We start from the raw sequence: 142,510 nt of genomic DNA on the forward strand, positions 1-142,510 counted from the left end.
TGTGAATAGGAAGTCTTTCCACAGCATTAATGTGCAGGTACATTGTCTACTGGCTTACAATAATAAAAAACGTTGCATCACAATATATTGCAACTTACTGTATATCTCTAATTCTCTGCACTGTCAAGATCGTATGTGATGCAGTACACTTGATCACAAATGTGGAAGCCAAGTGGTACGACTATGTGCATGACTTGTGAATGTGTGAGTGTTCCCTGAGCAACAGATTAGCACATGGTAAGTAAAGTTTTGTGCAAATATCATTCCCTTGTCTCCCTCTATTAACACCCTCAAACTATTTCCAGGAGAGTTTGACACCCACCTCTAACTGGTGTTCCAGTAATTCAATTTCAAGATCTGCCACTTCAAGTAAACCATTTCTAGTTCATTTTCTAATGCATTTTGCACAACTCCATCACAGGTAACTGGGAAAAAATAGAGATCATCACTGAACAGCTCACTGTGTTCATCTGCGCTGTGGAAATTGTTGGACCCTCCAGCTGATAATGCCCAGCTCTGTTAAAAAGGATAAGAATGAGCAAGTTGTTTTTTCATTCATTTGTTCTCATCAATTCAGTGTATATTTCAAACTCAAATTCCACACAACAATCTGAAAAACTAAATAATGGAGAAAGAACTAACTAGCTACTATCCATAATATTAAGATGTATACCTCTGTAGCTTTCAGAATCCCCAGCTCTCAAGGAGTTATGTTGTGGCAGGAGGTTCAACAAGGCAGATAACACAGTGATTGTTGGGAGAAATGAAAACCCCCAAAAAGGAATATATAGAATATATATATACATACCTAAACGCAAATAGGACTAGATTTTATTCAGTAACATTCCACTACTTTTCACTTGTAATATTAAAAGAAAGTTTGCTTAAATCTTAAATGAACAGACTACTGAATTCAATGTTATGCATTGACTCGGGCAGCAATTGTCTCCCACACCAACTTTCTCTCCTTTGCTGTTGCAGCTGAATTGCTTTTCCCCCCTGAAAATGTGCTCATACTTGCCAAAAGCAATTGGCAGTATTTCTAATTCCAGTGGGGTGAAGCAGGGCAACTTTTTTTCTCCCCGGTTGCCATGGTGAATCATAGTATCAGAGGTCCATTGATGATACGTTTTTGTAGTCATAACGCACACACTTAACTCAGAGTGAACATACTCAGAGTTGATTAAACTAGCTCAGATCAGTTCTCCATCTCAGGGTTCATCAACTTAGAGTTCAGGGTTAGGCTCAGAGTTTGTTAAACCCCCAGACCTTTGTCCGAGGTCAACAGAAGAGTCTTGGTCCTGGCACGTGTCTCCAGTGTAGTTGATTCGGAAGCATTATGAGTTGATGGATGTATTTGTTTCCTGTTTTGTTTCTCCGTGACTAATTTGCTCAGTTTATTCTCAGTGGTTAAGAATAAAGAACAATACATGGATGAGTGAGTCACCTTAATCAGTGTTGTTTTGTTTCTCTGTCTATACACTTGTCTCTACAATCACTGAAGCATATCAAGCCTGTTTGGAATGTTATTATACAAAAAAGGACGGGTCCATCCTGGCCTCATTAAGCTATGCTAATCAGAGCTCAGATCGATCGTCTCATCCAGTGGCGTTGTTAGGTCCAATCACTTGGGGCTGTAGCCCTGAATATTTTAAGCCAATCCCCAAATATTTTTCGGCCTGGAAAATTAAGGTGTTTCTAGCAAAACAACGGACAGACTGTGTAACAGAGTGGAACTTGACTTGTGACATCTTTAGGGAGGGGTGTAATGAAGTGCTGCACAATGCACACAGAGTTGGAGGACGCACACACCCCGATGAGAACAAAAAAATCAATCTAGCTTTCTTGGCTATTTTAAGACGAACACTCAAGGTAAATCATTGAGCATGTATCAAAAACACGTTCACTGTCATGACTATATAGCAACCCAAGCTAGATAACCCTTACAACAGTAATAGGTCTACAGTGAACTGACGGCGAAGTCTGTCAAGTGAAGGTTTCTCTCTCTCTCTCTCTCTCTCTCTCTCTCTCTCCCTCTAGCTCTCTCTCAGTTTAATTAAGTGTGCAATCTTAATATCCCTATCTCGATATCCCTAATGCCGATCTTTTTTTCAAGTAAAAAACAAGCCTCAGGCAAACTTGGCTTAACCCCTAATCTTTTCAATAGATAGAACTCCCCTGGTCTCATCTATGGGCTTCTGTGTGACCTGTGGATGCAAGTTGTTCATTAGGGCCTGTGTTCCAAAACCATCTTAACTTACCACTAAAAGTACTCCTTCGCATTAAATGTTTATAACAAAAAGTTTTCTTTTAAATCCTATTCCCAAACATGCTGTGAACAATTTTACCTAGGAAACGCAGGAACTAAGCTAAGAGAAAGACTCCGTTGCAATGGCTTGAAATGACCTCGATAATTGGTTGGTTTGTGACAGGTGAGTAGAAACTTTCCGTTAGACACTTTTAGTGTGACTTAGGAGTACTCTTAGTGGTAGGATAAAATGCTTTGTGAAATTGGACGTGATCCCCTTCACAAAGGCGATCACACTTATTTCAGTGTTATATCACGTTGTCATTACGGGCACATCTTAATGGCAAGGCTTTTGAAACAGGCAATCACACTACTGGACTTAAAGGGCGGACGAGGAGGAGGAGCTGGAGGGCTGGAAGAGAATGACTCACAGTGTCCCCATTGACCACATGCTGCACGGCATTCTGTGTCCTCCTGTCATCACACAGAGACACAAACACACACACACACACACACACACACACACACACACACACACACACACACACACACACACACACACACAGGGTTCATCTGGTTTCATCTCAACAGGTGCCACTCTGTAAAATGGAACATTTTGTGGCTTATTACTGTAATAGACTTGAAAGTAGAGACGGCAGGCTGTCAGGAAGACAGTTGACAGGAGCACCGTCGGTGTGTGTGTGTGTGTGTGTGTATGTGTGTGTGTGTGTGTGTGTCAGTGTGTGTGTTTGTCTGTGTCTGAGTTATCTAGCAGGCAGAGACAGGAGTCAGGGATTACAGATTGGGGGGGTTTATTTAGTTCTGCCAATTTGGAATTTACTAAAATGTAATTGCTTTGCTGATCGATTTGGCGCAAATCCCTGCATACCCTTTGACTGGTTGGTTTCATCTGAGAATTTCATCAGAACTTCTCCAGCTTCCATAATGTATAGTTGAGAATATTGCAGTTACTCTCTGAGTTTCCTCTGTCTTCCTTCCTTCCTCTCTCTCTCTCTCTCTCTCTCTCTCTCTCTCTCTTTCTCTCTCTCTCTCGATTACAATATTCACTTTCAACAATGAAAATCAAGTGTGGAACTGCAAAGAACCTATCTGATCTATATTTCTCTTTAATGATAGAACATTTTCCTGGCATCCTCAGGAGTCCAGCCATACTTCCCATACTTGTCACTCTCCCACCTTCACACCAAACATGTATATATTGTATGTACAGTGTACAGAACCTCACAGGTACATAATGCCTCCAGAATCTTCTGCACATCACCACTGTCTATAAATTGTTGTCCTCTTAGATGTGGTTCACTCCAGAGTAACTCTTCCATATGGAAAAAATCTGTAAAATTCATGTACTGTATGTTCATTTTTAGATCATATATACTATATATATTTCAACATCGTGTTAACACACAATTATGGCCCCTTTCTCATATACAGTAACATAGAAGAAATATATGTTTTATGTATGATCTTCCCTGCATGTTGAAGCGTTCACAGCATTCGGGTAGCAGAAATTAATGCACATTCATAGTGCACATCTCAAAGTGCAGTAATTTCTTCTTCTATGAAGTTCATTATCCCGCTTATTCCACGGCTGCCTCTCATTGATGTACGGAAAGCAAGCTCTTCACCACAGATTTATCATGCAAGTATTGTACATGACAAGTGTGATTCCTAAGTGTTTTTCCATGAGTGGTCATCATCATCGCAGTAATTTCCATCCATCAGGAGTCCAGCATATAATAGCACCCGTGTGGGTACAAAATTACTCTCATTCCCTATCTCTAAGCGCTGGTGCAAATGGCGGTTGCCATTAAACATGTAAGCTCCTGGAGGACATGTTGGACAGGGACCAATTTTCTCTCTCCATCATCTTGAGTCGTGCGCTGAGGGATAAGTAATAGTACATATGCAGCTCTGAACGATGTACGTCTGTGACTTCAGATTAGAGATTAGTGGGTTGTTGTGATCGGTATCTCCTGTCTCGTCTTGGTTGATTTAGATATGCTTTAGGAATTAACTGAGGCTGACACACAACAGACAAAAAGACAAAAAGACAAAGAGGCTGATATACAACTGATACACAACAGACAAAAAGACAGACAAAAGATTGAAAGGTCAAATGATTCAGTGAAGGTCAGTTCAGATTAAAAAAAAAAAACATGCTGGAAGTATGAAACACACAGGGTGTACAAAAACCACATACTTTGGACAAAGGGGGCAAGGATTGGCTTTGTTCACCAAGCGCTGGCCCCAAGTGCTGGTCTCTCTCCCTCTCTCTCTCTCTCTCTCTCTCACGCACACACACACACACACACACACACACACACACACACACACTTGATTTGAAAAGAATGTTTTTTTATTTAAGAAAGGAATGTATTTAAAGCATTTGGAACGGGTTGTCTTGCCCTTATGCATATAAATCAGATTTTGAACATAGCCCATTTACTTTTTACTGCGGAGCCGACTAAATTAGTGCTGTAGTGTAGTGATGTAGTATGCTACTGTAGTGCTGTATTTCTAAATCAAATATTGTTTGTTATAATTGTTACAATAATACGTCCAGACATGGTCATCTTTTCGAATTCCACCAAACAGGTGATCATGATGGAACTCACTGTACCCTGGGAAGAGCGCATGGATGAAGCTCAAGAGTGTAAACGTGCCAAGTACCAGGAGTTGACAGAGGAGTGCAGGAGGCAGGGCTGGATCACTCGCTGTGAGCCTATTGAGGTGGGATGTCGGGGCTTTGCAGGCCAGTCCCTCTGCAGAGTTCTGACTAAGCTAGGCAGCTTTGTAAGGTCTGTGTTCTGTCCATGTCTAATTTCTGTGTTTGTCTCCCTTGTGTGGTCGCATGTTTGTTCCCGTGTCTAGTCCTCGTGCTTCCTTGTTCCCGCCATGTGCTTTCCCTGTGTTTGTTTGTCTGTGCCATGTGCCCTCTTGTTGTTGTCCGTGTCTCCACCCCTCACCTGTTCCCAATCTCCCGGGTTGTGTGTGTCATTGGGTTCACCTGTGTCCTGTTAATTCCCCTTGTTTAGTCCACCTGTGTCCTTGTCTGCCCCGCCTTGATTGTTATCACCTGTCCCTCGTTATCTGTTGCCTGTGTGTATATATAGTCCTTGTTTTCTTGTTCCTCGTTGTGTCGTCGTAAGTTTGTGTTTGATGGTATGTTCCTTGTGTTTCCACTGCTCCTTGTGTATTCCTAGCGTTTAGCGCGTCTGCCTTGTTCAAGTGATTACTCGTGCTTCTGACCTCTGCCTGCCCTACTACTATTCTCCTGCCTATTCCCTGTTTGGATTTGTTTGCCTATTCTTGGACTGCCTACCCGTGTACCGAACCCTGCTAGTAAACGTTTATTCTTCTAAATCTACCCCTGTGCTGAGTCGTGCGATTGAGTCCTGCACAACACCCACCATTCGTAACAGTACGACGACACCAAGGATGGACTCAGCCGACTCAGACTCAGTGCTCAGATGCAGTTTGAGCAAACAAGCCTCCTCTCTCTGCCTCGTGACAAGGGAAATAGAGGAGCAAGGGAGAAGTTCCCTGAAGTTCCTGAACCTGCTGTTGGGACAATTCGAGCAGCTCCTGGATCGTTGGGATTCCCTCGCTGCACCTCCCTCTCCAGCTCCGGTTCCATGCCGCCTGGATTCCGGCTCCAGGGTTTCAGCTTCACTCACCAATACTGCTCTGGCTTCAGCTCCGATTCCACGTCTCCTGCCTCCCGCCGTCAGGACAGCCGCAGTCGCCCTAGGAAGAGCTTCTGACGCTGTCAACCTCGAAGCAGCCTCTACCAAGGCCACCATCAAAGCGGTCTCTGACGCCGTCAACGCGGCCTTTGGAGCTTCCACCCTTGAAGCTATCTCCGCCGCCCTCGAAGCTGCCTTTGTAGCATTGGAAAGATTTTCTGTCACACCCAAAGAAGCCTCTGGCGCTGCCTTGCTCGATGCAGCTTCTGCTGCCATCGATGCAGCCTCTGCCACCCTCGAAGCAGCCTCTGATGCTGCCGCCTCCGAGGTCGTCTCTGCTGCCCCAGAGGTAGCCTCCGTCGCTACCACTCCCAAAGCAGCCTCTGACGCTGCCGCCCCAGAAGCAGCCTCTGACGCTGCCGCCCCTGAAGTAGCCTCCGTTGCTACCGCCCCAGAAGTAGCCTCTGACGCTGCCGCCCCTGAAGTAGCCTCCGTTGCTACCGCCCCAGAAGCAGCCTCTGACGCTGCCGCCTCCGAGGTCGTCTCTGCTGCCCCAGATGTAGCCTCCGTCGCTACCACTCCCAAAGCAGCCTCTGCCTCTCCCGAAGCAGCTTCTGATGCTGCCACCACCGAAGCAGCCTCTGACGCTGCCGCTCCCGACGTAGCCTCTGTCGCTACCACCCCAGAAGCTACCTCTGATGCCCCCGATGTAGCCTCTGTCGTTACCACCCCCGAAGCAGCCTCTGACGCTGCCGCCCCAGAAGCAGCCTCTGACGCTGCCGCCTCCGACGTAGCCGCTGTCGCTACCACCCCAGAAGCAGCCTCTGACGCTGCCGCCCCCGACGTAGCCTCTGTCGCTACCACCCCAGAAGCAGCCTCTGACGCTGTCGGCCCCGACGTAGTCTCTGTTGCTAGCAACCCCGAAGCAGCCTCTGTCGCTGCTGTCCCTGAAGCAGCCTCTGATGCCACTGACGTAGCCTCCGTCGCTACCGCTCCCGAAGCACCCACTGCTGCCCCCGACGTAGCCTCTGTTGCTAGCAACCCCGAAGCAGCCTCTGTCGCTGCTGTCCCTGAAGCAGTCTCTGAAGAAATTGCTGATGGTGACGCCACTGAGGCCTACGCCACAGCAGAACCAGCCGCCGCAGATCAAGCCGCCGCTCTCCCTGCAGACCGAGCCGTCGCTCACCCTGCAGACCCGGCCGTCGCTGACCCTGCAGACCCGGCCGTCGCTGACCCTGCAGAACCAGCCGCCGCAGATCAAGCCGCCGCTCTCCCTGCAGACCGAGCCGTCGCTCACCCTGCAGACCTGGCCGTCGCTGACCCTGCAGACCCGGCCGTCGCTGACCCTGCAGACCCAGCCGTCGCCGACCCGCACCCCGCAGCTGACCCGGACCCTGCTGCCACAGCTGCCAACCAAGATCCTCCAGCATCCGTTTCCGATGCAGGCCCAGCAGCACCCTCTGCCGAGACCGGTCCAGCAGCACCTTCTGATGGCGTCGCTGCTGAGGGCTCTGCTGTTCCAAGCGCCCCTGGCCGGAGTGCCCCTGTCCCGAGCGCCCCGGTCCCGAGCGCCCCTGTCCCAGGCGCCCCTGTCCCGAGCGTCCCAGGCGCCCCTGTCCCGAGCGTCCCAGGCGCCCCTGTCCCCAGCGTTCCAGGCGCCCCTGTCCCGAGCGTCCCAGGCTCCCCTGTCCCGAGCGTCCCAGGCTCCCCTGTCCCGAGCGTCCCAGGCTCCCCTGTCCCGAGCGTCCCAGGCGCCCCTGTCCCGAGCGTCCCAGGCGCCCCTGTCCCGAGCGTCCCAGGCTCCCCTGTCCCGAGCGTCCCAGGCTCCCCTGTCCCGAGCGTCCCAGGCTCCCCTGTCCCGAGCGTCCCAGGCGCCCCTGTCCCGAGCGTCTCAGGCGCCCCGGTCCCGAGCGTCCCAGGCTCCCCTGTCCCGAGCATCTCCGGCGTTCCTGTCCAAGGTGTCCTTGCGCCGGTTCCAGGCGTCCATGCGCCGGCCCCAGGCGCTCCGGACCCTGTCTCCAGTGTTCCTGGGTTCCCTGTCCCAGCTGCAGCAGACCCAGGGTTCGGTGCCGCCAGCCCTAATGATCCAGCGAGTCCAGGTGCCACGTCTACCCTAGCCACTGGCCCTGCAACCCCAAACACCAATCGATATCGCTGGCATCTATTTGTTGTTAGGGTTGTTGTTGTGTTTATTGTTGGTCTGTTTGGCCGGTCGCCAAAGACTCTGCCCCTGTTTGGCCACCCACCCGGCCGGTCGCCAAAGACTCTGCCCCTGTTTGGCCACCCACCCGGCCGGTCGCCAAAGACTCTGCCCCTGTTTGGCCACCCACCCGGCCGGTCGCCAAAGACTCTGCCCCTGTTTGGCCATCCACCCGGTCGGTCGTCAAAGACTCTACCTCTGTTTGGCCATCCACCCGGTCGGCCGCCAAAGACTCTGCCCCTGTTTGGCCACCCACACGGCCAGCCACCAGACATTCTGCCCTTGCTTGGCCGTCCACCCGGTCAGCCACCAGACCCTTCTTTCCAGCCTTCTGTCTGGGCCGGCCTGCCCGCCTGCCTTGCTCTGGACCCCCTCCACCCACCCTAGGTGGATTTGATCTGTTTGTTTGTGTGTTTTTGGGCTGTCTGGTCCGGTCTGCCCGCCTGCCTTGCTCTGGACCCCCTCCACCCACCCTAGGTGGATTTGATCTGTTTGAGTGTTTTTGGGCTGTCTGGTCCGGTCTGCCCGCCTGCCTTGCTCTGGACCCCCTCCACCCACCCTAGGTGGATTTGATCTGTTTGTTTGTGTGTTTTTGGGCTGTCTGGTCCGGTCTGCCCGCCTGCCTTGCTCTGGACCCCCTCCACCCACCCTAGGTGGATTTGTTCTGTTTGTGTTTAGGGCCGTCTGGAATCCGGCCTTTAGAGGGGGGGTACTGTAAGGTCTGTGTTCTGTCCATGTCTAATTTCTGTGTTTGTCTCCCTTGTGTGGTCGCATGTTTGTTCCCGTGTCTAGTCCTCGTGCTTCCTTGTTCCCGCCATGTGCTTTCCCTGTGTTTGTTTGTCTGTGCCATGTGCCCTCTTGTTGTTGTCCGTGTCTCCACCCCTCACCTGTTCCCAATCTCCCGGGTTGTGTGTGTCATTGGGTTCACCTGTGTCCTGTTAATTCCCCTTGTTTAGTCCACCTGTGTCCTTGTCTGCCCCGCCTTGATTGTTATCACCTGTCCCTCGTTATCTGTTGCCTGTGTGTATATATAGTCCTTGTTTTCTTGTTCCTCGTTGTGTCGTCGTAAGTTTGTGTTTGATGGTATGTGCCTTGTGTTTCCACTGCTCCTTGTGTATTCCTAGCGTTTAGCGCGTCTGCCTTGTTCAAGTGATTACTCGTGCTTCTGACCTCTGCCTGCCCTACTACTATTCTCCTGCCTATTCCCTGTTTGGATTTGTTTGCCTATTCTTGGACTGCCTACCCGTGTACCGAACCCTGCTAGTAAACGTTTATTCTTCTAAATCTACCCCTGTGCTGAGTCGTGCGATTGAGTCCTGCACAACACCCACCATTCGTAACAAGCTTGGTGTAAGAAGAGGGCCATCAAATCAACCATTGATGCAGCAGAGAGAGCCACTAAGTGGCTCTGGCTGAAAAGGGAGGCCCAGTGGTCAAATGCTGCTGGGATGCAAGCCGGGGACTGATCACCCCTGGCTGGGTCGCCTGGGGGAGAGTGTCTGATGTTCGAATAGACCCGAAACACCCAATGACCCCAGGATACATCACTGATGATGCATCCCAGCGCTTCCGCAGGAAGTATTCTACAAGACAAGTTACCTACAGTGTATTCAGTAAGTAGGAGTGCAATTCATGAGGTACGGCATATACAGTGCAATCAGAAAGTATTCAGACCCCTTCACTTTTTTTCACATTTTGTTATGTTGCAGCCTTATGCTAAAATCATTTAAATAATGTTTTCCCCCCCATCAAACTACACACAATGACAAAGTGAAAAGTATTTAAATTAAATTTGCAAATGTATTAAAAAGGAAAAAAAACCCTGAAAGATCACATTTAGTATTCACACCCTTTGCTGTGACACTTGAAATCTAGCTCAAGTGCCTCCCATTTCTCTTGATCATATTTGAGATGTGATCCACCTTGATTGGAGTCCATCTGTGGTAAAATCAATTGATTAGGCATCATTTGGAAAGGCACACAGCTGTCTATATAAGGTCTCACAGCTGGCAGTGCATATCAGAGCAAAAAAACAAGCCTTGAAGAAGGAACTGCCTGCAGAGCTCAGAGACAGGATTGTGTCACGGCACAGACCTAGGTTATACAAAAATGTAAAATAAATATGAAAAGCATTCTGCTGCATTGAAGGTTCTCAAGAGCACAGTGGCCTTCATAATTCCACAATGGAAGAAGTCTGAAAAAAAAACAGGAGTCTTTTTAGAGCTGACCACCTGTCCAAACTGAGCAATCAAGGGAGGAAGGAACAAATCAACACAGCCTTTCCGTGCGTGGCAAGACTGATGCTGGAGAGGGCCTCATCCCTCTGAGTGGTCCGTCAGGTGCCAGACCATCTTAGTCATGTTGGTATTGTTACACACACACACACACACACACACACACACATACGCACACACCTTAGTTACTGTCCTACTTTCTGGAATTGTATGTATATATGTACGAGCTGGGAGAGTAGCTGGTGTGCAACACTTGATAATATATCTTGTGCTAAATCTTAGCATTTTGTGCAATTTATATGTATACAAGAACAACAATTTGATACAGTTTCTCAAATGTGTGCCCATGCCATTACCCCAAACCCGTTGACTGCCATCTTCAGTGTTATGCCAGAGGATATACCAATTTCAAATAGTCAATCACAGGCTATTGCCTTTGCATTTCTCTTAGCCCGTAGATGCATCCTCCTCAAGTGGAAGGACAGACTCCCACCTTCACATGGCCAGTGGGTAAAGGATGTTATGGCACACCTTAAACTAGAGGAGCTGAGGTTCCGCATTGGAGGCTCTTGTAGGAAATACCACAAGGTTTGGCAGCCATTTTTAAACTACTTCAATAACTGCTCTTCGGACAGTCTCATGAGTTAAAGCCTTACACCACCCTACCCCCCCCCCCTACCTGCTTGCTGTCTTGTCTGGTTTTATTATTTAATGTATTTATTTATTTTATTACATTTTATTTTGTATATTTTATTAGAGTTGATTTTGTAGATTTCTATGTCAATTACATCAGTATGAATTATCACATGACCAGCTTTAATGTAAAATTGTCAGTTATTATTGTGTCATTGTATACATTTATGTGAAATCCAATAAAAATAATTGAATATATATACATGAACAACAATAGGTATACATTGTATAACTGTACTTTTGTTCATTGTATATTTAGTTTTGAAAAATATGCATGTATATATCAAATGTAGAATTATTAGTTGAAGGCAATAATTTGTTTGAAAACAATACTAAATGTAGAATTCAAACAATATTTTAATATATAGAATTGTGAATTTAATCTCTTTAATTCAATTTAATTAATGAAAAGGGAGTTTTCATGAATACAGAGAAAAAAACAAGCATGTCAACATACTCAGTCTTGCTGAGGTAAATCTGTAAAAAGTTCATGATGCTAAGAGAGCACCTTCAGCTTTGTGAAAGGCCCCTGTTTCTTAAGCACCAGACTTCCTGTCTTAGTGCTGGTCAATGAGATTTGTATTCTGTGTCAGGATGTCTGGAGAAGGAAACATGTGAAGGACACAACAGGTTGATGGAGCGTGAGGAGCAGAGATTTGATGCAGGCGAGGAGACTGAAGTGTATGAGGCATACGAGTTAAGATGAGAAGAGAGTTCTCTATCATAAAATGGGGATATCTCTCCTCCCTGTTCAGTACTTCACAGAATGCTGAAAGGAATCAATGAAATCCGTTTGATGAAAAGGCATAGAGAGAGAGAGGGTCGGAGTTTCAGTTTCAGACATAGTTTCAGCTTTTATAATGTCACATTTGTATCATTTACTATAGCAGTATCTCTTTGTTATTGTGTAGACATTGTTTAAGTGCCGTTGCATAAATGCATAAATGATTTTTTTATGATGCATAATTAATAATTGATTCTTAACATGATTAAATCATTTCTTGTAGTTTAAAATGTAAATATGATGTGATTTGGTTTGAAATTATTGGTTTACAGTTAAGTTACAGTGTGTCAATGCATTGAACAGAAGAATTCAGAGTTGATTATTGTTCCCATGGTTACCTGTGAGCAGATCTCACAAGGCTCTGCTACATTGTGTCTAAATTCAAAGGACTTTCTAAAGAATATTGAAGGACAAATAGTATTTATGTCTTGTAACTTACTGTATAATCTGTTTATGCGTAGTCTTCTCCACTACTTCCTTTATAAATATAGTTCTTATATAAATACAGTTTTATAGCGTGACTATATTAGGGCTTCACAAGTATATTCAGCTTGATACTATAAATCAAATGATTCACAGGGCCAAAAGTCTCTTTACTTCCCATTTCTGTGATTCAGAGGGAGTGTAAGAGATTTAGGGCCTCATTTACTAACATTGCGACCGCAGCTTAATCTGCGCCTTTGCCAAACCACAAATAACGCACGGTATTTTGCATCCTATTTATCAAACAAGAACCCTCGTCGCGTCATCTGCGCCTAACACCGCCCATTAGCGTTATTTAGCGCTCCGCGAAAATAGGGAAGAAAGAGCCTGCATGTTCCACCGTGGATGATGAGCTAAAATTAGAATTAGAGCTTTTGGTTCACGAGGTTACAGCAAACTAACCCAGGTAAATATAGAAACTCATAAATATTTCTCCGTTTAGCCCTTCCGTCCACATTAAAAGTTGTGATCACTTTGAATTCAAGACTGTCTTTTATTGGTGAGCTGATTTGGGGAAATTAAACTTTTCAGCGAACATTGAGTTTATTGCTAAGGTTACCCCTCAGGGTGCCTGTGCAGCCTCATATTAACGAGTTTATGTTCACAAGAAAGTTCATATTCACACATATTAACATGAGTTAATCACACACAGGCAAACTGTTAAGATGGGTCTCTAAACTAGAGATAGCTAGGATAGTTAATATCCAGGTTAACCGCTCCATAGCATCCTGTTAAATAGTCTGGTAGGATAACACGACACCCCTTACTTTAAAACGCCGTATACCAACACTGAAAACCATTCTTTTCAAAAACGCTGCCCTAGGCAGATACATTTGAAAACTGTAGTTGTAGGTTGCCATGGCACTGGGGGTAGCTTGCGCTTGAGAGACTATAACGTCAAAATAAACATGGAAGGTGAAATGAATATGCTGCTCTGTCTCTACAATTTACTTACCGGTAGTTTAGTTAGTGTACTTCGAGTACAAGTACTTTTCCTGAATAGATACGCGTTACTCCTACGCAGAAGGTGTGCACTGTACTCGATGTGCTTGAACTATGAAATACCGTTTAAACCATACAATGAACGGCGATTCTGGGTAAGACGTGGCCGAACTTTTCCCGAACAGCTAGCTGGTGGGACAGTTTGTAATTCTATTTGTTTGTATGCCTATATTAAATGATATATCAAATATAAACATTTTTCAAATTTCTCGCAGGTACATAGTTTTCATTTAGCAGTTGATATGTCATGCTAAAACACCTCTTGTTTCGTTACTAATACATAATTAGGCGCACTTTACGCATCTCCTCCCATCTCTTTTGCGACGAACACCCACTATCCCACACCCACTTCCTAGCAGCGGTAATCTGCGCTTTTACTCAGGTGCGCCTCCTTTGGAAATAGGGTTTTATGTCTTTACCCGCTATTTTACGCCTGAAATGGGCGCAATCCTGTTAGTAAATGAGGCCCTTAGTGTGCTCTGCACCTGAAGGACTGAGGACTACACTGACCATGAAGAAGCACATGAGAACAAGAGAGACTCAGGGGTGCCTCTTAGGGCAGCAGGAATCAGTCTTCACTGGAAAGGCATGATGAATGGTCTGCACTGGAGGTCTGCACTTGCATCTGATTGGAGTTAGAAGTCAGGTCAGTTCATGGGCAGGCAGAGAACAGGACTGCTCAAGAAGGTCCCAACCTCATTACATTTCCATCGCATTGCTTATTTATTTATTTATTGAGTAGATTTGTTTGTACAACTTGACTACGTTTTAACCTTAGGCATGCTCTCTGGCAGTTGACATGTTGTTTTGCCTACTGAGAGAACATTTATGGAAAAATGTTTTCGAAACATTTCTCCCCAAGGACCAAGGTAAACAAAATAAATCCACAAAATGTAAAGAGCTGTGGTGGAGGATAATCTAGTGGACAGTCTGAGCTCACACAATAATGCAGCGACCGCAGAAAACATAGCTGGTAAGATTAAAGGCACGATGTTCCAATGGCTTGGGGTGAAAGGCACACACAGGCTTTGTTTAGTTATCTCCGGAAGCAACAATAATGCATTTACATTTACATTTACATTTACATTTACATTATAATGCCATTCAGATCTAAAAGCACTTAGTTTGAAGGCAAAATGCATCGAAGTTCTATTTACAGCAATAACATAACATAAACATTTAATAATAATATTACAGCATCATTTTTTACCACAACCACTACTCAACATGAATCAACAATAGCAAATCGATATTAATCATAGAATATATTAATTGTAGAATATTATTAATAATATACAATTTATTGAATCTGTCTAACATTTCAGTCTGAATCAACATGAATCAACATGAATCAACAATAGCAAATCGATATTAATCATAGAATATATTAATTGTAGAATATTATTAATAATATACAATTTATTGAATCTGTCTAACATTTCAGTCTGAATCTCCCTTTTGGGATCTTGTTCTTAAACCCAAAGGACAACACAGGACAGTTATTTTGGTCTTGAATTTATTCAAACCTGTTTATTAAATCGTTGCAGAGGACAAAGTACACTATTCAAACACATTGACTGGATCCATTGTACAAACACGCCACTGCCACTTACAGTCTGTCACGATTTGACAAGAATAAAATAGGACAGCTTTTAATGACACTTAAAAGGATAAAAAAAGCACAAGACTGGAGACTGAATTGTGGCCACATTATAATATTCTCTTAAGATATTTAGAGCAAAAGCTGTATCACAATTAAACAGAGCAAAATGGTAAAAATGTATTCAAATTCACTATGTAATTCCAGGACTCCTTGTACAGAACAGATTAACTGATATTAAAAATAAAAGTAGAACTCAGTAGAAAATTGCATTGGTATCTGGATATTTTCTTGCTCTGTGTTCAGTGTTCAATAAGATAGCAACATTTAAAAAAAATATGTGTTAAGCCTGTTTTCCTGAGGAATGTAATCAACCCTGTAAAGGACAAACAGTAACTAAACTAAAGATTTTCAAACTGTAGAACATTTTTGCTACATTAAACCCTAATCCATAGATCACTTGTATGGGAAGCTTCTCCTACTTTGTATGTATATTATGCTTATTCCCTGTATGACAAAGACCTTGTATGGCATTACATCTCATTCTGGTATTCTGTGCTTTGTATTCTGTATTCTGCGCCCATTGTGAGGCTTTTTCCTTCTACTTTGCTCTCAATAGCAAACTCTGAAGGAAACCCATAAATCCGGATTCCCAGTTAATAACACATAGATTCCATACTTCAATCCCCTACTTGCAGGATTTGATAATGGTGTATGTGGAGCATTCTTTGTCCAACGACTGTTCCTACGGAGCACTTTCAGGTTTGTCACAATTGAAAGACGTGAGATTCTAGAAATGTTGTATGTGGAATGAATGGAATCTTTTCTGTCACAGCCACTCCTGCATACAAATCAGATATCACTCTGTATGTGTATCTGACATGGACACTGCCCTTTCATATGGCTGAGCTCCCATAAGATTGAGGCCATTGAAGGCTTCACTTAACAATGAAGCTGAATGCAAACTGAAACATGCAGCAGGTAGCCAGTGCTGACGCAAATTTAGGGAAAAATCTATAGAACCACAATTTCTTATCTTAACCCTGTTTCCAAAGGTTAGCACATCTTCATGCATTAGTCACACTATAGATGTTCTTACACCTCCTCCCTCTCCATAATGAACCACAATTTGTGCCATAACATTATCTATATATATATCATAGGTATTTCAAGCTGAGAATACATCTCCATCATAATATTCCCCGAGCTGCAAACACGTACAGAGAGCAGGCTAGTTTACAATACCCATACAGTTGCGCACTGCTGTTTTAATTTATTATTTTTCTGCCACATTATCATAACAATAGTGATGAAGTTGTCAAGCAAAGCAGACTTTTTCAAGAGAGAATGATGTTGGTGTATTTACAAATGCATGAGGAGGGAAAAACCAGAGCAGCAAGACACAGAGCACACTGGGGACACTGGCGAGGCATAACGGACAGTGTTTGGAGACTGGCAAGGGATAACGGACAGTGTTTGGGTAGCAGAAATGAAGTCACATTTGAGGTGTGAATGTGTTCCTGCTACCCGAATGCTGTGAGGTCCATTTTCAGCTTATACCACGGTTGCCACACTTGTGAAATCACTGTGGTCACTTAGCTCAAATGTAGCATAATGGTATAACCTATTTTAGACATATGTAACATATTGCTACTCTCTGTTGTTCTTGCTGAGTACTTCCATCGCTCCACTAATTTACAACTCTGACACAAGGCAACATTTAAACTTCACATTGAACTTGGTGAATTGTTATGCAAGTGCAATGCGGTCAAAACACTGGAACTACTTCAGAGGTGTGAAAATGTAATTGACGTTCTAAAGAACGCGTCACAATAGGAAGTTCCACCAAGCTGAGGTAATGAGGCATTGTGATGCGGTCTGCCAATGACCAATAGGGGTGGTCTTTTTAGGTTCACTTTTCTGGAAAGGTCAGTTTAACCACTGTGGCGTGGCTGTCAGTGAGACCAGGCCATGTTAATGTGCACATGACCTTAAGGGTTTTAAGTACTCGAGGCAAACTTCACACAGGTGCCTATTTTGTGTTGACATTTGATCGTGTTGAGGAGAGGACACAGAGGGAAGGTAAGAGAATGGCAAGATAAAGAGATGAAAGAAAGAGTAAAAAAAGAAAGAAGGTCAGAAAGCAAGTATGCAACAAATACAAAAATAAAGAGGCTAACATAAGGCAAAAGTAGAAAAAAAAACAAAGTGAACAAAGCAATAAAGAAGGACAGAAGCAGAGAGATAGAGGTTCTTGTTTGCCAGTGAGCCGACCTTGGGAGCTTGTTCATGAAGCTTCGGGAGGCAACATATAGCTGGGAACAACATTGAACTAAACATCCGCCAGTCTCCACTAACAGATGTCCTCTGCAGGCTGGGCATGAACAAGACTGTGAACGCTATCACCGGCATGGATTTAGTGGATCATGAGATCCCAATAAAGAAATAATCATTGGATGTCAACACAGACAGAACACTGTGTACAAAGCATGATTTGTGTCCTTCAGTGAGTCATGCTGACAGAGTCTGTGTGGTACAATGTTAGCTTATAATAGAGCTGGCCTTTTCATTATGCTTGTCATATTACCCTGTCAGTAGTGATTCAAGACATCCGCGTTTGTCAGGATTGTAGGTTTCGGTTTGTCCAGCTGAGGTATCAGTTGTCTCCATGTCAACGGTTTTTCTTTCAAGTACCTGTTGAGAGTCGTCATCGTTCGTTTAATTTTTTGTCTTTCACAATTCAGACTGGGATGTCTGCATCCTCCAACCACTTAATAGTAGCGGGTTGAGAGTGATAAGTTATAATAAAAATGCTTTTCGGATTCAGTTTAGTTTGGCTCAATTGTGGTAATTGAGCATATTCTTTTGATTTCTAGAGGGAAGTGTTGAATATTGGGGAACTGTGTTCAATGAGACAATACATACAGTATTTACACAAGTATCTGTCTTAAGCAAAACCATATTCATTCTTTTGCACTCGGCGACCAAAATGAGGAGCTGAACTGATCCTATTCAGGTGAAGATCACACTCACTGACATGATCACCCACCCTCAAGCAATGTTTTTACTGACAGGTCTGATTCACCCGAGTGCCATCAGCCTCACAGGTGCCGTTGGAATGCCAACAAAGTTGTTCCCAGCTCACATCTGAGCACAACTTCCGCTCTGCACGAAGCACAGTCAGCTGACCACCATGATTGGCTCCACCGTGAGAATGTCTGTCCCGCCCACCGTCCCTGAAAGAGATGATGACTGGGGGGCAGAACTCTTAATGCTCCGATGGGCGGGGCAGGCCACTTCCACCTCCCTCTCGGGCCAGGCGGTGCGGTGACGATCCTCCTTCCGGCTCTGCTCCTGCTGCTGCGCCTGCGGTATCACAGCGGCGGTGGCGGCTGTGGCAGCGGTGGCGGCAGCCCCCTTCCTCCAGGGAAACACGCCCAGCAGCCGTTTGAGCTCAGCCCGGAAGCTGTGGTTGAGCCAGCAGTAGATGAAGGGGTTGTAGCAGGTGCTGCTCATGGCCAGCCAGTGGAAGGAGAAGTAGAGGACGTTGTTGGACGGGATGGAGTGGCTGGAGAGCAGCAACACGTAGCAGTTGAGAGGGAACCAGCACACGGCGAACACCACCACCACCGCCATCAGCATCTTGATGGTGCGCTTGCGCTTGCGCCGCTGCAGGAAATACTGCTCGCTTGTCACGTCACCGATGGCATTGGGATGCCACAGGCGCCGTGCCACACCCAGGTAGGCCCCACTGATGATGAGGAGGGGCAGGACGTAGAGCAGGACAAAGGTGGCCAGGTCCAGATACTGCCAGAAGATGTCAGAAGGTTCCGGAAAATCAGGCACACAGAGGCAGCGGACGATGTCTTTGCTGAAAATGGCAATTTGAGAGAAGAGAAAGAAGGCAGGAGAAATAAAGGAGACCACAATGTGTGGGAGAAAGAGAGAACAAGGTCAATGAGTTCTGTGTAAACTAGCATGAATCAAGGATATTTCTGGCATTGCACAAAGCCTAATACTGAAAGCACATAATCATGGTAAGGAGATGTGTGCTTACCTGTATACAAACGATCCTAATACTGAAAGCACATAAGCATGGTAAGGAGAGGTGTGCTTACCTGTATACAAATGTAAAAAGCTTCTGATAAATGGCATGTGGTAAAGAGAAGGTTCCACCCAGCAGCCATATTGCTGCAATATAGATGAAGCCACGGAAAGTTGAAATCCGTGGCCTTAGAGGGTGCAGAATCACCTTCAGCCATAGAATGACAAAAGTGAATTAGTTAGAATTATCTTAGAATTTACCTTGAATTTGTATTAAAATAAAAAAACTTAAATACAGGCCTATTGTACATCTATAGCCTAGTATATACCTACAGTATATGGATAAGGTGATTAGAATTGGAGCTTTAACATATATGGCAGATTTTGTGGGACACCCAGTTTCAGCACCACTGACGTTGACTTAGGCTACATCTTTCGCAATGGGCCAAATTTACAAATGGTGTTTTTCTTTTGGGTAAGATGTGTCTAACTTGGCAAATCGCAAGATTGTCAGGCATTCAAAATGAGTCACCAAATTATGATGGATAATTATCAAAGAGGCATTTCATTGTTAGTCACCTGTGATTATATGACAATGAAAAACTTTTTTAATGGGTGTCCAATGCATTTGTCTGAGCAGTTGGCAAAATGGATGCCTTGCAAATACTCGACCTTCCTCAAGGGGAGATAGAAGAACATTTCCGCCTCAAAAAGGGATTCGGAATAGGAACATAGGCGTAATTTACGATGGGGACATGTTCCCACCAGTTTTCACAGATTTCAAACCGCTCAGTGCAGACTTGTGTGAACAGGTGCAACAGGTGATTCATTTCAACACTTGATCATTGTGTGATTAGCCAAGTTAGATGAAGACAACTAAGGGGGTAATGATCATCATTCGTAAATTGCACACACTATCGCTGTTTAGCTGTGCGCATACAAGCTATGTCTTTAAGGCTTAGATGATCACCAGAAAAATGCAGGCTGAACACCCTTTTTGGCCCAAAATGTTTGACTACACAAATTAAATGTGACAGAATTTGCTCATCTAATCTCTTCTCAAAGGAAGTAAGTGATTAAAATATTTAGTGTGTGAAAATAAGAAAATCGAGCATTACATTGTTTGTCATGAACAGGGTAAATCGATTTCTTGACTCACACATAGAACAGATCTCAAAGATCATTTTTTCATCTACGCAATATTGCCTAAATCAGAAAAGTCCTATCCCTCCAACATGCAAAAAAACTAATCCGCGCTTTCATTATGTCTCGACTAGATTACTGCAATGCTGTCCTGTCCTGTCCTGTCCTGTTCTGTCCTCCAGTTTATACAGAACGCTGCTTCTCGCACACTCACTAGAACTAAAAGAAATTAACATATCTCACCTGTACTTGCCTTTCTGCACTGGCTCCCTGTCAAAAGTAGAATTGATGTCAAACTACTTCTAAAATACAAAGCCCTAAACGGCTTAGCTCCAAATTACCTCAAGGAATTAGTTGTCCCCTATTGCCCACCAAGATCACCTTGTTCACGGAGTGCAGGTCTCCTTGTAATTCCAAGAATATCAAGAAGCACAATAGGAGCACATGTTGTACTGTGAAGGAGGGTCTTTGCGGATCCCGGGTACAGCATCTGTTGTGTATCCTGCCACCCTTACTATCCTAAGTAAAATCTGCATGCACCATGGCAGTCAACCATAACTAAACATCAAACTCAAACATCAAACATAACTCATCAAAACTAAGCAGAAACAAAATTTCCATTCACCTCGCCAGGCAGCTTGTCCCTCTCCTTCTATATCATATTGTTAATGCTAATACCGATACTGATAAAGTGGCCATATTACCTACTGTTTACCCAAATGTATCTGTTTATCAAATTGATCTCTACTAACCAAATGTTCTCTCTCTTACAGCGTGGCCTGCTCGCAAATGCTGATGGATGGGGAAACAGTGTTCCTCATCACCATATCCATTACATTTACATATACATTTAGTCATTTAGCAGACGCTTTTGTCCAAAGCGACGTACAAGGGAGAGAACAGTCAAGCTATGAGCAATAGAGACCTAGTGTAACAATAAATACTACTTTACATAAGAAATAGAAAAAAGAAATAGGAAAAAGAAGTGCAGGAATGTAACTGCTGTAAGTGCAAGTTAAGTACTAGTCGAAGTGCAAGTTAGGAAGGGAGGTGCTCTCTGAAGAGTTGGGTCTTCAAGAGCTTCTTAAAGGTAGAGAGGGATGCCCCTGCTCTGGTAGTGCTAGGCAGTTCGTTCCACCAACGTGGAACTACAAATGAGAATAGTCTGGATTGCCGTACTTGCACAGACGGCAGTGCTAAACGACGTTAAGTACATATACATGTATTGGCAGCTGAACTCTACCTACTCACTTTGTCTCTTTCTTCCCCCTCCTAGTCTAGACTGTTTTTACTGTTGGATGCTGCTGTAGTCTTTCTACCCGATCTACTTATAGAAACCCTTGGCCTAAACCTACCCACCCCTACCACACTGTCATACACTTATTCTACCCCATACTCTGTGCTAGCATTTTCCTGCAATGTAAATAAATGCCACCATCGACATAGTTTCCTGTTCCATTAAACTTCTTACCCTTGTAATAGTAACATTATGAGCACATTGATTCATGATTTGTCAAAAAAACAGAGGGGGGGGATGTTTTTTTTTTTATCATGAAAAAACAAGCAATAAATAGGCCTAACAAATCGCACCCTGCATGTATATGTTATATTTGTATGTATTGTGTACATTTACCACATGTATGCTGTGTACATTTACCACATGTATGCTTGCATGCTCATTATGATATGTGTATAAATTAGTCTGCCATGTCCCTGATTGTTTCCCCTCTTCTTCTGCCACAAGACCCCCCCCCCCCCTTCTTTTTCTGTCCCCAAGGTTCTGCTTAAGGGAGTTTTTCCTTGCCCCTGTCGTCATTGGGCCTCATTCTCGAACGCAGTTAAGAAGAATTTAAGAGGAATTTAAGAGGAATTTCTTCTGAATTGGATTTAGGACAACATTTGGCATTCATGAAAGTTTTCTCATCTGGGATTTGCTCTGAACTTCAGAAGACTTTCCGAACTCGAAATAGCAGTCGTAACTCGGCCAGAGTTTTCTCAAATGCGATTCCTTAAAAAACCACAAGATGGCCCCGTGGGCCCCGTGGGCCATCTTGTGGTTTTTTGAGGAATCGCATTTAAGAAAACTCTCCGTGTTAATAAATTTGTGAGAAATCGTTGGTGATTGCGTTCACATCAACTCTACAGATCCTCGGATTAAAGTATCATTAACAATTACGTTTCACATGTAGGCCTATAGTCATGATTCTACGAGGCACCGTGATGTCATAAAATAAATAAAAGCACTACACCGGAATGCTGCGCTCGTCTAGTGAGCGTCGTTTGGCACTGCCGTCTGTGCAAGTACGGCAATCCAGAATTTTCAAGTAGTTCCACGTTGGTGGAACGAACTGCCTAGCACTACCAGAGCAGGCGCGTCCCATTCTACCTTTAAGAAGCTTTTGCAGACCCAACTCTTCAGAGAGCACCTCCCTTCCTAACTGGCACTTCGACTAGTGCTTAACTTGCACTTATAGCAGTTACATTCCTGCACTTCGTTTTTATTTCCTATTTCGTTTTTCTATTTCTTATGTAAAGTAGTATTTATTGTTACACTAGGTCTCTATTGCTCGTAGCTTGACTGTTCTATCCCTTGTACGTCGCTTTGGACAAAAATGTCTGCTAAATGACTAAATGTAATGTACACGAACACTGCTGTTGCTTTCGTGTAGATTCGGTCGATTCCGACTGCACACGTCACTACGGTCGCGTGCCCTTATAAGGAGCTGGCAGGGCGTGTATGTATGCAAATTCAGGAGCACGAGAACGCGCTTTCAATTTAAGAAAACTCTTCCGGGGGAGCACAGCCCAGAAAACTTCTGCTGCGTAGGACCACATTTTCAAGCGTGCATGAATTTGGCGGATGTCTTTTGCTTACGTTGTTTTTCCGAAGCCCGTAAGAAACATTTCAGAAGAAACTTCAGAAAATGTTCGAGAATGAGGGCCATTGTGTTTGCTCTAAGGCGGTTCAGGCACTGTGCTCTGTAAAGCACCTTGAGACAACTGTATTGTTATGGCGCTATATATATACAATTTATTTGAATAAAGCATTATTTAGTTATCGTGAGAGGTCTTGAGGACCAAACCTGCCATATTTACAAATGAATGAATGAATAAATAAATGTCCACATCCATGCATTTAGACAGAAGTAAATTAATACATGTATTAATTAATGCACAATTGTCAATCAATAGTTACTTATAATTTACATTTATGTATGTATTTATTTCTGTATTCATTTATTTATTCATTCATTCATTCATTCATTCATCCATTCATTTATTCATTTATTCATTCATTCATTCATTTATTCATTCATTTATTTCTGTATTCATTCATTTATTTCTGTATTCATTCATTCATTCATTCATTCATTTATTTATTTATTCATTCAAAAATAGGTAGGCGGTATTTGACACACCATTGGCTAATCGTTTTCAACGTGTTGTATTCTGCTGTCATGGAAAAAGGGCAATTGCCAGTGACTTGGCCAGGCTGGCCGATCTCGTTGAAAACGAAAATGTATATCCAATCATACCTTAGCAACCGCTACTGAGAGAAGAAGGTGCGACAACTTTGAGGTCTGAGCAGCATGGTGAAACAGTGTGCCTACGGGACTTGTAGATCTGACACAAGGTACCCTGAGAGATTAGAGGGACACGTCGTTTTTTTCGCTTTTCCAAAGCCCAAAACACAGGAGGCAAGGTGCCAGCTGTGGATTAAACAGTGTGGCAGACCCCACTCCCTACTCAATATATCGCAAAATACACATATGTCTGCTCCAAAATAAATTAAGCTGCTTGCAGTTAGCTATCTATCTATCTGGTGAACTGCGCTATCGCTAGGTATGATGACTAACTATCTAGTTGAGAGAACATGCCCAAACAGTTATGGTTCATGGCAACTAGTATTATTACCATCAGAAGTACATAACTAGTCTCTCCAACAAATGTGTTAATGTTAAAATCAAAATGTTAATGTTACCGTCAAAATGCTAATGTTACAGTCTGTAAAATTGCGTGCTGAGCTATCCTAGCTAGCGATAGCAAACGCCAGCTAGTTGCCAGGAGCTTAACATACTGTATCAATGTTGAACAAAACGTCCCAAAACGCCATTATGAACTTTTTTTTAAATCTTTGTAGCATTTTGTGAATGGGCAACCTACTCCTGAGTATTCCAAGGTATGCATAAGGCACAACCTGAGAACAATAACCTGGCGATCTGATACAAAGCCATAGCATTACATCACGATCATAATTTTACAAGCAAGTTATCGCTACAATGACTGTGAAATACTTTCAGCAACAGGCACACACATCCCTTGAACAATAACGTTACTAGCCGCTATCTTGCTCCACACTGCTACGTTACAGTACTGTTCTCTAGATTGTCACCAACCTAGCTAGCTAGATAGATACCTCTCCACAGTCTCTCGAGACTGAATAAATAACAATAATAAAGAATCTTTGTAGGTTATTAGCTAGCTTGAAATATTATATGCAGATCTTACGGAAAAATGCGAAAGCTAGATTGAATCTATGGCTCTGGATTGATTGCAAAATGTCTGAACGTCAGTTTCCACGCCTACTGGCCTCCTCTCATTATCATATTGGGAACAATGAATGAATGAATGAATGAATGAATGAATGAATAAATAAATAAATAATAAATACATACATAAATGTAAATTATAAGTAACAATTGATTGACAATTGTGTGTTAATTAATACATGAATTCATTTATTTCTGTCTAAATGCATGGATGTGGACATTTATTTATTTATTCATTCATTTATAAATATGGCAGGTTTGGTCCTCCATACCCTGTACCCCAAAGTTACAGAGAGCAATACCAGGTGCACCAGGTGTGCACCACCGAAATGATTTTGAAGCTGTTATTTTTAGGTAAAATTGTTACATAATGTTGCTTTAACGAATACATCATTAGATTAAGCTATTTCGACAGCACTGCTGTCAACGCATTGCTATGTTGTTCAGCAACATTTTTTCTCTTCTCTTTTTCTCTTAAGTTCAAAGTGTGCTTCATCAATGTCCACCTACTAAGAATGGTCAGCCCTGTGACCGTTATTAAATGAAACCGGCGGGTTATACATACCTGCCGTCTATCCAGAGCTATAGCCGTGAGGGTGAGAGTGGACACGTGCAAGGAGCAGTACTGCACAAAGCGACTGATGTGACACATACCCTTTCCAAATACCCAGGTGCTGATGACAAAACGAACCTGGAAGACGCAGGGGAGAGTTTACAAAGATAAACAAAACAGAGAGTGACTCAGATTCTATCAGTCCATCTATCCGTTAATTCTTTCATACTTACTAAGGTGAAGGGAGTGTTCAACAGGGTTATAAGGATGTCCGCTATGGCCAGGTTGGCGATGAACAAACTCGTGACTGAGCGCGTTTGTTTGTTCTTCATTACCACATGACAAACTAGTGTATTCCCGAAGAGCGATATAACAATAATAAAAGAATAGGCTATGATCAGTAAAACTTTCGTGATGGGATTTTGAGATTCGGCGCCGTGTTTTCGTTTGCCGAGCAAAGTCTGCCAGTCAGCCAGAGCATTTTCATCCAAAGTGTCATAGATCGACCTGTTTAACGAAAATCCAAGAATTCCGTCTCTCTCAGTTGCGTTCTGCGTTGAAGATTCCATCATTTCAAAATGATTGATGAAAAACACCAGAGATATCCAGATGCTCAGAATCCTCATACTGTCACTCTGCGCGGAGCCAAGTCCATGCCCCGGTTTTGCTGATAAGAGGCAGAGGTGCGGTTATCTGACAACGCAATAGGCTATCTACAAGAGCGCCCCGATTCTCAGTTGGCTATGCGCTTGACAGGCAGATTGTTGTTTCATTCCCATCTCCTCCACCCTCAGACGTGAGGAAACATGGTGAGATAGATGATGTTATCTGTTATGTAAACTAAGCAGGTGTTAAAAGTGTATTAAGTTATTAAGATTAGTATGTATAGGTATAAATAACACTTTACATTTTGTTATATAATGTTCCAAGTTTGTTTATAATGTTGCAAGTTTTGTGATGTGCAGAAAAACATCCCTATGTATATTGTGGATGTCATGACAAAGGAACAGATTTAAATAAATGTAATAAGACAAGATTTACACTGACCTCCCACAAATTACAAAGTGCTTTTTCCAGTTTTCCCAGTGCTACATCGAAAAGAAACTGTTATCAATGTAATACTCTTTTATACTCTTGAGACACTAATGCATGCCAGCAATGGATACAAACCTCACATGATGTTTCATTCAAAAAAGTATACACAGTGCAAAATACTCTGGCAGGCCGCAGGACTGAAATGAAGGATTGATGAGAGGGGTACAAGTTAGAATTAATATTGAGTTGTATTACACCGACAAACATAAGGACATGTTACAGAAGGAAATATCAGGCATAGCCTACCAAAACAATTCAGATTATTGAAATAACGCTGTGATTTGGAAGGAAGAAACTAAAATAAGCAGAAGCGAGGGAACAAGATACAGGGGAGTCATGCCACCTCTTCTGGGGAGTGGGCAGCATTTTACCATTTTTAAAAATACACACACAAAATATGCAAACGCTTACATGTAATTATTTAAAATGTTACAGTACTATTGTATACTCTTAACACAGTGAGAGAGAGAGAGAGATTATCTGCAGCAGAACTAGAGCAGCATAGAAGAAGTCACTGACTGCTCCCTATGCCAAAGCGAGAATCGTGAATGACAAGCGTACTGTGGAGTTATAAACTGATGAGTCGTGATGGCTGTCTGAGGGGATAATATGTATTCATGAAAAATCATCCCTTTCCAGTAATTGTAACGTTGTAACAAAAGGACATTTCAACTGCAATTTAATATCTTAAGAAAATTGTTGAATATTTTATTCATTTATTTATGATTTTTTTTGGTCAAATTATGTTGGGTGGGCATGTGCCCACCTTGACTCAATGGGTGTGACGCACTCCCAAAACCTGCAGAGATAGGTGTTAGAGGATTTGTATCTAAATCAACCACATCGCTTCTGTTGGATTTTGGTTTTCGATGGCGGTCACTCAAAGGAGCTATGAAGGAGTTGTTCGAGGCTTCTGAAAGAGCAAGAGGCACTCACAGACTACTTGGGGGCATGTGAATTAACCTGCATTCTAACCTGTATTACCTGAAGAAGACTGTCGTCGCAAAATGTTCTGGCATAGGTATAGCTGAAGAGGCCATACTTACAGCCACCATAATCAATGGATCATACAGTAAGTATGGCTGAAGACGGCATACCTAGAGCCACCAGCGAAAGGTAAATAAAAATGCATAGAACAGATGTCCAAAATGTTACATATCAGTTAAAAATAGTCTATGTTTCTGTTCATCTGTTTTTGGCACAAGTCTTTGAGAGTTTGTTCTGAGGAATGTGTTACATCAGTACACAACAACCTGTAAAACAACCTGCTTTAAATGGATCCTTTGTGAATCTGTCAATTCAAGATGAAGAATTACATATGGCATATGACATACATATGACATATGACAGGTGATTTGACACCATCAACCCACACAACTACAAAACACGGCAAATGAGGATGGATTCTTCCAACGATTTGTTGATTTGTTGATTTGTTCCAACCATTTTTAAAGCTTTTGGCATGCTAAGCTTTTAAACGTTCGGTGGCCTCAGGCAACCTTCTGATTAAATTAAATTGTGGTTAGGTATTTAATTAAACATTCAAAATAAAAACACATCTGTTTGATTAATGTTGATGCCACAGTAGAATGAATAACATGCCCTTTTAAGAAAACCATTATGAATCTTAGGATTCATTTTCTTCTATTTGGTGAGATAATATACATTAAAATATTAAACAAATGTAAGTGACAGAGTTTAAACATCATATGTAAAAAAAATGAAATGAAAGATTCATCAGTGAAAAGCCTCTTTCCCCAAAACATCAGCAATTTACTAAGTCTACACAACAATATTTCTGACAATTCAGTCCAACAATATTTATCAGGTGTTTTTTGTGAACATGTTTTGTTCTCTTTGTCTCTCTCTCTCTCTCTCTCTCTCTCTCTCTCTCTCTCTCTTTTACGCTGTCTCTGTTATTCTCCCTCTCTCCTTTTCTCTGTGCTATGTCTGTGAGTTTCTGCCTCTCTCTTTTCATCTCTGAATGTGTGAATGACAGAGAAAATTGCATGTTGTCTTAATTTCTATGACCGTGGCTGAACTTTTTTCTCCCACAAGCACAGCACTTTACGTCCTATTAACCATGCCTTCCTGGAGGCTCTTTGTTACAGTCAGGCGTAGTGGCAATGTGTGGTTCTGATCTGTGGAAAGTATCACAGACTCTAGAGTAATAATGCAGTATTATCCCTGGGGAATTCTCATTTAGTTCTCAACACTTTTGATTTTTCTTATCCAAAATGATCTGTGTGTTTTTAATCAGCACTCAGATGTTCAAACCTTGGAGAGCACAGTACAAAAAGCGACTTGGCCAGTCCACAGGAAGCGCACTGTTTCTTTATTTGACTGCATTTTTTTCTGGATGTTTGGAACATCATGGCATGATTTGGTATCAGATTCAGGCAGCAAGGACAGAAGGCAGAGACCTCTGTGTGATATTTCTGGACTTGCAAATGCCTCTGGCTCAGTGCCACAGTCTGTTGTGGAAGGCATTCGGTTACTTTCAGGTCCCTGAGAAGATTTCATCATTAGTCAGGGCATATTTTAAGGATATTCAGTTGTGCTTTAACACACATAACTAGACCACATCCTGGCAGCATTAGTGGGTGTTGAATGACTGAAATAGATGAAAGTATAAAAGTGCTAAAACCTGGCAAATATAGAAGTGTTTCCATCAGTAATTGAAAACTGGTGGAAGAGAGGTTTTATATTGATGGTGAGGTAACTCCTTCTATTGTAGAAAAATCTGTCAAGAGTTAAGGCATGTGGTACAATTCCACAGTGAGTGACCGAGACAGGTTTCAGAGCTTAGAGTATTCATTGTTGACCTTTCTGCCTAGTAAACTGAAACTTTGGTGCTTTGAGTTTGGGCTTTTTTTCAAAGGTAAGCCTTTGACTGTGTATGAAGTTGCTATTTCAGAGGTGAAAAAATTTGAGAGAGTCATGAACAAGGCAGTTAGGAAATAGCTTGGGGTGCCACGCTTTCTAAGTACTGTAGCTTTGTAATGAAAGGTAATCATTTCAAAGCAACAGGTTGTGGTTATTTCAGAGTAATCACCAGCTACTGAGGTGGTCCATGGAGCATCTCATCCATGTAGAGTGAGTCCTGCAGAAGTCTCTGAACTATGAGGCAGCTGCGATGTGTTTATATAAAGATCTGGCTCCTCCTGCTTTTCCTGCATGTCATGGCCTCATTCAACCAATCAAAATTGACACTCCCAATGGGGTTACTGGCCCGCCTTTCAGAAGTTACATCATTTACAGTTTTCTGGCAAATCTGGATCCTCCACCAATATTTCAGCATACCCAGAAATAAAAGTTGCTTTCTTTGATAATGGCGAGCCTTTATTTTTAGAGAAGGCTGCCTCGCCTTTACTGTGGGCAACCATTTTGTCGTAGAATCTGACTTGTTTTGAGATGTCTATGTTACAGCATCAGGAGTTTAAAATACAACAAAACCCTCAGGGTGCCTGTGCAGCTTCATATTAACAAGATCATATTCACATATTAACATGAGTTCATCACACGTTAGCAGCTGTCAACTGTCAAGATGGTTCCCTGGATAGTTGGATAGATAAAAAGCTACAACAGATAGAAAACCCCTGTGTGCCTGCGCAGCTTCATATTAAAAATGAGTTAATATTAGACATGCCTATAACAACGAACTGTTAAGATGGTTCCTTAAGCTAGAAGAGAATAGTTCACAGCCAGGTAAACTGTCATCAGACCTCTCATGTTAACTACAGTCTAGTGGGAATGCACCCGTATGGAAGACTGAATGTGACTGAGTTTGAACGAAAATGTGTAATCTATCCGACGTTGTTTTTACCGGATACATTAATGGGGTTTGTATGTGAAAGGGAGAGAGAGAGCTGAAAAAATTTGAGCTGAAAAAAAGTATTTCCGTGTTTAGGATGCACCCGAGTGTTAACTGCAGGGCTGCATGGATTTAGCTAAATCAATGTATAAAGATTAATAGTCAGGAAAATAGTGCTGTGGCCCTGAGGCAAAGTGAAAAAAAAAATACAGCCAGCACACTGCCAAATCAAATATGTCCTGGATTCTCAAAAAAGACAGGGGCATTGTGGTGGAGGGCTTCAGGAAGTGTGGTATCTTCCCTTTGGATCCCAACGCCATCAATGCTACTTCCATCACAGCGGCCAACGAACACCACAGCCGCTTACATGCCTGGAGGCACTCCCCCCCAAGGTAGAAGATCCTGTCACTGACATTGATTCCATTACCAGCGCCACCGTAGACCCTGACACCACCTGAGACACCAGCACCACATCCTCTCCAGTGGGGACCTCCGGCACCGCTCCACCTGCTGTGCCAGTTCTACATCTTTCAGCCATTGCGCTGCAATGGGTGGGATGTCTGATTTCCAATGGAGTAAGATCTGCCTTCGTGCCAGCAAAGATACAAATGCTATGATGTTGGGCTGATATTTGGTCATGCTTGTTTCCTCATTTGGTACACAAAATGTAGCAGTCAACGCACAAGGTGGTACAGTTGTTCCAAGAATTTCAGACAACACATCAAAAATAATAGACCAGTATCCTGTTCACAAATGGAAGATATCTTAGCTCTGCTCCAGTGAAGAAGATGAAACACCTTAAATTGGATATGACTAAGTCTTGCACAGAAGGTGCTATAGTTCACTCTTTTCAGAGCTTCAGTCCAAATGTCCTCTGGGATTACAGTCTCAAGTTCCTTCTCCCAACTAGTTTTGGTATTGTCCAGTTTGACATTATCCATTGACAATAAGAATGCACTGTAGAACCCTTCAACCAAAAAGGAATTGTCAAAAGTGAATCTGCAAGTGACCTTACAGGGTGGTTAGGAAGCTGTGGACTATGGCACTTAGCAAACTGACGGGCCTGAAAGTAAACAGGTCAGTTTTTATGGAGGTCATATTTAGAACACAAATCATTGAAACTAGAAAAGGTTCCATCCACATAAAGATCACTGAACTTTGCAATCCCCTTTCTCTGCCGCACAAAAGATGACAGATGTAGTCAGGTCAGATTCAACAGATCCCGTGTCACTCTGCTGGAGACAGTTTGCCCTTATTACACGTGTGACTGTGCAAGCTGGAAACACAGCAGGGAACTTCTGACCACATTCATCAGAGACAGTAGAGCTTAAATGCACAGTACCTACGATGGGAGGCGGTACAGCCTCTGATTTTTCCAACATATTCCCAACGGCCACATTTTTTATGGCCTTGTTTCCTATAAAAGAAACAAACCACTTCAGACTTCCTAGTTGGAGAACAGCGTTGACCAGTCTGGGATGTTGACCCAGAATCAGTTTCAGGAGCATTAGACTTCCACTTATTTTGCGAAAAGTTCCTAACTTTCCCTGCTTAGCACAACTCTTATTTCCAAGGAAACCTTGGTGTGTCAAGATAGCTGGATTGGTGCTGCTATTTTTGTCTTTGAGGAGATTTTGGAATAATTAGAAGTAATCTCCTCCTATCTATCTATTTATTTTTTCTCAATTTTTTTTCTTTCTGTCTATATCTTTAACATCTCCATCTCTTTCTAAATTTCATCCATCTCTATGTTTGTCTTTATCACCTTCCCCATCTCAACTGCCCTCACACGGCTTTGCTTTTCTCTACTTTTCCCTCCTTTCTCTCTCTACATGCATTAAATGTTTTTTTCAGCTTTCTGACCATTTATTTCATACATTTAAATGTATTTACCTTATTTTTTAGAACTGTTTTGCCCTCTCTTTCTCTCTCTCTGCATACATTACATTTGACTTTATATTCATTTAAAATTTAAATGTTTATTTTTTGCTTTGTAAGCACTAGTATTTCCTTCAGGAAATGCAAATCTAATTTGGAATTGTATTTCTGGAAAGTGAATGATTTAATACTGAAATTGTAATGCCCAAATTATTGCCATTACTGCCATTGCCACTTGTTGACTAGGCTATTCACTAGGAAACCTTTGTCAGTGACGACTGTGCTGTTGTTGGTATTACAAGGTAAGTCAGTTAAATGTAAGCTATTAAAGCTTCTAGTTCTAGAGAAAAACTGCAAATATACTCTAATATACATACATACAGTATAATATAAATAAATGTACTCTAATAAATTCTAGCTATAATGCCTCTTTAAATTAAGAACAATATCATGAAATTGTTATGCGAGTGCTTATCTTAAAATTATCTCTTACTGAAATTGAAAAACCTCAAAAAAGAGAATGAGCAGGCAGCTGCAGCTCCATCAAATATCATTTCAACATTTCAACTCAGGAGTGGACCCAAGCAGGCAAAAGTATTCCATGGTCATTTCTACATTGGATGGAGAAAGCAGTCAGTATTGGGAGATTTTACGGCCCTCCACACTGTGGCAATTTCTTATCTTGTGGTCTTTATTCTCCATGTATTTCCACACCAGACAAAAACAAGTTGTGACTACAAACTTTCCATATCTAAGGGAAGCCAGAGGATATGCAATTGTGTGCTGTGTAACCCTCACTTCTCTCCTGAGTGCCTTTATTAAAGATGAGCTAGTGACAGACGGTAGCATGTGTGGATTTTAGCACCCATGCCGGAGGCTGCAGGTTTGTGTCTCTGCAGACGCAGGCAATTACACAGAAACGATTCATAACATAACATCACATAAGGAGACATAATTAGCAGGAGCAATTCTAAAATAGAATGAATTGAAAGAAAAGTGGTAGCAGAAGGATAGATTTCTAAAGAAGAATAAGTTAGATAAATATGATGCTAAAAGGAGAACAAAATCAAAAGAGCAGCACGGAAGAAGAATTCAGAAGGGACTGAGCTAAGAGACTAATCTAAGAGCTTAGTAAGTGTATGCAGTACGCAAGCACAGTTGTGTGTTTTTAACCTGGAGTGAAGAGACTGTTTGCAGATTAGAATAGACACAAATCAGGGCTAAAACGAGCACATCCACAACAACGAACTGGAGTCAACTTCTGTGTCAAAAAATGGTGCCTTGAAAGCTCTTTCAGTCGTTTTTTTTTTTTTTTACATTAGCTAGAGTGAGAGGTGGCTTCTGGCTTACATGGGCAAGACAAAAGGGCCATACACACTTTAATGCCTCTTGGGTTCAAAGTAGTTGGGAAATAATTTCAGGTAATTATGGTCCAAGAAAGGTAAATAATGGTTTTATTCATCAAGCAGCTGTTTTTATGGCAGTGAATCAACACTGAGAGAGAGAAAGAAAGAAAGAAATAGCGTGAGAGAGAGGGAGTGGAGGAGGGAGAGAGATGGAGCAGCTTGCCATCTCCTGTTGTTTCAGACATTTTGTACAGTGTACTGCTGTGAAAGTGCAGAAGAAGTGGGCACAGGAGAGCAGAAAAAAACGTCAGAAAGCCACCCAGCGATAAGGTCAGAATGGAGGAGGATGCAGAAGGTAAATTTACCTTTCAGGAGCCAAAGCATATGCGCACACAGTGTGGCAACTTCTGTTGGTTCAGTCTCTTGAGTTCTCAGAGTTTTGTAGTTAAAAAAGAATGAGCCTTATCCAGCCTTACTCAGCTTTCAAAACATGTATTTATACAGGTGAGTATATGTAGTTCGAAGCACTAAAGAAGAAGTCTTTAAGAACCCTAGAAGTAAAATGCATGGTGTGTGTCACACTACACTAACAGGACCATTAGTGCCCAGTGGAGAAAGCTGGGGGACCCACAACACCATTAAAGCACATGAAATGGATCCATACCTGGTGTATTCACTTAGCATTTACATATTTCATTTTTTGCTTACTTATGAGTAACCAAAGTGGGGGAAATGTCTGGTTTATTTTTACCTTCACTCAAAAACTCTTAATGGTTTTGACTCCTACCCCTGGCGGTTTGCAGTACATCACGGCAGCCTCTGTTGGAAGCAAAGCCCAAATTAAGATCAGTTGTTTGACATTTGAAAATATCAAATGGTAATGAACTCCAGTCACTCACTAAAGGTTAAAGATGTTGTTTTACATGTGATTTTTGAAGTGTTTCTCATTTTCCCTGATGCATATTCATTTATCTAAAAACAATAGGCCAAGCCAGATTACAAAACAAATTGCTCCAGCATTTACTTCGGTCTGCTTGAGAACGTTGCAACGGAATCAAACCAACTAGCTGAATGATGTGGTACATTCAAGATCTAAGAGAAAGTAATATGTCAGACTCGAGAAAGCCTTTTCAGCAATAACTGCACAGTGAAGAATTGCTATCAAAACTAAATGGCATTGAAACCATGAGGTTAGTCTTGTCAGAAGACTGGAAACATGTGTGAAATGACACGACATGATGGGTAGAACACAAAAGAAATCCTCACTCAGGGTCAGAAACAGTTACAGACAAATAATTACAGAGGGAGAAAACTGACCAAACCACAGCACCCAGAATGATGGACCGTTCGTCTGCGGTCACACATCCCTGCAGATGTGACGTAAAAAAGAAAAAAAGAAAGCAAAATATGTCAAAAATAGAAAATGCTGTCAGGCATGGGAAATAAAAATTACAGCAGAAAAAAAAATGTGCCCAGTGATGTTTTGGAGATGAATGTGATGAGTGGGAACACAGAGAGCCCATTCACCAGCCGTCCTGTGTGCATCTCCGTGGGTAAACACGCGAAGCGTTACGCCGCAGCACGGCGAAACCTCGCTAGCTTCCGAGAACAGACCAGTGGTCCACGGCCTCACTACCTTAGGCTTAATGTCAGCCATGCTGACGCGATCCAGCGCACCTCCACCGCGGCGTTAGCACTCAGGTGCTTGACCTTTGACATGGCTAACACGAGGAGCAAATATGTCCTAATGAGACAAACGTGCTAAATGAGGCGCACAATTTGCGTCCGACAGGCACTTATCTCTTCTGATGGCTGTTTGCTCATGCTGCTCTTCTTTTCCGCTGACCTGTGGGGAAAAAGGCTGCTGGCCGGGCCCTGCTGCTGGAGGTATATAAGACCAGAGCTCCTGATGTTCATCCTCAGCCTTCTCCTCCATCTCCACCCAGAGGAACACCTTCACCTCCACCTTCATCTCCACCCATCAACACAGGTGAGGCTCCACCACTCTTATTATCTGTAAAGGGCACAAGAGGTGAGAACGTAGCGTTGGAAGTGAAAACTGGCTGCTATCTTTAACAACTCTCATCGCAGAGACTTAATTAGTGGCCTGCTCTTGGGTCTATTAACATTCAGTCCATGCTTGAGCTGAGGAAAGATCTTTCTTAAAAATGTGAGCTCTTTATCTGGCAAGTTAACAGGCGTTAGATTTGAATAATGCAGAATAATTTTAAATAATTTTTTAACTGAATTGAGAACGAATTTTAAACTGAGCACATCAAGTGTACAGCTGTTAAGGCTGCATGCTGGGGTGAGAAACGTACCAACTGCTGAAGCATTTGGGCCTCTGAGACTCACAGTTTCCATGTGCCAATGGAAGCATAACACTCTGTTCATTTAATGCATTTAAATCATGGCTATTGCAAAAGAAAAGAGATATCTTGCAAACAACACCTAGGTCATGTGTTCAATACCCAGAGGGCACATAGCACACTCCTGAAAATGTCCATGTGGACATCGCTTTGGACAAGTGTCATTAATAAAAAAGGAAAGATGCTTATTTACTAGTTAGTAAGTTCAGAAAAGATGGCTCTTTTGTGCAAAAATTCGTACCTAACTATTAAGTCTGAGCCTTTAGATTAAGCACCATTTCGCTCGTGTGTTTGCGCATGCATGTGTGTTTGTGTCTGTGTGTGTTGGTCATATTCATAAGCATACCATGCAGTACAGATGTATATATGTTTCTTTTAGCTTGACGATTGTAATTAATTAGTCTTTGTTTGTGTACTTGTGTGACAGCCCACCGTTGCCATGGCTCTCTGGTTCCAAACAGCTGCTCTGCTGATCATGGTGGCACTGTCGTCCACGGGCGGTGAAACCGCCGCGGCCCAACATCTGTGCGGCTCTCATCTGGTGGATGCACTGTACCTGGTGTGTGGAGAACAGGGCTTCTTCTACAACCCTAAGAGAGAGGCAGACCCCATCCAGGGTAAGTCAACAGGAGATTGAGAGAGAAAGAGAGAGAGAGTGTGAGAGAGAGGGAGAGATATAATCAAACATCACAGACAGGGAGAGAGAAAGAGATGGAGAGGAAGAGAGAGAGCAAAGGAGACAGAGATGGAGAGACTGATAGAGAGAGAGTTGGAGACAGAGAAAGATAGAGAGATGAGAGAGAGAGAAGGAGAGATAGAGAGGGTGGAGTGGGTTGGAGAGAGAGACAGAGAGAACTTTGACTGCACAGAGGAAAGAAAAACAATTGGGATTATGGGGGAAGCACAAACACACTGAGCACACGTTGAGGTTCATGAGAGCCAGATCTCCTCCATGGTGATGTTAACTACTGAACAAATTCTCCTGACGGACTCTTTCTCAGTTTCTGTTTTAGCACAAAACAGTACAATAAGGTTTCTGTGTGTCCTGTGTCCTGTCGTGTCCTAGTCTCGTCGATACAATAAAAAAAATAAACACTATCAATTCACTGTCAGATATTCCTTTGAAATGTGGATATGTAAAACCCTGTTTTTTTTTCCTCTTAGGATTCCTCCAGCCAAAATCCGGCCAGGAGAATGAGGTTGCAGAGTACCCCTACAAAGACATGGGAGAAATGATTGTCAAGAGAGGGATTGTGGTGAGGGGGATTGTGGAGCAATGCTGTCACAAGCCCTGTAACATCTTCGAGCTCCAAAACTACTGTGCCTCTCTCCGCAGCTGAATCACCCCGAGCACCAGGCCCTACATGAGGCACATGATGAAAAGAAGAGAGAGTAAATGGCCTTGCCCATGCTTTTAATCAATCAATGAGAGCTTGAATCATCATTTGGAGAACCTATGCTGGCCATTTAATAAAGCATGTACAAAAATAAAAATCATGCCACAGTGTGATTGGTGCTGCTCATAAATAAATTAAGATAAATAAACTAACAAACAAATAGCTAAAAAAAATAGCTGCTTGATGTCTGGGTCACATCACCATTCATTTCGAGATGCCTTGATACTTACAGTCAATAAGGAGGGTGTATTTGTGTGTATGTGTTTGTGTGTGTGTGTGTGTTGGTGTGTTTGATAGGCATCTGGAACTACTCAGGAAAGGCGCTCCTCAGTCTAATCAACTGCTAAATACACTGTTTCCTCATTAACATAAGATCCCTTGATTACACCTTAGAATTAGTGTAATTATCCTTTGCTAAAATTCCACGAAGCCCATATTAATGAGGGCTTCTACCCCACGAATCCCTTCAATGGTGTTCTAAACTGGAGATGCAATGTGTTTGCTACGCCCCTCTCATATCAATCACCCAAACTTAATTTAAAGAGTTCCTCTCGTCAGCTGCGGCACTTGCTTTGGTGGTCGCTCTTACCCCACCACCTCCCCTGACACCACCTGCCTTCCCTTAGTATACAATGGGGGTGTATGTGCGGATCCTGCTTGACTCCTGCTAGCACAGATGACTCCTAGACAATCCCTGCAAGGCATTTTAGGACCCTGGCCAGAGACCGTGTCAGACACGCTTTTCTGCTTGCATGTGTTAAATTGGGAACTTGGATTACTTGGAAGTAGGTGCACAAGGAAACAGAACGCAGCCAATTATTTTTGTGGTTTGTGTGTGTGTGTGTGTGTGTGTGTGTCTGTGTGTGTGTGTGTGTGTGTGTGTGTGTGTGTGTGTGTGCGTGTGCGTGTGCGTGTGCGTGTGCGTGTGCGTGTGCATGTCTGTCTTTCATTTATTGATTTCTTTTTACATCAACCAATTGATGTCAATTCCTCACAATATGAGAACATCCTGACCTGGATTCTGACTCAAACACAGCAACATTCAAAAGTTGAATGTATTTACACAAGTCAGAAACACATCAGTACGTTGACTTTAGGTACAGTCATACACAGATTCTTTCAGAGAGAAAGAGAGAGAGAGAGAGAGAGAGAGAGAGAGGCCCAAACAGAGAGAGAAATGAACTGAGAACAAACACGTGTGGTAGATATGCAGATATTTTTATTCCATGGTTGCCATGGCATTCTTGACGGCTCTTGCCTGTATGCGACTTATCCAGAATGAGCTCTCTCTCTTGACCCAACTCAGGTAAATTGCCTGCAGTGATCAGGAAACGGGCCAAACACAACATGTTCTATTCTTAACCTTTGCTTGTGTCTTAGCAACTATTAAATGTAATAATGAGATAAGCTCAGTGCTTTGTGTCAGCAATCCTTGAAAAAGTTCTACCTGGCTCAATTTGAATCCCTGGAAATAGAATAATAAGATGATGTGTATGTATAGAAACATGGCTGTCGGAGACTGACTCAACATCTCATGCTAGTGGGCCACTAAACAGTTTTGTCTACATGATGCTCTATGAGGTAGATCGTTTATCATAAACACTGTCTACATACAGACATCAGCCCACAGTCTTAAAGCAATTTTACACGGGTTTAAATCTGAGAAAGATGTGGAGTAACCCATGTGTAAATGGCACATGCACAACAAAGGTAGAGAGCAGAATAACAGACTAACATGAATGACTGTAAAGAAGAAGTGGTATAGGCAGAACACTGGATGTAAAAACCATAACATGCACTTCAGCTCACAGTGAACTTTAAACAGTGTTGCCATAGAGCTCAATTACTTTCTCTGCTCTAATGGAAATTACCCAGAGAAGCTAAAGTGTTTTGTTTTTTGATGAAATGTTTGATATAATCGGAGGGAATATTTTCCTGCTCTCAGATTAGGGGCAAAGTTATGGCAGGAGCCAGGAGGGATTTTGTGGCAATCTGTCTGTTTGGTGAATCCCAGTTCTGGTGTTGTTGCGTGACCGAGATATTGGTGAATCCCATCTAGGGGAGTTCTGGTGGTGTTGCGTTACCGAGATATTGGTGAATACCACAGAGATGCAAACATTGTTTTTTTCAAACTGTTCATTTCCCGAAAAAAAAAAAGAATTTATTTAATTTGTATTATTTATTAATCTATTATTTTTTGCAATTCTCTCAGAAACCTTGATTGTTCATCCTGGGTTCAATATTTGTGCAGTGTACATTTTACACTTGTTGTACTTCTACCAGTAAAACAAATCTATTATAATGATCAAAAGCTACATACTTTTGGTGCACTGCTTTATGCATCATGTTCTAAATCTTGTCTCAAATTCATGTGGTTGAATATCTGTGTGTGAAGGCTCTTCCAAATATGTCCACCAAACTCCAAGCATCTCAACATTTTTAGGTTGATTGTTGGATTGAGCATATTGGGAGAAATACTTACACTACATTAACCTGCTTAGCACACTGATTCGACACAACCCAGCAGCTGTTTGATGTTGGAGCAGTGTGAATTAACCGAGTGTAAACAAGGTCTTTAATCTTTACTTGTGCACATATGTCATTACCTGAGGCTTTGCTGCATCAGAGACACAGATGTACAGATAGAGAGTGAGAAAATGTGTGTGGGTGATATATATATATATAGAGAGAGAGAGAGAGAGAGAGAGAGAGAGAGAGAGAGCAGTGCAGCACAAACTACAAGGTCATTATGTCTTAGAGGCCATCTTGATTTCTTTCCAGCAGATGGTACAATGAGAGAGATGGACCAGTAGTGTCATTCCTCTTCACAGAGAGGGCACAAGGTTTTCCTTACGAGCAACACATGCTAGGGGGCTACGGTACAACCTGTAAACTATTGTTACCTATTAATTCAAATCCAAAAGAAGCTTTATTGGCATGACCATAACGTTCTACAGTATTGCCAAGGCATTTGGGCTGGGTCTATACACTGTATACACAAGATACATCAGAAGGAGAAAGGGACAAGTAGAAACAATAAAATTAAATAAAAAAAATCATCGTCAAGGAAGTTGGATGTTAACTACCACAAAAACAAACATGTACATTTAGAAACATTTACACATGTAAATTATGTGAATTTAAGGGCTGTCCCTCCGTTTATGGCAGGAAGTCACATAGTCACATGTGCAGAGAGGCATTCCTCATTTTCTCCGATGAGGTATGAAAGCCTCTCCTAACTGCTCGCTGGGAGGACCTCACCAAACTTTTTGAAATAGTTTCTCCTAATGTCCTCATATTTTGTGCACTATGTCAGGAATAGCTGAATAGCTGCAAAGCTGCATAGTTATCAAATATGTTTTAAATTCCTAATGTGTTCAAATGTGTAGGTATGGACTTCAAACAGAGTTACTTAACCTTCATCTTTTTTTCTTCTTAAGTGCTTTTTTGGAGAAACTGGATAGACTAAGGCAAGATGAACACTGTGAATCTCTCAATCCTGAACACTGTCACAAGGCACAGCAGAAGAACTGTTTTTGTGCATCCGTTATTATCCTCACAGGCAAGCGATCTGCACAAGCTAGAAAGACAAAAGTGCCAGGGGGAACAAAGGGGCTTTTCTCCCAGAGAGGGTCTCTCTTTAGTCTTGAGAGGGTCTAATAACCCAGCAGCCACTAAGGAAATCAGCACACGGCAATAATCTCCGCATCAAGCCGCAGAGGCTACGAGGTCAGGGAGTATGTGCGGTTGTCATCACAGCCATCAGTGGCCCAAGTCATTAAGTTCTCATCAAGTTCAAAGACATCCCCCTGTTAAATAGGTAAGAGCACAGAGAAATACACGGAATGGCACCTTTGAAGTCAGACAGTTCATGGTTGGAGTGTCAAGGCCTGTAGAGCTTAATTAAAGAAAAACACAGGGCATGCAGAGATGCATAAGTAATGGGCAGAGCCAACTAACCATATTAGAATTGTGTTAAAATTTTCAGCATTGGACTTCTATGTTGAGAAATGGAAAACTCTGATGTGAGAAGACTCCAATGTGAAAGACCAGCAGGAGCTACTTCAGCTTTATAAACATAAATACAGCATACATACACACAGACATATTTCTATCAAACCTTACCTTAGAAAAATAAAGCATAGTTGAAAATAATGCCACTAGATGCCTGTTTATTCTTCTGCAAAATCAACTGTGGTGCCCCTCAAAGAATGAGTAAAGAAGTTGATACCAAACCCTGACTATAATAATTATCTGATTGGCGCTCCATGACTTCATGAGTGTATGAACATCTACACGTATGAAGCTCACAGGGAATGCCCTCTTTCCCCTGGGCAGCAGGCTAATAAGATCCTTTGTACATGGACCTTGATATTTCATCACTAATAAAGAGTCAGATTCGGTTACCCCTTGAACATACATGAGTAGTTATAGTGATAGTTTTTTGCCTCATTAGACACCCAAGTCAAACATCCAGCCTAACTGAATGAACCCCATCAATGTTCTCCTGTGCCCTGTATACTGGGCTGGAATACCCTGCAAAAATGGAAGAAAAGCTTTCACAGCATGACATTGCCAGCTATACTGCCAAAAGACACTAGTTAGTGTGTTGGCAAGCTTATATCAGTATCAAGTGTCTACTGGGCGATTGGTGGTGTTTGCAAGATTTTACATAAGAAATAGAGAAACGACCTAGAAAGGAATGTAACTGCTGAAGTGCAAGTTAAGCACTAGTCAAGGTGCCATTTAGGAAGGGAGGTGCTCTCTGAAGAGTTGGGTCTTCAAAAGCTTCTTGAAGGTAGAGAGGGACGCCCCTACGTAGAACACAGTAGCAGAGTAGGTTTGACAAACAACTAACAAAAAACAAATGCACAAAGGGGTTAGGTTTTACATGATTGATTTATTAACTATGATACAGTTTCTGTGAGGCCTTCATGTTTGTCATCCATTCAGACAGAGAACAGAATTTCACAGTTCATGTATCTTTTCATTTCGATCCATTTACATCTTTAAATAGTTTTTTTTTCTTAATTTCATTTCTTTAAATACTGAGAGTGGCAAACCTTTTTCCCTCATTTGGGTTTTTCGATTCATGCACTATACTGAATTGGCCTTAACATCATTCACAAAAATTGGTAAAAAACTGACCTTTTAAAAAAAAAAAAAAAAAAAAAAAAAAATCATGAAAAGAAACCATAAAAGAAACGCTTTCTATCACCATTGACTAAAAAGGCAAAGTGTTAGACCCTAACATACAAGTAAACAACCATTTGAACATGTTTGTAATTCATTAGACAGACAGTCCATCACAATTGTCGCAAAAGAAATAAGGAAACAGAAGCAAGGCGATGTAGCCACGACAGCCATGACTGCACCGCAACTTCATGGAAATCAAGGAGTAGCAGCTCACCTCCCTTGTGTGTGTTTACATGGGACAACACACTTCTTTTTCGAAGGCCAATAACCGTGGAAACCCAGCAGGTTTTCAGGGGCATGTATCTCACCATGTCTACCACTTGTGTCTGAGAGGAGGGCAGTTTAGCATTAGGGGATGGACAGAGGGAAAAGGGTGAGTGTTTTTTTTAATTTTTTTTTTTAATAATAGAATGACAAAAAATCTCTTGCTATGACAAGCATACCATGCAGACACATGGTATGAGGGGAAAGCGTTACTGCATTTCATTTGCGCGGCAGGTCAGGGGAAAGCCTGCCTTTCCGCCATTGAAAAGGTCAGATGGTCACTGGTGCCCAAACGTGAGGGTACAGCAAAGACTTTAGCACACAGTGAGAAGCACCTCGACAGTGTCTGTTAGGCACAAGCACTACACAAGCAGAGTTATAAGAACTAAGGGTCTGGAATGTTAGGTGTGGCAAAGCATGCCTGACGGACTCATTGGGGCCAAATGAAATGTGTTTTTTGACAGTGGAATGACATAAGGACGTGGTACTCGAACTGTGCTCTCCTGACAGTTGAGTTTAGCACACTTTAACAGCTACTACGGACTCACTATGGAGACTGAGTGGGCTCCTTTTTATCTCTTAATCCAGGTTTAAGGATACTTCTCAGAAAGGCCCCTACATGTCTTTTATACAGATCACAACGTAAGCATCATGGTGGTGGCAGCACATATGGGAGTTTCTCCACAGGACACATTTCAACTGTAATGATTGTTTGCCCCCTACTGGCCTGAGGACACATTTCCTAACTGCTCCACAATGGCAGAACAGAATGACTTGGATCTAAGCAGACATCAGCACAACCCACTACAGTTGTTTCCAAAACCTCTGAATCCACACTGGTCCCATCCATGCCTCCTCAACAGATAATTCCATCAAACAAGCGTCATAACATGCAGTCATAAATCTCGTACCTGGACCTGCTGTTTGTACATTGACCAAAAGGGGGCAGCAAATATTTATTCAATGTTACTTTGCAGTTGAAACCCCTCTCTCACCTCCCTCTCAGATAGGGGAAATAATTCCTGTTATGACTACTTCAAACTGGCTCAATAAACTGCAGTTGCACACAGCAGTGGGATGGTGTTGGGACAGTGTCTTAAGCCCACTGGTAGTGTAAAAGTACTTTCACCTCTCTGATGACCTCTTCCAAAATTCTTAATGCAACAATCTACTTCAGGATAATGGGACCACCGGAGGTTGTTGGGCCTGTGTGGCAAAGCGTTGACTTTCAGGATTCTCAGTACGGGCAGAGACGATGAAGACACCAAAGCTACACTAGTCAGCAAATCCCACTCACTCCATCCTCAACAGAGCAAAACAGTGAAAAGAGGAGCGAAGGCAAACATGGGACACTGCTTACAGTGGGTTCAGAATCAAAGTCACCACATCTGAGACACGTCAGGGGGCTGGATCTGGAGTGCACCCAATACCCCCTGCACCCCCTGCAATACCCCCTGCTTTGGTCCGGGGGAACAACACATGGGTGTGACCCATCACAGCCCAGAGAGAGCCATTCAAGAACTCCAGCACACGCTAACTGTGTCAAAGGTCAGAGGTTAAAAATACATTTCATAATATTACAGGCATTCAGAGGCATAGAATCTAGAGTGCTACTACATGAGACACAGGATAACCCACCCATACCACCCTCACTTTCACAATAAAGTCTAGAGTGGAGAAAAAATCAAATAAAAATCAAATAAAAACAAACACTCAAATCCCATCAAGTCCAGCAAGCCTGTTTAGAGTTCAAATATTAGGTTTCACATGACAGTACCCTGTGTTATCTACAGGCTTGGTGGAACACAAACAGCTCTTCAAGATGGTTCTGCACAGGTCAGAGTAGGTCAGGTGACACATTCGAGAATAATCTACAGAACTGCTGTTCTGCCTGTGGTTCAAATGGAGTCAGTTTTAAACTAGTCATCTACAGAGTAAATGTACGATTGGAGTAGTTCTTCAGCGTCCGAAAGTCAGAGTGACTGCGGGAGCTACATATGATTAAATATGCATTTACAATCCAGGTCTGCCTTTCCATCCACTGCAGGACAACATCCGGTAGCTTTCATCAAAATTGTAATATTACAAAATCTCTGAATTTGACAAAGAACTCGTATTAACAATAGAATGGGGCAAAATACCACCAACATGCGACTGGCCATTTATTTTTTCTGTGCATGAGTTGGAACATTAAAATGTCAGAATGTTACTGTTTTTTTTTCTTTTGCTCCCATTTCCACCACCATTTACTGTGACCAGCGTTCAGTCAAACGCAGCAAATATTATTATAAATATAAACAGTGTCCAGCAGGTCTCAGTACATGTAGCGTGTTTATCTGTTCGTTCATCACCAAGCCTTGTGATTTTTCTTCTAGTCACAATGGGTTTTTACAACCCACAGCTTTTGACAAGACATCCTTCAAATGGAGAGAAAACTGACCTAATGGCCACACATAAGAGCTACATCAAATCAGCAATTCAGTGTTGTGTTTCATAAACTGAGCTAAAAATTCAAAGTGCTTAACATTAGTAAGGGTGGACAGAGAGAGAGAGAGAGAGAGAGCGAGAGCGAGAGCGAGAGAGAGAGAGAGAGAGAGAGAGAGAGAGAGAGAGAGAGAGAGAGAGAGAGAGAGCAGGTTTTCAGTAGTCAGATTTCTGGTTGTCTGTTGACTGTTTGGACTTAAGAGAGTTAAGGTTTCGGGCACACAGGTAGGGCTTTACAGAAGAAGAAAAAAAACATTTAGAGGACTAGAGAAGCTAAAGTGAACACCAACCGCTCCCACTAAAAATTAAAGTGCATCCCTGGACCTGTGCCCCCCCCCCCCCTCCCTTAATGACAAACAGCACTCCCCCCTCCTTCCCCCAAAACCACAACAACCAAAGAATCCACTGACAACCCAGCATTCAGAGGAAGAGGGGGTTCCGAGTGAACAATGCTTAATTGACGTTGAGCAGAGGACAGGTCGGGAGAATCGGAGACCAACTTTAAAAAAAAAGAAGTCTTCATGAAATGACATTCCCCCCTCGCCCTTCACGCGGGCTCAGCTCGTCAAATCAATGGCGATACAATGCAGTCCTTTGAAGTCTGCAGGTTAAGGTGGGGGGTGGGGGGGGGGGGGGGGGGTACCCTTCACAGCCAGTTTTTAGTGGACATACCTTAGGGCCACAGCAGAAGGAGAGACTGGAAAGGGGAGCAAATACATAGTAATTGTTTTTCTTAAAGTCAGGTACTCAGTGGTTAGTCTGTGGTAGGTCCATGGTGGACAGTGATTGGATTAATTTCTTTGAGGGGACACTAATGAGCCATCCAATCAGAGAAGCAGAGAAACGAAAACAAAAGAGACCTCCTGACGAAAGGCATTCAGCAGGTCGTGTTTCTTTTTTCTTTTTTTTTTCTTTCTTGTTCTTCTTCGTCATCTCCACAACACTTCACTTTCTCACGGGGAGAGCTAGCATTAATGGGATGGACTAGAGGGAATGGGGGTCGGAACATTTCCTAAGTGCTTCACATATCCCTAAGTGAAGTTTCCAAGTGTGTGTGGAAGGGGGGGGGGGGAGTGGTTGTGGTGAGGAAAGACTTCATTTAAAGCGGATACTCATTGGTTTAGGAGACCACCGCTCCAAACGCACTCTACAAGCCTCTAGAACAGAACTCTGTACTGACACCTGTCCTGACAGAGATCCACCTGGGCCTAGGGACTGTCATGGACATCCCGACTGGCATCATCTCACAGATCATTTAGGAAGTGTGCAGCTGTGTGTCTCTCATTCCAATAGTTTACAGCACTTTTAAGCGTAGAGTTTAACAATGTGCAATGTGCGTATGACTACAATCATACACTAACTCCCAACAGTAGTTAAGACCATAAGGACACGGCTCTCTGTCTCATACACACATACACAACATGCGTCTGAGCAAACAACAGTAGCATGTGGTCGGCAGGAAGATGTTTAGTGTCTAAGGGTGTGTGTGTGTGTGTGTGTGTGTGTGTATGAATGTGACTGTATGCATTCGTGTTTGTGGGAGTAATCTGAGTGTGGCTGTAAGTGCAGCTTCCAGGCATCAAATGCTCAAGAGCTTGAGTGCTAAGAGATGTGTGTATGAATGTGTGTGAGTTTGTGTGTGGACATGTGTTTGTGTGTGTGTTTGTGTGTTTGTGTGTGTTTGTCTCTCACAGCGTCTGTGGCTCGGACGGGGTGGGATGGGGGCTCTGCGGGGGCGAGTGGGGAGGAGACTGCAGCAGGGGCATGTAGTGGTGCATCGGCGGGCCACAAGGGGGTGCTGCTGAGGGCGATGGAGGCAGACAGGAGGGCACCATGGGCCCGGGGGGCCCGAAGAGGCCAGTAGGCGACTCGGCCGGGGGCTGGTTGTAGAAGAAGAAAGCGCACTGGTAGATGAAGTTCTCGATGATTGTCTGGTACGTGCGCGTGGCGGTCAGCGCATCCATAGTGGTGAAGTCAGGCCGCATGAGCGTGGGCCAGAAGCAGATGGCCAGGTTCTCACTGGTCATCAGGTTCACACGGTTCCACTGACTCACCCTGTGAGGGACGGAGACAGAAGGGAGGGGGAGGGAGAGAGAGAGATGGAGAGACAGGGAGTGAGAGAGGGAAGGGAAAGAGAGACAGAGAACGAAGGAGCAAACAGAGATTTTAAAAGAGTATGACAGATGGTAATTGAACAAATTGTGAGGGGAGATGTTATATCTGCAATACCATGACTGACCTCAGCATCATTTCATTTATTTGTAATAAATTAATTGACACAGCTTAACCCTGGCTGCGATTACATTCATTTGCACTTCCTAAAAAATTCAATGATCCTTCACACAGTGATCCCAGGAACAAATCCCCAAAAGACAGACGCGCACAAACACGCACGACATGCACACACAGGCACGCACAGGCACACACACAGAGGCACACTATGATTCAACTCCATTTTAAAATCAGCTTTACTGCTGTGACGATCTCCTAGTCTGAACCATGTCTTATGCACTTATGGTTTCCTGTTCAGCCAGCTCCACTGCAGGATACATTAGCCTAAGTGTGTTTGTGTGGAGGAAGTGGACCTCACTTGTTCAAGTGGCTCATGACGTGTCTAAAGACGTCATAGTTCTCCCGGGGAAACCTTCTCAGCACATCCTTCATGGTGTGTAGTCTCTGCTCTCGATCATTGATTTCTGCAAATTCAAGTGAGAGGGAAGGGGAGTCAGAGAGAGTCAGTGGGGTTAGAACTACAGAGCACCAATTCTGTACGAAACGCGATTACACACTTATACACACTACATCATGTATACATTATATCTCTCAAGTTCTCAGAGATAGACACAGGTGAATATGAGTTTGAGCTAACTAGCAGTCCAGTTAAAGAATATACATGGGAAGTATCATCTCATCACCTCTGCATTGTCACACTGTCATGATGCTTCTTACCCTTCATCTGACATATTACAAGCCAAACATCAATCAACTAAGCAAATCACTTTGGTGTGTAATATGACATTCTCCTTACACAACCCTTTTGGGCAATCCCACATATGACTAGTACTTTGGCAAGTGAAAGGCCTTTGAAAGTCTTCAAGGCCATATGTACGGGTTGTGACAACAGTGAACTGGTTCACTGGTCTTTGAACCACTAGTACCAGATGATCCAGACTGGTCTTTGAACCACTAGTACCAGATGATCCAGACCGGACTTTGGCCCGTTGCCCGTGTCACACAGTCGCAGGAAAAGTGACCCTAATTCAGCCCTAAGGGCCAAACAGCAACCAGCGGAGCATAAGAGTTTGTGTGTGTGTGTGTGTGTGTGTGTGTGTGTGTGTGTGTGTGTGTGTGTGTGTGTGTACTTTTTCTGCAAAGCCACTCGACATGTGCTGGGATTCCTTGAGCATTCTGTGCAATGGGCAGATGGCCAAACTTAATATCACTGTCACAGAGTTAGACTGTGGGGAGATTATAAAAAAAAAAAAAAAAATACAGTCTAAATTTCTCAATTAGGTGATTCATGAAAGGAAACACCAAATACACAGAAGATGAGAGCGGAATGCAAGATGTTGCATCACGACATGGTGTTCTTTTTTTTTTTATCAATTCAACGTGTGTGCTATAGAGTACAAGAGCCACCAGAAGCGTGGCGGAGCCATCTGGCCAATTAGTTCCTCTCTCGCATGTGCTGATGTATATGTATCACGCAGGGAAAGTCTCTCCTACGTCAACTATTAGAAGAGAGGAGTAAAGCCATATGTTGCATGGATCAGATCCTGTGACCTTCCCGAGAGATTCTCCATCATCACAGATGCATATATGCTCTGGGAGGACTCTTTCATGCACATGCGTCTCTGTGAGGCTGAGGCTGACGAAAAGCTTCTATAATCCTGTATAGATAACTTTTACTTTGTACTGATAGTGATTTTGTAGTGAAACTACTGGAACACAGTGCCAGCAAGGCACAAGTCAGTGAGTCAACAACCAATATTCAATAACCAGGTGACACACGCATGCACGCACGCACGCGCACATACTGGTGAACCACAATTTTTCACTACAATGCATGTTGCCTTGGGTAACAAGGTCTGATGGGACAGTACGTTATGTGGTGGTGAATGCAGAAACAAGGCCTTACTGAAGGCCTCCACCATCTCCGTCTGTAGGCTGTAGGGAATCAAAGGATCAGGCAGCTCAGAGAAAAAGGCCTTCAGTGCTCCAGCCACCGTGTTCACAGTGAAGTCCTTCTCTACCAGATCCAGACAGTGATCTACAAGGAGAGGGATAAAGTGACAGTGCGTGTCAGAATAACATAGCCTATTAATGTGGTATCATTCATGAATTAGTAAAAAGCATTCCACACCTGTCTAACACTGGAGTTTATACAGGAACCGACCACCTTTCATTCAAGATCATTTAATATCTCTGCTTTAACATTGTCTGACTTAGGTAGTAAAATGCTAGACAGTTGTGGCTGTTCAAATCGGCGAGGAGACAAGCCCGGATTTTGTTTTTATCGCATTTAAAACCCGCCCACGTTGCTACCAGCTGATTGTAGACGTCTTATGGGTCAATTTTTCTCGGACACACAGTAAAGTAGCCATACTTTTGGGGCTGGCAATAAAAGCAGTCACCCTGTTCTGGTCGCCTCATTTATCAGAATAACTACCTAAAACGGGAATAGATCAAGTAATAAAGTCAAGAAACAAAGCATCAACACAATTTAAATTGGATTACCCGGTTTCTTCTCTGAGATTGCGACAAGTACCTAAGCAAGTAGGCTAGGCTAGTGTATTTTGTCATCCAACTGGTAATACTACAATGCCAGTAGAAAATATATGGGAAGATCATTTAAGTTGTCATTCGCCAGACCAGGTGTTCGTACTTGTTTAAACCAGGAAATTGTGTAAAATGATAAAGAACAGCGTTGGGTAGGCTAAAGGCTGCTAGCTAACAGCAGGTAGCTCGTAGCTAACAGCAGGTAGCTCGTAGCTAACAGCAGGTATCTCGCTAGCTGGTAGCTAGCTATTAAATGGCACTCATCTTTGCTCTGATTATAAAGATGTTTTTTTGTTTTCACCTTCCAGACGATAGCGTTGTGAAGCCATCCACTTCTGAAAATTAAATAACTATCTGTGCTTTTGTAGGCTTTCAGTTTTTGAGATGTGTAGGGGGACGGATTTTCTATTAAGATAGATGTAAATATCTCCACACTGGAGCTCTGGCAGGGACTTCGTCGAGGTTAAAGAAATAAAAATGTCCAGTAACTGGATCAAACATTTTATTTTTTTCTAAATATCTCTGTCTGGCTATAGTGGTATGGTCTGTGGTTGATTGCGATCGTAGTTGAGTAGGCGGCACTGCTCGAAGTTGTCCACTGTTTAACGCTGTTTCGCTGTTCTTTTTGCCCGTCAGCTACCTATTGTAGTCACGTGACTGAAAACTATGAATTGTATCAACGTGCTATAGAATGTTTCATCGCGGAGTGATTTATTATTAGCTGTGAAAAGTCAGAGTTGGGATGTCCTGGGATATTCCAACTCATGGAACGTCTCTCGTCCAATCAGAAACAGTTAAATAATTCAATAGAACCCAATTGTTTTATAAGAACTGTTAGAGGTCAAGCTAATCCAGGAGGAAAAAAACCCCCAAAAAAACATACATTACAATCTACTCTAGGTTTTACACAATTCTAAATCTATTTAAACCATTAGTCCAGGTCAGTTCTGAAGAGTCTGAGCTACTTACCCTGTTCCATTGGCAGGTGTGTGTGTGTGTGTGTGTGTGTGTGTGTGTGCTTACCCTGTTCAAACTGCCTTTGCATGCTCTCCATCTCTGATTTGTTGCCGCTCACCCTAAAGAGACCCTCTGTGGTCAGGCCTGGGGATCAAGGGGAAACCAGATGAGACCACATGTCACACCACATGTGCGCAAGCCCACTAGATTTGCACCAAGGACAAAAATCATGTACCAGAACAAATCAAACAACCTAGTGGACAGATGTGTACAACTCTGACGCACCAGGAATGAAGACACATGTAACTGAGAGAGGTACAGCATGACAATACATATGTACTAGGATCACTAATACACCAATACATATGTACCAGGCCACTAATAAACCAGTACATATGTACCAGACCACTAATGCACCAATGCATATGTACCAGACCACTAGTACACCCAATTCATATATACCAGACAAACCACTAGTACACCAATACATATGTACCAGATCACTAACACACCAGTACCAAGAGAGGCATAGGGACTAACATCATGACAGCATTACTTCTACCATCAGGCCCTGAACATCTACTACATGCACCAGGTAAGCACATACGTAACTAACATTAACTAACGTGAGAGCGGGATACCCAGGAAACAAATATGTGAGAAATAAACCACACTAAAACTAAGCACTTGAAGAAATGGGTAAAGACGTTTGAGGCCAATAAATTCTAACAAATATTTGCATCTTCAAACATCCGGCCCATTTTAGTGTCATTATTTTTAGCATATTTGATCTGATATTTGGACAAAGACTGTGCTGTAATCTCCAACTCATTTTGCCATGTGAAGAGAACAGCATCTAAAATTTAGACAGAGGTCCTGACTGGAGATGAAACAAAACACCTTGAAAGTCCCGCATCAACTGTAGGGCATGTGACAAACCAAGCAAAACACAAAGAAAAGGTGCTTCAGCTCGCTTGCTCCCGCTCTCACTCTCACTCTCGCAGAAACACACAACCTTCACACACTTGTTTTTCACTTTCATTCTGTTTTCATTTGCACTAGATTGAGCATCAAAAAAAAGAAAAGTTTATGTTTCTAAAACAATGTGCTATTGAAAAGTGTTCAAAAAGGGGAGTTCAAAAACACCCTGAGTCTTTGTTTCAGGAAAACCTGAAAACTTGGGTGTGATGGCTGGCTCAACATCAGAATCAACCTCTTGGGCCTTGCATGGTGGAAAGGAACGTGAACCAAGTGTGCCTCTATCAGATAACTCCTGAATGACCTCCTCCTGGGAGGAAGACTTTGTTTCCCTCACAACACCCTACAAATTCTGATGTGGCTTACTGTAATCTCATTCCTGTACTTTTCCCGCTCCAAGCAATAACAATTAACAACGATGCCAACATAAATGTCTGTGAAATGTAACTGTGATTCTGAATGTGATCAACATCTCTGAAGTCAAATAAGGATGTGTTCAAAACACAGTGACAGACATAAGATTGCTCTATTGAGTAAAATTACAGGACTGACTTACCTGTTGCCTCAATGTACCGGATACATTTGTCAATGAAGAGCGGAATAGGTCTGTCAGGGGACACAACACTCACTAAAGGCATCCCGAAATAGGTATTCTCGATTGGCTTTGTAATTGACTGCCGAGGCTTTGGTCTTGGTTTCTGCACAGAGAGAAAAATATGAAAAAAGGCAAGTGTGAATGAGATATCGGAGTTGCTTTTCACAATATGTTCACTGGAAATGGCCTATGAAATTGTATAATATAAATGTGTTGTATAATCAAATAAAAGCATTTAATCCTCATTTTCCAGTTAGTGTGTGCTGTTGTGATGGTCACATGAGTAATGAGTAGCAAAAAAAAGTAAGTGACACAAACCTTGCCAGGCCTTCGTAGGCTTCGTAGGATGTTCCTCTTCTTGGGATCTTCCCCTTCTTCATTTAGTGAATTATCCCCTTTCAGAGGCCCCACCTCATCCTCTTTGGTCTTGGGCAGGACCCCCAGCTCATCGTCACTGCCGATAGAGAAGCTGGTCCGGAAGCTGCTGAACTTCCCGAGGCGCTTGGATCGATCGCGATAGAGTCGAGGCTTCACCCCGGCCGCTGAGAGCTTCCGGCGTCGCTCCAAGGAGCTGCTCTCCGCCTCACTGTCCGAGCCATTACCTCCGCCATTGGAGTGCATCTTGTTGGCATTCCGTATGGTGATGATCTTGCCCTGTGTGCTGTCATGCGGCACAGAGTAAATGTTCTCCTCGTGGGTCACGCGAGGCTTTGAAAGAGCGTCCATAGGCTCGGCATAATCAGAAGGGTCGTAAATCCCCTCTCCGCCAGGGGGCCAGTTAACCGAGGACGTGAGAGAGCGCCGATGGGTCATCTGGTCCATGTACGGGTTGAAACTCTTCCGCAGATCAAACGTGACACTGGGTTTCGGGCGCACCTGGGCGACCACCTTGTGGTTGAGCTTGCTCTCGAATGTGCTGAGGTCGGAGATGACGGAGAATGCATCGCCCGAGTCAAGATCCGGCATCTTAAAACCCCCGTGAGAGGTTAGTGTGCCATCATGGTAGGGTGGAGAGGCCTCCATATCCTCCTCCGAGTCCAGTATCATGGTGACAGGACTGGGGGAGCCACAGCGGGGGGAGTACACATTCTCATTGGTGATGCCCGCCTCCGGAGCATTGTCGTACATGTGCGTGGCCTCAACAACGGACCGCTTCTCCATGACCTCCATGAAGAACGGCTGAAGGAGGTCTAGCCTGTGGAGCCCACCTATGACCCCACCTCCACCACCACACACTATCCTGCTGAAACGGCCTTCAATTTCATGGGCCAGCTCTTCGCCCTGATTCAGAAGCTCACGGGCAGATTCTGAATCGGTCAGCTCCGCCTGGCTCTCTCCCACCGCCAGAAGCTGAACAGGGATAATGTCCTGCACTTCACACAGGAAGGCACACAGCGTCTCCAGGGAGGCCTTACGGCGAGCAGAGTACACGGCGACGAGGCCGTGCACCAGCTTGGTCTTGCGCATTGAGAAGGTGGCGTGGTAGGAGAGCAGGGAGAGCTCGATCGTCTGCCGGTGACCCCCCACCGTCTGCTCCAGAAGCACGGACGTGTCGCTGGCTTGGTTGGAGGTTGGCCTACAGTGCTGCGGCAGCAAGAAAGGCGAGAGGAGCTGATCAACGTCGTACGGGTCACCACACATTAGGCACATGATAATGCGGAAATCTGCCTCTGGGCTAGGCTCAGGCTGTAGGTCTCTAATGGTAGGAGGCAGAGGTGGGGGAGGAGGGGAACTGCTACGAAAACCTGCACTCCTCCTGGCATCAAGGAGGACCTTCAAGACCTGGTTGATTTGTCGCTCGTTGACATTACGCCCATAGCCTGTACCAGGGGATGCCGGATCCAAGAAGCTGCATTGTAGTTTTCCCGCCACCCCGTGTCCCTGTGCTATTAGTGTTTGGGCAGTCTCAGCACCAATATCCCCAAATGTGCCAACACCTCTTTTGGTTACCAGGAGTAAGGACAAAGGAAGCTGAGATAAGTGGTTGTCCCTGCGGCCAAGAGTAGATTCTCGCAATTTGTCAAGACTTTCTACAACGTATGTCAGGGACTCTTTTGAATTATACAAACACAAGCAGCCATGAGGGGTGAATGTTGTTGTGTGGAAAGAGTTAACAGGAAGTCTAACATTTCCTTCGATGGGTCGCAACACTAATTCATACAGCTTTCCATCTAGCACGTACCGATCATCGTTGGTACACAATGCTCGAATCTCATTAGCCATTTCTCTAGCCAGACCATCTTTGCCTAAGATCACTAAATTTAATCTGTCTGCCTTGCTATCACTAAGGTGCGTTTTTGAAAAGGATGGATAACGAGCTGGGAAACATGAGGCCAGTGTTTGTTCAATCTTGCTGTCAACACAGTTGGGGCAGCTAGGGCAAGTCTCCTTTGTTGGGTGATAGACAAAATGGATGTGTTTCAGCACCAAAGCATCCCTTTCTGCCTGCAGCTTCTGCAAGGCCTTGAAACGCTGCTCCTCTCCAAGGACCTCTTGAATGGCACCCATCTTCTCTTTGCTTGGTTTCGCATCCACTTCTAATTCATAGAAAAGCTCTGAATACTCAAGCAGCAGTTCCTGGAAATCCTCTTTCGCCTTGTCTATGATCGCCTTTTGATGTCTGTTGTAGATGTCCAGATACTCCGGCTCTTCCAGCCATTGGTAGAAGTCTTCATTCATGATGAAGCTCCGAGCCTCCTCCCAGGGCTTGCCAGGCGTTACAAATGGAGAGGACATCAGCTTGGCTTTAAACTCCTTCCGTATTTCTGCCCGCCTGCACTCATTGCGCAGGTGCTCAAGGTGGGCGTCGAATATGATCTCAGCAGCCGTTGTGTCCAACACGTCGAAGGGTATGCGCTCGTCCTCCATGTTGTCCAGGTGTGGTGTTTCTTCCCAGGGTGCATCTTCCAGCACCACGAACCAGTGGTCGAAGTCCTTTTTAGATTCCAGAACCTTCTGCACGCCTGACCAGCTTAAATGCTCTATTTCATCTAGCTCGGAAACTAAGGAGCTGAGGGCGAGAGGCAGAGTGCTAATGTATCCCTTGCGGCGTCTCTCTGTGTGCTCTTGCTTGAGTCGGTGTACGTGCTGCTGGAATAGCTTTTTAGCTTTGGCTGTGCCTTCCAAAAACACGTATTCCTTGTACTCGGGGGATGTTTGCATGCGTCGGCTGATGTTGGGCCAGGTCTCATTGTGATTCTTCACAATGTGATTGACTAACCATTCATATCGGTCCTTAGCAGAGGCGATGAGCTGGCTCTGATGCTTAAGCGCCTCGAAATAAGGGATGATCTTGGGCTTGCCCTTGCTTTTATCAATGAGCTGGATCAGTGTGAGGAAAGCTAGATCAACATTGACATTAGAACGAGCTGATGTCTCCACGACGGGCAAGTTCTTTTTAGTAATAGCAAAGGTGTGCGAGTCTTTGATATAGCGCTCAACGCCTTCGTCACATTTAGTTAGAACCAGCACAATGGGTTTTTTTGTTTTTCCCAGGTGGTTGTACAGGTTTGTTACAAACTTCATCTGGTCATCAAAGCTGCGATTCATCCCACGGCTCACATCCACACAGAGCAGGAAGCCGTCGACCTGCAATTTCCCCTCAGGCATCTGTTTCTGTTCAAAGTCCTGCTCGAGCCCCAGCTGATCGGTACAGAAATACATGAGTTTCTCGGCAGAGGCCAGCTTGGTGGAGGCAGCTCTCTTAATGTATGGCTGCAAGGCGGTGCTCCGGTGTGGCTGAAATGTCTGGTCATCAATGAACTCTGTCTGCTCAACCACGTGCATCCGGCAATCTGAGCCCTCCTCCACCACACGCCCCACCTCGCCCCAGAATAGGAAGTGGTCATTGTTGACGACCCTGCCACCGAAATCGCTGGTGCTCAGGACTGATGTGTGATCCAGATGGAAGTCGTCTGCGCTCGGCCGGACGAAACGGTTGCACAGGCAGGACTTCCCCACTCCACACTGGCCTTTCTCCTTCTCAGTCCCTGACAGGCCCACCACCACAAGGGTGTAAATGGGCACGCGGGCGTCTTGCTTTTTTGCCATCATCATCGTTTGCAGGAACACATCCTGCCTTGCCCCGAAGCTTGACAATGGAGGACACTATGACAGGTGCCCATACAGTGTTCATGCAAGTAGTGCTTTGATGGAATTACATTGGCCCCAGGCTTCTCCTTCGCCCTGAGCCGAGTCTTGACTTAATTTGAGGACACTGGAGCTGCGTGCTTTTTGCCCATATTCAAAGGGAAACTGAGATGATGAAGGGATTCACGGCACGGCAGAGAGGGCAGTGGCTGAGAAATTAGATGTCAGTATGAGAGCTTTCCTCAGTATAATCCATCTCCTTCTACAAGCAGCGCTGTGGTGCAGTCAGGTAAACCTGGTTAGGTCAGATCACACCCTAAGGAAGAAAAAGGGAAAAAGAATAACACAGTTAGGAAATTGTAATCATTAAAGTTAATGGAAAGGTCTAATCTAAGAGAGCCACCAAACTGTGGAGCTAAATTAAATGAAAAACAATGCAGACACCTCAGAATTATAGAATGAATTACAAAGTCAAGTCATTGTACGCCTCAATTCCATTAACGGCTTCCATTCTTCATTAAAAAGGGAAGTCATTCCGTGAATTTGTAATTGATGACTCAGTAATTAGTCATTACAACTAAGGTACACAACCAATAAATGAGATTTACTGAGTGAATGAAAACTGACTTCCATCAGAGCTAAAGGGGAAAAGAAAAAGACAGCCAGTGCAAGTCTCAGTCCAAGAGTAAGAAAATCAGTATTATTGCTAATACACATCAATGAACCTATGACAATAAATGTGAACAAACTAAAGTGCTTCCAGTATATTCAAAAGGTAACACAAAAAAGCTATGCATCTAAGAGCATGGGACGTGAGCAGCCATGTAACCCAGTAATCTTATGCCTTTCACTGAAATTCTAAACCTTGTTTTTATCGAATTTATCTGCCTGCATATCAAGTCAATCCACTGTCATGTCTTCTGGCGGACTCGGCTAATATGAAATCAATGGAACAGCCTCCCCTCTGACAAGCAGGCTGTTAGTGTTTTGCTGACCAATAACCATATGTGGTGAGGAGAGGCCTTTCCCTGCATGTCCTTCAATATCACTGCAGTGCACACAAGATGCTTGCAAGTAACAATGACAGTGAATAATGTAACAAACGTATTATCACAGTCTCTTGCTGATCATAATCAAATGACCTGAATAGCCACAGGGAGCATTTTTTTTCCCTAATTAAGACTGCATGAAAATTGATTGTGTTTGCTGTATGTATGGTTTGTTTGTGGTATTTTATCAGCCAATGATATCCTCCCATGAAAGGATCAACTACTGCTTTGGACTGAGGCAACAAAATGGGTTGGGTCTGTATTCATCCTCCCATCAAGACAATTACAGGCTGCTTCTGTAAGTTTTGTTTGGCCACATTTACGAGCATATTTCCACAGCATCTAATGGCGAAGACTTTGAATGACCACTATCTAATCATTAATGGAATGTTACAATATAACAACATCGACCAAAGACATAATACATCTGCCCATATTAGTCTAAAAGTCCTCTTTAGGGAAAAACATCAGTTCATATATTATGTCTGTCCTCCTCCTATTCATTCCTTGTTCATGGGTGACAGGGAATATCAGTACCTTAAGTCTGAGGAAAATAATGGTTGCCACATTTGTTGAAGGCTATGCCTGAAGGATAGGCTAAGACTCGAGGCCCTAACACAAATTTAGTGGTAGTGTCAATCTCACCAACGACGAAGGGCCTAGCTAGCGGTTTGAAGCCTATGCTATAATAGCCAGTAGGCTAATAACAGGTAGGCTAGGTATGACACTACATTAGTATGAAACTACCACTGAGACATTAATCTGAGACTGACATTTTACATTTAGGTTACAGGCCTACGACAGTAAGTCTAACTATCAAATTAAGCAATGAGGCCGAATGAAGCATGGTGTTGACGTAATTGAGGCAGAGAGGTTATATAAATTAAGTATTTTCTGAAGGCTGTGACATTACCGAAATATTCTGTATTAATAAACGCAAGCACATTCTGTCGCCTGGTCTAGTGGAGGAACAATTTAGCGTAGCTTGGCACATCACAGGCTACAGAACGGCCTTGTTACGCAAAGTAGCTGTATAAAGAATGTATTATAACATTTCAAGGTAGAACGGATAAACACCATTTTCCGCACTAGAGCGAGTAGGCCTTATATGCCGACACAAACCAATAAAACATACACCGCTCCGTTGTCCACACTCTTGCCCGGACGAATGCTACTGTTGTGTCAGAACGACCAAAACATACAAAGGAGTCATTAGATGAACGCTGCAAAAGCGTTATCCACACAAGGCCTTAGTACAGAATAGGGCTTGGCAGATCCCTGCTCCAGACTGCACAATTCTCCCCGAGGTTTAGCCTATGCCAATGTGACCGCCTATATCCTCCGATTATGTTTCAATCATAAAGAGACACCCATGTAGTCCTTGCGGCAAAGGGGGCTTGTTTCATTTATGCGACAGCTAATTGTGTGGTTCGTGTGCGACTACCATTCACATGGTTACGAAGCAGCATAGAAAAATTAATACATACCATTGCATTCACCCTTTCCTCCAATCTCACCCCTATTTAGGACTGTAGTGACGGCATGTTCTGCCGGTTCCAATGTTTTCTGTTAAAATTGGATGTTGGTGGTTTAAAAATCCAAACAAGACCAAATACGTGCGTTCCTTTATGTCTGCTTGTGAAGCATAAATTAAAATATCCATGTAGCCGATGGTTGTTTCCCAGTTACAGCCTACGTTCGTTCCATGCGATTGCTTAAAAAAGAAAAACCATCAAACTCCTCCCGGAACCAATGCATTCATTTTCTCCCGTGTACAGAGAAAATCTGGGCGTAGAGACATGCGCCTGATTCACTGCCTTCCTCCGGCCTTACCACGTTGCTTTTGACCAATTATTATGTCCTTTGTTGTGTCCATATTACGCTGATAAAAATCACTTAAGCGGTCTGCACAAAGCCCGGCTTGACAGCCGTCAGTTGGCGAGTTTGGGTTCGTTGTCTGATGACACGAGCATTGACATCTGCTGCATAAAACGTGCAATTAAAGTGAAAGGCTGCATATGTGTGAAAGTGGTTTTCAGCTTCCAATAATGGCGGCCCTCCACCCGAACCCAATTCTCTTACCCTCCTTTTGCGAGGAAAAAGAGGGCTACGGATCAGCAGAGCAGGCGGCTGAAGCGGAGACTCGCCCAGTGGCGCATGGACAAAACTACAACACAAACGTACAAAGGCAGACAAACATTGCAATACACAGCCCTACGCAAAATGAAATAAATATTCCCCTGAAATATCACAAGACAAAAAAGTAAACAACCAGACAAAATGACAAACGGATCAAAGGATTTATATAGGCCTATTACCTAACTTAGATTATTTAATTACTCAATTTGAGGGGGTTTATAGACCCTTCATTTCCTCAATGTAACGTTACAAACCGTTATAGCATAATGGCTCTTCTGACATTATTATTATTATTATTATTATTTATATTCATTTTTAAACTATGATTTATGCATCGATCACCAGTCGAAAGTGTTTCCACAGCTTGGAATGACCTTTCTATGGCAGTTTGTATGTCCCAGTAAAATGAATAAGAAAGTACTGAAGTAGTTTTACTTTGATACCATTTATTTATATTGTAACTCTTTTCCTATTCTATACTCCAGTCAAGGCAACAATGTATCACTCAGATTTATTGATGGTTATTGCCGTGCAGTACGTTTTTGATCCTGACAAAATACATGTGCTTAGGGGACATGCTGTTGCAGTACAAGCTAGAATAGGGAGAGGACTTGACCTCCTTGAAATAATTCAAATGGATTACATTTTAGGACAATTTTGAATAACAAAAACGATCTTTTAAAAATCTGGATCATTTTCATCATAATTCATGTATGAAAGTATATCTAGACATGTAGTGTTGGGGAGGAGAAGAAGCCTCAAGCATGCAGCCCACTGAAAGCACTTAATGCAGGTAAGAATGTTGGTAAGCATGTTCTGCCTTGTGTCCTACTTTACCTTTATCAAAGTGTATCCATTCATAAGAACATGCTGGTGGGGGATGACTGGGGTTATGAATGGATTGGTTCACTGAAAAAGGAACATTTTTGGGTGAACTGTTCAATTAACACTGTATAGATTCTCTTAGTCGATTTTTTGGGTCATGTGCTTGATACGCTGCCAATGTGGTCTACCTGCTTTCGGTGGCTTACCTGAGAAGCACTAATTTAGAGGCTTCACTGAAAACATCGGTGGAAAAACTGCATGCAAAATATAAAAATTAGCATATTGGAGAGCACCTGGCTCTCACAGGAGCAGTACAGTATGTAAATGCTTATGTCACTTTGGTGGTTATTGAATATGATTTAAATATTTTACAGTTTCTCTAATGTGATAGCTAACCATAAATAGTAATATCTTAGTATGTTAGGGCAGGGTTAGTGCTTATAAAACTGATATGGACTGATATTTCCATAATGTCCCACTATACCTCAGGACTTGATTCCGCACTGTCTATGCTGTCTGTCTGGCTTGCCTTTGTAAACCCATTTGACAACTTGATGTACGTGGTTATCTAAGAATGTCTTATTAAAATTCACGAGCTTCCTGAAAGGTAGATGCAGCATGATATGTCTTTAAGAGGGCAAGTACTGTATATAACAAATCTGCTGGAGATCTGACAAATGACTGACAAATCTACTGACAGATTTCACTCAGTTTGAGATGTGTGTGTGTAAATGTGTACATTGTATGTGTACATTTCAATAGAAGCATGAAAATACTTAACCATACAAGTGCAGTTGCCTAGGCAACTTAAGATTGTATATCAAGGATATTTCTACGGCGTAGAGGGTACGTTTTCAGGGGAAACAACAGGTTTTATGGGAATCTCTTCTGTTTTAAGGATTCTCCCTTACATCAGGGCCAGTACTGATGTCATCATGGGCGTTTAATGATTGTGCCCACTATGCAGGGTCAGCATGCAGGGTCAGCATGCAGGGTCAGCATGCAGGGTCAGCGTGCAGCGCAGCGAGTTCTCTGCTGTCTGCACCAACGTTGCCCCTTCCATCAGCACAAAAGATAGTTGTGCTGCATAATCAACCTGCACATGTCAAACCCTACCCAGAACCCAAAATGTGTAAATCTGAGTTAACACGCCACCTTCAGGGACTCCACCTTCACCTTCAAGATCAAGTGTCAGGTTAAGATCTCTGACTAGCATTGTGATCCTGCTCAGAGCATCCGTGCCCAGCAGGTGCCAGTAGGTTCAGATTTGCTTTATCGATTCCTCATTTTTTCAATATCTTCCTGTTCAAACTATGAACCGAGCCATCTTATTTTTTGCATTAGTACCACATCCTAGATTAAGAAGTAATTGCCATCTATATTACCTACTAATTAGTTCATTGGACTAACTTCTGGTTAGAAATTGTGAAAAGTACAGGATGTTGTTCTTGATTATGACCTTGTCCTATTTCAAATCATAATATCACAATGTCTTATTCAAAGTATATAATTACACAGTATGATACTATATTAGAGGGTGATATGGTGTATTAACTTTGTATCTTATAACATTATCTATTTATTATATTGACTTTCTTGCAATGTCTCCATTGTGCATTATCCACTTTCTTGCAATCTGTCCACAGGGATAGGCACCAAAGACAAGATGGCAGCAGTCTTCCTTGATCTATGACATCACTCACAGGCTGACATGGAAAACATGATTCAGGAGAGAGAGAGAGAGAGTGTGTGTATGTGTGTGTGTGTGTGTTGCGTAAAGCATCATCGTTGCCTGGCAACAGTCTTTGCGTGGACCTCTACAATCACTGACAGTAAGGTTTAGTGCTCTTTCTTGCACTGCAGCCTTGACAAATTCTATGAGAAATCTATTTTTGTACTTTACTGCCACACCTTAACACTGAATCGTGCCTTTATTGCAGAAATCATCTTGCAGTCTTACCATCTAAATCTTCTCCTTAAGAAAACATTTTTTAAACAATATTTATATGTACTGTATATTGTATGTATAAGTGCATCTTATGACCTGAGAGATTAATCAAAATGTCAACTAAATTAATCAAACCTGTCAAATAGCAATCTAGATGATATGAACTCAACCTATTTCAGAGATTAAGGTGTCGATAGTTTGCTGGCAACTACTCTGAATATTCATTTTGATGGTCTTGCCTTCTCTTTTGAAATGCACATCCTTTACATGGAAAGGATGATTAAAGTAAGCCCAGACTGACTGAAGCTGTATACCTTTGGTGGAACATACACCATTAAAGTAGCTTGCCACCCAGTTATAAGTTAGGAAAAGTGTATAGCAAGACTGCAAATGTTTAATTTTCAAAGCAATTTTATGGTGAACTGACAACTCTTTTGAGGGGCATGAACATCACCATAAGTGTCACATTGACCTGTTTAATTGCTACGCCCTGTGGACAAAATTGGTATTGCATGCCACAAGAAATGTACATATATTTGCAGGTATACATATGAGAGGATGTGATTTTAAAACAGCTTGGTTGTGGCAGATGTTGGACACAAGCAGTTAGGTGAGCTGGATTTGGTGAACTCCTCCATGTTGTCAAAGATCAAACAACTTCATCTTTGGCTGAAAGCCTGAAAAAAGATAAAAAATCAGATAACTCTCTCTCTCTCTCTGTCTCTCGCTCATGCTCTCTCTCTCTCTCTCTCTCTCTCTCTCTCTCTCTCTCTCTCTCACACACACACACACACACACACACACACACACACACACACACACACACACACACACACACACACACAAACAAACATGCAGAATAGCTTATCCTTTTCTACTTACTTTGCTTTCATTCCACAGCTGAGTTTTTTACCTACATCGGAACAGAGAAATGGAGTCTCTCAGAGAACACCAACCAAATATTTCATATAACAACAATATTTTCACCAGGCAATGGTTTGGTATGAACATGTTCTAAAGTGTGGCCATTTTCTGTTCATGTGACAGGTCATTTAATGTAATGTCATGATTACATGTCCTAGGGAAGCATTTATTTGTCTTAAAGGACTTTTCTGTTGGTAGTGCTGTGGTACACAGCTTTTGTATATATATATATACTCACTGAAAATGATGGCAACGGCAAGGACAGAGATTACACCTGCAAAGATCAACCCTCCTCTTCTTATCAGTCCATAATCTCAGAGGGAAAGAAACAGATACGTTCATCCATATGTGCACACACACACACACACACACATACACAAAACCAAATAAACAAGCATTCACAGCAGTATCACCATGCAGTATTTACATGGTCCAAAATAATACTCAATCTACATAATCTTAAAGGTGCATTGTGTCAGACCCTACGGTGGCAGTCAAGTGCCATAGAAAATGTGAAAGGCCCTCTCAAGAGCCAGTGTTTTGGTTTGGTCCCTTATGGGCTACTGCCGAACATGGAGGCGCAACATAGTGGACTCCCTGGACTAGGACACGCTCCCTATGTAGATATGAAGGGCTCATTCTAAGCTAACGAAAACATAATGATTCCTAGTTACAGGTGATATTACACAAATTAAATAATAGTTTTAAATACTATATTCCATTTCTGCTAATAGATACCCCTCAATCCTCTACACTGTACATTTAAACACATGCTATATCATACATTTTATGTTTATAGATAAGATTCAGAATATAAATAATAAGAACAATTATTATATGGCAACGACAGTACGAGCGTTCTGATTGGCTAATGGGTAGTCATGCCAGCCGCGTATTGACATCTCCCGGTCTGATACGGATCCTTATTGCCCTCTGACGTCATCTTCAAAATGAGCGATATTGATAGACATCAACAGCCATGAGGGAATTCAGAAGCAGCGAAAATGTGTTATTGAAAGTGATGATGAAGAGTAGACTACTATAGTTTGAATCCCTTGTGTTGTTACTTTACTGTAAATTAAAGCCATTTTAGCTGAGCCATGTTGTCCGTTTTCTATTGATCATTGTAACTTGAAGTTAGCAAGTAATTGGTTGCTAGGCAACACATGAAACACACTGTGTCGTGAGAAGACTTGAGAGCTGAACAAAACGACATGTTTTCTATTTACAATTACCATTTATTTTAATTTACAAAATGAAAGGAGCTAAAAATGCCATATAATAAACAATTTACTAATCTCGACCGTTCGGTCATGCCGGGAAATATCAGACTGAGGCTTTGCCGTATCAACCTCGCTATTGCTCGGTCGATATGTTACAGCCTCAGTCTGATATTTCCCGGCATGACCTCACTAGTAGTTAGTATCAGCATAATCCGATTATAGGGACTGGTTAATGAATACTCACATGTGATTATCTCTACTGGTGATATTAAGGGGTTAGATTAAATATATCTCTATAATTATAATTATAATTATTTTTTTTTGCACTATATCTGAGTTATGTTTCTTTGATGTCTATTTTTATGTGCATGTAACATCTTTGTGCATATTATGTATTTGCTGTAAAGCACTTTGAGCTGCATTCTTTTGCATGAAAGGTGCTATATAAATAAAGTTTTATTATTATTATTATTTATATTATTGTAAGATATAATATGTTTCCCCAAAACACCCTATCCGTTTTCAGTTTATTATTTGTAACATTGTAAATGCATAATAAAGTCATGGATCCGGGGGCTCACCATACACAAAGTCAGCATCTGTATCTTCAACTGAAATAAGTGAGAATATGTTAATAATTATTTATTTGCGCTGGCATTCAAAGAAATCAGACATCCTTCACAAATAAAAAAGTTAAACATTGTTATGATAAATTGACCTGCTACATGGTGTACTCTCTCCAAACTATGCTCTTGTATAGAAGAGGACAACACAATTTAAGATATTTGCATATTACCACAAAAAAAACTGAACACAAACAGCACATTTGACCTGGCACCACAATAAGAAAGGAAAAAAAAAGGCGAAAAGGAAAGAAATAGTCGTCTTTACCGTCTCCCATCGTTAAGACTGAGTGATGTTCCTGAACACCTTGTGATTTCTGAACTGAGACAACAAGTGAGATCCAGTGATACTCCAGTCCAAGGGTCAGTAGTTTTTGGGGATGTGTAGAGTAAGGAAATGGGTGGCAGTCTGCTCCATCCAATGACACAACCAGACTGAACCTTACTTCTCCAATCATTCTACAGCTCTCAAACTAATAACAACCCCCTCTAACACACACACACACACACACACACATACACACACACACGTTGTAATCTTAGGAAAGACAAATTCTTCCAGTATACACACGAACGCACACACAGGTCCTGGTCCCAGGAAACAAAAAGTCTTCCACTCCCCAACCACACACACACACACACACACACACACACACACACACACACACACACACACACACACACACACACACACACACACACACACACACACACACACATTTCTCTCTGAATCCACAAATAGTACAAACCCCTTCACGTGAAGCGCACAAGGTCATCAGAGTTTCTCAAAGACAAATCAACAGTGGGAGGCAGATAAATGAAGCATGCAGGGCACAGATTCCGAAAGCCAGAAAGTCAGGAAGAGACAGCTAGACTCCTCTCAAGGGCAGTACTAAAGAAAGACAATGAGGACATTTTGAGTTATAGTTCTTCAATATTATACTCAATACTAGAAAAGTCAAGTGTTTTATTTCATCATTAAGCTTACAAACATGGTCCATTGCTATCTGTGTGACGTAGATATTTGATATATTTGAATACATTCAGAAACACTGAGTTCTTAAACTCTTGAACTTGTAGTTTTTTAGTGCAGTGTGGTGTGCAGAGGCTGCAGAGATTGCCTTAGCCAATGCTGTGTTCATTAATAATAGATGTGGGACACATGAATGAACTGTGTTCAATTCATTTTTAAGTGTAGCACCATAGAAAAAGGCATTATCATAAAAGCCCAAGAGCGAATCTTTTGTAAGATAAGAGTAAGTAAGTAAAAACAATGTCTCATAAAAGATGCGAGGTTTTGGGAGCAACTCAACTCATGACAACTGGATCTTTACCAAGAAGGGTTACAATAGTGAAGAGTATAGAAGGAATGAGACAGTGTGTCAATACAACACACAACAGAGCAGCACAATGCAACTGATAACATCATATAAGTTTCACTTTTTTCCTTAGAGGAGAAGGAATGTGTGAAGACAAGAAATGTGTGACGTCTTGTATGTTTGTGGATATCTAGCAGAAACTGAGAAAGCAGTATCTGGAGCACTGACAGAGAGAAGTCCGAACACAAGCACACACACACACACACACACACACACACACACACACACACACACACACACACACACACAGACGAGGTTAGTTCTGGTCTAGTGGGTGGTTATGCTTTAATCGCGGCCATGTGATGGAATACTGGAGTAAGGTTGTAGTGGAATAATTATAAAATAAACCATCTGTAACATGTATATAGAAGCATAAACCATTTTGGGTAGCAAACTGAGTTTTTAAATAGGTACATTGATACGAAGATGTATTGGATAGTTCATATATAGCCAGCAATTGCATATGTCACCAATATTAATATGTGTCCCAATCACACACACACACACACACACACACACACACACACACACACACACACACACACACACACACACACACACACACACACACCCAGCCCTATACAAAATGTCAGGGCTTGTAATTATTCAGGTAGAGGTTGTGAATGATTGCCCCTTTCCAGTTAGCAAGGAATTTTACAGCACTTATGGATTGCTGTTGCTTGCTACGTAAACTATCACTTATTACCATGACTATCTCTCTGACCCCTCAGGAACTCTATCCGTTAACCCTTGAGCTAACTAAAACACTGTTTGCTTGTTTACAACAATGACAACAAGGATAAAGGTGTTTTTGGTCCCTTTGTCTGTGGTGATTTGGGGGGAAGATCTGTCTGAGTAGTAATTTGTGGTCGACCTCCACTCAAGTTATAGAGTATTGGACCACAGGTCACAGGCCTTGGCACAGGCCTTGACAGTTGGTAAAAGCAGTTCTGCAGGAGGTTTTTAAGCTTTTTAAATCAGTTGCTTAGTGTAACAGTTCACGTCACCTATTGCACATACAATGTTGTTACATTTCATCACACTGTTCATGAGAGATATGAGATAGAGGGAGAGAGATTTGCTGGGTTGAGTAGATTACATTCAGGCTTTAGCAGTAAGATCAGGGTAAATTCTGTTCCAAAAGTACCTGCTCTTTCGATGTTTTGCTCCTGGTAAACGACTAGTTGCTAATGCTAGGTGTAGTTATACCAGACCTAGGTCTTATTATCCCTCTCTCTCCCATATTATACCAAACTACCTATTACACTACTACCTTTATGTCTACTGTATGTATATGTGGAGCCCGCCTATTTTTTTTTTTGGATTAGCTTATGCTGTAATTTATTTATTTATTTATTAATAGCCATATATTCTTCATTTTGGTTGAAACCCAGCGCATGGCTAACCAACCATAGAGACACATACGCACACACCTGAGTGTGTATGTGTACGGCTACAATATTGTTTGACCGCCAGATTCAACTAACTGCTAGAAGCTTTCTGTTTTTTCAACAGAAGAAGAGTGGACAGAGGTGGGTAGAGTAAGCAAAAGCTGCACTCAAGTAAAAGTATTGTTACTTTATAATAATAGTGACTCAAGCTGAAGTAAAAGTACCCATCACAATGATTACTTGAGTAAGAGTAAAATAGATCTCATAAAATGAGTACTTAAGTAGTGAGTAACGTCATGTGATGATAATTTGTACACCTAGGCATATGTATTATTCAAATGTTGGGTTATGCCCAATTGTCTAATAAACACAAAGTAACATAGCCATCTGCACATTCAATTAAATCACATTCTGAATAAATCGGATAAAATAATAATAAATTGAAGGCTAGATGGCTTCTGCTGGCAATTCGGGTGCCCCCTCAAAAAAAGATAAATACATAAAAATAAACATTATTATTAAAGTTAAAAATGTAAATCTCTCAGCATAACTGATATGTAAACAATAACATCAAAGACATGTCACACAAATGTTAACGCTAACAACTAAAGTAAATAAAATGCCCATACCTTACAGGCTATACAGAGATTCTCTTCTTTATTCAGTTGAAATTGCAAATAACACATTTTGATCATCCTTAGATTCTTTGGTTACGGTGTATCTTTTTTAAATATTAAATATAAAAAAGAAATGTTGGCAACTTGAAGCTGTTTGATGATGAATTGATTGTAAAATAAGATATTTGGTTTAGGCTACATTCTCACATTTTGACGTTTCACCATGATGATAAATGGGAAGACTGTTTTTGCTGTGTACGGTTGGGACATCGTTGAAGTGACTTGAACTTAACTGCTACTACAAAAGAATGTCCATTAAAAATAGCCCTAAATGAAATTTTGCTGTCCTATGTTTAGGAGATAATAGTTATGCTACGTTGTAATACATTCATATTGACAAAATCATGTATATCACATCTGTTTTTATTATAAAAGCTTCAATACCTCTTTATTCCTCATTAAGTAAATCAGATATTTTCAGATAACATCTTGATTGGGAAATCCCTTAAGGTCTGTGTTGACAGCATTGTTGTTTTTTCACACATATCTTACCATGCAAACTAAAGTACCATAAAATAGTCGCATTTCCTGTAACCAGCTCAGTGACTTCACATGTACATAATCTGCCATTGACACAGATGTGTGCCGTCACTGACAACATCCAGTGAAATCCACATCTGTCGATCAAGTGAAACAGGTCAACAGGTCGACAGCTCTGATGCCTCCATGTACATGGTCTTCCTTCCTCTTCTCTCCTCATGAAAACCAGAGCATCACACTCAACCTTAAATGTTCAGTGGTGCACTTGCATGCATCCAAAATTACACCAACACTCCACCCAGAACGCAGCACGTGATGAACTCTACACATGAATTATGTAGCAAAAGAAATTCAAATCAATCATAGATTTACACAATATTTTATTAATAATAATTACAAAAGGTGCAGAGTGTATTAAAATATTTAGAAATTATGGATAAAAGATGAATTTATAAAAACGCAAGGTTGGGTACATTCCCACAATGGTCTCCTCATGCTGGTAGTACTGCTGTCATCAAGGCCTCTCTAGCTGCATGGTCGTGAGGAGAGAAACAGATAGAGTTATGGGGGGATGTTAAGGGAGACTCTTAGGCAGGTTGACCTCCATTGATTTGGCACATGCTAATATTTGTGTGAAACTGAGAGCTTTGTTACCTGTGTATTGCTGTAGATCCAGCTTAAAAGGCTGCCAACGTTAGAGTAAACACCTGGTCTGTTCCTCTGTCCGCAACCCTCTCCCCAGCTGGTTATACCAGTCAGATACCATCTGTTATTGTCTTTACATACGAGTGGACCACCACTGTCCCCCTGTAGAATAACATTACAGTATTTAGACAAATCTTGTTTATCCTGTTATCACAAGTTATTGTGAAACAAGAGTCAGCAGTTGCTCCACCAGGTGGGAGTGATGTTATACGGTGCTGGAAAGTGGAAATGTGGAAAAGTGGATTTACGTGAAAATGGTTTAGTGCTTACTGAAAAAAATTGTGTCTTTTTTGTTAATAGAAGAGAACTGATGTTATAATAAATACAAATGGTCATTCACTGTCTGGGCAAAGAACAATAATGATAAAAGCACATTCTGCTTTATAACATTTATGACTTTATTTGTATTTGATGCAGAAAATAAGTATTTGAACCCCCAAGCAAACAGCAAGAATTCTGGCTCCCAAAGACCAGTTATGTGCCCAAGAAGCACACAGATTAGTCCTCATTAGGCCTAACAAGGTACACTTGATCTCAACTGGTGACGTGTATAAAAGAAACTTGTCCAAAGAATCATACTTCACACCTTCAACCTCACCACCATGGGCAAGACCAAAGAGTTGACCAAGGACGTCAGAGATAAGATTGTAGACCTGCACACGGCTGGAATGGGTTACAAAACCATCGGCAAGCAGCTTGGTGAGAAGCAGACAACTATTGGTGCGATTATTCGTAAATGGAAGCAACACCAAACAACTGTCCATCGCTCTAGGTCTGGGGCTCCATGCAAGATATCCCCTCGTGCGATATCGGTGATCATCTGAAAGGTGCAGAATAACCCCAGAACTACACAGGGGGAGCTTGTGAATGATCTCAAGGCAGCTGGGACCACAGTCACCAAGAAAACCATTGGCAACACACTACGCCGTAATGGTTTGAAGTACTGCAGAACTCGCAAGGTCCCCCTGCTCAAGGAAGCACATGTACAGGGCCGTCTGAAGTTTGCCAATGAACACTTGAATGATTCTAAGGAGGATTGGGAGAGGATGTGGTCAGATGAGACCAAAATCAAGCTCTTTGGCATCAACTCGACTTGCCGCATTTGGAGGGGGAGGAATGCTGAATATGACACCATCCCCACCGTCAAGCATGGAGGTGGAAACATTATGCTTTGGGGCTGTTTCTCTGCCAAGGGTACAGGACGACTCCACTGCATCGAGGGGACTATGGATGGGGCCATGTAACGTGGAATATTGGGCTTGAACCTCATTCCATCATTCCCTCATTCCCTCCCATTGAAAATGCAACCTTAAGGATTTGGAGAGGATCTGCAAAGAGTAGTGGACCAAAATCCCTCCTGAGATGTGTGTAAACCCGGTGACCAACTACAAGAAAAGTCTAACGTCTGTGCTTGCCAACAAGGGTTATTCCACCAAGTACTAAGTCATGTTTTGCTAGGGGTTCAAATACTTATTTTCTGCATCAAATGCAAATTAAGTCATAAATGTTATAAAATGCAGTTTTCTGGATTTTTTTGTTGATATTCTGTTTCTCACTGTTAAAATACATCTACTATTACAATTATAGATCACACATTTCTTTGCAAGTGGCCAAACTTCGAAATCGGCAGGGGTTCAAATACTTATTTTTTTTCTGTGAAATGGGCCGCACCCACCTCAACCATGCATCAGAGCTCATATTCTCTCACCCTGTGTCACATACACACACACACACACACACAGACAGACAGACACTCTCATAGCGCCACACACACCTAATAGCCACACACACACACACACACACACACACACACACAATCTCATTGCCAGATACACACACACACACACACACACACACACACACACACACACACACACACACACACACACACACACACACACACACACACACACACACATAATCTAATAACCACACACACACACATAATCTCATAGCCACACAATGGCATACAGTTGTGAAGGAATGATCCCAGTGGTCGTACCTGGCAGGAATCTCTTCCTCCCTGTCTCAGGTCTCCTGCACAAAGCATGTTCTTGGTGATGCGGTTTCCATAGACCTGCCTGGAATTACATGCCCTTGACGAGATTATGTCCACAGACACTTCCATAAGTCCTCTGGAACCACTCACTAAATGTCAGACACATACACCCACACACACACACACACACACACACACACACACACACACACACAATGAGAAAGGTGAGATGACATACATACAATGTCCAACTGATATCAAACAGACTCTCTTCTCCAATACTTTGCTTATTCTCTCACAGAAATAGGCTCACCTCCACCCTGTGTTGTGGTCCCAAATCCAGTAGTCCAGCATGTTGTTCCAGGAAGAACCGTCTGGCCAAATGCTGGTAGACACACAGGCTGGATGGTGTCTATAATACATCGTAAAAATAATATTAGAGTCACTATAAGGGGTAGAAAGTATATCTGTTGAAGCTCTTTCAGCTTCATAGTTTATTGATTATTTAGCCACCATTCATTTCTAGCTGAAAGATAAAATGCAGTGCAAAGAAAAAAACAACAAAGGGCCCTTTTTTGAAATCTCATTTTACTTCCATCCTGAAGAGGACTATGTTATTAAAAGTCGGCCACGGAATTCCGCCATGGATTTACAAATGTTCTGTCACACAACTAATACTGTGGGTGTGCTAATTTTGGTCAGAGCATTAGAAGAATGAAAACCAAAAGTTGTTACTATGAATCTATACTCTAATTCTGTCCCACCCAAAACCAAATGTTAGTTGCTACGTTGCTCTGTTAAATAGGAGAGTGTGTTAAACACACATGCACTGACTAGAGGAGGCCACAGGTCGACTGAGTTTCAGTAGGGCGATGTCGTTGTTGTTGGAATTGGCGTCGTAATCCTTATGTAGGACAATCTTCTCCACGCGGTAGGACATCTGAAGTTCCAGCTGAGACACCATGCCCATGTAGACACGCCAGTTACTTGGTGACTGCCCCGCAGAACTGTGGAACAGATAAGACAAAAGGGCTGATAAGAATACATGGTGTGACAGACAGCATAGGGCCTCAGTCAAAACTCAGTGGTACCCCAATGCGAATGAGTCTGTATTAGTCTGACAAAGGAGGAAAAATTGCTAAATAAAATGTATGCAAAATATTAAACGACTAGCAATCTTATTCTTATGCCAGATTGTAGAAACTGTTCATTCAGTGGGCATTGTTTTATGAGTGAGTGCATTAACTTTATGTGCCGATTCTGTGTCATCCAGTTAGAAAAAGTTGACCATATTTTGTTAGTGATGTTTTTGTTACAGCCATGGCTTGTTTTAGAGTTAATCTCACAAATAATTAATTAAGTAATACAGAGGTAAATAACTGTTGAAAGGACACAATATTTTCTTTGTTTCACATGAATGATGACAAACCCGGAGAAGCAGTGGGCTGCTGTTATCACAAAATCTGGGGAGATGAGAGACCCTCCACAGGTGTGGGAGCCTCGGAAGTGCAGGCTGGCTTGCCAGGGCCACTGACCCAACTCTGCTTCAACGCCCCCTATGATCCTGGAGGAGGATTGTGGCCGCCCGCAGTCTAGGGTGGTATGAGAGGGGAGGGGAGGGGAGAGGTGTGAAGGAATGTTGAAGGTAGAGAATGAGAGGAAGGACCATTTGGAGTGAGGAAGATTCATTATTAGCTTTTCCTTAAACGTCTACACAACTGCTGATGGACCTCAAAACAAATGAAAAATACAGTCATGACTGTCATGTTTATAAAGATACATTCTATTTTTTGATCTATGACACAAAAAACTTTTTAGGTGCTTATTCAGATCCTACTGCATGTCGTGCAAGGTGTAGATCCTCTATTCTTTATGACTGCAAGGAAAATGGTGAAGAAAATGTGTATAGATAAAAAAAAATGTTGAAAACTCACTGCTGCATTCCAGACTCACAGTCAGCTGGCTAGGGCAGGAGGTACTACAGCCAGAGAAACAGATACATAGAGTTCATGTTAGCTTCAGTGTTTTTGGTTCATTTTTTGTGAGGATTGCTTTGGTACTGGTAGATGTTGTGCAGACAAATTGTCTCTCGAAACTAATGGTGTTGAACAACATGTCACACGAGATACAATCACTGTTCCACAGATTGTGAAGATACCGTCTACTGCAGTGTAAGGTAAAGCTCCTTAGAATTCTTATGAACTTCCTGAAAACGTGTGTTCGTGTACAGCATTACTGTAATATGTTTGAATGATGACAGATGTGAGCACTCAGGATTGTGCTGAATTTTAATTCTCTATAAAGAGCAATCAGTTGGCTCCTAGGAATGTGAACAATATGATACTCATGTGTGCTCAGGTGCGGTATACAGGTGTGTTGATATGGACTGGTACTCACCTGACTGTAAGCCTGCCCTGTATGTTATCAGATGACTTATCTGCTGCTGACAGAGTACTAGAAGATGAATCACCCACAGCTCGATAGGTGTGGCTTCTAAATGACACACACACACACGCACACACACACGGCACATTCTTAAGGCAAGGCAATGCAAGTTTATGTATACAGCACAATTCATACACATTGGAAATAAAAAGTGTTTCACAAATGAGCAGATAAAAAAGGTAAAGTGCACCATAACAGTTAAAATGCTCAGAAAAATGTCAAGCTTCAGGAATGAAATCTTGCAGGTCTATTGAGTGAAACTGCACATAGCAAACTTGAACTGTGTGTGAGAGAGTCTGCCTCAGCTCATTTATCTAACTTATGCACTGTGTACATGAATGTGTATGTGTGAAAGTGGGCATATGTTATGGTGTATATGTCTGTATTTACATGTTTTATTTACATTTGTCATGTGTTAGTCTGTCAGTGTGTCAGCTATCTGTGTATGCCACCTCCATGTGTGTATGCGAGTGTCAGTGTGTGCATCAGTCCATGTTGGTGTGTATGTGTGTGTGTGTGTGTGTGTGTGTGTGTGTGTGTGTGCGCGTGTGTATTTGTGTGTATGTCCACGTCGTGTCCATACCTTCCAAAACCCAGCTGGGAGCAGGTGAGATCTGAAAGGCTTTTACTCCACCCCTGGGAGCAGACAGGAAGGAAGCGTCCCGTTATGGAGGTCTTGACCTGCAGCTGGTTGTCTGGCCCGAAGCGCACTGCAGAGGGCACCACACCACCATAGCCAAACACAATGTTTACTCCAACACAGGGAAATCACCTCACAATTCAACTGAGTTAGCTTGGTGAAGAACTGGTTATAAATGCTATTGCGCTTGAAAAACCTTGAAATATGTATTGTGCTTAATAGGGCTCCATGAGAGTAAACTGATGCAAAACTGTATAAAGAGCAATCTAAGGAAGAACTATCTAAGGAAGAACAATCTAAGGAACAGCAATCTAAGGAATGGCATTTAATCCATTTAAAGACAGAGCCACGTCTTACGCCATATTCTTCATCATTATGCTTCTCATATTTTAGCTTACAAATAAGAGACGTAAAAGTTAAAGGTAAACTACACGAAAAGTTAAATCTGTGTGTGCTCTCCACTCTCTCTCTCTCTCTCTCTATTTTTACATTTGTAAATACAGCAAGGACTTCTAATATATATATATATATATGTATATATGAATCCATTCTAATAAAGACATGAAAGGAATTGAATGTATAAATCCAGTCCACTGACCACAGACAGACTCATCGCTGCCGCGTGAGCAGTCGTTGTGGTCATCACAGAGCACGGGGGACGCGGGGCAGGTGTCTGGGGGCGACTCTCTGGGACGGTTCGCCAGCAAATCTGAGCCATACCGCACTGGGTGAGACAGGACAGGGTGAGACAGGAGAGGGTGAGACATGAAAGGGTGAGACATGACAGGGTGAGGCAGGAGAGGGTTTCACAAGTGTCAGAACTTAGACTCGCACCGCCTCATCTTCATCTAGTATGTGTAGGCTGATGACACACTGAGGAACTGTTTATAGGCAACAGTGATGGGGAACATTACTACTGTCTTATTGTCTGAGTTCCTCTTGCACAATAATGGCAAATTGAACAAAACTCCATCACTGACACTCACTGGTGCGTCTTTCATTGTGTTCAGCAGTGTCGCCCACCAATATGTACCACAAAAGGTTCCCAAATGTGTTGTCAGCCTTTAGCGTTAGCTTTTGTAATGGTTAGATTATCTCTTGAAGCTCAGAGGATTGGTAGCCTAGTGATACCCACATGCTGATGTTAGACAATGATAACAAAGTACACAACACAAAGTAAACATGAATGTGCTCATGACAATATTCCCACTAAGTCAAATTTGCCATGTAAGGTGTGAAACAGTGCTGATGAATCTGAAATGAGTGTGTGTGTGTGTTTGTGTGTGTTTGTGAGTGTGGGTGTGGGTGCGTCTATTTTTTGCAACCTACTTCCCAGCCAGATGGCGACGGCCACCAGACCAAGGGCGAGCGCAATGCCCCCTGAGCTGCCATAGGAACAAGCGCGACTCCTGCTGGGTAACTTCCTGGGGGGCGGGTCTTAAGAAAAACAGGAATACTTCAAAAACAGGTTTTTAACTAAAAGAAAAACACTCATTAAACAGCCCTCTTTCTGCCCCAGGCATAATAGAGTGGTTTCTACTGTTTCAGGTTTCTCCATACCAGAGATTTCACAACTGGATTCACAATGTAACATATGTATACTATAAATACTATATATTTACTTCAGTTTGTAGGCCATAGGAAAAAGACAAGGCCTTTTCTTTCCTACGGCTGATAACATTAAACACTTAATGATTGTGAGATTTGGAGCACAATGTGTTCCTACAGCATTCATTCTGCTCAGTGAACCATGAATTTCCAACAGGTATGTAGATTTTTGCGGCCAAAGTTCAGTTTTCTCACCTATTCCTTCAGCAGATTTTCTCAATAAATAACATATTACTAACCTTTCCTCAATCTCTCTATTACAAATGTTGCTATAGTTTTGCTTTACTGTGAGGACATTCACATTTCTCAGAGAAAATCAAGAAGTAAAGGTTGAAGGTGAGTGTGCCTTTAACATAAAGATACAGTGACTGTGCAGTGAAGTTATACAAGTGGCGCTTCTTGGTCTGATGACTTGGGGCTATAGCCCTGAGTATTTAAGCCCTAAAAACCGAGGTGTTTATGCCAAAACAACAGACAGATTGTGTAACAGAGTGGAGACTTGACTTGCAGCATCTGAAGGAGTGAGTACAGTGTACACAAAGTTGGAAGATATTGGCACTCAGATAAAAAAAAAAAAACATAAACAATCTGATTCAATGCCAAAATTAGTTTTACTGTCGTGACTATATAGCTAGATATAAGCTAGATAGCCCTTACATCAATAATTAGCCTACGGTGAACTGACTGCCATGTCTGTCAAGTGAAGGTTTCTCTCTCTCTCTCTCTCTCTCTCTCTCTCTATCTCTCTCTTTTCAATAGCTAGAAACACCCATAAGTGATACTTAAGTTGAGGCAAACGTTTTGAACAATTAAAGACTTTAGTGTCAGTTAATTAATTTGTTCATCTGTCTAGCTCATCATCTATCATTCCATCTATACATCTATTCATTCATTCTGGTCAAGAGTCTACTCTCAGGTAACCAATAGAGACAGCCTCACTAAGCAGGTGATTTGCACGTGCCCTCTTAAGTTTCTCAGGGAAAGACTAAAAGGGGTCCAGTACCTACGCGAGTGACAATGACAGGGGTCACCACAGGTCGAGGGCCGTACTGCGGTAGGGTTGGGGGTGGATGCCAGACTGGGGCCCCATCCGTGGGGGAGTAAGGAGGGGGTCGCTCCGTTGACCCTGTGACAGAGTAGTAGGCAGGAGGAGCATCTGACTGGGAAAAGGGAGAGAGATTCATTAGCAGAGATAACTAATCAACAACAAAGATATGACACTTGATGTTAGAAAGGCTTAGAATCAGTTGAGATGTCTTGGTCCTGTAATATATGGTCTTGTTTTTTTAGACAATAAATAAAGTGACATCAAATCAGCTTTCTGCAAAAGCAGATAACTGGGTTAAAGTGAATGATCCAAAAGGTAGAAGAAATCAATACTAAACAAAACCATCAGAAAAAAAACAATAAAAACAGAGCACTGTATTCCCCAGCCTTTCAGAATCCTACACAATTTACACAAGCTAAATCAGGAGGTTAGTGTGTGAGGTGGATGAAGGTAAAGTGTAAATACTTGTCAATGTCAATATTGTCAATATATCTTCACATGTCATTAGGGCTTATGTGGTCAGTCACATTGGTTTTTTTTCCACCTCTGATTAGGTATCTTCACAGGTGTTTACTTCTATTACTATTTAACTAGGTTTCACTTCCTGCCCGAAGAGGACTGTGCAGTGGAAATGCTATGCGTCATGGAGATGTACAATGTAGCGTTCAGTTGGCCAGAGTTCTGTAAAGGAAGTATTACTGTTTTTTGGGGCGGGCATTGCACTTTCTGTTCATATAAACACACTCATGTAAAGACACATTCTTTGCATCTTCAGATATAGCAAAAAGTAGAAGTTTTATATCCAACCAAGACGTAAAGAAACACATCTGTGTCTTCATCACTATCAGGATGAAGTACTGGTCCTCCCCTAGAAGGCTGTTAAATGACTGGCTGCTCATCCAGAATGCTAAAGCTAGAACCACTGAGCACACGAGTCCAAAGCTTTTGTTTCCGCTTTGGTTTCCAGGCAGTCAAAGAAGTAAGGTGCAGTTATTAATTGGTTTCCTAGTATCAGAAAGACTCGCTTGGGTTGACATATGAACAACACACCATGATTCAGCATTTGGCTCTGTTGCTCTCTACTGCTGCAACTCTGCTGGTAGAATAGTTCCTCCTCTTTCCAAAAAGGCTTAAAACGCTCCTATTTGCCTGTGTCTCATTAAACTATGCACTTAACCTTTATTTCTCCTTTATTTAAATTTTCTTTTATGCTTAATATTTTTATCTCTATTATTCACCAGAGTATTCTGCCATTATGTCCTTCTATGAACTGTTGTGGTGTGATATATTTATTCTTAAGTGTTTACTGAAGGTTTTGCATTACCTTTGTGTACTGAATGTTCTGTACAAATGCACTTGCCTCACCTTCGGTGGAACAAAAGAGAGGTGCCTTTGTAGTGACACATTTACATGATCCCGGTGGAGCATGGAGGCAAGTTAAATAAACACATCTTCTCTCCTGGTCTTGTTCCACTCCGTTCAAACCTGATCTGTCTGGGTTTGAAACTAAATGCCCACAGTTAATCCTTCTGAATCCTTCTAAAAACCTTTCCCCATTTTTGGCTGATAGCAACATTGGACAACCTAAAAACGTCTGAGGACATGATAATCTGGCAAAAATCTTTAAGACAGCACCTTGTCAAGTGCTCCTTCAGCCAAAGATTCACATTTACTGTACATTTTTAACTCATTAAACCTCATCACTACAATGATTTGACCAGAGAGCTACAACTACAATGTGGCTCCTGAATCAGCTTATATCCTTCATACAGCATGCTGACTTGAGGGATAATGTATTAATGTGTTAACCATAGTGCTGTGTGTCGCTATTGGCAGGTCCCAGATGGTGAGGCTGTGAAAGTAAAGCCAGTCTTTAGAGGGAGGGAGACACTTACGGAACCCTGTTTTGTGTCCCTGTAGCTCAGCTGATAAATACAGTGCTACAAACACCACGGTCATGGGTTTGAGGCCCGGGGGAATACATTTCAGTTGAAAATAATTAATATTTGGACATAAACTCATTTAGGAAAAATGTGTCTGCTAAATGTGAAAAGTATATACATGCTATTGCTGAAAATGATCTAGTACATTAACAGGTTCTCAGTGGAAAGTTGAACATAAACCCGAATAACCCCCTCAAAAATATCCCCCAACAATCCGAGGGTTCCCAATAGACCTTTTTTCCATTTCAATAGAGGACACAAACCAAATGAAATGTAAATCATTTGAGCTCATGTTTGCATAAAGAAATGTGGCAAGAAGTGTGGAAGTGTTTCACTACTGACGTGACTGAATAACAATAAAGTTCTTTATTTTGTTCCACAAAATCATAAAAACTTTCTATGACACTCTATTTCCTCTACCCTTAATTTAGGTTGGTGCAACGTTTGTTTATTGTTTGTTTATCCAAATGTTTCAAAAAAGATGACACTGTGACACACCTGCCTGTGACTACAAAGGTGGGTATGTTTGGAAACCATGCTCTTCCTCTTCCTCTTCCTCTCTCCGCACCTTCTCTAGTGAGATGAGTCACATAGTGAAATGTAAGGTCTCAAAGCTCAAATCTGACATTTTCTTGACTTCATGACATAGACTGTCTCTGTCTGTCAAGTGGTTATGCTTTTCTGTGCCATTCAACGTCAAACAACCAGAAAAGCAGTATACAATGTTATCATACAAGCACCATAACGGGTGGCTGTACACACCTGTGAGATGTGTACATAGGTTCAAATGGCCGACATAACAAGACAATATCCAGCACATGACATCCAACATTGTTATAGCTACAGCTCAGTCTAGCGAACAACAGCATCATTAATGAAACAAGTGTTCAGGTCAAAACGAATGTGTAACATAATGTGTAACATGTCACACAGACATTGTAACCTCAATGGTTTCTCCCTTTTCCTAAAAACCCATTTTTGCTTTTCACAAAAGTGACATGTTCTATGTTGAACAAAGCTCACAAGCACTCCTACAGAAATACTAACAAGCAGAATAGACCATAAGTTGGACTCTGTTAACCTTTCAGTTAACCTATAACCAGTATATTAAAAAATAAAAAGCTAAGTTTTTAGTGAGAGATACCAACCGGATAATCTGCCATAGGATGCTGTTGGGTGATAGGAGCTCAGTAGTGCTGCTTTAGCTCTTAGTCCTACTCCTACTTAAAAAACGTCAGTGGACCTGTCCAACAGGTAAAAAATGATCCTTCTCTTACCCTCCCTCTCTCTCCTACTTTGTCCTTCCCTTTCTCTCTTACCGGACAGGTTTCACAAGGCAGCACGTGGTGACCTAGACACATTACACATACACACACACACACACACACACACACAAATACACACACACACACACACACACACACACACACACACACACACACACACACACACACACACACACACACACACACACACACACACACACACACACACACACACACACACTTGTGTCTCCACAGTTTGATAAGCACACAAACCACAAATGGATGACAAACAACTCCTGGGACTTTTATAAGCACGGTTGACCAAAAGGGTTTCTTTCCAGTCACAGGAAAAAGCCACACAGTCCCTGAGCACACAAAAGCTTTGTGACAAACCTGTTCTCTATGGAGCTATAGTCAGCTACTAATGATGGGCTGTAGAGAATGCAATGGTGGTTGCAAGGGACGTTTTGCGTGAAACCAATTGCAAGGACATGAGACAGAAATGTGAAGGCAAACCATTTACAGCCCTTTTCCATTCAAAAGTGTTTTTGATTCCCGTTAAATTCAATACATTACATACCTGTCAGCTGAAAGAATGAGCTAAATATACCTTGTGTCGTTCTTTGCCTTTGACTCAAGCGTTCAACGTCACACAGGATTATTATTCAGTTTGGTGCTTCATGTCACAAGTACGACATCAGCAATGTGTAAGACTGAGCATGAGTCATCTGAACTGCTTGTATTTACTGAAGGAAAGTGTGGAAAATTGTGTAAGTATTTTTTTCCTCTTCAAAGTGCAATTAGTATTCGTGAATAGTACATGTCTATGTGTGCTTGAAATCTAAAGGCAAAAATCTTTTTCAAAGGCATACTGGTTGTTCAATAACAGTTCTTTTCGACTCTGTAAAAGACTCTATATTGCAAAAAGCATTCAAATCATTAAACATGATTATATGATTTGTCCAAATATGCATGTTTTGTAGATGTATTTCTTTAGGTGTACATTGTAGGTGTTTTTATGGTTTGGTATTGAGTAACAGATATTGTAGGTATTCACACATCTGTAGAATCTAGAATATATTTAACCAAATTTGAGGGCTTTCCCCATACAGACTTCATACATCCTGCTTCCCAGGTAAAGAAGAAAGATAACTCTGACCCTATTTCCTGCTAATGTCATGGATTCAAATCAGACATTTCTGGCCTCATTTGAAGGAGTTTTCAAAAAGCCACACACCAGAGTTCTAAACATATTTTTAGAAAGAAATGTGAACACTTATCACTTCAATAATTTCCTACAGTTAAACCATTTTTAGAGCGTTGAATCAAAAGTATAGTTCTGTTAAACAGCGCATTTCAGTTAAACTCTTATTGAGTGGGCAGGAATGGCAACAAATCCCCAATCAAGGCTCGTTAAGATCACCTGGGCTGCAAACTAAGCAAAGAGGCAATCATCCTGGAGTTTCTCACTGATCCTCAAACACAAGTTCACACTCCTTCACCGCAACAAAGACAAGTTCACAAACACGGGGAAAAACACAGAAGAAGAAGTGTGTACAAAGGTGAGATTAACGTGTGTTAACTTGACTGCTTTGTCATGAATCATAATTGACTGCCTAAACACAATGTAGGAAATGCTCACATTAATCATGTTCTCTTAACATTCCGCCTTCAGTAGGCCCCTAAAATAAAGCAGCTTAACTACATTTTAAACCCCAAATCTATTTTGTATGTCAAACAACCTCACTTGTTCACTCTAGGAAAAGTAATCACATTTCAAAAAGACCATTTACGGGGGTTTTCTCTGCTGTTAAGCATAGTGGCGGCGGGTCATTTTTCACCCTTGAGACAACACAAGGGTTATGCTGAAGTTCGTGCATCATGATGGACATTGGAAAAGGAAGTGTGTTATTCTGTACTCTTGTAGTTGGCCACACACACTAAAAATACTATTTTCTAAGCACACACACAGTCAAAGGATGTGTACAGGCCACAGGAAGATGATGACGTTCCGTGAGGGCCAGCGGAGGTCGAAGGCGAAGCTGGGTCTCGGGATCATGTTGTGCATCCTGCTCGTCCTCGGAGCTCTGGTGGTGGGAGGGTACTTCTGTAAGCTCTTCAGTTTATTTCCACATCCTCACTTCAAAACCCCTCTCATTTCCCCCTTTCTCTATCCCTCTCTTTCTATCGTTTCTTTCTCTTGTATTTTCTGTACTTCCGATGCCCCATCTTAATCGAGAGCTTCATATATTGCCTTTGAAATCTTTCTTAATTCTCCCCCCCCCCAAATTACAAATGTTTGGTATCCTCCCCTTTTTAGGGATTAAACCTCTTTTAGCCCTATTTTCCCATCTATTTCCCCCTACTTTATTTGTACCCCATCTCAAGTAAACTTCTCAGTACTCCAGTACTCCAGAAATGGCACTACTATATTATAAACTCTGAAGATCAGGAACCTGTAATCTTGTAAGGGGGGTGGGCGATGGGGCAACTTCCAAGCTCTGCACAGTGCGAATGGATTGACCTGCACTGTACCATGGCTCTGAAACACTTTGACAATGTGATCATGTACTATTTGTCTATGATTTACATCTCTTTCTCTCTGTTTATAGTTTTTGAGCGATTGATCTCCGAGAAGTATTACTTCTGCCATCGCTCTCTGGGGTTCGTCCCCATGTTGGCCGCGTGTGATGGGAGAGCCGACTGCCGATACGGAGAGGACGAGAGCAACTGTGTGTCCAACACCAACACCACCAGCAACACCACCTTCCCAGGTAGTTTGCATGCATTCACCACTGTGTGTCCAACACCACCAGCAACACCACCTTCCCAGGTAGTACATACATGTCCTCCAAAGTCCACCAAAGCAAATAGTTTAAATATAAGTGAAGTTTAAGTAGACCAGACATCTCTATGGTTCCCTCTGAATGTCTAACTACAACATTCTCTCTCTCTCTCTCTCTCTCTCTCTCTCCTGTGTGTGCAGTGCGTCTTGTGAGTGATCGTTTGGTGCTGCAGGTGCACACGGTTGGGAGCCGCTGGAGTTATGTGTGCGCTGAGAACTGGAGGGGGCACCACACCCAGAGCACCTGCCAGCAACTAGGGTACACGGAGTAAGTGAGATTCTATTAATACACACAGCACCAAGACTCAGACACCATTGCCTTTGCTGTTTAGGACCTTTCTCTCTGACCGCAAGATGCAACATTTTTAACTGAGACCATTTATATGATTACATGGGGTATTTTATGAATTAGCTGTCAAGGTGCCCAACACGTTAGTCCAGTGCCAGGGTTGTACAGAAACTGTCTTTCTTCTGACATTTTAAGTGCTGGTCCTGAGTAAGACTGGTTTTAGCCATAATCCAACAAATGAATTCAATATGTGTATATTAAGTATTGATCTGCATGGTTTGCATTGAAAGATATCATGGTGTCTCATTGTTATGGTTATTTTTGATCAGGGTTACAGTAAAATGCACCTTAAGCAGAATGGAGACCATCATTAATAATTTAAGAATGTCACTCTCCAAAGTTGATGTCTACATTCCTTCTAAAGAACTTGGACATCTGCCTTTTGGCACTCAGCATCTATACAACTCCTAGCAATTAATTGACCATAATACCATGCAAGCAAATAAGTAGAATAAATATATTGGATCTAATATACTGCGGCTCTGTTTGTCCAAAGAAGTAGTCACGCAAGACTCCTCTGAAATGGCCATGCCTCTCTGTCTCCTGTAGGAGTCCCCGCAGTGTGTGGGTCCCTGTGCACAGTCTGCCCTCTCAGCTGCCCATGTCCTTCAGTGGGGTTCAGGCTCAACAAGGACCACATGAGGCTCATGTTTACGCAGGTGTCATGCCACAGTAAGACAAAGCAGAGAAGACCAACAGTCAAGAAGAAAACACCTTCACACACACACACACTGTACTGCAAGGAATATGACAGATTGAATTGTTTTGAGACTGACTCACAATGTCCACATACCCTGATAAGGACGGCAATGTCCACAGTCCCTTTCTGAAAAATGTCAAATGCACCCAATGTAGCACACTGCGGTTGGATACACAAATGTATGACTTTGAATACATATTTGCTACACATGGATCCTTTCATCTGTGGCGCTCTTATGTTTGTAAGGGCCACAGAAGATTGTACAGTTAAATATTTCAGCCCTGATAATGAGGCCTATGTTCAGAACTGTATGATCAGTGAACTGTAGTGTGCCAGTAGACGGCTGATTTCCATCTTACCCTCATGATCTGACCTTTTGACCTTGGCCCTCTCTCTTCTTCCTTTCTCCTCCCTCAGGGAGTCTTGCTCCTCTGGCTCTGTCATCTCACTGTCCTGTTCAGGTAATGTTGTGTGTGTGTGTGTGTGTGTGCTGCTTGTTCCTTCAGGAAACTTATGTTTGAGTGAATTTGGGCTTAGAGTGTTTGTCTCATCTTGTGGCATGCATGTGTATGGTATGAAGGTGTTTTTGATTCTGGCCCCTCCAGACTGCGGGTTTGCGCTGGGCGAGGACCGGATTGTGGGCGGCAGTGACACCTTCGTCGAGGAGTGGCCCTGGCAGGCCAGCCTGCAGTGGATGGAGCAGCACAGGTGTGGGGGCTCCCTAATCTCCCTCAGATGGGTCCTTACTGCAGCACACTGCTTTACAAGGTACTACACACGAAGAGACAATCGATATTTAACCAGTTCGAACACATGATTCAATTTCATTTTGATGGTATATGGTCACTTGAAGGAGGGAGGAAAAACCCCTGTCAGTGCCACTCAACACCAAGGCTATTCACGATTGGCTACGCCAAATGCATCACCAAAATACACCATTTAGCACGCTAGCTAGCTTTTATCAGTGCCACCTGTGCTGTTATTGATGTTTGTAAGGCAGGTATGTTGACTGTTAGCTAGTTAGCTAGCTGGTTTTACACTAAAGTCTCTACCTTATTAACTTCGCAATCTCTATCTGATATAAACGCCTTGATACCAACTTATGTACTCACACAGCCGAACAAAGGCGGTGGACCACTGGCGCGTCGTGTTGGGCAAGACAATAATGGGGTCATCTGGGGGCATTTCCGTTGAGAAGATCATCATTCACAGAAGCTACAAACACACACTGAATGACTATGACATTGCTTTGATGCAGCTCTCCAAACCTGTGACAACTGGAGGTGGGTAGAGGGACTTCTCTGTCCTCATAGGTCCACTGTGGAGTGTACCATTACAGAGGCACCTTTTGTCTGTGCTCATATTTGAATGTTGCTCTCTACAGGTATTTTGCAGGATTACATTGAACACTCTCCTGTTCTAAAACTACTGACATGTTTGCATGCACTTAGTATTGTGTGTGTAAAAGGTAGATTGTTGATATGTATCTCAGAGCTTGTGATAAAATTGTGGCTTGATCGCATCCATCGGCGCATCTGTTTAAGGCGGTCACAATTACGAACAACGGGAATGATTACACTAGAAGGCTTGTTTGACATATGGAACAGGAATATGCAGTAGAGTGGTAAATATCACGAGACCAGTTTTTTTACGGTAGACCAACTCATCTGACACTAAATTCGGTTAGCTGTAACATTACTGTGTTCTATGCAACATTTGGCTAGATAGTAAATAAAGTAAAGGCATGCCAAAAGAGGAATTGTATGATTTCTGAATGAGTAAACAGTTTAATCGTTACAATAAGCGGTAAACTTGGCTTGGTTTCAAGATAGAAATCCAAATTGGTATTGACAACCATAAACAATGACGGGTCAGTTCTGTAGCTAGGTGACTGTGGATGCATACACAATGCGGGAACCGGTTTCTCATTCACAACACGTGGTGATGCCTATTTGATGGTTGTTGCCACAGTATACAATGCAAGTCCTTTGTTGTGAAGACATCATAGATAGGTCCTCTGATAAGTTGACTTTATGACCTCTCTGGCCAAAGAATCAGAAATCTGCAATGATCATTGTTAAGATTCCTAGTGTTTCGTGCCTTACATGTTAGATAAATTATTTACACATGAGGGCTTTGCAGCAGTATTACTTGGTCAAAATATAAACAAAACGCTCCACAACAGCAACCCCTTATTTTCTATTTCCTATGAATTAATTATTCATTCTTCCCACTCAACCCCCCCCGCCCCCCCAGACTCTGTTCGTCCAGTGTGTTTGCCTCCATACCATCTGCCCTTAAAGACTGGAGAACAACTAGTGGTGACCGGCTGGGGTCTACTTCAGGAGAACGGTACGAACAGGACCTCTCCCCTTCCTCCGACACACGATCCTTTGGTTGCTGGATCAATAACAAACTTCCTCTCAACCAAACTGACCCCTACCAAGTACCTTGTCAATGCATTTGTGTAGATTAAGAGTTTAAGAGCTTAGAGAATTCATTGTTAAGGCTATCGGTACTATTGATAAGACCTTCTTGCCTGATAAACTGAAATTGTGGTGCTTGCAGTTTGGGCTTTTGCATAATGTGGCCTTTGACTGTGTATGAAGTTGCTATTTCAGAGGTGGAGAAATTTGAGTCATGAATAAGGCAGTTAATAAATGGCTTGGGGTGCCACCGTGTCCAAGTACTGTAACTTTGTATGGAAAAGCAATTTTGGAGTTACCAATGGCCAGTTTGGTGCAGGAGTTCAAATGTGCTAGGACCTGCTTAGAGCCTGGAGGTGACTGTCAAAGTCTAAGAATCCATCCACAAAAATGCCGTAAATCCTGAAAATCTTTCATAGTCTTTATTTCTTAAACCTGAGAAGATAGTGGTTTCCATTGTCCCCTGAAACCACAATGTGTTAGGGGAGAGACAAAGCCCTGATAAGAGTTCAAGCTAAGTAGTGCTGGTCTGTCTTTGTGGAAATCCTCAAGACTAAGGCAAAAGGCAGTCATGGCATATCCACTTGCTCAGTGTATATTTATTGCTTCCAGAAGAGGGCATCTAAGGTGAGTTTGAGAAGTTTCTCTATATTCTTTTGAACCCCTTTGCGTTTTATTTTTTACCAAAGTAGTCCATTTTCTTCTCTCCTGTTAGGTCAGCTAGCCTCAGTCTTGCAGAAGGCCACAGTTCCTCTGATTGACAGGCAGGTCTGCACCCGACCCTCCAGCTACAGCAACTCCATCACTCCCAGAATGCTTTGCGCTGGGTATATTGAGGGTGGGGTGGATTCTTGCCAGGTATGGCTCTTTCTTCTGTCAGACAAATTGTTAGGTGCCCTTAATGACTAATTGTAATCTTTTTTTTGTCTGACAATCATGCACTCCTCGGTCACTCCCTGCATGTTTGCCTTGGTTTTGGTTTCATGTTGACACTTTAACTTCCATACACACAGTTATACTATATCAGATGCTTTTGTCAGTGCTTGGCTTTTTTTTAATTGAAGAATATCGCTGTTGCATTTGTTGTGGCCAGCATACCAAGCGCTAATTGAGTTCCCTTCCATTGCCAGGGCAACAGTGGACTTCTGCAAAAGTTCTAACTCTGTTCTCAAAAGTTGTCAAGCCAACACTGGCATTCAACATAATTCCATTCTGCTGTTCCACTTCTAATTCCAGCCTTTTAATTCAATTCTGCTGTCTCTAAGGGTGATAGTGGGGGTCCTCTGGTGTACCTGACCTCCCACTGGCAGCTGATTGGCGTGGTGAGCAGTGGAATGGGGTGTGCCCGCACTAATTATCCAGGGATCTACACCAACATCAGCACAGTGCTTGAGTGGATTCATACAGTCATCCAGGTAAGAGGCTCTGGTGAGGGTGGTACCCTGCATCAGCTCAGTTCAGTGGGGTTTGTGTGTGAAGCATGAGTGTCACATTGTTAGTAGCCCAGCCTGTAAAAACTAAGAATGCAGAATGTCCCATAATGATGTGCATTTTTGTTCCTGGTCTTTTTCAGAATTATTGACACACGATAAGTGGTCTTTCCTTGGAAGCACCAGGTGATCCTATCCAAAGCTGAAACGAATGCCACTGTCATTATGCTACGAAAACGGTCATTTCCAAATGTCCTGGCCAAATGTTGGTGTTCAATTGGTGTATATCTCACTTGTGTAGTGATGCAGTTATTGAGTGTGCCGTTATCCCATTTTCATCTAGTTAATCATCTGAAAGTAAGTGTTTCGTGTACAGACTGTCTTTGCACACACACACTTTTAAAATGTTTTAAACCTGTGCATCTTTTCACTTGTTGATGGTCAGTATTTTGAGAGGCTTGGGGTAACCGTCTATTAGAATGCCACACAATCAATGAAAAATCAATGACACCACCTTCATATTTTATCCAAAACTTTATTTCTTAAGCTTTTTGTAATAAAGAAAATATAATTGTTATGCATGGCTGTGTTTGAATGCAAAAAAAAAAAAAAAAACACATGGATGCCCATTCATGTTATGGGACCAAGGGGTCAGAGTTTGGGACAGAGTAAGATCAAGTTTGGAATGGGAGACTGAGGATCTGAATGTAGAAGTGGGAACACACTGGAGATTTACCCAGGAGGTAGAAAAGTAAACAGTGCTCAAATGGCCTCCTCCCTGTTAACTATTCATTTTTAGTCAAGCAGTAGATGTTTTAGGGTTCTTGCAAGCAGTTTAGCCGGATAGTGTCTTTTTATCAGCTTCCATACTGTGTCCTTTTATCTTCAATTAGAGGTCACAAATGGAACAGAACAAGAAACGTTTGGGGTCTTTAGCTCAGGTTAATCAGCCTGTCTAATAAAGTGCCACAGTCAGAAGAATGCTTTGAAGGCCACATTTAGGTCTCACAGCATTATTCTCCTGAGTCATTCTAGAGGAATCTTTGTAACACTGCACTTGATAAGCTATTCATTCCCTTTGGTTGGAAGGGTAGACCCGGTGCAGCTCTGAATGAATAACGTTTAAACAATCAGGCCTGTGTGCTAATCCAGGAAAGGCTGAGGGGAGCATGCTTATAATCGTCCTATGAACCCTTGGTCAGCAGTGAAATGAATTTACAGACAAAGGACATCAGTCTCTGAAATGCATCATAGAGCTATGATCCTTGTATTGCACAGAGAGGGATGAAAGGATTGAAAATGATATTTGCTCTCTCTCTCTTTTCCATTTTATACTGTCTGGGTCACTACAAAGCTTTTAAGAAACCATTTCCATTTTTGAACACTTGACATTTCAAAACACATTCAATTCCACCTTGAAGTACAGTGATACAATGATAAACTACATGGATGTTATGGTGTCCCCACTACGTGTATTTTCACAGTTTGGTAAAATATATCTACTGTATTTCTGGTCGAGAAATTCGGCAACAGCAGCTTCCACAGACATGTTACAACACTGTTAAATTTGAGAACATTCTGTTGTCTAAAGTGCAATAGAATATCATGGACATTCAACTCAAGATTTGGCCAACCAGCAGATAATTTGCATCACATTACACTTTCATACGGTCACACACAAGTGAACAATCAACACAAGCAAGACATGAACCATGCCCTGATAAAGTGGGCCTTACCATTCATCATGTTACAATTAACGGCATTCAGTATTGCTGGCAACCATTTTATATGTTTACCATTCTTGTTTTGCTCATGAGGAGACACAATGTGTCAAGTTCTCTAAAAGTACCTACAGTGGATAACAGAATAAGTCTTGAGTGCTTCTGCTCATAAATGTGGTTTATTCAGCCAATGATCTTTATATTGTTTGTAGTAGCTCATCACAGGGAAGTTGCTGGGTTCAGGAAGTCAACATTCTGCTGTAATTTCCTCCTTGTGTATCAGCCTGGTCAATTCCACCCAGTACAAAAAGCTCTGACTTGTGCAAACTATTAAATACAGATGCAAGAGACTGATGCAAAAGAAATTGAAGAATCTCTACAGCTGACTGGAGTTTCCCTGCTTATAGGAACACACACTCGTACAGAAATAAGACCCTAATATTGGTATGATAAACACCTTTAAGTATGAACGTTTCCAAAAATGTGAGCATTTCTAAACTTGAGAATCAAAAAGTGGAAAAAGACTAGTCTCCACCAAGGATTATTTCAACAATGCACACAGTACCAATCACTCTTTAAATTCTTAATCCTCAAGGAGTATTCTGTTAAACTGTCCACACTGAGGTAAAATGACTCACTCATTTGCTCTCTCTTCCTGCCCCTGCAACTAACTCTGTCGGTCACAATGCCTTCCATTCACACCTCTGGTTAACAACTCAACTTCCCAACATTATTGCTACAGAATCACAGTATGAAGAGCTCAGGAGAGAAGCCCCTTGGTGGATGCGCTCCAAAGCAGAGAGGTAGCTAACTAGCAGTAGCAAATCCAACGGAGCCACAGGCTTTATACAGTCTCCCCTGCAAGCTACAGTTACCTCAGGTCTGGCCTTAAATCTAAAACACCAAATGTATCATTTTTTAATTCAAAATGATTCATGGCTAATTCAATGAATTCAAAGTCTGAACTGCAGTAATGATGAGGCTAACGTTAGTGATGAAAAATAGAACTTTACTGACATCCAGAAAGCATATGGAAATGTGTTGCCATGACAACCAGACACCTGCCTTGACTCATCTTGCTTTGCTGTATTATTGGCATGAAGTACAGCTTGCATATCATCTTCCAGTGTACAGAAACAAGAAGGTGGGATTATCAAATTAGTTTGGGTTAGTCAATAGGGCTGCCATCATGCATACATTAGCTATTCAGCAAATCAGTGTGGTTTTATTAATCTCAATAAAAAGCAGTTTGTCCCACAGTGCCAGAAATGACACAGATACACCTATTTTAGAATACTTTACATGGTTTAAGAACACTAAATTATTATCTTGTCAAATACATGGACTGGACTGGAGTACGTTTCTGTTATTTGTAGATGAACGGCAAAGCTTAACAAAACGTACCCCCCATATATACCCATAATCGTCAAGGTAAGCCAGTACAATGAATGTAAATTTGAATTTTCACCTAAATATTCTTTTCTATTCTTTTTTATATTTATGAAGGCCCAGATCCTTCATCAGAAATGCTTAGGAACCCTAAAACCCTGAAATAAAGTTAATGGGGAGGACTTTTTGATGCTGTGTTCTCTGTTGAGTTACTCACAGAAACAGAATCATAACACAAAACCGCATAGCCCCTCCCTCCCTCTCTCTCTCTGTATATCAAGTTACAGAACATATCCAGTTCTAGTTTTAAGATGTAAGTAACTCTCCCCTAAAGTAAATATGGCTTTTTTTCCTCCTCTGCATATGACATCTAAGGATGGACAGGTCAAAGTCCTATCGATACAAATACCCCAGAAGCCAATAACTCTAAAGTGCCATCTAGTGCAACCACCAACTACCATCGTGTCACTAGTCAAACACAATAGTATGCTGCACTAATTCCCAATTCCTAAAAGGCCTTCCACACAGAGCACTCAAAGTACACACTTTTCACTATTGCAGTCCAGTCAATAAGAGCTGACAGAGGAGGTATATTGTGTGTATGGTGTGGAGTGAGTGGTCGAGTAGTTAGCGATATATTCACTTTATATATCAAATGAAAAGGATGATCAGACCACAGGGGTAAATTAAGTTGACTACAAGTATCTTCATTTAACTCCAGTGGACATTTCTCTGTTATATGAGAGGTAACAAACCAGAAGTGAGATATGACAGCTTGAATGAACTCTTCTCCATGTGTTCCCTGATTAGTAACTCTATAGACGCTCTATTCTAATAATTCAACCCTCCACTCATCTACTCCACTAGTTTAGTTTTATGAGCCATTCAAAAAATGCCTCATTATTGGCCATGGAAACCCTCTAGATAGAAAGCTCTGCTATCCAGCCTCTCTTAAGTGGGATATTAGAAACTGCTCTTTGTCGGATTGAGTCCAACTCTCGGTGTGTAATGGTGGGACAAGTATCTAAGCAATATTGTCAGTCCAAGAAAGTGCCCCAAGGTTTGGTACTTAGTCCAGATTTTTGTCAATATTCACCATCTCCCTGAATGCAATCATCAGCTTTCTATTATTGCTATATAGATAACACCCAACTTCACCTGTCATCCCTACCAGATGATGAGTCAAAAGTGTCAGCAGACATTTTTGTACGTCTCACATAGCTATTTCAGCATGGACAAGGAGGTCTCTTTGACAACTGCCTTGTCCTTCAATTTCTTCTGCACTTTCCTCAATCTCCTCATAGTTACCTGGGACTTGAGTATGGCAAGACAGGGCATAATTTTCACCATATGTCTTAAGATAATGGGGTAAGTATTCCTTATATGTTCTGTGGAGGTTCTGTGGAGACCTGAAAGCTGCTAACCTTCTTGGAATGACACATCTCACTTCACATATTTCAAAGATTAGAAGTTAAAATTAAAATATAATGTAGCAGGAAATTTTAGTCCCATTCATGAGACATTGTCATTCATCTGTTTATCCAAATTACTCCTAATTATTTCCTTCATAGTCCTCATCACTTCATTTTCTTTTCTAATGCAAATGCACAGTATGTTTTATTGCCATTATTTGACATTTGTAGGAAATTATTCAGCAGTAAGTTGGAGCAGTTGCATAAATGTAGCTAGAAACAGAAATATGTGTGTGTGTGTGTGTGTGTGTGTGTGTGTGTGTGTGTGTGTGTGTGTGTGTGTGTGGGTGGGTGAGCGCGATGGATGTGAGTGTACGTATGTGTGTACATTCATCATTTCAAGCTCTCAGTAAAGACCTACTATGAGTATGACTTTGCAGGATCAGAACAGAGCATTGGACTCCCAGCTATTATCAGTGGGTTTTGACACAATACTCCTGGGGTACAGGACTGTTTCTATGCTTCTCAGAGCAGTTGTTAGTTACAGTGAGAACCGCGGCTCAGATCCCACTTTTACAGCACTTACATACAGTCCAAAATGATCTGGAGCAGACACTCTGACCCTACTCAACGTAAGCCTTAGGTAGACATACGCACGCACATACACACTCGCACACACAATCACACACACGCACACACGGATGCACAAACCTATACACGCACGCTCACAATGTAAAGCATGACTGGAAAGCATGAACTACTTTCACGTAAAGAGTTTGAACCAACCTGTAAATACGTGACTGGTTATACATGGTTCATTCTGGGTTTCAAGTAAAAAAACATCAAGTATATTTGTACTGTTAAGAGCTTTGTGTTTCTATAAATCTGGCCTTTAGAACATGCTAAAATACATTGGTTAACTGTAGCTTTTAAGAGATTCATTCATTTTATCAAGGAGCATGGGTCTCTAAGGATTGTCAGTTTCATTCATCTGCGTGAAATATTGGATCTTTTTTTTTTGCAGCTTTTTTCCTCCTTTTTAAACATGTTGTTTTTGTTTCTTTTTGCAGCATTTATGCTTTGCATGATATTGGTTTGAATTACTTAGTCCTTTCCACCAGCAGGTGGTGATAGAAGCGCTTACAGGCACCTGTGTTTTTTTTGTTATCCCAAGCAAAACATAAAAATCTAAAATGTTCCTGGGCTGGACCTGAAGCAGGGGCCTTCTTGAATTTCCTCTCAGTCCCCTTTTCAGCATCACAGGTGACTGAAGAGAAGAACTGAATGGGTGTGACACATTGTGCATGTAACATATAGGAAAAGGAAGGAGTTTAGGCTCACTGATGCACCCTCTGTTTCTTAACGGTACATCACTGTGGTAACCTTGGCAATTGCATTGCAAGTGCATTATCTACATCAAGGGTACAGGATTGCATTACATCTTTATATTGCTGAAAATAGGCTCTACGGGAAAGGGAATATCAGCTGTTTATTGCATCTACCACACTGAGGGCAGGTCTTTCTCCTCATGTTGACTATTTTGGGCATCTCATTAACCAGATTCCTCTAGCCAAGTGTTCCTGCACAGACTGAGGGAAGGCAGCCCCTTAACGTGGCTGAAACTGGCCAAAGCTCCAGCCACAGTCTGTCCAGTCAGCAGCCTGTGGGGGGGGGATCTGGGCCAGACCTGGGCCAGATCCACGCCAGACCGGACAAGCCTGCAGTACCCCAGGAGGATACATCACGGTAAGAGCTGAGCTAAGGGAAAATAAAAGTAGCTCAATGACTTTCAGTGCTGACTTTCAAAGTGCAGGGATGGCGTGAGGAAAATAGAGAGAGAGAGAGAGAGAGAGAGAAGGGTATGCTCCCAATCCAACCCAGGAAAAAAACAAAACAATGTATAGCTTACATTTATCCCTGTCCAAGCATAGTTTTTATAAAATAAATATATACTATATTACCTTTTTTTACTTGACCATAAGAAAAACAGTCCCGCGTGGTTCTGTATACCATTTGATCACACAAGTGCATATAGAAATATATGCATAAATGAATAATTCCCTCCGCATTGATTCATACACCTGAGAGAGAAGCATGAAGTGTCTTAGCTGCATCTGCATCTGCTAAAATGAGCGTGGCAGAATTAGAGCCAGAGCCACAGCTGGCATCCCTTTTCCTTTTGAACTAGTGCAGTCGAAAGGATAAGGATCAGTGGAAAAAGAAAAATAATAATGACATGTTGCACTAAGAGAAGTTTTCCAAACATATACGTCGCAGCAGAAAGAAGCAGCTAGATTGTTCAACACGAGAGACTATTGGACAAAACAATGGAAATGAATGGAGATGGTGGTTTTAGCCTATTGCTCTGCGCTCAGCAGTGAGGGGGTTAGTGTTGGTGCTTAGATTAGTGAAGGTGAGCAGGGGACAGGAGAGCATGAAGCAGTCCAGTGGAGGTGGAAGTGCTTCTCCATCTCATCTCATCTCATCTCTCTCCTGCGTATAGCCTCGTTCTGCAGAGGTACGAGTGAAATGGGAGGGTTTGGCTTGTTTTTGTTTTGTTTTGTTTTACTGTTGTTCTGTTTTGCTGTTTTTGTATTGGGATCTACATACATGCAGGCTCTCATGCTTTCTTTGGTGCTTTCTTTGGTGTGGGTTTGGGTGTCGATTTGGATCCTGAGAGGCCATTTTCTGTGTTGTCGATCCCCGAAGACGTCACAAGACACTCTTTACTGAGAGAGAGAGAGAGAGAGAGAGAGAGAACAAAAACAGGGAAGGGCATACGAGTTATCTTCAAATAACCTGGAATAACATATTCTTTGTATCATTATACAATCTGTCAACATTTTGTTTCATTATTTGTATATTATTATAAGTAAACTTATCACTGAGTGTGTAAATACCCCCACACCACATAAAATCACAGTATTCATCCAGCGTATGCCTCAAGAGCCCCAGCAGACCCAAGTCCTTTTGAAAGACCGCCAGCTATCTTGTGAGAGCTCCGTGACGGGAATAGGTGACTCATCACAAACACGCCTACTCAGTGTCATCCCATACCAGTCCACACAGTGTGTGTGTGTTCATTCATTTCACCTGAATTCTGAACTGGGCTTGAGTGTGTTCTTGTGCGCTGCTCTGTTGTGTTTTTCTGTATGTTTACTTACTTTCTCTCCTGCACTTTTGAGATCACGAAGATAATGAAGTTCTTTATCAAAACGAAGCCCATGAGCGAGGCGATGGTGCCACCCACACAAGAGGCAATGAGGATGGTCAGAGTGTTATCCACCACCCTCACTGTAGGAAGGGACAAGCAGAACAGAAAGCAAAATAATTAAAAATTGACAATGCGTGTACACACACTATGGTTAAGTTCAGCCTTCAAGGAGAAAAGAGAGATATTAGACAGAAGGGAAATAAAGAGAAGTGTGACATAAAGTGAAGAACACTGAGTGGTAATTCAAGGAGTAAAATAATTGAGGTTCAACTTAATGTCGATTCCTTATTATAGTGAACTTACAAATAGTATTGTATATAAATACTGGTATACTATATAAATACTAAATTATGCTGTGTGCTTCACAAGAAAGTAAGATACATATTAAAAATATATTACTAGACTAAGCTTTAAACCTAACCCCATATCCCTCTTGTAAAAACACTTACTAACGTTCAAAGTACGTTGTATTAAAGTAACAGTATGTAGCAATTGCACTTCAGGGTTAGGGTTAGGATTAGCAATTTTACCTTAAAATAACAGCTTAAAAAAACTGGGACGCTACAATGACGTTTAATATGGAGAATGGCCTCTGTGCCATTGCCATACCAGGGTCCGTAGGCATATTACTGTGCTTAGTGCGCAATATGGGTTTCTGGAAGCCGCCCGGGTACTACTCTCTGCCGGACTAGTAAGTAACTTATTTGCCGTCTGGCTTTGTCTTGTGTTGCACTTGCTTGATGTTTGACTGTGTTAGGAAAGTTGTTGACTCACTAGTTTGTCATAGTGTCAAAGTAATCACATTTCAACAGGTTTCGCTAGGTTTAGCCGCTAGCATCTCATTAGCGATTAGCAATTCCTCCGTTATACTGCTTTAATTAAGTATTACAGTTTTTTCTACAATTGCTTACACACGTTTTCTGAAAGAAGACTGAACCACAATTGTCCTGGAAATGAAACACTGCATTCAAAACTCAATAATCCAAATCTATCTATCAAAATTTCAAATTCTAACTTTTGTGTCAGATGGCAAACACAAGCATTCATATGGTTGGACTTTTTTAATCACTAACTACACACTAGTATGATCAATCAAAAGTACTCCTGTCTTTGTTCTGCTAAAGCGTTTTGCAGTTACAGTGTTAATGTGTACTTCATAGATCAAAACAATAGACTGAATATATACAGGTGCATCTCCAAAAAATTGAATATTGTGGAAAAGTTCATTTTTTCCCGTAATTTAATTCCAAAGGTTTTAGAGCTCTTCTCAACAATATTCTATATTCTAACATTTCTGTATTTTACATTTTTTATTCTAATATTTTGAGATATTGGATTTTTGATTTCCATGAACTGTAAACCGTAGTCATCCAGATTAAAACAAAAAAGGCTCGAAACATGCCACTTTATCTGCAATGATTCTAGAATATATGAAGGAGTCACTTTTTGAATTAAATTACGGAAAAAAATGAACTTTTCCACGATATTCTAACTTTTTGAGATGCACCTGAAAACACACAAATACTTTCACAACTTTCAGTAATTATTTATTTATTTATTTATTCCAGAACACTGTCGACCAAAGTGTAACACACACACAGTGAACCTTTTGCATTTTGCAATGCAAGAATGTACAGAATACAAAATTGTTTGCTAAAAAAAAGTAAATTACAGCAAACTGAAATATATTTAGTCAACACAAAAACTGTGTGACCATACCCAACCTCCTACTGGGTTGGATATCTTGCATTTTGAGGGGCAGTGCCTTAGAAATTGAACTATTGTTTAGCAAAAAGTAGGAATTGAGTGAAAGGCTGAGAGTTAGCTTACAGTTTTGCAAATTTGGTGTCGAGTTTTGCAGTTTGAGTGACAGGTTTCAGAAATTGTGTGCAATGTAAAAATGTTGTGTGTAAGAGGTATGTAGTACCTAAGGACACTTGTGATACAGTGTGGCCAGAATCAATTCTGAATAAATGAAACACAGCAGGTAACCTAAAAGGGATATTGAGGTTAGAAACATAATTGTGTTGTTTTTCCTTTCTTGACCCTCTCCAACCACTTACGTTCATCCACCACCGACAGGGTGAAAGTGGAATTGTGGTATCTGCCCTTCTCTTTGGGGTTTTTGCCATAGCAGGTGTACACCCCTCCGTCCTCAAAGGTGATGTTCCAGAGCAAGATGGAGACATTTTGGGTCTTGGTGGACCCCACAAACTCTACCCGATCTTTGTAGATGGTCAAGTGAGCAGGCTCCGTGAATTCATCCTTAATCCAAGCGTCAACTAGCTGTAAGTACATTTAAAGTTTATTTAAAAACTATACATGCGGCATTTGTTTAAACATCTTTGATATTATAACATGGCGCGCATGTCGGAGAGCGAGTGCAATTTTTCTCTATATATAATTTCCTTTTTTTGCTTTATTAGTTTTGCAGATGCTTTATTGATTTGCAAGTTTCTTTCATTGATTTTTTTATTTTTATTGATTTTAGCAGTTTCTTTCAGCAGGTCTTACACTTAAACGCCTTACTCATAGGAGTGACTCCTCATGGGGATGGACCATTCACTTTCCTGTTAACAATCTCTGACTTCACACTACCCACTCAAAACAATCAATAATCAAATGTAAAAAAAAACTCAAAATGTGCATTGTAATGTCTTACATCTAAGCCCCACTGCATACCATTATGTGTCATATCAACATATACCCAAAGAAGCTGAGAGAAATATTTGTAATCAGTTGGAACTATTGTCTTGTTTGTGACTCGCCGATTCAGGGAACGCACTGATGACGCAGAGGTGCCGTGGGTTATGGATGCGGACACAAGGAAACAGGTCCTAACCTTGTTGGCGGGGTCGGTGTCATTGAAGGACCAGCGGAAGTAGAGGTCCTTGATGCCCACGCAGCTGGCATACTTGCAGGGCAGCAGGACGGTGCTGCCGTTCACTGCCTCTAGGTAAGGGATCTTTCCTGTGATCATCTCCAGCGCCTGGCAGTACCACACACCTTACAGAGAGACAAACAGAAGAGGGTGGACAGAAGCATTAAGCATTTAGACTTTAGTTATCTAGAGAATCTATTTCTATTTGATGGCTTCCTGAATGTCACCCTGGCTTGGAATGTTAAGTTTTGTTTCTTATTGTTAATGTTCAGCTGGCATTAGTCTATTTATTGCTCATCTCTCTCTCTCTCTCTCTCTCTCTCTTCCTCTCTCTCTCCCTCCCTCCCTCCCTCCCTCCCTCCACCTCCCCCTCTCTCTTTCATAAACCTTCAGCTCTGCCACCCATCATTAATCAGCCAAGGTCAGATGGGGACAGTTTCCAACAACAGTACTCCACAAATACAGGCACACCTATACACACAAACATACACACACACATACAGGCACACATACAGGCACACATACACATACACACACACGTACACACACACATACGCAGTAGCAATAAAGCATGTCTGCATGTATACAGTAACATCACCAAGCACAACGCTCCCCACTCCCTCTCCCCCTTCACCACCCCTCTGTTCCTCTCTCTTTCTATCTCTCCGGCTCTCTCGTCTCAACCCTTTCCTCCTCCATCCCCCTCTCTCTCTCTCTCTGTCTCTCTCTTTCTATCTCTCCGGCTCTCTCGTCTCTCAACCCTTTCCTCCTCCATCCCTCTCTCTCTCTCTTTCATGCTGCAGACAAATACTGCAGAAACTCCCTCACAGGACAGAGAGGCTCACTGTTTTTTCCTCTAACCCCCTCACACACACACACACACAAGCCATCCCATCCCCTCCCCTACCTCCCCCGCTCCCCCCTTCGTTCTCCCTTCTTCATTCTCCTCACTCCCTCTGCACCAGTCTCAGTCTCTCTCTCTCTCTCTCTCACTCTCTCTCTCTCGCTTTCACTCTCTCGCTCTCTTCCTCTCTCTCGCTCTCTTTGTAATGTGGAAGAATGAATCAGCCGGTGGGACGGGCAGCTGCTCCAGCTGTGTGCTGAACACTAACGCCCCTGCAGTCGGTTATTCTAAAAAGGTGAAGAGTTGGAGTCGGTCTCCAGGGGAGGGATGTTAGCGAGAGCAGAGCAAACAGAGAGGAGCTTATTTGTAACAAGCAAATGCTGCAAAATGTAGATAATGCATTTAGATGTGTAAAAGTAAACGTGATATGTCTGTTATTGCTCCATATCGCATAGTTTATGGCTGCCTCTGTGCGTTATTGGATTATACGCACATCATAGAGCACATTAGAGGACTACAATGTGTACTCACAAACACGAGTAAAAACTGTAACAACATAGCAGAGTTATGACAGGTGGGCTAAGCTCATTATGTCAATTAAAAGCATACAAGCACCAATTAATTGTGTTCATCATATCTCATTTCACTAGCTGCCAGATCAGGGCCAGATCAGGGGTTTAGACCTACCAAAAGCACTCCTATGGAGTGCACCCTAGTGAGTGTGAGAAAAAGGGTTGAATATGCTGAATGAGATACTTCTCTCCTTTCCAAAGGTGTGATATCATTTGCTTACCCCAGACTACTGAAGAGAGCTGTTTTATTCAACATGAGTGACACCCAGAACAAGCCAAGTGTGTGTCTGTGTTTGTCCAAGTCCACTATGAGGCCCGCTCTGCCTACTTAAAAATAAAATAAAATCATCCATATTGGGAGGAAAATAACCAATCAGCTCTAATAAGCATGTACTATAATGCCAGAAGCGATATAGGGTGGTGGTGATGTAACCAGTCCTGTTTGGGTCTGTCAGGCCCAGACTAGTCTCAGCAGGCCTTTTATCCCCACTTTCACCCAAATGATTTTTTTGAATATTGATTTTTACGTTATTGAAATATTTATCCTCATGCTGTTTTTCTCATCACTGTCTGTCATCATCAGTTCAGCTTATGGGACCACACTTCCCAGGACTAATTACTAGGCACTCCCTAGCATTCCCAAGCCTATGGGCCGGTGGACTTGGGCTGTGTCTCTACTTTATACAGCGTGTCCTCAAAAGACCTAGGATGTCACAAAAATGAGCAATCATCAGAAATAAACGTGACCTCTCTAGCTTTCCATAGCTCAGGGTGAATTACAGTTGGTGGTCCCATCTAAAGGTCACGTGACAGTGAAGGTGAAGAGCTCTATCACCTCTACAGGGACAGCATAGTGTTGATGGATGCCGGGAGTCAGTGACCTAAATCCATAACCATATGCCAAATGGACAAACTGATCCCTTCCAAACTACAAGGCTAGGCTTGATGTCCAAATATTGTCTGCGCACAAATGTGTGTGTGTGTGTGTGTGTGTGTGTGTGTGTGTGTATGTGTGGTAGGATGGGGGGGGGGGGTAGATCACATGTTTTTTTGCCTGGTGGTGCAGTTGGCACTGAGCGTGAGAGAGTAAACCTAATCAGGGCAGATGGATGTCCATTTACCCAGCTGTCCCTTGGCATTAAAGCTAGGCCTTCACACTATTTGTCATCATATCAGTGTGCATGATCTCATAGTGCTGCTCAGTGATGTCTGAAAGCGAGCTCTATACAGAAACACTCAAGCCAACATCCACTGACATGAACAGACAGACAGACACACACACACACACCCATACTCACACACAAACAGACACACACACACATAGAATATGTACTATATGAATTCCAGGTACATTTAAACCATACAGATAAATGCCATATTCATCTTTTGTTAAATGTAGAGCTAACTGGCTTAATATAAGTGGCTTTAAAGCAATAAAAGGAAAATGCTATGAATACAAATCAAGGTTAAAGCAACACTACACAATAGGGATGGGCATTCGATTAAATTGTCTTAATCGATCGTCGGGAGAATTAACGATCGATTTTCGATTAATCATTAATATTTTTATATTAAAATTCACTATTTATAGGCTATATTAAAATGCAGTGAAAATAGAAAAAACACAGCGTGTTTCCTCATTGAGATCTTTATTACCAGATGAACAACTCTTGTGGCAGTTAAACTTACAAGATGGACAACTCTTGTGGCAGTTAAACGGGATCCGTTCAATGGTTACACTTGAAAATATGCGCTGCTGTACTCTTAAGCAGCGGAGCCGACAGCTAGAAGCCGGTGCTCATAAACACAACTGACCTTCGTTTTTTTTTTTTTTTTAATTAATTAATCTCACATTTTGAAATTCATTCATCTAGATCAGGGGTTCTCAAACTTTTGCAAGCTGGGCCCCCCCAAAGCTGGTTAGGGGTAGTTGGGGCCCCCCCATCCACCCGCGGCCCGCCGCCACCGCCCTCAACTACACCACCATATATAGATAGATAGATAGATAGTGTATTGTTATTGATAGGCCTGACATGTCAAGGTTAGGCTATTGTTATTGTTAGGCCCATACAGACAATTATTATAACTATTTATTTTTATTATTGTTATTATTATTATCAGTAATAGTAGGTATTATTATAATTAATGATTATCGACCAATTATTATTATTGTATTATTATTATTATCATAATAATAATAAGTGGTATTATTGCTATCATTAGGATACTGTTATTATTATGGGCCTCTTGTGATCTTTACAAAAAAAAGAATGACGAAAGAGGGGAGATGCTTAAGTCTACTGTCACTCTTCAGCTGCTCTTTCATGTCTAGTGACAGCTCATCTGCTGAGCAGAGAAATGGATCCCGAACTCAGGCGAATGAACGGTAGTCCTCTTTGAAATAGGACCCAAACTGATTTCTGATATTCGGCGTGATACAGTGTAATTTGACATAGGAGCTAAACTCAGCACAATACCTATCATTATTCTAAACGTGTTGCGTGGCCGGCAAAATCAGTGTTTCGGCAATTGTATGGGGTTTGCCAAGCTTAGCAATTCTATGAGCAACTACATAAGATGCTCCAGACACTGCTTGGAGATAGTGCTATGCTTGGACATGGTGGTTCGTTGTTGCTGGAGGCCATCACGTTTATGTTTAAAGAAGTCCACAGGCTTCTCTTTCTGACTTTTACGAATCAGAAACTTGTCCATGTTGTGTTTGTTTGCTGATACAGCGTATGAAGTTAATAAAGTTCTAATTTCAACGTCGTGTTCTTGTATGTGTGGTTGTGAACGACTTGCACACGAACAATGGATAAGGCTGTGCTAGGCAATGATTCCTAACCAAACGAACTGTACACAATGTAGACAGGGACAGCACAAAATAGTATTCAAGTGCTGGTGTTTTATTTGTTGCGGTGGATGATCAAAAAATGTAAAGGTAGGCTAGGTGTTAAGGAGAAAAGGGCTAGCTGTAGTTGGAAAAGGTAGCTAGCTAGGCTAGCTCTCGGGGCTACGAGCTTTTCTAAAAGATTGTGGAGCAAATTACTCCTTAGAATAGGCTACGAATAGACCTACTGCAAGTGCAGTAAGGTATTACTAAGGAAGGAGTGAGTCTTTAAAAATACTGTTTATAAAGCAATGAATATCTGAATGATAGAGGAAACAAGAGAAATTGCACAAACTCTGCAAAGTGTCGTCTCAGGGTGAGCGCTTACCTCCATGCCTGCGTTTTGTTTTTATACTCGGAAGCGGAGGTGCTACTCGCGTTGAAATGATAATACTCCGTTTTGATTGGTGGATCAGGAGCAAAACAGTATTTGATTTGTTTGGGTCAGTCCAGCCCCTTGCATTTCGCTACTGAGGGAGCTTTCACTAACCAGTGACAGGTCGGCGGTTTTTTTTTTTCTTTCTCCGTCTGTGACATCGCGCCCCCCCTGGAGAGTGTTCGCGCCCCCCCAGGGGGGCGCGCCCCCCACTTTGAGAACCACTGATCTAGATTCATCGTGATTAAAAGTTTGTTTTCTTCTAAAGACTAAATCTTATAAATTAACGAGTAATCACGCGTGTATTTTAGACACTGTTGTTTAATTGTATTTTTTTCGTGCTCTCTCGCCATCAGCCAAGGAATGTATGTGAGACACAATGGTGCCCCTCGACGGTAAATCGTAAGAATTGTCCCCTGAAGCAATTCGAATCACCTCAGTCAGCCCACCGTCTTCAACTATGTTGATGGGCCGACAGTCACCGGCAACCTAAACTGCTACAGCGTTGGTAACCTTTTCACGGACTGGTCTAGTTAATTTCCTAGAGAAGTCGTGGAGTGTGGGTTGGCGACCATCTAACCTGGGACTGCTTTCTGTCGGGTGCTTTGCATTAAGGTGATAACTTAAACACGAGCTGCTTCTGTGATAGCTACATTCAGCTTGACAAATGCTACATACAACTTTAGTTTTGTCGATTGTTCTGTCATTTTGCCTCTTAAACAGAAACTTTCCGCCCAACAATCCCTCAGCTCTCTCCATCTTCAACTACCGTCTCGGTCTCTTCTATCTAACTGACTGCAGACAAGGGGCGGTTTCGTGCCATGGGTCAATGCGCACCGGAAGTAAACAAAGTTGCGTTAACTGCGTTCAAATATTTGATTGCATTAATCTCCGCCACAATAATCTCATAGAATAACGCGTTAACTTTGACAGCCCTAAAATAAATAAATTACACGCACACTACGCAGGAGAACATGTTTTAATCGATGAAAAAATAATTTCATCGAGGAAATTCTTAATGATCAATTAATCGATCGTCGATGAATTATGCCCATCCCTACTACACAACAACCTGCCGCTTTCTGAGGTACGTCTTTATAGGCAATTAGTTTTGCTCTCATCTTCATGTGAGGGAAAGATAAACACACATATCGTTTCCACTAGCCGTCCAGGATACGTACAATGTAATTTTGTGTTCCAGGCTGGAACAGCCCACAAAAATGTAAGAAAAGATTTCACTGCACCATATTACTAACTACATTGCAAGAAAAAAAAAACACCAGTTAGCGTGTTAGCAAGCTTTTAGCAGTGCTCTCTGGGCTATTGGTGGTGTTTGCAAGGTTTTTGCACACCTTTTAGGTAGTTTTACTGCTGCTTTAAATCAAATTTCTATAGACATCATAGCAGATAAAAAATTAGCAAGTGTTCTTTATATATTTTTAATGTTTATCACCTGTTTGAGTTCTGTTAATAATAATATAATTCAGTTCTGTTCAAAATGCACTAATAACATTGTCTTGGTCTGGGGAAGGGTTCTGTGTAGAGGCCCAGACCATCATAGAGAGGCCAATCCCATCGTCCCCTCTGTATCAGTCCCAGTCTGACTCCCACATGTTCTCCTGCTTCCCACAACCTTCTGAAAGCCACCTCACAAAGTTCCAGATATAGTCTTTCATTATGTAGTGGAGTGGTACATAGTTCTCCATAACCTACTATATCATTCCGGTGTAACAAAGCCAGGCACTGCACACCTCCATAAGAAGCTCCATGATGCAATGTTTCTTCTCTATACCAAGGCTAAAACAACAACGGATAGCTCCATCTCTTTGTGAATATCACTTTTAAAGTACTAAAAGATACTGCACAACCTCAATCCTCAAAAACAAAACACTCACACACACAACCCTTATCAAACATAGTCTCCCTCTTCCGTAATCCTAATTCTAATCTGTTATGAAACTCGGGTATCTGGATCCACATATCCCATGTGCTCATTTGGGGCATCTGTCTGATCAATATGGCCCACAATGGGGGCTGGCTGTTCCCTAATAAGCACATTGTCATTCCTGCACAGCCCTAAAGCCCATGCTGCAGATCCACTATGTCCCATTTAGAGCTGCGGCCATGACCCCTGTCACGTGACAGACTTTTGGAGGCCTACAGGACAACACTTCGATCTAAGGAAAAGCTGACAAATTTAAGGTTGGTCAGAGGGGCGGGGTGAGAGGGAGCATTAATACACACACACACACACGCACGCACGCACGCACGCACGCACGCACGCACGCATCTATACACATACATTGTAACTAGGGCTGAACGATTTGGGAAAATAATCTAATTGCGATTTTTTACCAAAATATTGCGATTGCGATTTAATATGCGATTTTTTTTTTATCCTCTTTTTTTCCCCAACAAAACGTAATTAATTATTTAAATATGAACAACACAATATTAGATACATTTAGTGTAAACTATTCTTTCCCACATTTTACATTTTTATTTAACTGCTCATTACAGAAACAAGAACAACAAATCGGATGTACCATCTTAAAAAAAAAAAATTAAATCTTTTTTTTTTTTTTTAGACCACGTTTTTTAATCGCGAACTTTGCGGTTAGAAAATCACGTTCTATCATATCGCGATTAAATCGCAAATGCAATTAATCGTTCAGCCCTAATTGTAACATATGCTGACACGCTCATATAGAGTGAATACAGTGCCCTTACAAGTGTGACATTCCAGTGACATCCAGAGAAACTAAACATGAAACACTGAATTAAATATAGCATTCTATATGAAGTTAAGAGTAAATGTACAAGACCAACAGCTTTACCGCAGAAAGAAAAAACACTACAGACACGGTGACATGGACCCACACCACAAGAACGAACAACACGAGACAACAAGAGAGAAAGAGTGTGCAGTAAAATCTGCTCGGGACAGTGGAAGTGGATGAGTGAGATCAAGTTAGAGCTGGCAACAGGTCTTACCCAGGATGAGTGTGAGGAGCAGACTGGTCCTCAGGCTGGGTAAAAGCAAAGTGTGCCGGGGCTGGGCTCCGGTGCTCCTGGCCTCCATGGCTACCTGTCTATGTCCACGTCCTGTCCCGTCTGGCCGGACGTTCCACACCAGGTTCCCTTTTAGGTAGAGTTCCGAATTCCTTTTCCTTATTCAAGCTGTGACGCAGAAATGTCCCAAGTTTTCGGGGCGGTGGCAAGGGGGTGTGGGGTAACTCCTGGCTCTGCCGGAGCCGTCGTGATGCGCGTGTGTGTTCCGTCTGGCCGCGGTGGCGGTGGAGCGGGTTCCGTCTGGCCTGATTCCGTCTGGCTGGCTGCCGGCCTCTCAGAGCAGCCCTGTTGGGGGGGGGAGAGAAGGTGGGGCACTGAGGGAGGAGCAGGACTCAAGGATGAGAGAGGAGCTTGTCCCACCACATCAACTCCAAGCTGAGCTAGAAAAAGCTCAAGAGAGTGAGAGTGTATGGACTTCTGTCTTTCTTATCAGTATGCTGAACCTGTGGACAGCTACAGACTAGCTGTATACAGGGTGGATGACACAGGTTGAAAACACCAATATACTCTGTGTGTGTGTCTGTATGTGTGTGTCTGAATTTGCATGTGTGTGTATACTTATATGTATGTGTGTATGTGTATACGTTGTGTGTGTATACGTGTGTATCCTTATGAGTGTGTATGTGTGTTTGTGTGTGTGTGTGCTTATACGTATATGTATGTGTCTATGTGTATGAGTGTGTGTGTGTGTGTGTGTATGTGTATGAGTGTGTTTGTGTGTGTTTGTATGTGTCTATGTGTATGAGTGTGTGTGTTTGTGTGTTTGTGTGTGTGTGTATGTGTCTATGTGTATGAGTGTGTTTGTGTGTGTGTGTGTCTATGTGTATGAGTGTGTGTGTGTACCTCTTCCACTGCGCAGGTGAGTGAGTCCAGGCGGAGGGCAGACAGCGGGCTGAAGGAGAGAGTGCAGTCAGACGGTATCCGGGGAAACACCATCTAGTGCTCCGCTCCGAGACGTCCCCTCTGTGTGTGCGTGTGTGTGTGTGTCCCTGGATGGAGTGCTGCGGACGGGAGAGAACGTCAGCCGCAGACCTGATGGCTCGTGGGCTCAGTGATGGGATGAGTCCGGCTCCTCCCAACAGCAGCAGGCAAGAGGGTACGGTAGCGTCTCTCTCTCTCTCTGCCTCTCTCTTTCTCTCTGTCTCTCTCGGTTGCAGAAAAGCTGGAATCTGGCTCTCACTCAACTTTTCTCTGCTCCTCTGCTCTGCCTGTCCCTCCCTCCCTCCCTCTCTCTCTCTCTCTCTCTCTCTCTCTCCCTCCCTCCCTCCCTCTCTCGTCCTCTCTCCCCCCCCTCCCTCCCTCTATCTCTCTGAGGTGCGATTGCAGACTCAGGCAGTTTTGTCAGGCAGTGTTACTGGGGCTCAAGAGGAAGTTCTGCAATGCAGGTTTGAGGCAGGCAGCGGGGTGGGCAGCCCACTGGGACCTCATGTGATGTTTTTTACACAGTTTACACCCACCGAGGCATAGACTACAGATGGGACATGTGTATGACATGGTCCTATGGGTAACATGTGCAGCTATAATGGTTTAATGTCCCAGTGTAACTTGTATTTTGTCTATGGGAGAATCAGCTGGGAGAGGACACAGACATAGAAATAAACAGTTGGTAGCAGTAAACAGCGACTGTGGGTGCTTTTATGTGGATGTTAGGGATAGCATTTGTTAGCAGGTACATTCACCTGCAAAGTGACTGTGACTTTGAAGGCTGCCTCCCCCTCCCTCTGTTTCTCTCTCTCTCTGGCTGCACTTCTTTGATCCCCTTCTCATGATAGATTGACAGAGTTGAGTTTCTTATGACTCTGCATTTCTCTCCCTCTCTCCCTCTCTCATTTTCACATGGAGTTATTGATAGACCCACAGCGGGGAGACGGGGGAGGGGTGGCATCTTCCTTCCCCTTCCTATTGCAGAGTGTCAGATTTTACTGACTCAGGACAATCTGCACCTGAAGCCAGAAGATGACCTAATGCGTGTATGTGTGTGTGTGTGTGTGTGTGTGTGTGTGTGTGAATGCATGTGAATAGTGCAGGTGAATGTATGATTTTTTTGTTACATTTACTATGCAGAAAATGCCCTACTGTTGACTTAACTGCGGAGGAGAAACTCCAGAGCATTGCCAGACATGCAGACACACACACACACACACACACACTCACAGAGAGAGAGGGGGGGGGGAGATGGAGAGAGAAAGAAAGAGAGAGAGAGAGAGAGGGGGAGAGAGAGGGAGAGAGAGAGAAAAAGAGAGAGAGAGAGAGAGAGAGAGAGAGGGAGATCAGCTAGTGAATACAGTATCTGTTGAGTCATCTTGCATCAGCTCCCCGGACTCTCTGTAGAGTAGTACTGAGTGAAACAGAGCTGACTACTACAGAAACGGGGGGGGGGGGGGGGTAAACCATGCCTGTAAAAGTCCTTGTGCTTGCGCCACAAATAACATTTAGCCAAAACTGCAGAAGCTTCCCAGAAGGCCAGAGTGGGTTGGGGTGACGCATCAATGGGTGATAGAGAAGTGAGTATATGTAGAGTTTGGGGGGGGGGGTGTAGCATGAGTGGTGTGTGTGTGTGGGTGTGTGTGCGTGTGCGGGCGTGTGTCTGTGTGTGTGCATGCGTGCGTGCGTGCGTGTGCGGACGTGTGTGTGTGGAGACAGGTTGTGAGATACCTGTGCAATCAGAGAGGGGAAAGGGGAGGTGTGGTAGGGATTCATTCATTTGATCCTGAGGCAACCTGAAAAGAGGGATGAAATACAGACTGAGAGATAAATGGGTAAAAGAACAGAGAGAGAAAGAGAGAGAGAGAAGAGATAAAGAACCTCTTGATGACAACTGGATACATGTACATGAAAGAAAAGGCGCATCCCGGAGGGGTGAAGCATTCGCTGTGTCTCACACACCTTTCTCTGTCTCACCTGAATCCTTTCTTCAGTCCCTTTTTGTCTCTCATTTTTCTTCTCTGCAAGGCTACAGTCTATTGCTTCAGTGCTCTGGTGACTTTACCTTCTCCCATTAATTGACACGTCTTTTTCTTCTCCAACTTTCCTCGTCTTTCCTGTGTTTCCAGGTCCTTTGGAAGGCAGTGTGGAGGAGAGGAGAGGAGAGGAGAGGAGAGGAGAGGGGAGGTAAGAAGTCAAGTCTCAAAATGTTTTCTCTCGCTCAACTCTGGATGGATGGTGCCTGGCCACTGCTCGTCGCCACATCAAACAGATTTAGCTTCTGTTGCAATTTAGTCAAGTTGCTGATATTTTATTTATGATTGGTTCCTCTGGGTTCATGATCTATTTATGGAAAGTGTTTTTAGGTGGGGATGGGAGGGGTGGGGGTGAGTGATCACATGGATCTGGTCAATTTAAACTTTTGATTACAGTCGATGCACATTAGGAGGAATACAATTCAATTCAATTAACTACAATAATTAGAATTCAGGGGTGTGACGATGTGATCGTCCCTACGGTTGAATATGCTCTCTGGCTGCCATGCCAGTGAGCCGGGCTCTTTGGTGTGGCGGTCAGAGAGCATGTTTGGCAGCCTGTAGACCTGGGTTCGAGTCTGGGTAGGGTGACCCTGCTCTCCCTTCGCTACAAATGGTGTCAGAAGTGGGATGCCCTGCTGTGAGGTCATCGGAGGCGCACCCGTGAACATTGTGTGAGGGACCCCCAGGAATGTTGACCCCGTGTGAAGGACCCCATGGTAGGGTGAAGCACTTGTGAAGCACTTGTGTGTTTGGGGTGCTCTGGATGGGAGAAGCATGATTGGTGTATGCGTGAGGGATGTCTGTACGTGAAGCGCATGGGTGCGCTTCCCGAAGGTGAGGGCAGTGTGACGATGTGATCGTCCCTACGGTTGAATATGCTCTCTGGCTGCCATGCCAGTGAGCCGGGCTCTTTGGTGTGGCGGTCAGAGAGCATGTTTGGCAGCCTGTAGACCTGGGTTCGAGTCTGGGTAGGGTGACCCTGCTCTCCCTTCGCTACAAGGGGTACTTCTGTAATAGTCCTTATTTGTCCTGGAAGTCCCAGTTTTACATTTATCTGGGGTCTATGTTTGTGGAGATTTGTGAAAGTCCTCAATCTCTATAATGAGGTAATTTTCTAAAGATGTCAATTACATGCCAATGAATATAGTTTAATGTATAAATTAATTACCTGTTGCAACCAGAACATAGCTGCCAACTATATAAAAAAAATGAAAGGGAAAAAATAAATAAACCAATAAAAAAGAAACTCAAAATGAAATGTAAAATGCTGAGAATATTAAGCTCATGTTGAAGATGTAGAGCTCTATGTTTAAAATAGAACATTCTGAGTATATAATAGAGCATTCATACATTAATTTCTACATTTCTAAATCTACATTGCATTTAGTCAGACTAACCTTTAGCAAAAACCTAATATTTACTGTGTCTTACAGTTGAATTATTAGGTAAAATATTCCAAGGATTAATCTGTAACGGTTTGAATATTTGAAGGGTGTAGTTTTAATATGTGTTTGTGTGGGACAGTAAAGTTGGTGGGGTAGCTTGGATGCTGTTCCTGCTTTGACTTTTGGCAGTGTGAAGGAGACTGCAGTGGTGCAGTTGTGAGTGTCGTTTTGGCCACGGGTATATGCTGCAGTGGTGCAGTTGTGAGCAAACTTTTCAGGCTGGGGCACGGTCCTGCAGCACGCTCTCTCTCTCTCTCTCTCTCTCTCTCTCTCCTCCCGCAGCTGAAGAGGCTCTCTCTCTTGTTCTCTCTGTGTCTCTCTCTCTCTTTCTCTCTCTCTCCTCTTTTCCTGAAAGGCTTCCCAGTGCTGCTGCAATTTTTCTCTATCACAGGTCCTATGTCCAGTCAATGCTTGTAAGAACACACACACACACACACACACACACACACACACACACACACACACACACACGGGGGGGGGGGTTTGTGTAAATATGGGTAGGAGACAAAGTGAAACACACAAAGGGATGGGGCAGCACACACACACACACACACAAAGATATGGGAGGAGGTGCTCTACAAACTGGAACGAGAGGAAGAGAGAGCTGAGAGCCGAGTTCCTCTGCATTCACTGACTTACTGACGCAGGGGCACACACACACACCTCCACTCTCATTTATGCACACACGCACACACACACACACACACCTCCACTCTCATTTATGCACACACGCACACACACATACACACACACACGCAAAATTTATGTGAAAGGCAAATATAATAAATTCCTGCACAAAACACAGCAGCTTCCTGCCTTCCTTTTCCACCGCCTACAAAGCGAATAGATCAGGCGAAATGATCACACCTTAAAGAAGTTGACATGGACACACAAAGGAAGATCGATGAGGTGCAATATGGCAGTTTTAAAGTACTTACCCCTACCCACCGACACACAGTCCTCCCTGACGCTTGCATGAGGTGAGTGTCAACTGCACCCTGAGTAATAACAAAGCATGCACATCCCATTCACCACCTAGATGATATAAAAATGAATTGTGAAAACATTTCTCACCTTGCCTCCCCTCGTTCTTGCCCTCGCATCTCTTCTCAATTCTTCCCCTGCCTCTCCCCCATCCCTTCCTCCCTCCTCTGCTCATTTTCTCTTTTCTCTGTTTCAGTCAAGGTCACGGAATAAATTAAAGGCCAAAATGCTGAGCACTACCTGCCCTGGGTCTCTGTATTAATCTCAGCGCTCACGCCGTAATTCACCACAAAGCGGGCTCTGGACATACACAAACAGACCATCAACGCCTTTAACGCCAACCTTCCATAAGCACAGAAATATGAGCACCACAGGCAAACACAAAAGTCCTTCTAATTCCTTACACTGTGCTCATATTTATCTTAGCTTTGTTTACCATCATGTAAGATCGCTTGCTGTGTATTTAGTATTATAGGAATTATAAAATATTCCTTTTAAAATCACAAAATGTGTATGTTTCATAATGCACTTGAAACTCATCAACCAAAATATATTGTTACACATTTATGAGGAATAAATGACAAAACATTGCAAAATTAAGACCTATTGCTAAGATTCTGAGGCCAGACTCGAGCCAGATCCGTTCCAGTGACAGCAGCACTCTGGGAAGTGTAGTTTTATTGTATACAAATGTACATCCTCTAAGCAGACCTCTCAAACAGCGGATCTCAATCCTGCTCCTAGAGCCCCCTATCTTCCATAACTTCCATCAGTCTTTGCTCAACACGCACCTCATTAAAGTCTGATTACAATGCTCTTGGCTAAATCAGATATGTTTCACTGTGCCACTGATGAGCGCAGTCAGGTGTGTGGAGCAGGGAAAGATTGGAAACATGCAATTGGGAACCACTGCTCTCAGGCAGGGACATGCACAGGAATTTTGAAGGGCCATTGCTCTGACCTGAAAAAAGGGCAAAAAGGTCTTTATTAATAGTAATAAATAGAACACTCGAATACAGCAATTCATTTGTGCATGGCATCATTCTGTGGAGAACATTCCAGAATCATACCAGTGGGCTTGAAAAGAGCGCCCTTATGCATTTTTTGGGAACTTCATAATAGGACAGCAAGGCTCGACTGAATGTGAACATTTGATAAAGGCCTGATTGTACTAAAATCTGTATTCATGGATTATGCTAGCCTGACGATGTCATACTCATAATTCTAGTCAGAATATGAGTCTGATACCGCTCCATTGGGCTGTGATTATGGGGCGTGTTTCAACCGAACCAGGAAAAAAATGCCTCTTCGCTCAATTGGATATATCTAGAACGAATTCACCCCTAAAGCTCTTTGGTGACGTGGTTGATTACGTTACGGTTGGTCATCTGTCCATCATCGTATAAAGCCCGCCCTGACAATTTGATTGGTCTATCTATCTCCTCACAGATTTTTGTGAGGAGATAGTTGTCGCTACACGATGGTAGTCCTTTGGGGGATAGTAGTCCCTCACATTGCGCATGCGTCATTTTGCTGTCGACAGCGAAGCCGCGCGCGCATGCGTCACAACGACAGATCCGTTTTCAATCATGGAGAAAAGCGACAAAAGCCAGTTTTTTGAAAACATGACCATTTATTTAAAAACAAAGAAGATGTCACAGTGGACAAAACAGATGAGGTGGAGGATCAAAAAGTCTCTCCCCAGTTTCGTTTCATATGTTGACGTAGAGCCTTATGCTGTTAGCCGTTTACAACATTATTAAATATTACGTTAAATAAACCTACATTATGCGTTAAGACAAGCCAGATATGTTGATGTTGATGTTGAGCCTTATGCCGTAAACCGTTTGTGTCTGAGCATGCGCAATGTGAGGGACTACTATCCCCCAAAGGACTACCATCGTGTAGCGACAATAGTTTCTCCCCAACGGAGCGACACCAGACCGAACTTCCCGACCTAAAATGTTGTGGGCGGGGCTAAATTCGTCTGGCATCCAGGCTAGGATTATGCCTCACTCTCCATCTCAATATCCTCCCTTGTTGGCACCCTGTCCTGACTTTCTGTGCCGTCTCTCCTTTCCATGTTCTCCAAGTCTGTTTTCATCTGGGTCAGGCTCTTTGTCTGCAGTTGATGTACTTGGCTCATCATCTGTCCAATTATATATTATTGTTATTACCATTATCCTTACTATTATAAGGCCCACTAGAAGCAGTGGTACAGTGTTAATTTTGGCAGCTATTTTAGATTTAGTCTTAAGACGAAAATGCATATTAGTTTTAGTCACTTTTAGTCATTTTTATCCTCCTTAGTTTTAGTCTAGTTTTCGTCGACGAAAACTCAGAACATTTTAGTCTAGTTTTAGTCGACGAAGTCTCATTACATTTTAGTCTAGTTTTAGTCACATTTAAAAGTCCATCTTATAGCCACATTAAACTCCTTTACTTCCCTTCTCAGGCGTAGGGACCCCTTGTGTTGTGTCTACAACTGCATAATAGTCAAGCTTGCAGTACTTAAACTGTGGATGCAATTAGTCTCTAAAATACAGATCTCCTAGTATATGCCTACAGCTGAATTCCAATGAATTCAACGTAAATAATAATTTGAAGGCAATACTTAATTAACAGTATTATCATTAAAATATAAGAGAATATCAAGTCTAGATTTTGAAGATTCAAATGATGTGATAACACAATACAACTACTATGCCTACCTGGCCTTAGTTAAATCAACCACATATCCTCCATATGAATTGCTGTGCAATCTGATAACCAACATATTTAGCTAGACAGATTAGAATCAGAATCAGAATCAGAATCAGAATCAGAATTCTTTTAATGGCCAAGTATATTTACATATACAGGAAATTATCTTGGTGGTTGGTGCATAGGACATAAAACACATAACATAACAACAAAATAGCAAAAACAAGAATAAAAGACAAATACAGAATATTAGATAATAATAAATAATTGTGAATTGGAATTGGCAAACCCAGAGTCAGTGTGATGCAGGGGGCTTGTTTGTGAGCACCACTGCCGTGGGGAAAAAACTGTTCAGGTGGCGCGAGGTTTTGGTCTTTATAGCCCGGAACCTTCTGCCAGATGGGAGTCTTTGGAATAGGTGGTGACCGGGATGGGAAGGATCAGCAATGATCTTGCATGCTCTCTTGCTGGTCCTGGAGTGGAACAGGTCTAGGAGAGACGGCAGGTCGCAGCCGATGACCTTCTCGGCTGACCGAATGATCCGCTGCAGTCTGCCTTTGTCCTTTGCAGTAGAGGCAGCGAACCAGATGGTAATAGATGAGGTGAGGATTGACTCAATGATGGCTGTGTAGAACTCGACCATCACTTTCTGCGGCATGTTGAATTTTTTTAGCTGCCGAAGGAAGAACATCCTTTGCTGGGCCTTCTTGATTGTGGAGGTGATGTTCTCCGCCCACCTTAGGTCCTGTGCCATAATTGTTCCCAGGAATCTGAAAGACTCCACAGTGTTAACTGGGGAGTCACACATGATGAGGGGGATGGTTGCGGCTGGGCTCCTCCTGAAGTCTGCTACCATCTCTACTGTTTTACAGGCGTTCAGCTCCAGGTGATTCTGGCTGCACCAGAAAGCCAGGCTGTCAACTTCTTTTCTGTAGGCTGCCTCGTCGCCATTGGAGATTAGTCCAATGAGGGTTGTGTCATCCGCAAATTTAAGGAGTTTGACAGAGGGGTGGCTGGAGGTGCAGTTGTTGGTGTAGAGGGAGAAGAGTAGAGGAGAGAGCACACAACCTTGTGGGGCTCCAGTGCTGATGGTCCGGGGCTCCGAGACAAGCTTGCCCAGCCTCACACGCTGCTTCCTGTCTGACAGGAAGTCAGTGATCCACCTGCAGGTGGGCTCAGGCACGCTCAGCTGTGTTAGCTTGTCTTGGAGGAGAGCTGGGGCGATGGTGTTGAATGCGGAGCTGAAATCCACAAACAGGATCCTGGCGTAGGTGCCGGGGGAGTCAAGGTGCTGGAGGATGAAGTGGGGTCCCATGTTAATTGCGTCATCTACAGACCTGTTGGCTCTGTAGGCAAACTGCAGTGGGTCGAGGAGGTGGTTGGTGATGGCCTTGAGGTGGGTCAGCACGAGGCGCTCAAAGGTCTTCATTACCACAGAGGTCAGGGCGACTGGTCTATAGTCATTAAGGCCTGTGATCCTCTGCTTTTTGGGAACGGGGATGATGGTGGAGGTTTTAAAGCAGGCAGGGACCACGCATTCAGCCAGTGAGGTGTTAAAGATGTCCGTGAACACTGGAGACAGCTGGTCCGCACAGTACCTTAGTGTGGAGGGAGAGACAGCATCTGGTCCAGCTGCTTTGCGGGGGTTCTGTCTTTTTAAGAGCTTATTGACATCCCTCTCCTGAATGGAGAGAGGTGTGATGGGGGGGAGAGGGCTGTCTGGGATAATTCTGTGGGAGAGGGTGGAGTCTTTGTCCAGGCTGGGAAGAGTAGATGTGATAGCTGTGGTGGGGACAGGGTTAGGACTGGTCCATTATCTGTCGAATCTACAGTAGAAGTCATTCAGATCATTTGCCAGTCTAAGGTCTTCCATAGAGTGGGGGGATTTGGTTTTGCAGCCTGTGATCACCTGAAGGCCTTTCCAGACTGACGAGGAGTCATTGGCTGCAAATTGATGTTCCAACTTCTTAGAGTACTGTCGTTTGGCCTCCTTAATCTCCTTGCCAAAAGAGTATTTCGCCAGTCTGAACCTATCCTTGTCCCCACTCTTGAAAGCCTCCTCCTTCTCCAAACGAAGCTGTTTGAGTCTTGCAGTGAACCAGGGCTTGTCGTTGTTGTAGATAACCCTGGTGCGTGTTGGAATACAGCTGTCCTCGCAGAAGCTAATGTATGACGTCACAGCCTCTGTATATTCGTCCAGACTGCTGGAAGAAGTTCTAAAAATGTCCCAGTCTGTGTCATCCAGGCAGCCACGCAGCTCCTCCACAGCTTCTCTGTTGTTCCAGTTTTTTGTTCTCCGCACAGCAGGTTTAGAAATTTTAAGTTTTTGTCTGTAAGCCGGGATCAGGTGAATAAGAGCGTGGTCGGAAAGCCCCAGAGCAGCGTGTGAAACTGCATGATAAGCCCTGCTGATGGTGCTGTAGCAGTGGTCCAAAGTATTCTCCTCCCTGGTCGGGCATTTGACTAACTGTTTGTATTTCGGGAGTTCGTGAGTGAGGTTGCCCTTATTGAAATCTCCAATGACAATAACAGGAGAATATGTATTATCTCTCCTACTCTCCACTCCTAATATCTGATCAGCGAGTTGACGTTGAGCCTCTCGCACGTCAGCTTGCGGTGGGATGTAAACTCCAGCTAGAATAAAAGAAGTGAATTCACGGGGAGAGTAGAACGGTCTGCAGGTGATGGAAAATTATTCTAAGTCGGGAGAACAGGATTGTAATATCACTTTCACGTCATTGCACCAACACTGGTTTATATAGAAACAAATCCCTCCGCCTTTTGATTTGCCTGAAAGAATCGGATCGCGGTCTGCACGTAACAGCTGAAAGCCGGTCAGCTGTGCTGCAGAGTCCGGTGTGGATTCAGTCAGCCAGGATTCCGTAAAACACAAGACAGAAGAAAGAGAAAAGTCCCTGTCAGTCCTGATGAGAAGGCGTAGTTCATCAATTTTGTTGCACAGTGAGCGGACGTTGGAGAGGAGAATACTCGGTAGAGGCGACCGCACACCTCTCTTCCTAAATCGCACCAGGGCTCCTGCGCGTTTTCCTCTCTGTCTCCTTCTCACTGTGTGGTCAAGGCCTTGGATTATTAGGTCTAGTAAATCCACGGGAGAGGCGAGAAAGTTGGGACATAAATCAGATGGTGTTGAGTCCCTGATGTTAAGTATCTCATCTCTCGTAAAAATAATCCGTGACATCGCCATAGCAACACAATAACAAAATAAGAAAAATCAAAAAAAGATCCACGTTGAGTCGTAATAAACTGAATTAAAGACTAAAACTAACACAGTTTGTGACAATAAGACAAAATAATCCGATTTGATTCAGAATTAAACACTAATTAAAGACTAAAAACAAACACAGAAGTGTGCACCAACACACCGAGGCAGCCATACCAGGCGCCATCACCAGATAGTTTGAGAGTTGAAAGTAATGCCAATGATAATAACAATTGCATAAAAAGACAAGGATATGTAAACCAATCACGTATTCATTTATTTTTTCTTGATTAATGTCATGCGTGGCCTGTCCTATAGTCCATTCTGCAATGCGTTTACTAGCTAGTTATCGATAGCTAGTATAACTTAGCTAGCAATCGATAGCTAGTATAACTTAGCTATGCTACCTCATAGTTAGCTAACGTTAGCTAGCTAAACGTTTTGGAACTCATTTGCCAAGCCAAACGGGAGGTTTCAATCGAAAATGACTAGCTAGTTGTACAAGCTGACACAACATATACACTCGACTGCCCTTTTGAAGTTAACTTAACGTTGGCTAATATATTCTAATAACTAGTTAACATTAGCTAATTATCATTGACAGTTACTAGCTCATTTACCTTGGCATAAATAGCAGGGTTGTCTTGTGCGCTTTCAGGTGCCTCTTGTTGTGTTCTTCCCACCTATTTTGAAGCCACAAGGTTTCTCTCCGGTTATTGCGGTGCATTGTGTTTTATTTTCTGTCAAGTTATAATTAAAGACTGTCCAGATATCTATTCTTATTTTTCTTCCAGTACCGAGTGCTTGAACTTCAGCCATCATAACGTCTGTTAGGGCGTCACTTGCATGTCGGGGCATCTCAGGGAGTGGAGGAGGGATAGATACAGGACCGGGCAACATTCAACCAATGATGTGCATACAAGTTCAGAAAAAAAAAACAATTGTGACTTAGTCAACCACCAACATTTTCGTCTCGTCTCGTCTCGTCAACGAAAGTTAAAATAGATTTAGTCATAGTTTTTATTTATAAAGATCCGTTTTCGTCACGTCTTAGTCTCGTCTTAGTCCCGGGAAAAAGGTCGTTAACGAATATTTTTCGTCAACGAAATTAACACTGCAGTGGTATGTTATTTTTGTTCTGCTCAGGCAATATCTTTGAATGGATCTCTCAAATATCCTATACTTTTTTAAGATTACAATAATTTAGTATGTGGCTCTTTATCCCTGTACTTTCTAGCATGGTCCTTTCATCTCATATTTGGTGATCAGCACTACCTGTCCTATGTGTTTCCTGGTCCACATTTTCCTCTGGTCTGGAGGCTTGTGGTTTCTCCTCATTTTAAATGTAATGTAATTATAATAAATTGCCATTAGTATGCTAAAAATATGAGTCTGAAAATATGAGCCTGTTTCACATTAATTAACCCCAACACATCGTCATCTTTATCACAATGCAATGTCTCACCTGCTGGTTTGCTTCTTTGTAACCAACTCTGCAAAGATGTGCTCCCCTTTGCTTCCTCCTTTAGCTGCTTCTCTCTCCTGAATCCTTCTCTTTTCCGTAGGCATTCTTGCTTCTACCGCACTCTACACTTAACAACACCCAAAACAGTGATATGATTGAGGCATTTAACCATTTTGAATTAAATTATTCATGTGATGCATTCCATCTTCTTGTTAAAACGAAATGTTAGAAACTCACCATCAGTAGACAAAAAAAATGTGCATGTGGTAACGGGCTGGTTGTCTGGTAGGCAAGCTAGCTGCCTGATTCTTTAGGCTAAACGTGGCAAACTGAGCCTGGAATTTGAATTAATTTCATATAACTTGATGATGATTGTTCGTTTGTTATTCATTTATACAACTTCAAACTCACCCTTTCTTACTACGTCAAAGCGGTTGCGCATCGATTACAAGACAAGTCACACAAGACAACCGTAACCGTCTCTCGAGGCAAAAATGCAGGCTCTCAGGTGCCGGTCGCGTGCAGCACTGCAGGTACAGTAAACAGAGTAGGGAACTTTCCCAAACTAGCTACTTTACCCTCCCCCTACTCACTTCCACTCTCGTTACCCATAGGCTACTTTATGAAATGTTTCGGGTGGTGATTTTTTTATTCTAGGCCTACATGAAATTCTGCAGCCGTTATACTATTTTAAAATAGAGTCGAGGATGGCAGACGGGCAGCCTTAGACCCCCCCGTGCACGTCCCTGCAGAAACCACTTCACTCTGTGGAACAACTGCTGTTAGGAACCGCTCCACTCCACTTTGAGCATAGCCTACTGAAGTGGAACTGGGAACCATTGCTCTGAGGAACCACTCCACTCCACTCTGAAGAGGAACTGGGAACCATTGCTCTGAGCCTACTGAAGTGGAACTGGGAACCATTGCTCTGAGCATACTGAAGAGGAACTGGGCACTACTGTTCTGAGCATGCTAAAGAGGAACTGGGAACTACTGTTCTGAGCATACTAAAGAGGCCAGTCTGACCACGCAGGTGCTGCACCTGCACTAGCTGCTGACCTCAGAGCCAGCGCACTGACGTACGTCAGCTGTTTAGTTAAACGAGTCAGGGAGACAACAGCCCAGCTTCACCAAAATGAGGGCACTGTTTGGTAACGCTTTATCTGGATGCCCTGTTTAGAAGCACCGCAGGCAGTAAATTATCTGTAAACCATCTAATAACGGTCTGTAACTAACTCTTATAACCACAATTCACTGCTGGAGAGCAGTGTTAATTTTGGCAGCTATTTTAGATTTAGTCTTAGTCTTAGTCTTTAGACGAAAATGCATATTAGTTTTAGTCACTTTTAGTCATTTTTATCCTGCTTAGTTTTAGTCTAGTTTTCGTCGACGAAAACTCAGAACATTTTAGTCTAGTTTTAGTCGACGAAGTCTCATTACATTTTAGTCTAGTTTTAGTCACATTAAACTAAAAATTAAGTCCATCTTATAGTCACATTAAACTCCTTTCCATCCCTTCTCAGGCCCGGGGACCCCTTGTGTTGTGTCTACAACTGCATAATAGTCAAGCTTGCAGTACGTAAACTGTGGATGCAATTAGTCTCTAAGATACAGGTCTCCTATGCCTACAGCTGAATTCCAATGAATTCAATGTAAATAATAATTTTAAGGCAATACTTAATTAACAGTATTATCATTAAAATATAAGAGAATATCAAGTCTAGATTTTGAAGATTCAAATGATCTGATAACACAATACAACTACTATGCCTACCTGGCCTTAGTTAAATCAACCACATATCCTCCATATGAATTGCTGTGCAATCTGATAACCAACATACAGTATTTAGCTAGACGGATAGTTTGAGAGTTGAAAGTAGTGCTAATAACAATTGCATAAATAGACAAGGATATGTAAACCAATCACATATTCATTTATTTTTTCTTGATTAATGTCATGCGGTCCATTCTGCATTGTGTTTACTAGCTAGTTATCGATAGCTAGTATAACTTAGCTATGCTACCTCATAGTTAGCCAACGTTAGCTAGCTAAAAGTTTTGAAACTCATTTGCCAAGCCAAACGGGAGGTTTCAATCGAAAATGACTAGCTAGTTATCCAAGCTGACACAACCTATACACTCGACTGCCCCTTTGAAGTTAACTTAACGTTGGCTAATATATTCGAATAACTAGTTAACATTAGCTAATTATCATTGACAGTTACTAGCTAATTTACCTTGGCATAAATGGCAGGGTTGTCTTGTGCGCTTTCAGGTGCCTCTTGTTGTGTTCTTCCCATGTATTTTGAAGCCACACGGTTTCTCTCCAGTTATTGCGGTGCATTGTGTTTTATTTTCTGTCAAGTTATAATTTAAGACTGTCCAGATATCTATTCTTATTTGTCTTCCAGTACCGAGTGCTTGAACTTCAGCCATCATAACGTTAAGCCATAGGGCGTCACTTGCATGTCTGGCCATCTCAGGGAGTGGAGGAGGGATAGATACAGGACCGGGCAACATTCAACCAATGATGTGCATACAAGTTTAGAAAAAAAAAACAATTGTGACTTAGTCAACCACCAACATTTTCGTCTCGTCTCGTCTCGTCAACGAAAGTTAAAATAGATTTACCGTAGTCATAGTTTTTATTTATAAAGATCCGTTTTCGTCACGTCTTAGTCTCGTCTTAGTCACGGGAAAAAGGTCGTTAACGAATATTTTTCGTCATAGTTTTCGTCAACGAAATTAACACTGCTGGAGAGAGAGGTTTAACCTCCCTCTTTCATAAGAGGTAAGTCTTTACATGTAAATAATGGTAAGCTTGAAACTTTAAAGTAGGTGTATTAATGATGTATATCAATGCACCAATAGGTCACCTCAAAGCAACTCCCTGCTACATGTATGGTTGCATCAACACCCTCTCATCAATTCCTCCTCCTTGTTGCACGTAAATTCACCTTTCTATCGTCTCATGGCATTCTCTCTCAGCCTGGAACCGACACACCTATATATACATACAGAGGACTTCCAGACTGTTTCAGATGATTGGGTGCAAGAGCATATGGCTTGGGTCCAGCATGGGCAGACGTCATGCACAGATTCAGTGGTGAGGATTGTACTCCACCTAGTGGAGATAAAAGGACTGGCTCTGTGATGTTCATACACCATGGAATCTTAATTCAAACAGGAAATATGCTGATTCCTTCACACATTTGCAAACATATTGTTCACATTAAATAGGCCATCAGAGATGTTGCCAAGAATTCCACTAGTAAGGTCATTACTGTACATCTCATTGAGAGTAAATTGAGACACTTTAAATGTACTGTACTATCTCGGTCAATACCGAGCAAAGCCAGTTTATTAGGGCTAACACTTAGAAGTAAACCACATGCACTAAATCTGAACCCGAGACTCAATTGAGCCAAATGAGCATGTTTACAGTACAGAGTGGCTGCTGCCTCAAGGGGTTTGAGTCAGACCAACCCTAATGCTCATCTCATTAAGTTATCTGGTGGGGGGTGGGGGGTACAGCAGGTGAGATTTGTCCTAACGAATTTTAATGTCAAACATAGAGAGAGGGAATCATTTTAAAATCACACTGACAAACCAAACCAAACCAAATGCCAGAGACGCCTGCGGTGGGTTGTTGCGACATAGGGATTAGGCTTCATGATCTTTGTCAAACTCAGCCCATTCAGGTTTAGTAAGAGAAGTGCAAAGAAAGAGAAGAGGGCAGGATGGGCCTTAATACTCCTCTTTTCAACCTCATGTGGATGACATAAAGGACAGTGGGGTGATCTGCAAAAAGACATCCGTTCGTCTTTCAGTGTCCCCACACAAGTATGGACACGTTTGGGAAACATGTTCAGCCATGTAGGGATTGGCACTTCTGTAGACATATTGTATGATGTATGCTGCAGACCAGATATTAACTCTTTCCTATGAAAGGAAATTCAACAGTACTCAGAAAAGTCTCAAATTTATTGGTTGTTAAAACATGATCAAATCTATACAGTTCATAGAAAATGGGGAATGTTAAGTGTGTTAAGTGTTGATCAGTGTGTTTGACTGTAATTAAAACAGGAATATCAAAAAGGCAGTGCAATATTTTCTACATTAAAATTTGACATCCCACAATTTGTGCAAACACAAATACCTTCATGAGCCATAATACAGTAAATACATCTCTGTCTTTTTCTTTCTCTCTTTCTCAAGCACACACTCTCCACTCATACAACATGCCCACAGGAACAGAGAAGAGCATTCTGGGTATCCACTCCGATGGTAATCGCTTTGCACACACAAACCTCCCTGCAGGCCCGCACCCACACACACACACACACACACACACACACACACACACACACACACATACACATCTGCAACAGCAGCAGCAACTGCATCACTTGGTCCATGACAGCACTAGAAAGATCACTGGCAAGTAAGTTCAAATTTCCCATCAAGCCTTACAAAAGACATCATTAACACTGAAATGAAACTGTCAAACACACATTTGGTGGAGTCGGCAGACCAGAAGGAGATCAAGTGACACCTGGTGTTGAACTCAGGATGGACTGTGTTATTCACGATTTACTTTTAATAACACAGATTATCAATGTTAGAATTACAGTAACGGCAGAATTAGGGCAGTAGCTGAGCAGTGCTAGACACGTCTGTGATGGGTTAGGCATTGCCAGTTAACTGACAGTATTGTCTGTCTCTATTGTCTTTCCTGCTATAACTCAGTTTGCGCTAAGGTTACCTGTGCTAATCATCATCATCATCATCTCCTCCATCGTCATCATCATCGTCGTCATCATCTTCATCTTCGTCATCCTCGTCATCATCATCATCATCGCTACTCTCTTCGGACCCTCCGTCCGAGCTGTCCACTTCGAAAGCCTTCTCCACTATCATCAGGTGAATGGCCTCCTCTGGTTTGCTGACATACAGGGGGTTTATGAACACACATGGAGTACATGTCCAGACATACACACAGAATATGCACAGGTATGCAGAAAAACTCACACACACACACACTCACACACACACACACAGTATTGCATATCTAGCTTACATGGCCACCTGCTGTTGTCACTGAAAGCTTACAACAGCCTGGGGAAGAAAGGTAGTTGGCTTTTGATTACCCACAAGCCCTTGCGTAAACCCAGAGAGAGAGAGCCAAAGACATGTTTCCTCCAGTCGAGATAGGGATAAGGGAATGCCCATGTCCTTCTTGACAAGATGGCCATCCTTTTCCATGTTCCGTGAGAGAATTAAGATCCGTCTCAGAAGTCTTTGACTGCCCAAGTCACAGGACCAACAGTGTGCGATCTGATTTGTTTGCAGTGAGCAGGAAGCATTTGGAGACGTTAGTCCAAAGTCTCTTTAGACCGAAATGGAAGAAGAAAAACAAAAACCTACAAAACATCCATCCAACTCAACCCCAGCCAGATATACCACGTCCCAACAATCATGCCTAGAGTAATATCACACTGATCAGTTTCCCAACAGAGAGAGAGAGAGAGAGAGAGAGAAGAGAGAGAATGTGTGACTGCAGTCTCGTCATACAGTCATAGAGATTTTTGGTGAAATAAATAATAAAAAGGCAATGCATGAATGGAATAGATCTGTAGGACGAGAATGCAACCATCTTGTTTTCAACTGACACCAATGGCTACCCAAGCTTACAAAGGCCTCTGTACAAGAATGCCGGGATATTGTAAGACAGTAAATAAGCCTGAATTAGGGCACATAACCTGGTTTGTATTGATGCCAGTTGAATACAGAACTTGTACAGAATAGCACTGTGGTTTTTAACCAGTTCTATTTCTTTCCAAACTTTCCCTTTCTGTTTGCCAATTCAAAATATAAAATCTATCAATACAAAGAAACAAAAAAGGTCTGTTAAAAAGGTCTGTTATATTTCTATTCAAAATAAAAACAATTATGAATATTTAAAATATATATATCATAAAACAATGCTAAATGCTTCTAGTAAAAATCACATACGTGAATATGTACATCATTTTGCAACAGTGAAATTTGTCGGTCAAGTAATACTCGAAATATATTTCGCACTAGCTCAGCGCCTCGCTCCCTTTTCGGTGGCTGAAGACCAAGTGTGAAACCTATGGGAAAGACAGGAGCCTCAAAGAGCCAGAGGAGCCAGACGACCACAGCCCCTAAGTCTCCATAGGCCGGAGCCAGCATCCAGAACCCTGCAGGTTTCGGTTGGGGGCCCGGGGCGCCTCTCACCAGACGGTGGGGTCCTTCCGCAGGCTCTCGCGCAGCTCCACCTCTGGTTCTTCGTCGTCATCGCGCAGGCTCAGGCGCCTCCGCACCAAGACGAAGATTATGAGGATGACTATGACCACTGCAATGGCGCCTCCTACTGACGCCGCCAAGATTTTGATATCTGAGATGGAAGCTGGAGACACAGGGGAAGAGAAAAGACACTGCACAACCCAAACACTGCCATCCAAATAGAACAATATTTTGTATTCCGATGATCATCATTTAATCTTTCATGGTGGGGCTCTGATTAGGTTTCAGGAGAATGATTTCAGTGTTATTCCACCCAGCGCTATCTACATCCTCTGCAAGACTACTGATTCCCACTACTCTTGCTTGAGAAGGCAGAGAAAGATTGTAATGGTAAGATTTAAACATACTGTCAACTATAAGCCAAAAAACAGACTGTGTTCTATTTTTTCTATCAGTCTAGATTCTACATATGTTGTGTTTTCTACAAGCCTATATTAGTAGAAATATGTCAAAATACGCACCATCTTTGAAAATCGTCTCTGTAAACACCATCAAACACAACAATTCTTGATCATGTGCACATAGATAATGAGATACATCATATACAGTGCCTGTATTGTCTGAGCTCAATAATATGGGAATGAACTCGTTCTAGTAGCTATTAGCTACCCTGAGAGAATATGAGTCAGGGACTCTACTGGCCTCTGTCTTCAGCAAATAAAATCGGCCAAAAGTGATAACATCCCTGTCAGCCAAGTCTATTTTGGTCTATTTTGGCTAAGTCTTTATCACTCATTCCATCCCGTGATTCACTCACCTTTTTCGACGACCTTCAGGATGACCTCCCCTGCGATGCCCTGGAAGTCTGGGGGATTGCGCACCTCACAGCTGAAGGTGCCGTTAAAGTTGAACTGGACGTCGAGGAGCGTGATGGAGGCATCCTCTTTCATGATGTCCCCTGACCACACTGCGTGGCCTTTGAAGCGGCCCTCAGTCGGAGGGAAAGGGCCCTCCTGGTAGTGGAACACCTGAAGGAAATGAGAGAAGATGAGGTGAGAACAGAAAGTCATACCATGTAGAACCCCCCTAGAGTGATTCATCAGTAAATGTGCTACACCTGAAACCTGATCAGGAAAATATCTGTGAAGAATGTCACGTCACTCTGCAGTGAGAATCAGGGACATTGAGACACACACCCCCCCCCCCCCAATCCAAATCAAGCATTTCCACAAGCATGTCCACCCTCATAGCCAGTTCTAAGCGGCCTCACCGTCTCCTCGGCGCCAGGCTTCAGAGGCCTGAAGTTCCAGCCAACGATGACAGAGTCCTCAAAGATGGGCTCCGATGACTTAAACGTGCACTGGAGTTTCACGCTGGTGCCATTCACCGCCTCCACCTCCTTCCGGTTCATGTATACCTCGATGGCCCGCACCTGGACTATACCTGTGGGACAGGAGGTCTGTATGGGTTAATAAGCAAGACACACAGAATGATAGAGATGGAAATACGGGACTAATGGAGATAATTTCCAAGCACTGTTAATGACTTAAATAACTTGTATGAATATGTGCTTATGAAAGCAGAAACATGGCTTTTCTGTGTTTCTGTGTGTGTGTGTAACTTAGATTATTAGGTGCCACTTAGGCTGCATATGTACAAGAGCATGTTTAGACCAGAGGTGATAAGAAGGGTCGAACTGTGCTTCTTCCGACCTTGTGCAAAACTTCCATCCTTGCCTCGGACATCAGAAATCCACCACGTGGTTATCCCTGCTGAACGCTAAACTTCTGTCTATACTGTATAAACCTTGTGCGATGTGTTTATCATGGCTTCACTTTCAGCCATGTGCTGGGAGTGAGCCCGATTGCAATTGTTGTTTGTCTAATAAATATACTTGCCCTGAGGTAACTAGGGTAAATTTTCACCTATCAGGGACAAATCTCTCTCTCTCTGATATACAGTCTGACATGGACATAATCGATTCACATACAGTATATGCAAAAGAACAGAACATACATTGATGCAGTACACACACACACACACGCACACACACACACATTTGGTACGCAGTTGCAAGCAGGACATAAAAGTTATCTTACAAATAAATGATCACATTCATACTTCTCACACTAACTCACGAGGGGCCCAGGGGAATTGTTCTTGAAACTGTGAAAAATCGATTTGATGCAATCGTTAAACAGCAAAACCACAAGAGCTTGTGTCTCACACACAAGGAGTCTCAAGCAGGCCTATCAGCTCAAGTAATGGACTACTACAAAATGACCTAAAAATTACACCGCTGTGCAAAATGACCTCAATCTCAGCCACAGTGCTGAGACTGCTTAGATCACTGCCCCTTCAGACTGAAGCAACAAGCTTTGCTATCACAGAAAGCAGTAGCCACAACTGAGTTCAGGGCCACGGACACTAGCTGCAAGTTTCAGCCACAGCAGCAGGTGCCAATCTGCTGAGTAGGCAGTGAAGCACGAGGAAGGCAAAAATCTGTCCCACTACTGAGGCAGCTGCCAGTTGTGAGCTCACCAGGCCCCACTGCCCCGGAGTGTGTCTTTGAAATCAAGAGGTGACTTGTTGTAGGCAGGCCAAAACACCTGTAGCAAATCACCACCACTGTGGAATTTACCCTCTATCTTGATCTGCATTGAAAGAACCGGCCAAAAACCATACAAAAAAAAGCTGATCAGTTTGATGAGCACTGTACAAAAAACACACTGCTGAGACCGCTTGGATTACAGTCCTTTCTTACTGTGACGTAAGGAGGCTAAACATATACTTAATCACACAACAAAACAGTGGTTGTTCTATTCTAATTCATCATCATATGGACAAAAATGTGTGCAAGAGGCACCTGTGGTTAAATGGCCCGTAATGGAGTCTCCTGTTTCAGCAACACGGGCCATTTCACTTTGCTTAGAAATCAATCTGGATGCAAAGCCTTTGAGCAATAAAAGTCTCAGTGTCACATAACGGCTAATTTTTGTAGCATCCTGTAGTGTGTGTTTAGGAATGTACATTCCAGGGCATTTTAGAAATAAGAAATAGAAAATAGCATACTCATTCTGCTTTTATACTGGTTAATTGAGGATCATCCACTATGGTGTGATATTAACACCAAGTCCATGCATTACAATCATCATTCTAATGCAGAATCAAAACAGCTTTTTTGGGGGCCAAGCAGTAAAGCTGGCAAGAAGAAGAAAGCTGCTTGTAGGGGGAATTAAGCTAAAAAAAAAATTAAAGTCAGCTTGTTACACAGCAGATAGAAGCAACAAAGTTGGTACAGAAGGGGTTTCAGAAGGGGTGCCCAAAACTTTGCAACCATTTTAAGGGCATTTTAATGGGAAAAATCAATCAAAACCAGTGCCACATACTTCTTCCTTTCAAATGCTTCCTCAATTGCATCTTCAAAGGGAATTGTTAACTTAATAAAGTAAACGATGCGGTCACACTCAGAAAACAACATCATGTCTGGTCTCATAGCGGTCGCAACAATACACTGTGGAACTTGAAGTTGTCTACCAACATCAGCCTGCAATTTCCAAGCCCGCACTTTGCCCCATTTGCCAGTCCTTTTTGTGCGTGCCTGGTTTTGCCCCTCTTGCACAAAATAAATCCTACTGTCCCTGTCATTAACTGGCAAAGAGCCAACTCATTTATTCTCAAACAAGCTAATTCAGTTGATGCTATACTTTCATCAAATGAAAAGCTATCAAAGCTGTATCCTGGGTATCTGTGTATTTTATTGTAAAGGCAGCTTTGTTTCAACCTCATCATTAAATTGACTTGGATGGGCATCATACAGATGGATTTGAATTAAACAATTTAGATTTAGATTTGATTGTAAAAGCTCCAAATATTCACAGGGGGGAAGGGAGGAACAGCAGAGCAAATAGGAGCAAGCAGATGGATTCATACATACGTCAGTCAGGAGAAAACGTATTAGCTTACATGCAGCATTTAGCTTTAGGATCCATACAAGAATCAAAAACAGCGTTAGGTAAAGAGAAAGGGTTGGGGGTGGGACAGCCCCCCAGGGTTACCAACCTGTATTGGGGGAAGAAACTGGGCTACGAACAATGGTCATCTTAGGAACCCAAGGAGAACAAGTAATACCGCCATTTCATTAGCATCAACAACATAACACAACCTGATCTAGAGAAGAGGTAGAAGGAAAGATGCAATGTATAGATCATTAAAAACTTTGTATAAGTGCTGTAACATTAGATTATAATACTAATTAAAATGTTAATACTTTTAAAATGTAAAGATTTCTACTAAGGGCTATTATTGGAAAGATTGGTAACCCTAGATCATGGCACACACTGGCACTCATAGACATAGTATACATAGTAGTATACTATGTCTATGCTGGCACTCCTCTGCAGCTTGCAGGACAATATGTGGGTAACAGGTGGCCTGTAGTTCAAAGAGTTTTTGGGATCCTCCTTTTGGAATGTATTAGGACTGAAGGGATCCGGATGTAAGAGTTAGTTTAATAAATATATTCCATAGTCAATAATTCAATACATCTCATTCCTAGTGGTAATGATAGTGTTATTTGGAAAACGTGAAAAGTTGTGAAAGCCCTCAAAACTTCCTCCCTGACCAGAGACATACTGTCAACCTCATGCATAGATCTTGATCATGGCTGGAGGTCTCACACCCCTGTGTTCTCTGTGAACAAATGGGGTCCCAGACCCGGCGACTCCCAGGTAATAATTAGCATTAAGAGATAGGATTCAGTGGGTCAAGGTTGTATGAGGGCCACTTAAGGTGCTTGAGTTGCCTCTTGAGACAATTGCCAAATATATAGGTGGCCATTTTGAATTTCTTCATTAATTCACTTCATATTTGGACAGCCTCTGTGGGATGTTTGCCAAGTTTCCATGGCAACTATGCCCTGCTGGGCTGCTTGCAGCTATATTTTATGATTTGTTTTGTTGACAAAAGAGAGACGTTTTTTTTCCAATGAGACATTTTGATAGATTTGGGCCTACAGGTGAAGCCAGTACATGTCAGACCACAAGAGTGAGAACATGAATGGACAAGCTGTCCAGGAGACCCAAAACAGCCATTTAAATCAGTACTGTCTTCTATGTTTCCAACAGATACACAGATTCTCATGTTTCTGACGTAACAAATAAGCCAAGTGTCAACATTTTAGCTCGCACTGACAATAGGCCTAGTCATCACAGCATTTCTACTAGATATAGACCCTTGACACTATGGAAGGACAATGAACAATGTTGTTTGAGTAGTTCAATTGTATTATTTGTATAACATATGGCATATTGACTCACTTTCTACAGTCATATTTCAAACAGTCCTAACCGTCCTCGGCCTTCAAACAACCAACTCCCACACACTGAAAACAAATATTTCCACTTAAGCTATGCGGACTACAACGCCATACACACTACACACCTCTACTATGTAACTAAATCCACATATCAGCACTGATTTGTACACGTTCTCTCTCTCAATAATGTCATGACATCTCCTCTACTGGGCCACTCCTTACAATGAGCTGATACTTTGTCCTTAATTACTCACTCACTTGCAGTTCCAGGGCTTGGCAGTGATACTTTTATCTACTTATTATGGTATGAAAATGTGTGGAAATTATTGCCTGGAAAAAGGCATATCATTCTATTTTATCCTCCAAATGTTGATGAAGGAATGACATCCTACATCTAAACACCCTGTTAAGGATCATTTAACCTCTTCCGTGAGAATTGTGTTAGTCGGTTGAGGTATCAGCATCAGATAAGCCTAAAGCCAATGGTCCCTGTAGGACAGGTGTCGCACTCTAAGAATTAAAAATGTCCCCACTTCCTCCCATATAGGCTACATTGTATCTAAGACTGTCATCAATTAACTTAAAGCCTTGATTATAAACTAAACAGACATAAAAGTTTTAGTTTTTGTATCCAGAGTGAACGAGTGTGGCAGCGTTTAGTTTATAAATGGCGGACACACTTTGCAAGTAACATTACAGGACAGCTCTATGTAGCTTAGTTGTCATGAAATAGTTGAAATAGCTTATCTGAAAATGTACCCTATAGTCTAATCCAGGTTAAAATGAAATGAAGTATAACCTGAAATGCCCTCAGCCCAGCTGTTGCGAGAGGATTTCACTTCTAGTAGCCGAGTGCTGATCTTTTTCTCAGAATTTTGTCGACAGACCTGTAAACACCCACACTCACTCACCTGGCGTGGCGAAACCTGCCAGCACAGCGAACAAGCATATCCATGTTCGAATCATGGGATGAACTTGACCTCAGAAAGAGACTGATTTTAAGATTATACAGTTGTCGTTGGTTAAGTTTTCAAATTTACAAATCAATCGATAAAGGTGAGGATAATGAGCTTAGTGCGGCGTTGTTACGACCATTCTGACTTCCTCAAGGTAGAACATTTTCTTTTTTAGAGGCGGAGTTAACTAGAGGTGTCGTGAAACCTGATTTCAGAATAATCTAGCCAACCTGCGCTCCAATCTCTGGCGAATAGTCTAATATGTTCTTGATATGCGTATTGTAGGCATCCATTCTGTCTGTATGTGTTTTAAATACATGTAGGTTGCAGGAACAAATTATTTATACGGCTATGTGGCCAATCAATAGACCAGTATAGAAAACCAAGTCAAATAGTTTTCTGTGTGCGGTCAGAAAAGTAACATTAGCTTCTGCCGCTCTCATGCTGGGATGGCTACATCCACCACTTGTGCATTGGAATTTTTGACAGTAATTGACCGTTCCTGTTGCTGATTGGATTTCATATTGGATCCTTGAATCTAGGGGGAAATAAAGTCCTCATAGATAGATAGATCATAGATAGATAGTCATAGCTATATAGATCTATAGAAAGATATATAGTCTGTCTATCTATCTTTTTTTTTTTTTTTTTCAACCCTAACTTACACAGCATCGCCACTAGGTGCCAATTTATCCTGTTTTGGTACAGGGCACAGGGGCGGTGCATGTTTTAATGGGAAGTGCGTGACGACGACTTCTGGAGGCGGAAGTAGTGTGTAGGACGAGGGCGGTAACGCTGGAAGAGAGCGGGAGGCAGGGGTGGAATGGACAATCGACACGCTTCTACCAAAATATTCTGTGATTTTCTTGCAACATTCGCGTAATTCGCTTTCAAAGATAACCATACAGGGTGCCATATTATGACTACTGTTGGTTACTTCGACGCCATCTAGCAGAATAACAAAGGAGGAGAACCCGAGCGTTCGTAACAGCAACATCCGCACCACAACACCAGCATCTTCGATCAGACTGACATTAGTGCACCGTGCAGTCTACGTGACAGAATCTTCTTTGCCGCCTAGTAGGTAGGCAACACGGGCATGTGGGATTTATTGGTAACTTGAAGGTTTAAGATCCAAATGGATGGATGGATTTTATACTTCTTTTCGGGAACATATGAAATGGCTCTGCTCTGATGTGTGATTTATGAGATTTGATGCTATTAAAACGACTGCTTGCAGATTCGCAGTCACCAACGTCAGAATACTTCTCACATATTGTTTTTTATCTGTCTTGTTGCAAGCACTAATATCGTCACGACGCTTCCATATTTAGTACGAATATTCATTCGATTCATTCGGCTTATTCGCCACAGGCCTCCATGAAGTAGTGTGCTTACTAGCTGTCAGCATCGAGCTCCCTGAGCATCATGTATGACCGAGGCCTTGAAACATACAACCGGGTCCTTTGTGTTAGAGGCTATACGGCGATCATATGGTCTCGTCTTTCATCTCTAGAGATCAGGGTGGAAGCTGTCCAACTCTCTGCGTTCGCCTTGTAATCGGATTGTTGTTGTGCAGGTTGCAAAAGAAGATCAAAGAATTGAAAGCGAATGCAGAGTGCACTGTTTGTGCGTTTTACTAAAGGCTGCGCGGCCAAGAACGTGGGGACAACTGTCACCGTCTCCTGTCATCATAACGACAAGGCTGCATCTTTAGTTGCAGAACATTATTCCAAACTCACCGCCCCCTTAATAGCAGTTGCACCTGTGCCAAACTTCACATAAACACATTTCTTTTAAAAAAGTACTCAGCAGCAAGCAGACCCACCTGAAGATAATTTTGCGGTCTTACAAAGGTCAATATTAATGGTTTTTTGTGTGTGTTGTAATGGTCCACGGACTTAGGATGACTGTTCGTGTAGTGTCCTTGTTAAGTGTGCTATTTAGGTTATTGGGCTAAAAGCTGTTGTTTTGTAGGATGAGTGGGGAGGAGCAAAACCCTGCTGCTGTGCCCGTACCAGTTCAGGATGTTCAAGGAGACGGACGGTGGATGTCCCAGGTGTGTGTGTGTGTGTGCTTGTGTGTACACTAACAAGAATTTGACCATTTTAACATGCCCCCCACGCACAGTGCTGACAATGGGTTTTGAATGAAATGAAATCCGAGCCATCTCTGTGGTCAGTTTGAATGCTTGCATACGGAGATAGGACCAAGCTACACTGCCTGTGCATACTGTGGCAGGCTCATTTCACTACCACTGTTTTTGTTGTCACATGTTCTTGATGAGCCTTAGCCTATCTCTGGCCAATAGAAAAAGCCACGCTGAAATTAAGAGTAGAAAAGGCCCAAAGTGCATGACCGGTTTGCCCTTCGTGTGTGTATATTTGAACTGATGAATTACTCTCTCTCTCTCTCTCTCTTTCTCTCTCGTGTGTGTGTTTGCAGCACAATCGCTTTGTGCAGGAGTGTAAAGATGCCGAGCCAGATGTGTTGTTTGTCGGAGACTCTATGATTCAACTCATGCAGCAGTATGAGGTTGGTGTTAAATTATTTAATCTTAAAAATTCTCTTAAAAATACATTTTTACTTTAAGTGCGCTGATTTATCTCCTAAAGTGCTCATACGTCATTGTGTGTATTTCTATCAGCTTACATATGTAAGGCTAAATCCCCTCCATTGTTGGTTATCTATGGATGGAATTGGAATCTGCAGCCTCATGGTAGAAATGCTTTTGATGTAGAAATCGAGGTTGGGTATAGCTGCTTCAATTGTGGCCTCTTTTGGAGTAGAGTGGGAAAAGCATTACTTCCTATGTCTGGTGTACATCTAGAAATACTTATGTGGTATTACTGAACAGATTTTTACCCTTGTATGAAGGAAAGGGAAGATATGTTCTACGTTCTTATACATCGTAGAATGTGTGCTTTTGAATAAGCATCAAAGATCATAGAGCCTTCATGAATCAGCACGTCACAGATTGTGGTCGGAGACCTAATCTACAACTTAAATATCACCTGCCTGCTATCACCAAGAATGAGATGATCCCTGCCTCTGTATAGAAGTAGTAGTTACACTGAAAGATGGCAGTGTAACGGTGTGAGCAGAGAGGTGGAAAAGTACTATGAAGTTTATGCAGTTACTTCTATCAAGTAGCAAGTAGAATGCTATACAGGACACATACCTAATATTAAAAAAGCAATATTCAGTTTGGAAAATGATGATGATGATTGTTTTGTTGTTGTTGCAGGTGTGGCGAGAGCTTTTCTCTCCTCTTCACGCTCTTAACTTTGGAATCGGAGGGGATACCACCTGCAACGTCTTTTGGAGACTCCAGAACGGAGAACTAGAGAACATCAGACCTCGGGTAGGAATAGAATGAGGGAGAAGGAGAGAGACAAAATACGTCAACTACAACAGATCCTGTACATTTATGTGCACCAAAGGAAGAGAAAGAGATTCATCATATGTTTTTTCCCCAACAAGCAGAACAGTCATACGTTGCTACACTCAAACCATATCTTACCTACAACCCTTTCCCACAGAGGAGAGATATTGTACTACTTGTCTTTTAGTGACATGCAAAATTCTAGAATCATGAGCAGGGGTGTAGAAGAGTACAACTGAAAGCTCAGAAGAAGACCTTCTGTTCCCCAGATGGTGGAGCTTGAAACACATGTGCAAGGATTACGTGCACTATGCATTGCATTTTTATTTGTAAAACTCTAATATCTTCAGAATGGAAGCACGTGAAATGCTGTAGGCTTGGAACAAGTGGTATATTTGACTGCTTTTTTTTCTCCGTAGGTGGTAGTTCTGTGGGTAGGAACCAATAACCACGAGCACAATGCAGAACAGGTGGCAGGGGGGATTCTGACCATCACTCAGTATGTACGCTCATGCCTCCCCAGGTCTAAAGTCGTTGTCCTGGTAAGTTTTTATATCTGATCTTAGTGTGTATTTGTATTTGTTTGGCATTGTAGAATGAATGTACATCGTGAACACTCTGGAGTCAAGATTGCGCAGATGCAATTACGCCTGTAATCTGAAGTGAAGGCTAAATATACTATTTCGATAATTCACTTAAAATATTATTATTTTTATAGAACATTCTATTGTAATCTGTCACATTTTTATCGACTACTACTTTGTCATTACTTGTCGTAAAACAAACAAAAAGCTATGAAAATACTAGTCTGAATCAGCTGAAGACAAATTCTAAATAGTTTTACTTACCAGACAGTGATGTTGACCAATCAGACCTAATAAGCAACTCACCCAAAGTGGAAGTAGCTACTGTCAAAGATGTGACCATAGACATAGGGAGACCTAGACCAGCAATGCCTGTGATGGCAGGGTCCCAGTTCATAGTGTTATGTCCCAGGCAGCTATTTAGCGAGTAGCTAATGTAAGCTAGCCAAGGTGCCACAAGTGAACACATATCTAAAATTATTGAAACTATTGTCATAGTATTAATATAACATTATACAGACTTTGGACTCATGACAAAATTGTTTAATGAACATCTTTTAATACTCTCAGCTGGCACGCTAAAGCTAGATCACTGACAGCAGGCTAACATTGAAAACACTAAGCTGCTGAATGCACATAACCATATGTTATGTTACTCCACAATTAGATCCGATTGGCTGGCGTATTGACTGACAATGCTCTTTGTCCAATCAGATATCCTCGTTTAAAAAAAAAAAAACATTTACAAGCATTTTTTACATTTATGCAATGAAATACCACACCAAACATCATAGATGATGATCATTTATGACCTATACAGCTAACCCAGACTATATGACCATATAGCACTAAACTATTCTGTAAGTGCTTAGCCCATTCACTTACATGGGGCAAAACACTTCCTTGTCCCACCTTAGTCCAGCCCAGTGAATGGCGTACTGTAGTGAATGATGATGTCTCAGGCATTGCCGGTCCAGGTATTCCCATGTTTATAGATGCAACCGTTTTGCCATTTTTGGTGTATAGTATTTGACTGGGTTTTTTTGGTCATTGAAGTTTGAAATGCATATAAAAGAATAACTACATAATATGAGAACTGTTCTTTCACTATATTTGAGAGCTCTTGTTCTTGTAAGTTTTTTTTAAACGCATATTACATTTTTTGAGTGGTTTTGGATTTGTTATATTTTGGGAAAATAAGTATTTGACCCCCTGCCGATTTTGCAAGTTTGCCCACTATCCACAAAAACATCCAGAAAACTGCATTTTATAACAGTTATGAATTGATTTGCATTTGATCGTGGGAAATAAGTATTTGATCCCCTAGCAAAACATGACTTAGAACTTGGTGGAGTAACCCTTGTTGGCAAGCACAGACGTCAGACGTTTCTTGTAGTTGGTCACCAGGTTTACACACATCTCAGGAGGGATTTTGGTCCACTCCTCTTTGCAGATTCTCTCCAAATCTTTAAGGTTGCGTTTTCAATGTCCTGGCTGAGGGAAGGAGGTTCTCGCCCAAGATTCCACGGTACATGGCCCCAACCATAGTCCCCTCGATGCGGTGGTGTCATCCTGTACCCTTGGCAGAGAAACAGCCCCAAAGCATAATGTTTTCACTCCATGCTTGACGGTGGGGATGGTGTTCTTGGGGTCATATTCAGCATTCTTTCCCCTCCAAACGCGGCGAGTCGAGTTGATGCCAAAGAGCTCGAATTTGGTCTCATCTGACCACATCACGTTCTGCAAATCCTCCTTAGAATCATTCAAGTGTTCATTGGCAAACTTCAGATGGCCCTGTGCATGTGCTTTCTTGAGCAGGGGGACCTTGCGAGCACTGCAGGACTTTACAGCGTAGTGTTTTGCCAATGGTTTTCTTGGTGACTGTGGTCCCAGCTGCCTTGAGATCATTCACAAGCTCCCCCGTGTAGTTCTGGGGTTATCCGGCACCTTTGGGATGATCACCAATACTGCACGAGGCGAGATCTTGCATGGAGCCCCAGACCGAGGGCGATTGACAGTTGTCTGGTGTTGCTTCAATTTGCGAATAATCGCACCCAGTTGTCTGCTTCTCACCAAGCTGCTTGCCGATGGTTTTGTAGCCCATTCCAGCCTTGTGCAGGTCTACAATCTTATCTCTGACGTCCTTGGACAACTCTTTGGTCTTGCCCATGGTGGTGAGGTTGAAGGTGTGAAGTATGATTCTTTGGACAGGTTTCTTTTATACACGTCACCAGTTGAGATCAGGTGTACCTTGTTAGGCCTAATGAGGACTAATCTGTGTGCCTTGTGGGCACATAACTGGTCTGTGGGAGCCAGAATTCTTGCTGTTCGGTAGGGAATCAAATACTTATGTAAAATGCAGTTTTCTGGATTTTTTTGTTGATATTCTGTCTCTCACTGTTAAAATAGACCTACCATTACAATTATAGATCATGCATTTCTTTGCAAGTGGCCAAACTTGCGAAATCGGCAGGGGGTCAAATACTTATTTTCCCCACTGTAAGTGTAGAAATAATGACATATTGCAAAAGTAATATAAAATGATACCAAGTAACTAAACCAAACCAAAACTGATACTTGGGCCAGAAACATGTATGACTGTGGTTAAATAGAGCCAAACCGAGGGCATAGCATAGCAACACGTAAGAAAATGGCTCACACTGGGAGGTAGTCAGAGCCATGCATGTTTCAATGCTTTCTGGATTTTATCAGTGAATATTTAAAATCCAGTCAAGAGTTAACAGAATTCTGTCTTGCCTAGGTATACACAGCGGTTTATGTGGTTTACTGTTTACCATCTTAAACTCAACATTGAATTGTGAGACTGCTAGCGATGCTTACCGCAGATGTTCCAAAGCCATTGCCACATTCTACCCCCTTTTTACACACAAAATCTCGTCTCTCCAAACACTGACTGTCTCCATCTCTTTTAAGTTCAGCTTTTTGCCTCCTCTGTCCCACTGTGCCACCTAGTTCTGTTCTGTCTTTGTGTCTTGTGTTGTGGATTTTGGCAAAGGACTTCATGTTGCCAATGGGCTAAGATGCATTATTGTCTGATGTCATCCTGAATTTCATTATCTAGAAACTTGTCGGCCCATGTAGCTAAATTGCCAGACAGTCACCAAGAATATGGGCACATTTTCTTGTAAATATAGTAGGATATTTCTTTCCTGTTTTGTTGGATAAAGCCAGCTTCAAAAAGACTAAAATTATTCAAAATCAAAGTGAGTGATTTCATCCTCTTCATCCTCTCTAATCTAGGCTCAAAATGTATCTGTTCTCTACTTTTTTTTAGTCTTTTATTTTTCTATGTTCTTTTGTCTGCCCATTTTTAAAGCACTTTCAATTACCAATGATTTGTGATTTGTGCTGTATAAATAAACCTGCTTGGCCTTGCCCAGCCATATACCAGACAGCACCCACTTTGTGTCCTTCCTCTTCTTCATCTTCCCTCTCTTGCCCTCTCTATTCTCCGCAGGGTCTGCTGCCCCGGGGGGAACGCTCCAACCCTCTGCGGGAGAAGAATGCGGCGGTGAACAACCTGCTGCGCTCGGCGCTGGACCGCATGGGGCCCGTCCAGTTCCTGGACATGAGTGCCGCGTTCCTCCACTCCGACGGAACCGTCTCGGTCAGAGACATGTTCGACTACCTGCACCTGACTGCCGGCGGCTACAGCACCATCGCCACACCCCTCCACGAGTTGCTGCTGCAGCTATTGGATGACATACCACAGGAGAGGCGGGCCTCCCTGGTCTGAGGGGTGGGGGAGGAGTGGTTGGCGTGAGAGAGTGTGGCTCTCATTCATTCCAAGGGGAGGGGGGGCTATAACGTAGCAATGAAATGAGGGAGAAAGTGTTTGACAACAAACTGGAGAGAGAGAAAGAGTGAGAAGGAGGGCGTAAGGTTGAGAGAGAGTTCTTAAACTAATAAAAAAAAGAGGGAACTAAATTCAACTCGGATTCACACTAACACAGTCAGGTGTCATTTGAAAGAGAGGAAAACACAAGAGCACACATGTTAAACAGAAAAAGAGAGAGAGAGGGAGAGGGGGAGGGAGAGGTCTGGAGGATGCAGTACTCTGCTCTGATGTATACATAACACGCAGAGCAAGCATTTTTGAGTAAAGCCCCCTGGTGGATGGTGTGCAGATACATTTTATTCTACCCCATGAAGGCAATGTCAAGCACTTAATAGAGAGCTCTGATTAGTTGAAAATGTACAGACATAATGTGTAATATTTAAGTAACTGGCCTGCTAATTTTTGTTCATACAGCTTTTAGTTTGTTTTACTTCACCCTTGCGGACAGCCGATGTGAATGCCCTGTTGTAATTTACTTTCCTCAAAGCCGGTGAAAGATGTTTACATTACTTTTTATTCAAGCCACATTTTGGTAGAATGTCAAACCTTGACATTTACAGTAAAAGTGAGAACAGTCACTTCCAAATTTGTCTTTCCCCGTCCAGGTTTTCAAGTGCACCGTTTACCGCACTATCGTGTACACTTATAGCATAGTGTCACCTTTGCTGTGCCAGAAAACCTGTGAACTGTAGCCTGGCTCACTCTGCCTGCTGCTCAGTGTGTTTCTTCCAGAATACCAGAATCTCTATGCCTTCTCACAACAGCAGCAGTCAGCCAAAGTAGCTGTGAAGATCACAACACTAAAAAGGCCTTCACTGATAGTATCTCTCTCTCACTCACTCACTCTCTGTTAAATGCACTCATTCAAGATATACATGAGACACAAGTGATGTGAATTCTTTTGATTATCCTCACACAACGAATGCACTTACTTCACCTCTCTCTCATAGTCTTTCTCACCTTGTCAGCCTTTCTCTCTGCAACAACTTTTTTGTTTGTTTTTCCTTTTTTTGTCCTTTGTGTAGAGTTAAAAAGTAACGTCTATCTTGCTTATCCGACACCTAGGCTGGTCGAACTGGTCACTATGGTAACACTATCCCCTTGTGACGTCATGATAAAGATAGCCTGCACACTTGAGTCGAACAGAATGTGGCCCTGAAATTATGTGTCTGTGTGTGTGAGTGAGTGTGTTCGGCCTTAAACTTCACTGAAATGGATACTGTAACCTCCATTGAGCATCCAATGCACGACCGCGGTGTCTTAAGCACTTAACTTGCTTCTCACCTGTCCCTGCATCTCAGTGTGTCTGTTACAGAGTGTGTGTGTGTGTGTGTGTGTGTGTGTGTGTGTGTGTGTGTGTGTGTGTGTGTGTGTGTGTGTGTGTGTGTGTGTGTGTGTGAGAGAGAATGCACCACTGTACCTGAGCATTAAAATGCGTAAGCTTCCGTTAGAGCATTGTGTGTTAGGTGAGGTGTAAATAAGCATAAGTCTGTATATAACATATGTCAGTGTTGAGCTTGATGAAGTAGCGTTGTGTGTTTACTGTGTCTGTGGTGGTGTCTAACAGAAGTGAACGTTTCCCCCCCTGAGTCGTGAGCACTCTGCCTGGGCTGGTGGCACATCCCTATATTCTAAGCATTCCAATAAAGGGGTATACCTGTAAGCCTGTGTGTGTTTGTGGCTTTACCACTGATATTCATCTTCAGATATCACAAGAACCTATCAAGTTGAATAAGATTATGAGAATTGATTATGGCTCTTGGGTGCAGAATTATATGATTTTGTTTCTGTGCTGAATGGAGGCTCAGTGGAACTGCATGGTCAGTATTTTAATATATAGAAGCCAGAGTTCATGGGACTGGGTCAGGTTTTTCAAAACATTTTAAAAAGTTGCCTTGTATTCATAAGCAAATGGCTCTTACTCCACAATACAAATATAGCTGTATCTATTAGAGGAATTGAAGTGGGTTACTTAAAGGTCATAATTCAGTTCGATTTTATAAGAGGTGCAAATAAATGTCAATTCAGAACGCATAACACTGAATTGCCATACTAGATGTTGACCTCTAGATGTCAGCAGAGAGATGTCTGCGTGTAGCTGTCGTTCAAGTAGGACAGCTCTCTGGTATTGGTCATGAACTTGTATTGTCATCATCCAGAATGGTTCTGATTAAATTATTTTAAAAAAGGCCCTGCACATAAATCTGACTAACAATTGGGCTTAATGGAGATGTAGACTACTAAGCATGAAGCTATTTTTAGTCTGAGATGTTCGAGAAGTTGAAAAAGTAGAGCCTGGATGTTTGACTGCACATTTCCATAAGGAAATTCACTTAGTATGAGTGTGGCAGTGGAGCCTTCAGACTATTCTCTTAATCACAGCAACATGCAGCTAAATAGATGAACTTCGCCCAAAGCTTCTATTCCTTTCCCCCTGTACCATAG

General features: G+C 42.5%; 9 protein-coding genes across 15 annotated transcripts; 3 read left to right on the forward strand and 6 right to left on the reverse strand.

Moving 5' to 3' along the window:
* Positions 1–18,131: 18,131 nt before the first annotated feature.
* LOC105901031 (probable G-protein coupled receptor 83) lies at positions 18,132–25,942 on the reverse strand. The gene is made up of 4 exons (XM_031571317.1): positions 25,475–25,942; positions 25,254–25,379; positions 19,070–19,203; positions 18,132–18,822 (listed from the first exon to the last, which is right to left on the reverse strand). Exons 1-4 carry the CDS (start codon positions 25,865–25,867, stop codon positions 18,132–18,134), a joined length of 1,344 nt encoding a protein of 447 aa, XP_031427177.1. The 5' UTR covers positions 25,868–25,942.
* Positions 25,943–34,236: 8,294 nt separating this feature from the next.
* Positions 34,237–37,237, forward strand: ins (preproinsulin). The gene is made up of 3 exons (XM_012828420.3): positions 34,237–35,364; positions 36,171–36,360; positions 36,908–37,237. Exons 1-3 carry the CDS (start codon positions 35,140–35,142, stop codon positions 37,081–37,083), a joined length of 591 nt encoding a protein of 196 aa, XP_012683874.3. The 5' UTR covers positions 34,237–35,139; the 3' UTR covers positions 37,084–37,237.
* A 4,783-nt stretch (positions 37,238–42,020) lies between these two features.
* On the reverse strand, positions 42,021–59,699 carry arhgap35b (Rho GTPase activating protein 35b). Its single transcript, XM_012828456.3, has 7 exons — positions 59,019–59,699; positions 52,712–56,798; positions 52,355–52,496; positions 50,887–50,964; positions 49,223–49,354; positions 47,675–47,780; positions 42,021–47,139 (listed from the first exon to the last, which is right to left on the reverse strand). The coding sequence occupies exons 2-7, from the start codon at positions 56,447–56,449 to the stop codon at positions 46,773–46,775; spliced, it is 4,563 nt and encodes a 1,520-aa protein (XP_012683910.1). The 5' UTR covers positions 56,450–56,798; positions 59,019–59,699; the 3' UTR covers positions 42,021–46,772.
* Positions 59,700–62,819: 3,120 nt separating this feature from the next.
* fxyd2 (FXYD domain containing ion transport regulator 2) lies at positions 62,820–65,797 on the reverse strand. The gene is made up of 5 exons (XM_042708457.1): positions 65,482–65,797; positions 65,172–65,201; positions 63,606–63,680; positions 63,326–63,356; positions 62,820–63,120 (listed from the first exon to the last, which is right to left on the reverse strand). Exons 1-5 carry the CDS (start codon positions 65,669–65,671, stop codon positions 63,093–63,095), a joined length of 354 nt encoding a protein of 117 aa, XP_042564391.1. The 5' UTR covers positions 65,672–65,797; the 3' UTR covers positions 62,820–63,092.
* A 3,396-nt stretch (positions 65,798–69,193) lies between these two features.
* Positions 69,194–80,811, reverse strand: tmprss13b (transmembrane serine protease 13b). Of its 2 annotated transcripts, XM_031571808.2 has the most exons (13): positions 80,677–80,811; positions 77,541–77,697; positions 76,259–76,366; positions 75,528–75,653; positions 74,873–74,999; positions 74,242–74,337; positions 73,779–73,822; positions 73,274–73,436; positions 72,679–72,851; positions 72,158–72,256; positions 71,848–71,993; positions 69,795–69,947; positions 69,194–69,669 (listed from the first exon to the last, which is right to left on the reverse strand). In XM_031571808.2, exons 1-13 carry the CDS (start codon positions 80,689–80,691, stop codon positions 69,655–69,657), a joined length of 1,422 nt encoding a protein of 473 aa, XP_031427668.1. In that variant the 5' UTR covers positions 80,692–80,811; the 3' UTR covers positions 69,194–69,654. The 2 variants fall into 2 exon arrangements, with proteins under 2 accessions (XP_031427668.1, XP_042564390.1); XM_042708456.1 differs by lacking the exon at positions 80,677–80,811 and having other exon boundaries at positions 77,541–77,928.
* A 1,431-nt stretch (positions 80,812–82,242) lies between these two features.
* tmprss4b (transmembrane serine protease 4b) lies at positions 82,243–89,140 on the forward strand. Of its 2 annotated transcripts, none has more exons than XM_031571809.2 (12): positions 82,243–82,355; positions 82,766–82,902; positions 83,406–83,567; positions 83,780–83,906; positions 84,537–84,659; positions 85,105–85,148; positions 85,293–85,455; positions 85,804–85,970; positions 86,944–87,039; positions 87,829–87,971; positions 88,379–88,528; positions 88,687–89,140. In XM_031571809.2, exons 2-12 carry the CDS (start codon positions 82,773–82,775, stop codon positions 88,693–88,695), a joined length of 1,314 nt encoding a protein of 437 aa, XP_031427669.1. In that variant the 5' UTR covers positions 82,243–82,355; positions 82,766–82,772; the 3' UTR covers positions 88,696–89,140. The 2 variants fall into 2 exon arrangements, with proteins under 2 accessions (XP_031427669.1, XP_012683911.2); XM_012828457.3 differs by having other exon boundaries at positions 82,244–82,355; positions 82,755–82,902.
* Positions 89,059–108,124, reverse strand: scn4bb (sodium channel, voltage-gated, type IV, beta b). The gene is made up of 6 exons (XM_012828436.3): positions 107,758–108,124; positions 106,837–107,199; positions 99,122–99,285; positions 98,343–98,565; positions 96,230–96,359; positions 89,059–95,794 (listed from the first exon to the last, which is right to left on the reverse strand). The coding sequence occupies exons 2-6, from the start codon at positions 106,922–106,924 to the stop codon at positions 95,686–95,688; spliced, it is 714 nt and encodes a 237-aa protein (XP_012683890.1). The 5' UTR covers positions 106,925–107,199; positions 107,758–108,124; the 3' UTR covers positions 89,059–95,685.
* A 15,533-nt stretch (positions 108,125–123,657) lies between these two features.
* Positions 123,658–132,423, reverse strand: mpzl2b (myelin protein zero-like 2b). 2 transcript variants are annotated; one of them, XM_031571814.2, is made up of 4 exons: positions 132,193–132,423; positions 127,235–127,407; positions 126,782–126,992; positions 123,658–126,127 (listed from the first exon to the last, which is right to left on the reverse strand). In XM_031571814.2, exons 1-4 carry the CDS (start codon positions 132,245–132,247, stop codon positions 125,952–125,954), a joined length of 615 nt encoding a protein of 204 aa, XP_031427674.1. In that variant the 5' UTR covers positions 132,248–132,423; the 3' UTR covers positions 123,658–125,951. The 2 variants fall into 2 exon arrangements, with proteins under 2 accessions (XP_031427674.1, XP_031427675.1); XM_031571815.2 differs by lacking the exon at positions 132,193–132,423 and adding an exon at positions 130,027–130,334.
* Positions 132,424–132,866: 443 nt separating this feature from the next.
* On the forward strand, positions 132,867–141,430 carry pafah1b2 (platelet-activating factor acetylhydrolase 1b, catalytic subunit 2). 4 transcript variants are annotated; one of them, XM_031571811.2, is made up of 7 exons: positions 132,870–133,321; positions 133,817–134,093; positions 134,215–134,296; positions 134,683–134,772; positions 135,485–135,601; positions 136,042–136,164; positions 139,685–141,430. In XM_031571811.2, the coding sequence occupies exons 3-7, from the start codon at positions 134,216–134,218 to the stop codon at positions 139,961–139,963; spliced, it is 690 nt and encodes a 229-aa protein (XP_031427671.1). In that variant the 5' UTR covers positions 132,870–133,321; positions 133,817–134,093; position 134,215; the 3' UTR covers positions 139,964–141,430. The 4 variants fall into 4 exon arrangements, with proteins under 4 accessions (XP_031427673.1, XP_031427671.1, XP_031427672.1 ...); XM_031571812.2 differs by lacking the exon at positions 133,817–134,093 and having other exon boundaries at positions 132,870–133,317; XM_012828453.3 differs by lacking the exon at positions 133,817–134,093 and having other exon boundaries at positions 132,871–133,321.
* The last annotated feature ends 1,080 nt before the right edge of the window (positions 141,431–142,510 follow it).

This window comes from Clupea harengus, chromosome 8 (genome assembly GCF_900700415.2).
Source record: "Clupea harengus chromosome 8, Ch_v2.0.2, whole genome shotgun sequence".
Classification (NCBI taxonomy): Eukaryota; Metazoa; Chordata; class Actinopteri; order Clupeiformes; family Clupeidae; genus Clupea; species Clupea harengus.

What these genes read in the sequence shown, in the direction of transcription:
- LOC105901031 (XM_031571317.1), bottom strand. Translation starts at nt 25,867, where the DNA reads ATGAGGATTCTGAGCATCTGGATATCTCTGGTGTTTTTCATCAATCAT. An exon ending in TGAACACTCCCTTCACCTTA is followed by an intron (nt 25,380 to 25,474) that starts GTAAGTATGAAA and finishes TGCGTCTTCCAG; the next exon opens with GTTCGTTTTGTCATCAGCAC. An exon ending in CTTTTTACATTTGTATACAG is followed by an intron (nt 18,823 to 19,069) that starts GTAAGCACACCT and finishes TGCCATTTTCAG; the next exon opens with CAAAGACATCGTCCGCTGCC.
- ins (XM_012828420.3), top strand. Translation starts at nt 35,140, where the DNA reads ATGAGGCGCACAATTTGCGTCCGACAGGCACTTATCTCTTCTGATGGC. An exon ending in ATCTCCACCCATCAACACAG is followed by an intron (nt 35,365 to 36,170) that starts GTGAGGCTCCAC and finishes CTTGTGTGACAG; the next exon opens with CCCACCGTTGCCATGGCTCT. An exon ending in AGAGGCAGACCCCATCCAGG is followed by an intron (nt 36,361 to 36,907) that starts GTAAGTCAACAG and finishes TTTTCCTCTTAG; the next exon opens with GATTCCTCCAGCCAAAATCC.
- arhgap35b (XM_012828456.3), bottom strand. Translation starts at nt 56,449, where the DNA reads ATGATGATGGCAAAAAAGCAAGACGCCCGCGTGCCCATTTACACCCTT. An exon ending in GCAAAGGCAGTTTGAACAGG is followed by an intron (nt 49,355 to 50,886) that starts GTAAGCACACAC and finishes CTCTCCTTGTAG; the next exon opens with ATCACTGTCTGGATCTGGTA. An exon ending in GGAGATGGTGGAGGCCTTCA is followed by an intron (nt 47,781 to 49,222) that starts GTAAGGCCTTGT and finishes TTGAATTTGCAG; the next exon opens with AAATCAATGATCGAGAGCAG.
- fxyd2 (XM_042708457.1), bottom strand. Translation starts at nt 65,671, where the DNA reads ATGATTGGAGAAGTAAGGTTCAGTCTGGTTGTGTCATTGGATGGAGCA. An exon ending in AGTCTTAACGATGGGAGACG is followed by an intron (nt 65,202 to 65,481) that starts GTAAAGACGACT and finishes CACTTATTTCAG; the next exon opens with TTGAAGATACAGATGCTGAC. An exon ending in AGATGCTGACTTTGTGTATG is followed by an intron (nt 63,681 to 65,171) that starts GTGAGCCCCCGG and finishes TTTCCCTCTGAG; the next exon opens with ATTATGGACTGATAAGAAGA.
- tmprss13b (XM_042708456.1), bottom strand. Translation starts at nt 77,721, where the DNA reads ATGAATCTCTCTCCCTTTTCCCAGTCAGATGCTCCTCCTGCCTACTAC. An exon ending in CGTCGCCATCTGGCTGGGAA is followed by an intron (nt 75,654 to 76,258) that starts GTAGGTTGCAAA and finishes TGTCTCACCCAG; the next exon opens with TGCGGTATGGCTCAGATTTG. An exon ending in TCCCAGCTGGGTTTTGGAAG is followed by an intron (nt 74,338 to 74,872) that starts GTATGGACACGA and finishes TGTGTCATTTAG; the next exon opens with AAGCCACACCTATCGAGCTG.
- tmprss4b (XM_031571809.2), top strand. Translation starts at nt 82,773, where the DNA reads ATGTGTACAGGCCACAGGAAGATGATGACGTTCCGTGAGGGCCAGCGG. An exon ending in GGGTCTACTTCAGGAGAACG is followed by an intron (nt 87,040 to 87,828) that starts GTACGAACAGGA and finishes CTCTCCTGTTAG; the next exon opens with GTCAGCTAGCCTCAGTCTTG. An exon ending in GTGGGGTGGATTCTTGCCAG is followed by an intron (nt 87,972 to 88,378) that starts GTATGGCTCTTT and finishes GCTGTCTCTAAG; the next exon opens with GGTGATAGTGGGGGTCCTCT.
- scn4bb (XM_012828436.3), bottom strand. Translation starts at nt 106,924, where the DNA reads ATGGAGGCCAGGAGCACCGGAGCCCAGCCCCGGCACACTTTGCTTTTA. An exon ending in CCTGTCGGTGGTGGATGAAC is followed by an intron (nt 96,360 to 98,342) that starts GTAAGTGGTTGG and finishes CCCTTCCTACAG; the next exon opens with TGAGGGTGGTGGATAACACT. An exon ending in TCAAAAGTGCAGGAGAGAAA is followed by an intron (nt 95,795 to 96,229) that starts GTAAGTAAACAT and finishes TCTCTCTCTCAG; the next exon opens with TAAAGAGTGTCTTGTGACGT.
- mpzl2b (XM_031571814.2), bottom strand. Translation starts at nt 132,247, where the DNA reads ATGATTCGAACATGGATATGCTTGTTCGCTGTGCTGGCAGGTTTCGCC. An exon ending in GGCAGGTTTCGCCACGCCAG is followed by an intron (nt 127,408 to 132,192) that starts GTGAGTGAGTGT and finishes CCTGTCCCACAG; the next exon opens with GTATAGTCCAGGTGCGGGCC. An exon ending in CCTGAAGGTCGTCGAAAAAG is followed by an intron (nt 126,128 to 126,781) that starts GTGAGTGAATCA and finishes CTGTGTCTCCAG; the next exon opens with CTTCCATCTCAGATATCAAA.
- pafah1b2 (XM_031571811.2), top strand. Translation starts at nt 134,216, where the DNA reads ATGAGTGGGGAGGAGCAAAACCCTGCTGCTGTGCCCGTACCAGTTCAG. An exon ending in ACGGACGGTGGATGTCCCAG is followed by an intron (nt 134,297 to 134,682) that starts GTGTGTGTGTGT and finishes GTGTGTTTGCAG; the next exon opens with CACAATCGCTTTGTGCAGGA. An exon ending in TAGAGAACATCAGACCTCGG is followed by an intron (nt 135,602 to 136,041) that starts GTAGGAATAGAA and finishes TTTTCTCCGTAG; the next exon opens with GTGGTAGTTCTGTGGGTAGG.